Source organism: Vulpes lagopus, chromosome 20 (genome assembly GCF_018345385.1).
Source record: "Vulpes lagopus strain Blue_001 chromosome 20, ASM1834538v1, whole genome shotgun sequence".
Taxonomy (NCBI): Eukaryota; Metazoa; Chordata; class Mammalia; order Carnivora; family Canidae; genus Vulpes; species Vulpes lagopus.
The window spans coordinates 5,429,977-5,566,255 of record NC_054843.1 but is presented as its reverse complement, the minus strand read 5'-3'; the positions used below and the strand labels follow the sequence as shown (position 1 = coordinate 5,566,255).

At 44.2% G+C, this 136,279-nt stretch overlaps 1 protein-coding gene and 1 long non-coding RNA gene across 6 annotated transcripts; both read left to right on the top strand.

The window, feature by feature from the left end:
• The first annotated feature begins 71,074 nt into the window (after window positions 1-71,074).
• Window positions 71,075-115,713, top strand: IGSF5 (immunoglobulin superfamily member 5). 5 transcript variants are annotated; one of them, XM_041735090.1, is made up of 9 exons: window positions 71,075-71,396; window positions 75,036-75,114; window positions 81,917-82,234; window positions 87,089-87,388; window positions 97,739-97,879; window positions 100,599-100,623; window positions 104,422-104,522; window positions 105,748-105,821; window positions 114,687-115,713. In XM_041735090.1, the coding sequence occupies exons 2-9, from the start codon at window positions 75,057-75,059 to the stop codon at window positions 114,780-114,782; spliced, it is 1,113 nt and encodes a 370-aa protein (XP_041591024.1). In that variant the 5' UTR covers window positions 71,075-71,396; window positions 75,036-75,056; the 3' UTR covers window positions 114,783-115,713. The 5 variants fall into 5 exon arrangements, with proteins under 5 accessions (XP_041591024.1, XP_041591023.1, XP_041591022.1 ...); XM_041735089.1 differs by lacking the exon at window positions 71,075-71,396 and adding an exon at window positions 71,419-71,694; XM_041735088.1 differs by lacking the exon at window positions 71,075-71,396 and adding an exon at window positions 71,420-71,801.
• Window positions 115,714-120,621: 4,908 nt separating this feature from the next.
• LOC121479463 lies at window positions 120,622-136,041 on the top strand. The gene is made up of 3 exons (XR_005984731.1): window positions 120,622-121,499; window positions 122,368-122,438; window positions 135,698-136,041. It is a non-coding gene; the product is annotated as an uncharacterized LOC121479463 (long non-coding RNA).
• The last annotated feature ends 238 nt before the right edge of the window (window positions 136,042-136,279 follow it).

Below are 136,279 nucleotides of genomic sequence, written 5' to 3'. Positions count from 1 at the left end.
GTCCCATCAAGGATCCGACCAAGGTGACGATTTTGGCTTTCAGCAGTCCTACAGCTCACCTGGACCTTTGTGGTGACAGCTGAGTGTTATAAGGGTTATTGGAGAATTTTAGAATATTTTCAAGGGGAGGTGCAACATGTCCCACAGCCTACTTGCCTCTAGTCTTATTGGTATCAAGACATTGAACTTGTGTCCCCTTCCCATCTGCCAGTCCTAAGAAGACCGTTAGCTAGACACAGGCCTTGGGGAGGGAGAGCTGGGAGCTGGGGGAGGTAAGTGGTTGTGGGGCATCTACAGGGAGTGCTTGTCATCATCCGGGTCTCCATCATCAGGAGTGGGATCTACCTGTGGCCCTGTGTGATGGTCTGGGTGACTGTGCCACCAGGGCCATATCTCCTGGATCTTATGTCATGTTGTGGGTGGTATGAAGGGGGCTTAACTACACCTTTTGATGGCATTAAGTATGCAGGCTCTTTTGGCAGTTAGATGACAAGTGCAGGCCCCGGCAAGGATCACAAGAGGTGTCATGTGGGGGCAATCTGGGATCTACCTTGGTATACCGGGTGGTGGCTGATGGATTAAAACATTTTGTTGGGTGGATGTGAGCTGGGTTTGTGTGAGATTTACTGGCTCTGTAAATGAGGTGGGTTTTGACTGGGGACCACTCTGTAGGGCAGCCCCACAAACATCTTTACGTGCCTCTCCATGGACTTGTTCATGACATGCCCAGCAGTCTGAGACCATGTTTTTTGTAATTTGGAACAAAAGATTTTCCTCCCTCTTTCCCACATTTTGCTTACACCATATTACTATCAGAGAAGACATATATGCACCAGGACTAGAAGGGACATGGTTATTTATTTATTTATTTTAAATAGATTATTTATTTATCTTTAAATTTTAACCTAGCGAGGACGAAAGAGGTGTGAAAGGCCAAGAGAACAGATCCAGAGCCACCCCAGGAAATGTTTAGACTAAACGGGACCCTTTACACAGCAGGGGCAAACCAGGTGTCTTCCAGGGAGTGGGGCAGCTCGAAGGAGCAAGTGTATGGGAGACACAGATGCAAGACAGGGAGGTGATGGGGACCACGATCACCACATTCTCCACCTGTCTTTTGAACAGGTATTTCAAAGCTTCAGCTGGTTCACAGGTGTAGGTGTGGTTGGCCAGCAGGTCCTATAGAAATTCAGGGGGACAAACTTAATCCTAGTGAGACCGACCCAGTGGGGTAGTCCTTCCAGCCCTGGGGTGGTGGGAATGGCCAGGATTCCCCAGTAGGGTCCTTTCCTTTCCATTTGGGTTGGAGTTGGTCTCTTGTGATCCCTCTTTCCACGTTGTAAGCACCGCTTGTTCCTTGGGCCCGACCTTTGGGAGGACGGAGGGATCCGGGTGGGATCTGGCAGGATTTTATTGCCACATCCCTGGAAGGCCTGTGAAGTCTCGCTTCTGTTACCCTGGCAGTGAAAGTGGCCTCACTGTCACTCTTGGGACGTGGGCAGCCCCAAATCTTGGGATGATTTCTTTTAAAAGATATATGTACACCTCTGGAGCCTTTTGTATCCTCGAACAGAAAGCCTCTACTCAGCCGGTAAAAATGTCTCTAGACACAAGAAGACATTTATAACGAGCCTTTGGAGGCATCTGAGTAAAATCGGTGCCCGAGCCCCCAGAGCTTATCTGTTGGGGGATGCGGGTTCCAGCTCCGACTGTGTTCCTGTCGCCACCTCGTCTGCTCACGAGGGTAGGAAGCTCTGTGACGGTGTGAATTGGGAGGCAAAGTGATGCTTTTCCCATGACACTCAGCCTTAGCTTTGCACCAGAACCCACTGGAGCCAGGCCGGTGGCTTCACTCTTGGGTGTCCAGGGACGAATGACTGATGGTGAACCCCATCTGCCAGGTGCTGTGATGAGTGCACGACATGCATTACATCCTTGAATGCTCGAAGCATCTCTACGGGGAAGGGTGCCAGCGATGGCCCCACTTTACAGATGAGGAAACCCCAGTGGCAAGAGGGCCAGAGCTGCTTGCTCGAGGTTGCAGGCACAGCTGAGAGGTTGCACATTTAGGGTGCGACCCCCTCCCAGGCCGTCCGCCGGGCCTCTCTCTGTGAGCGGGGTGCAGGAGCTCATTGCGTCATTGCGTGGGTGGCTCAGGCTGCAACTCCACACGCCCACCCACCAGGGTCTGAGCCCCGGCTCCGGGCCTTGCTCTGGGACTAGGCTCTGTGGCACCAGCCCCTCTGCGTTTGCACCTGATTCCAGCTCTTCCCAGCACCCGCACGGGCCCCCACTCTGCTGGGTCACCCCAGAAGCACACAAGCCTGCTGTCATTTCCACCTGAAAAAACCCATCAACAACCTTTGCTTGACACCCCCTTTTCTCTGCAGCTACTGCTCCGTTTCCGTTCCCTTTGCAGTTCAACCCTCCCCCCCCAAGGGAGATCTATGTGTTGTCGTCTTAAATCTCTCCCCCCTGTTCTTTCTGAATGCCCCCCATCAGGTGTTGCTGCCCCCTCCATCAGCCGGTTCTGACCAAGCTCTCTGAGGCCCCGCGTTGCTGGTCCCGGGCTGGGTTCTTGCCCGACGGAGGGCTGGTCTCTGGCTTCAGGCCAAGCTCCATCCCCAGCTTCCAGGATGCTCGGCGCTCTTGGTTCCCCTCCCACCTCCTGGCCGCTCCTTTGCCTTCTCCTTTGCTTGGGGCTCTACCCTCAGATTGTCTCCAGAAGCCGACCTCTTCCCACCACCTCACCGCTGCCACCTGCCCAAGCCCCTCACCTTGCACCTGCCTTCCTGTTCCTGTGGCGGCTCTTGGGTGCTGTCTCCATTCCTACCACGGTGTCCCTTGGGTCTCCCCACAAAACAGCACTCTTCAAAAATATGGATCAAAGTATCTCACTTGTCTGCTCAGAGCTCCCCATCTCTGAGTAAAAGCCACATCTTTAATATCGTTATCTGCTTCTGTTTGCTAACCTTGTCCCTCCGTGCTCTCCCCTTCCTGCCACCCTCGCCTTCTTGCGCAGCACCACCCTTCTAGCTGCACTGGCTTCCTTGACTTCCTGGAACAACCTAGAAACGCTTCACCAACCGCAGGCCTTTGCACTGGTTGTTCCCTCTGCCAGGACTACTCTTTCCTCAGAGAGTCTCATGGCACCCTCCTTTGGGTCCTTGAAGCTTTTGGTCAGACATCACCTTATTGGTGAGGCTTACCTTGCCCCTCCCCACATCCCCTTACCTTACCCATTGCACTTACCAATTTCTTTTTTTTTTTTTAATTTTTATTTATTTATGATAGTCACAGAGAGATAGAGAGAGAGAGGCAGAGGCACAGGCAGAGGGAGAAGCAGGCTCCATGCACCGGGAGCCCGACGTGGGATTCGATCCCGGGTCTCCAGGATCGCGCCCTGGGCCAAAGGCAGGCGCCAAACCGCTGCGCCACCCAGGGATCCCGACTTACCAATTTCTAACAAAATATATAACATCTATTTATTATAATATATTTCATTTATTGTTTTATTTTGACCCACTTAAATGAGAGCTTTGTGCAGGCATGGATTTTTGTTTCCTTCATTGACACAGTAAATCTTTTCTCTTATTTCTTTTTTTTAATCAAGTGGGCTTCATACCCAGCATGGAGCCGAACACAGGGCTTGAACTCATGACCCTGCGATCAAGAACTGAGCTGAGACCAAGAATCGCACACTTAACTGACTGAGCCATCCAGGCGCCCTAGTTGCACTTCAAATCTTTAGCACAGGTCCTGGCACATAGTAGATCCTCAACAAATATTTGTTGAATGGAACTGAAATGGCCTTTATGGGAGGTGGTTTTAGAGGTGAACAGGAGAGCCTAGTCTGGAAAGCGGAGGATTCTTTATTTTTTTTTTATAAATTTGTTTTTTATTGGTGTTCAATTTGCCAACATATAGAATAACACCCAGTGCTCATCCCGTCAAGTGCCCCCCTCAGTGCCCGTCACCCAGTCACCCCCACCCCCCACTCACCTCCCCTTCCACCACCCCCAGTTCGTTTCAAAAGGGGAGGATTCTAAAACACAGCTAACACCACGGCTCCCAGCAAATCAGTAAATGAGGAGTGTGCTTTTACTGCAAACTGTGACCTGAAAACCTAGAAGTGCTTTACAGCAGTGCTTCTTGACCTCACGCTCCCTCCTCTCTTGATAGTGGAAGACCTCAGACACTGGGAAGCCGGGGGGACCCTATATATAATACCCTCCATGTGCCCGCTCTCCAGCTTCTACATGCCAACCAGTCTCACTTGACACCCCTTGACACCTCCCTTCCATCTCTTTTGATGCTTATAGAAATCTGCCTGTTTTCCTCAACTTCATCCAACTTTTATTTATTTCTATTTTTTTTAAGATTTATTTATTTAGTTATGATAGACACACACAGAGAAGCAGAGACACAGACAGAGGGAGAAGCAGGCTCCATGCTGAGAGCCTGACGGGACTGGATCCCGGGACTCCAGGATTGCGCCCTGGGCCAAAGGCAGGCGCCAAACCGCTGAGCCACCCAGGGATCCCTATTTCTATTTTTTAAAGATTTTATTTATTAATTTGAGAGACACAGAGAGAGGACAGAGGGGAAGAGGGAGAGGGAGAGAGAATCTCAAGCAGATTCCTCGCTGAGTGTGGAACCTGATGTGGGACTTGATTTCACGACCCTGAGATCCTGACCTGAGCTGAAAGCAAGAATTGGACACTAAACCGACTGAGCCACGCAGGCACCCCAACAGTGTCCAGCTTTTAGTCCCAGGAGAATGAAAACAGTAAGCCAAATTGCAGGAAACACAGAATCACTAACGTGACTTTTCAGGCCTACTGTTTTCTGAATATAAATAACTGCATACATGGCATCTTCAAGACATAAAGGCCATGCTCTGGATTGGGGGTTATTTTTCAAAACCAGAGCTACAAAGCAATGTCTGCTCTCTTGAGCTGGGTGGATGAATTCCGTCTGTGGGGCCCCCTGCCTCGTGTCCGGGGACCTGGCCAGCCCACGTCTGAGGAATGGGGACAGGCCATGGGCTACTCAGGAAGGGTGTCACTGGACTCCTGCACCTCATGGGTCTGTTTTGACTCCACTGAAGGGACTTAGTTGCTGAAAGCCAGCCCTGGCTCAGGAGGCAGTTTCCCTGGTCAACAAACCTGTTGCACAGATTTCAAGGACCGTGTTTAGTAACGGAAGATTGGAGTTTAATTGAGTACATGCTGGGTGAACTAAGAAGCTACATACGTGCTGTGCTGGGGAACACAACATTTTTTTTTTTTTAAAGATTTTATTTATTTATTCATGAAAGACACAGAGAGAAAGGGAGAGAGAGGCAGAGACAGAAGCAGGCTCCATGCAGGGAGCCCGACGTGGGACTCCATCCCTGGTCTCCAGGATCACACCCTGGGCTGCAGGTGGCTCTAAACCGCTGCGCCACAGGGGCTGCCCGGAACACATCATTCTAATATGACAGCAGCAGCAATTGTAGACCATCTTAATTTTACAAACTGCAATACCTGCCCTTTATTAAGTTGCTGAAAATTGTTTCCCCTGCTCTCCTGTCTCAGAGAATCTGAGATGAATCACGTCAGTCATTTGGGTGGGAATCCTGATGCCACGGACTCTTTGCAAAGACGGCACTTTTGTCCTCGCCCTCATGAACCTCTGGTCCCTCCTTCCTGTGGAGCATTGAACTCTTTCTTAGACACCTTTACCCACTTTCAACATCGTCCACACATCCCGTCTCATACAGGACGCAGACTCGGGCTGTTCTCACTTCCTGGCGTGCTCAGGGGTGACCATCTCCTCTGACAAGGTCACCTGTGTCTCAGGTTCTTACCCTGGAAGCCCTGTGATTCTCTAGGTTTTCTTTCCTGTTGTCAGGGCGCACATGGCCTGTGGGTCGAGGTCCTCGCTTCTCCAGACAGTGACACCTGGAATAAAAGGTGAGAAAACCGTTTCAAATGCAAGAAGAATCTCTGTGCTTGTGGACATAAAGAGGGTTTGGAACTCGGTCCCATTCCCCTCTGTATGCATGAAAACCAAGATTTGCAGTTGGTGCTTCAGCTCAGCACTTGGAGGGACCTCCTGATGCTCAGCCTGACACCACACCTCCCGTGCCATACTGCTTCTCTCCCTCTCTCTCTCTTTTTTATAGTCAAAGTACTTATTTCCTACTTTTCTTAAGACACACCGTTGGAGCCTCATAGCCCTCTGTGTAAAAAGAGAGGAAAGAAAAATCCAAACCAGCAACCCCTGTCAGGCCTTCTCTCCCTGAGCGTTAGTCAGCAGACCCAGTAACATCTCTGGAGGACCGCCAAGGTGCACGCAATGCAGCACAGCTACAACCAGACTCCCAAGCCTGGTCTCCAAGATTGGAACTTCCTGGTCTCAGGAAAGGCGCCACTACCCATATGTCCATTCAGTTCAGGCCAGGGGTCACCCTGGCGACTTTCCTCTTGCTCACTTCACCCTGCATGTCTGATGGTTGCCACTTCCTGTGGACCTGGGCTCTTCTCTCCATGTCCACCACTGGAACCTCATTCCCGGCCACCCTCTTCGTTCAAGTGGACTCATGCTGCGTCCTCCCCATTGGTCTCCTGGAGCCAATCATGCTGCCTTCCAACCCATCCTCCACTTCACATCTAAAGTAATTTTTTCAAAAAGCAGATCATAATTAGGGAACTCAGAGACCCAGGGGAGCTGAGTGATTGCTTCTGGGTACCTGCTTTCTTGTCCGTGAGCTGCAGGCCATTGCAGAGGTCAGACTGGTGACCCCCAACCCCAGGATGTCAGGAAGGAAGGTCAAGCCGAGGTTTTTGGCTGTGGGTTTTGCAAACAGCTTTAACTAGTTAGCGTAAATACACAGGTCAAGAAGGTGATTGGGGCATCAGTTCTCTCGGCAAGTTAAAGAAGCAGCATTTGTTCAGCACCTTCTTTGTGGACAGATGTTGTGACCCATTTCCACAGAAGCTGTTCTGTCCTAGTGAACCCTCACAACAACGTTTTGGGGTCCCCATTGTTGTCAAGATTAATACCTTGGATGTTAGACAGACATGGCGGAAACCCGATCCCTTGGCTTTCAGTGTGTCACCCTTCTCCAGGGCATGATTGGTGAGTCCTCCCATGGGGCATCCTAGGTTTTCCACGGGAACCCAGGGCTGGCCCCACCCAAAAGGTCTGCCATCTTGTCCCTCTGCCTGGGGACCACTTCTTTTCTGAGTGTTGACGCACATCTCCATCTGCTCCTTCCCGGTCCTATTTGACCTTCTGGAACTTGGCCCTTTGTCATCTGTGGCATTCCCAAGAATCTCCTGTGTCACTGAGTCCTCTGACCTGTTCTGTTCTAGTCCCTTAGGCTTCCCCCTAAGTGTCTGGTTCTAGACCATGAACCCTCCAGACCAGTCCAGCCTCTAGTTCCACCTCTCTCACTACCTGAAGTCCTGGTGAAACAAGTCATCTCTCAACATTCCGGACATGCTGTCTCTCCAATGTGTGTGTGTGTGTGTGTGCGCACGTACGTGCCATGATCTGAGGCTCTAAGTAGAGGCACCACGTTCTGTGGCAGTCGGTTTCCATGTGCCATCTGCCTTCCCCAAGAGTCTGGAAAGGTCAATAAAAGAACAACCTGATGTTTGCTTAGTTGGGATGTACAACAGCAGGTGTGCCCCTGGTGTCCTCAGCATTGGGGCAGCAGCATGGAGCTTGAGAGGTCACTTGTCAACACTGTACAATCGGTCACATGCCTGTTACATACTATGTGCCATGTGCGTGCTGGTGTCTTGGAAACACAGACTGTGGGACGATCCACAGTCACATTGTTTAGAGGTTGTCCTGGACTCGACTTTCAGCAAAATGTTTAAAAAGAGTGAAATAACAGTGAAAGAGATGGAGCAGCCTAGTGACTTATGGATGTGTTTCTTATAAGCCAGAACTGCATGCAGTGCCATCCAGACTCCTCTGCCCTGATACACAAGCTGAAAGGGACAGCCTGGCCTTGTGAGGCTCGTGGGCTGGCCACACTGAGATCCTATGGCTCTGTGATAGGGTAAATAATTAACAAGCCCATTTTACTATAACAGATGCTGTGCCTTCTAGTTTTAAAAATAGATGAGAAGATGCTTATCTTTTCTCCATGTCTTCCATTTGGAAATATTTGTTTTCTCATGATTTTTTAAAAAATAGCACATTATTTATTTATTTATTGAGAGAGAGAGAGAGAGAGAGAGAGAGAGGTGTCATAAGCAGTGGGGAGGGGCAGAGGGAGAAACTGATTCCCCACTGAGCAGGGAGCCCCATGAGACACTCGATCCCAGGACCCTGACATCATGACCCAAGCTGAAGGCAGATGCTTAACTGACTTAATCACCCAGACATCCTCATGATTTTTTTTAAAGAACTATTTTTTTGGTAGTTTTCATATCAGGACTTATGTTTTTAGCTATTTCCCAGAGACTGTAAACTTCTCCAGGCTTACTCTTTGCTCTGTCTAGGTCCCTGGCATGGTGCGTGGTAGAGAGGATATACTAATAATTACTTAATGGGTTTTTTAAAAAAGATTTATTTATTTATGATAGACATAGAGAGAGAGAGAGAGAGAGAGAGAGGCAGAGACACAGGAGGAGGGAGAAGCAGGCTCCATGCAGGGAGCCTGACGGGGGACTCGATCCCGGGACTCCAGGATCACACCCCGGGCTTAAGACGGCAAACCGCTGAGCCACCCAGGGATCCCCACTTAATGGGTTTTAAGGCAATTTCCCGAGGGATATCCTCAGGCAGAGTGGTGAACTGGAGTAGAGGAATTAAGTGAATTGTCAGGTCCCTTCCAACACCAATTTTTGAAGCTTTTTTTTTTTTTTATAGATTGTCATTGTCATTTATTTTTATTTCTGTTGGTTCTACAAGACTCAAAAATCTGTATGTGAACACTAGGGAACTTTATCACAGGCTGAGATGCATTTGAAATAAACTCTCAGTTATGTCTCTGGGATATGAAATGTGATTGTATTCTCTGTTTTGAATATAGCTGGAAAGATTTGTAGCTTGTGGCCTCTGGGAACTCAAAAGCATGAGCTCCTCTCAATTTTCCTGCTTTTCAAGTAGTACTACCAGGAAAGGACCCCTTGCTCTCAGATTGGCCCTGAAACTGAGCACCCCCAGTGTGGGGCCAAGAGCCATGAAGGGCTTGTGAGCACTTGAGAGGAGGAAGCAGGAATATGTCCTAGCATCTGCCAATTGCAATACTGACAAACAAAAAATCAGATTTTAATTTAAAAAAATTCCTTCTGTGTCAAACTTATCAACTTAAGGTATAAGTAGACAAGTCACTTTCATAGCCAAATGTGGTTTTTGGGATCCCATTGTTTTGCATTGTCATTTATTCTACTATCTCCATTCTGTGGTTTAAGAGATGAGTGCCTGACACATGCAGAATGTGGATGGTCAGTGTGGCATCTCCACGGCCTAGCCCAGAGCTCCTGTCACGCACCTGCTCCTGGGTGGTCAATGCCAAGTCCATTGTCTCAAGGGATCTGTCCTTTAGGCCCCAAAGAGATAAAGCAAAGAAGCAGCGAGGCCCTTCATTAAATTCTGCTATGGAAAATATCGGGTCAGGAGAGAATTTACTTATTTTACATCTGGTCATATGAATCGTCAAGGAAAATGCACCATGACTGGGAGTTATTGATGTTAACCAAGGAGACTCGGTGGTCAAATTTTGCTTTTCCTAAAAGCCAAGAAATAAAAGTGAATTTATATGTTACTGAATGATATTTGAAAATGTCTCTCTGTATTTTAGGGGGATTAGACTCATGTCATTTTTCGGGAGTGGACATATGTATTTATTTATGATTTATTAATATTTACCTTTAATAAAAATTAAGATATTAAAATGACATATTGTACTTGGCTGGTTGGAGATTGATGTGATAAACTCTTTTTCGCATTGGTGTTTTCTATATTTTGTGCTTGGGAAAATAGTTTTAAAATTTGACTTGGATTTTAGAAAAATACTTTGGACAATGTTGACATACTTCTCTTCGTAAGAGTTGTGGATTTCTTGTTTTCCTGTATTTTGGAAGTAAAGAAACAGGGGTCTGACTCTTGGAGAGTTTTTAGGGGACCAGTGTCTGGGTGGGTGGTGAGGGGTGAGCTATCCTGGGGGATCCATATGCCCAAGACATGAGGAGGTGGGAATCCGTCTAAATTTTCTTCCTCTCCAGTACATTTATATTTTTTGAAAGCTGTCGTTCAAGTTTAAGAAATCAGGCCTTGCGAATCAAGAGCTTTAGAATCTTCATGGTAACTATCTCTGAGATATAGGTATAGATTGGATCCTTGATCTTTCAAAGTGTCATTTAATGGAAATAAAATACAATAGATGAGTTTTTCTTTGACTTCAGCATACATTTGCTACAATTCTTGTGGTACTGCACACCTGAAATCACTATCTACCCCTGCTTCTTGCAGCCTGTCTCAGGTACAAAGCAGAAGTTGGAGGGGCCAGGGACAGGGGTGCAAGGCTGTCCGGGAGCCTGGGGTGCCTGGTGGTGGGCAGAGAAGGGAATGTCTTCAAAGGATGGATGACTTGCTCTTCCCAATCTTTCAGCCAGGCTGCCTTCCTCCTACCAGTGACAATGTGAGGTGTCTCTGGTCCCCTCAAAGGTCTGCCCTGCCTCACTTGTTTCTGCTTCCCCTTACAGACCCCACTCACTACTTCCTATCCCATCTGCAACTGTAGTTGCTCCCTCCCTTCTAGAACATTCCCACAGCACACAAACATTCTCTCACTTCCCACTCAAAGACAACCTTCTAGACCTCCCTCTTTTTCTAGTACTGTCCCCTTTGTCTATTTTTCCTTAATTGGAAAATCTCTCCAATGTGGAGCCTTCCCACCACCACTCCTCTCCAGCTCCCATCTCCCCTCTACTCTATGCAGCACTGAAAGAGTTCTGGTGGAAGCACCACTCTCTCCTGGCTAGCCTACACCTGCACTGCTGGGCCCAGCCTTCTTCTTCAGGCTCCCTCCTCTGGCTTCCAAGACCACACAGCCTGCAGTGTTTCCTCTCAGCTCACAACCTGGTCCCTCTTTCCTGTCTCCTTCCCTGGGTCAACCTCCTCTTCTCAACCTAGTCAACCAGCATTTGGAGCACTCCAGGGCCAAGACCTCAGACCTTTTCCCATCCTCTCCATTGACACTTGGTCTAAGTCAAATCACCCATTTCCTGGTGTACTGGTCTGCTAGGGCTGCCATAACAAAAATATCAGACTGGGGCGCTTAACAATAGAAATTCATTTCTCACAGTGCTGGAGGCTGGAAGTCCAAGATCAAGGTGCCAGCAGATTTGGTTCCTGGTGAGGCATGATTTCTCGTTATGCTTTTGTATGGGAGAGAGAGAAAGAGAGAGAGAGAGAGAGAGAGAGCTCACTTCTCTGGTGTCTCTTCTTATAAGAACACTGATCCTCTCATGAGGGCTCCTCTTTCATGACCTCATATAAACTTAATTACGCCCCCTCAAAAGGCCTACCTCCTGATACTATCAAAGTGGAGATTAGGGCTTCAGCATAATAATTTGGAGCAGAGCGGGAAGGTGGTAGGGTGATGGGTAAGGAAGGACATAAACATTCAGTCCACACCAAAGTCATACAGTTAGAAACTAATCCTGGAGTCCTAACTCCAACCTCACTGCCTAAAGCCTAGAGTTCGATCAGAGTTAAAGGTATGCATTTTCAAGGAGTTTTCCAATACTTTACTGAGTGACGATTACTACACATTCATGTATCAAATTTTTGTTGAATATTTATTGTGTGCCAGAGTTCCTGCCCTCATGGAACTTATTTTCTATTAAAGAAAACGGTTGGTAGACAGGCTTTCACAGTACAGTGTGGTAAGGCTGTGATCAGTTCCATGCTAGATTCAGTGGGTGCACACAGAGAGGGCACTGAGTGTCTCTAGAGGGACCAATAAAGCTTTCCAGAAGGTGAAATCTAACCTGAAGCCTATTAAGATGTAGCCACTTGGGAGGAGCAGAAGGGCCCAGGGAGAAAAACCCAGGAAATGCTGAATGTGAGCAGGAACATTGTGAGCTGGGCACTTATCTGGCACCAGAAGCAGAGTCCAAAGGGGTAGGACCAAGAATAAGACTGTCTCAGTTCTTAGAGGTTTTCAAATATTTTGCCTCATACTTTCTCTTTCAATATTACTCAATCTATAGTTGAGTTTCCTCTTTGAAATTTATAATATGTCTGCTGCTTCATCAGCAGAAAAAAAATAAACCGAGAAAAGTAAATACAATTAATAACTCATGGTAATGGATGTTCATGAAGCCCTATGTGGACAAAGGGAGGAATAAGTCTCTTGCTCTCTTTCTCTTTCACGGAGAAGGAACATTGATAAATACTGACCTAGTTTAGGCCATGGAATAAATGTTAACAAACACCAAAAGAATGATCATTATATGGACTACATTTTCTGACCATAGTGCAATATAAAAAGAAATGAATGTAAAAAAAACCCTACCGCCTCAAAAAAACCACTCTTCCTTCCTATTATGTATTTGGAAATTGAAAAACATGCCCCTAAAGAATTTGTGTGTTGAAGAGGCCAAAATGGATATCACATTGAATAATGAGACTGAATACAAATTTATTTAACCTATTAAAACTTATGGATGTGACTAGGGCTAACAGTTTGCAGCTATGTACAAGGGGACCTGGGCAGGAGCTTGGGACACTAAAGCTTTATCATCAAGTGTGCCCCACAGTGCTGAATGGCATCTGCCCAGATGAAGGACAACTTTTCCTCTTCCAAACCAAAGCACCAGTAGCCAGGCTCTGCATCCAGAAAGGTGAGTCCACCCAAAGAAAGCAACTTTTGAAAGTTCTCACAAAGGGGCTAGTAGAGGCCTGGATGAGGTTGAAACAGGACTAAGAAGGAAAATTGTAACCCCAGAAGCATATATTTAAAAAGAGGGACTGAAAATGATCTAAACATTTGGTACAAAAATAACAATAGAATAATTGCAGAAAAGTAGTAATGATAAAATAATTATTAGAGCAGAAAGCAACAAAATTAAAATGATACAGATAAGTACAAAACACTCAGACATTTTGACATTTTGAAAGTGCTTTTATAAAGAGGTATATCTTTTTGGTATAATGATTAAGAAAAAGAGAACAAAGCAGCAGACATATTAGAAACCTTAAAAAGGGGCAGCCCTGGTGGCCCAGTGGTTTAGCGCCACCTTCGGCCTGGGGTGTGATCCTGGAGACCCAGGAACGAGTCCCACATCAGGGTCCCTGCAGGTAGCCTGCTTCTCCCTCTGCCTGTGTCTCTGCCTCTCTCTCTCTGTGTCTGTCATGAATAAACAAATAAAATCTTTAAAAAAAATAAATGAAACCTTAAAGAGGAAATCCAACTATAAATTAAGCAGAAAATGTAATATTGAAAGAGAAAGGGTGAGCCAAAATGTTTGAAAACATTTAATAAATGAGCCAATTTTCTAGGAAAATAATTACAAAAATTGACCTGGGGAGAAATGGAATTATGTCCATATGTAAACATCTGACTCAATTATAAAAATTATAAAAATCATAGGGCCACCTCATCAAGCACTTATGGGAAATAGTTTATCTTCCAAGAGTCAACAACTTTTATGGTATAAATTATTCCAGAAAATAGAAAAAGGGGGACCCCATTTTCCAATGAGCATTAAGAAGCTAGTACAACCATGATACTATAGCTTGACAGGCCCAGTAAAAGAAAGGAACATTATAGACCAATTTCACCTATAAAAATAGGTGTAAAAATAATAAAAAAAAAACCCATTACTGAAACGAATTTGAAGTATGTTAAAAATATAGAGTATTTAATGTTATAAAGTATGTTGGTAAAAAAAAAAAGTATGTTGGCGTAATTTGCGTTGATGGGATGTAACTTTGACTCTTGGAACAGGAAGATCTAAAATAATAGCAACTTTAACAAGATAGAATTTTATGTCTCACATGGAACTCTAGGCAGATGGTCCAAAGCTGGTATGGTGGCTCATGATTAATAGTCACACAAGCTCACTTGTTGCCTTGCCCCCTTCAACACATGGCTTCCATCTTGTCATCCAGATGGCTGCTCCAGCTGCTCCCTTCAAGATATATTCCAGCTAGCAGGAAGGGAAGAACGGTCAAGCAAAGAGCATACCCCCATCCTCCCTCCCCATCCCTTGAAGGGCAAGACATGAAAATCACACACACTTCTTCAAATCACAGCTCATTAGCCAGAATGTAGTCACATGGCCACATCTCGCTGCAAGGGATTTTGAGAAAGTCATGAGTGGCAATGTGTCTCCTGTGATTTTATTGCTATCGAAGAAAAAGAACAGATAGTAGGTAAAAACTAGCTTCCTCTGCCTCAAAGGAAAAAAAGAAAGATTCTCTCATTAAATGCAGATAAAGTATTCAATAAAATTAAATAGCTTTGTATCAGTCACCATTCTCTAGAGGAACAGCATTCTCTCCAGGGTATATTTCTACTCAAATCTGTATATTGATAGAATACACACATGCACACACATACACAGGCTTATTTCAAGCAATTGGTTTACATGATTGTGCAGGCTGGCAAGTCTGAAATCTGCAGGGCAGGTTGCCAGGATGGAAACTCAGGCAGGAGCTGAGTTTGCAGTCATGAGGGAGAATTTCTTCTTCACCGGACACCTCGGTGTTTGCTCTTAAGGTCCTCAACTGATTGGGTGAGGCCAACCCACAATCATTGAGAGTAACCTACTTAAAGTCAACTGATTGTACGTGTTAGCTACATCTGAAAAATACCTCCACAGTAATATCTCAGTGCCTTTAAAAAATATTTTATTTACTTATTTTAGAGAGACAGAATGAGCTGGGGCAGGGGCAGGGGCAGAGGGAGAGGGAGAGGCAGACTGACTGCTGAGCAGGGAGCCCAATGTGGGGCTCAATCCTGGTTCCCCAGGATTGCAACCTGAGCTGAAGGCAGACACTTAACCAACTGAAATGCTTAGGTGCCCCCAGTTAGTGTTTGATTGGATAACTGGGAACTCTGGCCTAGTTAGGCTGACATATCAACCCTTATAACCCTCATGTGAAACAGACAAAAAAAAAAAAAGCAAATCAGGATTTGAACAGTATTTCCTCAACCTGATCAAGGTAATTGTGTGCATATTGGTATCTTTTACTCAGTATTTGTGCACACTTTTAGGCTATCTAGCATCTGCATCCCCTTCCTACATTTAGGGAATCTCCTTTCTGTGAGCCTAAGTGAGAATCTAGTACCATATCCTACTCTAGAAGCTCCAAAGGCCAGATTCTGCCGATATTTCCCACCCTCACCCCAGCCCTGCCACTCTGCCGTAAGCCCAGCTGATTGGATGCACTACCAGTGACCCTGATTGCAAATGGGTTTCACAAAGAAGCAGGGTCTGGTGTGGGACTCTCTATGGTGGCAGGTGCAGAAGCATCTGGCCAGTACCCTCACTAGGCTGTTCTTGGAACATTCCCTGCGCCCTGGGTTTCCACATAATTTCCCTTGGTTTGCATCCATTCTCCATGTCTGGTTGTTGAGACTTCTCATTGATTATATTAGGAACCTGATGTCTCTTTGTTGTTGTTTCTTCTGTGATAAGTTTAGCTTGAGTCAATTTCTGTTATTTGTAATCATAAACCCCAATTGATCCCTATAGAAAGCTTACAGCAAAAATCAAACTTAATGATGAAATGTTAGCAGTACTACCTTTAGGGCATGTTTCTGAACCAGAGGAAATATTGCTTTTCCAGGGACATTTGGCAATGCCTGGGGGTAGTTTTCATTGTCACAGCCTGCAGGGGCAGGTGCTATGTGATGGCATCTAGCTTTTAGAGAGTGGAGGCCAAGGATTCTGCTAACCCTCCTATATACTGTCAGTAGTTTTGAGATTGAGAAACCCTGCTTTAAAGTAAGAAATAAAAAAAAAAAATAAAGTAAGAAATAGGACAAGGAGGCTTGCTTTTACTGTTTTTTTTTTTTTTTTTTTCCGGCATTATACTGCAGGATCTGGAGAGCACAATAAAACAAGTGAAAAAGAGATAAGGACTGAAATGGCAAAAATAAAATGATTATTATTTGCAGATAATATGATTGAATATCTGAAGATAATATTCAGAAACACTAGTAAAATCATAAACAGCTGATCGAGGTTGCTGGATACAGAGTCAATACACATAAGTCAGTAACATACCAACAACAACCACTTAAAAAGTAATAATAACTCTCTGTGTTATTTTTGCAACTCCTTGTGAGTCTCTAACAATTCCAAAATAAAAAGGTTTTAAAAGATAATGATTTAAGGAAGTCCTTTAGCAACAAAATCCATGCTAATTGAGTCTAATTTAATCAAAATATGTAAGAACTTTGTGAAGATTATTATACATCTTAATGGTAGAACAAAATAAAAACTAAAGAATGGAAAGACATCACATATTCATGTTTAGAAAAACCCAATGTTGTAAGATGTCACTTGTCCTCAAATTTATTCATTACATTGAATGTAATAACCACAAATGTGGTGATCTAAAACAATGTAAATTTATTATGTTATGGGTTCTGTAGGTCAGAAGTCCAACATGGGCTAAGATCATGGTACCGGGAGGGCGGGCTGCATTCCTCTCTGGAGGCTTTAGGAGAGAACCTATTTTCTTGCCTTTTCATCTTGTAGAAAATGCCTATGTTCCTAAGCTGTGGCCCCTTTCCTCCATCTTCAAATCATCAGGGGCAAGTGGAGTCCTTCTCCTGCTGTTGTCTTTCTGGGTCTTACAAGCCAGGAAATGTTTTCTACTTTTAAGGACCCTTGTGGTGATAGTGGACCTACTGGCTTAGTCCAGGATGATTTCCCAATCTCAAAGTCAGCTGATTAGCAACCTCAATTCCATCTGCAACCTTAATTCTCCTTTGCTATGTAACCTACCATAGTCAGGGGTACCAGGAAGTAAGATGTAGACATCTTTGGGAGACCATTATTCTGCTTCCCATACAGTATATCTTAGACATTTTCCATAATAAAAAGAAACAAAAAACATCTGAGAATAAATACCCCTTGTTGTATCTTTAGACTGTGTTTATAAGTCAGCAGCACGACCAGTTAGGTTGGGGACAAAAACAGAGCTTTCAGTTAAACATGGTCCCTATATGTGAGGATCCTTTTTTGCCTAGTTTATTATACGGAAGAGGAAAATATAGATATTGTCATTTCATTATTGTGCAGATTGCATCGAAAGCATTACACAGAAAGAGGAAACATTAACGGTGATGCCACAGGCACAATTTGATTTGCCTAATCTATTGTCTTATTTTCAAAGCAAAGCTGTAACATGGTGAGTTATATAAAAAGAAGCTAATTGGTAAATAAGCTAATTGGTAAAATAATAAATCAATTAAAAATCAATTAATCAAGAAATCAAGAAATCAATTACCATTACAAAACACTTTCATACACAATCTCATTTAATTTCACAACAGCTTTTGGGTTGGGCCGAACAAGTATATTTTTTCCCTTTTGCATTTGAAGAAGTTAATTGAGGCTCAGCAGGATCATGACTTGCTTTACTATATGAAGTCAGTGACATTTCAGTTTATTTTGTTGATTCATCATAACATATCCCATCCTCATTAATTAGCTCTTCTAAGTGTATCAGTAAGAGCTGTGTGCTTGAGTCCATAGAAATCGGTAGCTCTGAAATTGGAATGTTGAGTATCTTTTCTACTTTTAAATTGACGTATACAGGCAGACTTCAAAAAATCAATTATTTTTTCAAAGTGATACATGTACACAGAGTAAAAAGGTTACCGGTGCTTTTTAAAGCTCTCCCCTCTGCAGACTTGATCCCTGCTGCTATGTCTTTGAGCATTTATGTCTACATTTCTAGATAATATGCTTATACCGCATGTCCTATGTTGCTTAGACGTTTTCTGTCATCTTGTCATTACTGTGGATGACGATTTAGTCACCTCACACCTCCTACCACTGTTCACCTCCCTCATCCTCTCATTATATCACAATTTCTGATAAATATTTATTCACTACTACTACTTATTATTATTATTATTATTCTGTTTTTGGTTTTTAGTTTTATTTAAATTCAAGTTAGTTAACACATAGTGTGTTATTAATTTCAGGGTAGAATTCAGTGATTGATCAGTTGAATATAACACCCAGTGCTCATCCCATCACGTGCCCTCATTAATGCCCATCACCCAGGGACCCTTTCCCTCTAGGTAAGAGTCTTTTTGGTTTGTCTATGACCATGTAAGTATCATTAACTGCTAGGAAAAGTAGTGGGCCGTGGTTACATCTTTTTTTCTTATGTGAAAGTTCCTCATACCCACTGGAATGAATATTCATCCTTATTTTTTATTTGCTTAGTTTAAATATGTAGCCACCAAAAATTCTTCCTTTCTCATTCAACTGCCTGTCAATTCTATTTTCCGAATGGCCAAAGGTAGTGGATAATTTTCCTGTAACTTGTCCTGGAGCCTTCTCTTCTGGAACTCTTTTGACCTGGTTGGGCCTGGCTGATTGCTGCCCAGGCTTGCTACACAGCTGGCATCCTGGTCTTGTTTCCTGGAGTCAATGTTTTCCTTCTCTTTGGTTTACCCTCTTCTGTTGATGGAGCACACCCTTCTGTAGTTTTCACAGGAAGGATGCATGGGAGGTCTATTTTTGCTGTCTTGCTATGTGGTATCATTGCCTTGATATTTTGCTCAGTTTCCTCACATGGCTGTTGATAGTTTGATTGGATTTGGAAATGGAGCTGAAAATGATTTCCTTTCTAGTCTGTCTCTGGAAGCAGGCCCTGAAAACTGCTAAGAGTGGTTGCCCTTCCACAGGAACACTGTGGATTTGGCATATAGAGGGCTGCCTTTTTCACTATATAACATTCTGTACTATTTGATTTTATAAAACCATTTGTAGATACTGCTTTATGAAACTTAAAGAAAAAGACTTTAGAAAACAGAGAACATGGCAAATGTGGAGAATTTAAGCTACCTCCAAATTCACCACGTATTACATTATATTTAATATCATTCAAGCCATGTGAGTGATGTGTTCAGTGAAATTTTAGCATTAAAGGGGGTTACTCTAGATTATGCTATTGTATAATCTCAAAAATAGTGACCATAATTCCATGATATAATGGAATCTCATAATCTTGCTATCACAGAGCTTTTTAAAAAAAATTTAGGGAAAAGTACATTTAAACCAAATCTTGGCCATCAAAGTTTGCAGTAAATGTTTTTTTTTTTTAGATTTATTTATTTATTTTTAGAGGGTGTGTGTAAGCAGGGGGAGGGGAAGAAAGAGAGAGAGAGAATCCTCAGACTCCCCACTGAACATGGAGCCTGATGCCGATTTCCATCCCAGGACCCTGAGATCATGACCTAAGCAGAAATCAAGATTTGGATGCTTAACTGACTGAGCCACCCAGGTGCCCCAATAAATTGGTTTTTAAAGTCTTCCTACATCCTGAAGTTCTCACCATTCCCACTCTCAACACCACCCAAAACCATCTCCACATTAATCAGTGCACTTTTACAGGGCTTTTCTTGGATTTTCACAGTTCAACTAAAAATAGCAACTATGTAGAAAACTAGGCCTCTCAATGCACAATGCAAAACCAGAAAGATGACGCTGGTTTGAGGCTTCACTGTAACACCCACAGTATACTAGAGGAACCTCAAAGAAAAATGAGAATATGAGGGGGAAATGGTTGGATCTACATGTTTTGTGATAGATTTTTGCTTATAAAAAGCTCTTAGCCTTGACCTTTGGCATGAGAACACTTTTAATTATGCAAATATTAGTTGTTAATCTTTCCTGCTCTCCCCAGCAATTATGGAAAATTGACCAATGAGGAACCTCTACACACACACAAAATAATTTAAAGGATGTTGAGAAAGGTAAATCTTCATGATGACCTTCTTCCAGAGAGGAATCCTCAGCTTAGGCTGAACACTATAATTACCCAGGGAACTTCAGAAATATTGATGCTTGGGTCTCTCCTGAGAGATCCTGAATTAATTGGTCTGGCCACATCCTGGGCATTGGGAGTTTTAAAAGCTCCCCAGGTGATTGTCAGATGCAGTTAGGCCTGAGAACACCACAGCTCCAGGGCTGATGCCGACCTCCAAACACAGAAAGTGTAAGAGGCCCTTGTTTATCTCTGATGGAAAATTGATTTACTTCTTCAGACATTTAATTTTTTAATTTTAATTTTTAAAAAGATTTTATTTATTTATTTGAGACAGAGCATGAGTGGGAGGAGGGGCAGAAGGAGAGGGGCAAGCAGATTCCTCACTGAAAAGGGAGCCTGATGTGAGGCTCAATCCCAGGACCCTGAGATCATGACCTGAGTCAAAGTCAGACACCCGACTGAGCCACCCAGGTGGCCCTAGATATTTATTTTATTTTATTATTTTTGTCTTTATATATTTTATTACCTATTCAATAAAGATTTTTAATTATATTTTTAAATTAAATAATATGTATTGGATTTTATCTTATTGGATTACAAAAGACATACATTCTAATTGTTCCCCAGGCTAAATTATTGTTACAATTTTGGTGCCTGTTTTTTGTCTTTTATTTACTTTTTCACATTAGGAAAAAGTGAAATAGGCACAAAACATGAAATGCATATAGAGTTAAATAAATATTTGTAAGGTGAAGTCAGGAAATCATACTGGGTCAACTGGCATGCCGGAAGCTTCTGTTGTGCCCTTGCCTTAAGAGATAACTCTTGGGGTGCCTGGGTGGCTGAGTCAGTCAAAGTTCTGACTCTTGATTTTGGCTCAGGTCATGATCCCAGAGTTGTGAGACTGAACCCTGCATTTGGCTTCACTCTGGGCATGGAGCCTAAGATTCTCTCTCTCCCTCTGCCCCTCCCCTCACCACCAGCTGTACTGCCCATGTGCATTTTCTTAAACAATATAGTTGAGTTTATGAATTTATTCATTTTTTAGCTTTATAGCAGTAGTTTGATTATTTACATTGCCGTAGTATACTCTACTGAGTGGATATACCACACTGACCCTCTACTGTTGATGGAAGTTTGGGATGTTTGCATCTACTGGCTACTAAGAACAAGGTACTCTGAACACCCTGGTTATGTCTCCTGGTGCCCATATATATTAATTTCTCTGAGTACACATGCTTAGTGTGGAGTTGCTGACTCATCTTGTATACATATTTTCAATTTTAATAGAAAACAAAAAATTGATTTCCAGATTGGTTGCACTAATCTAGCCCTACAAGCAGGTTGTGAGAGATCTCATTGCTCTAGATCCTCCATAGAACTGTTTGCCAGTATGGTAAGTATGTAATGGTATTTCCTTGAAGTTTTAATTTGCATTTCCTCAACTTATAATGAGACGAAGAATGTGTAGCCAGTGCTTCTGTTGAATCATGTTATATTCCCCTGGCTCATCGGCTACTTTCTTTGGGTGTTATCTGCTCTTCCTTTATTTACTGCTTGAGACTGATTCCTAGCTCATTAGTTTTCAGCCTTTCCTCCTCTCTAGGAGAAGTAGTTATGGCAAGACGTTTCTTCCTAAAAATAGCTTTCACTAGTGTTACCGACCATATGAAGATTTTCTAGATATGTTCATTAGGTCATGCTTGTTATTCATGATAATCATTTCTACCAGGTTTTTCTCTGTTTTTGTCTGCTTATTCTGTTGATTACTGACAGAGAAATGATAAAATCCTCCCACCATGATTGTGGATTTTGCTACAGTATATTTTAAGGCCAAGTTATTGGATAGGTAAAGATTAGAAATTCTTTATGGTCTATGGAGCTTCACGTAATTTTAACTCAGGTAATGCTTTTTTGCTGTAGTGTCTTTAGTTGATTTTATAGCTACACTAGCTTTATCCTGATTGTGTTTCTGAGCGCTGTACTTCCCCAGCCGTTGATGCTCAGCTCCTGTGTATCCTTATATGTTAGGTGGATCTTTTGTGGATATTATAGAACTTGATTCTCTTTCTCCTAATCAGTTTTTTACATTTTAACTGAAACATTTAGTTTGTTCACATTTAATACAGTTCCTGATATATTTGGATTTTTATGTTATTTTGAGCTTTTTATTTGTACTATCGTGTTTCCTTTTGTCTTCTATCTCAGTTTCTTTTGGGCTTGATTTTTTTTCCTGTAGTGGTTTAAAAATTATGAATTCTGATCCTGTTGTTTTAGTCTTTATCCTAGAAACTGCACACAGAGACTTACTCGATCAAAATCTGGAGTTAATCAGTATCGCTACTTTTCTCTTGGATAAGACAGAGCCTAAACATGTTAATTCTATTTTTTCCTTTCCTGACAAATGTTAATGTTGTCATGTTTCTTAATTCTTTAATTTTAACCCTATTAGTTAGTATTATTTCATAGCCAGTGTCTACTGTTACCCATCTGAGACCACTTTCCTTCTGCCTTTAAAATGTCACTAGAGAGAGGTTATGATGTTAACACGTGTTTTCTCTTAGTACATTGAAGGCTTCATTCCAGCCACCTTTTGGCTTCCACTGTTGTTGCTGAGAAGGCAGCTTTCAGTGTCATTTCTTTGCTTTCTGATTGTTTTCCTTGGCTGGTCTTCTGCACTTTCGCTACAGATATGGATTTATTTTTATCCATCCTCTTTGGGAATTGCTGGGCTTCTTGAGTTTGTGGAACTGTGTATTTCATCAATTTTCAATCACTGGTAGCTAAGTTTTCATCCCTTCTCTCCTTAAACCGACGTTCTACTATCTCATGCTACCTCGCTTTTACTGTATTTTCCTCTTTTTATCTCTGTGTAAAAAATTCTGAATAATTTCTCCTAATATAGCTTCTAGATCACTAATTATCTGTTCTGGTAGTTTAATAGGCTATCATCCATTTAGTTTCAATTTGGTTACTGTGTTTTCATTTTTTTTCATAATTTGATGTGGTTCTTCTTATGCAGTGTGTTAGTTCTACTGGGCCCCTATTTATAGTTTTCTGTTTGCTGGTGATATTTCTAAGGTTGCCTTTTGTTATTTAAATTTAAAAACATGACACTTGGGATCCCTGGGTGGCGCAGCGGTTTGGCGCCTGCCTTTAGCCCAGGGCGCGATCCTGGAGACCCGGGATCGAATCCCACGTCGGGCTCCCGGAGCATGGAGCCTGCTTCTCCCTCTGCCTGTGTCTCTGCCTCTCTCTGCCTCTCTCTGCCTCTCTCTCTCTGTGACTATCATTAAAAAAATTAAAAAAAAATAAAAACATGACACTTTATAATCCGTATCTGATAATCCCAGGGTCTGCAGTCTATGGGGCTCTGTTGCAGCCATCTGTTATGTTTGTTGTGTTACATTGTTGTGTTCTTAAGTGGCTGACTTGCTTTGATTGTGTGCTGCTCATTGCTCTTAAAATTACTTGTGGGATTCTCTGAGGCCTGGGATGAAAATACCTTTCTCCCAGCAAGAGTTTAGGACATGGGTGCCCCACCGGTTCGGAGCACTTCTACTTCCTTGGACTGTCTCAAGTGGTAAGTTTGAGCTTCATATCTGCCACCCACCAGCTTGCTTTGGGACATATTTTGTCCCTTTTCTTTCCTCTTCTTTTGTTTTCTTTCTCTGATCCACCAAGTCCCAAAGGCAACATTCTTCCCAGTCCTTTGTGGATGAGAGAAAAGGAGCAACTTCCCCTAACTCTAAGGATGTAATTAATAATACAATGAACTAAGTTTGTCATCCCGAGGCCACCCTCAACAAGACATAAGCCCTATACTTAGTCTTGTCTAGAGAAATATGTGTGTGTGTGTTGTTAGTATATTTCCATATTATTCCATGGATAAAAATATTTATCTAGAGAAATAAAAAAATAAGCAAAGCAAGATACATATGGAGGAACTTTCCACCTGGCTGCCTGCCTCCACCGCAGCTCATGCAGTGCAGGCAGCAGCTGGTGCGTGGGGGAGGATGATGGCATGTTCCACGTGAGAGTGTCCCCTCCTACTGCTTGTCTCACAGGGTCATGTTGCTTCTTGCAGTGAGAAGAAAACACCTAGGGGTTGGGGTTCTTATCTTACATTGTACCATTCGCCAGAACCTAGCTGTGACCTGATAAACCACACCTGCACGGTAAATATTTTCTGGCTAAAGTAATATTGGTAGCATTGTCTCATAATCATTAAAAAAAAAACAGAAACAGCACAGAATTATTATTTCTTCCAATATTCTAGAGGATAATATGCTTTCCAGTACAGCAGCTGTATTTGGCTGCCAGCACCTATCTCTGTTTCTCTGGTTACAAACTTTCACCCCTGCTGGAGGACAGAGAGGTCATGTGATCTAGTAATGACCAGTCAGAGAGCCTTCTCCCCTTCTTCCCTCAAATTGTTCATAGATGGGAATATTATGCATGCTAAGTTCACCAGAGTTCTTCTTTGAGAGTGTTTGTACCAGAACTCTGGAAGGCTCTCTGATGCTTCCGTCAGGGAGCTGAATGGACGAGTGCCAGGCTGCTTTCCCCCGTATTCTTTGCCATTTGGAGAAAGCCTTCCAGTGTAGGCAAGGACTCCAAGCAGAAACAAGAGGCAGGAGAGATGGAAGAGGGTTCCATGGTGGTGCTGACACCCCTTCCCTGTCTCTGGGGTCCCTGGAACCATCCTAGTTCCTTAGCATTCCTTTAATTCTTTGAGCTATTGGGGTATTCTTTGAATTATCATAAATTATCCTGAATTGGGTTTCTACTACTCACAACTGACACTTTCTATTCTCAATTGCATTTAAAGAGGGGGGTAGACATGGTCAGAGGAAAGACAATGCACACCAGCTTTGAAATAAAGTAGGGCAGTAAACACACTTTTACCCATTTTCTTTGAGTACGGTTCTTTTGCCCATTTGTCTCTTCCATAGTTTTTATGTTTTGGACATTATCCTCAGATTCAAATACCAAATGTACTTCTTATTATCTGAGATGAGCTGTGTGACTAATGGAAGAGAAGAATACCAGCACAGTGAATCTTTAAACTGAACTTCAAGGGAACAAGAAATAATGTCATTCTGTAATGAGAAATCCCAAATTTAGTGTCATGCTGACATCAAAGGAGAGTCAACTTCACGGTGTCAAGCCTTTTTGGGTAACAGGGTGACACCGGGGTTATGCAACTGTCACCCCTCATTTTCTCCCATTCAATCTCACCATAACGTGGCCTTCTGGAGAGGATCTTGGGGTTGCACAGAGAGGAAGTGAGTATGGAAAACCAAGATTTTCATTTTCTTTTTCTTCCTTCAGTTGTTTTCTACCCCCCAGACTTGTGCCTCCCCTTAGCCCCTCTGACTGCAAATTAAATGTCTTCTTAACCTAAACAGAAATCACATGAGTGAGATTCAGTAATCGACATGTTCATTAAAGACATGCACAAGTAAGTTCATGGCCTCCCTATTCACTCTAGCCTCAAATGGGAAACAGTCCAAGAGGTATAATGGATGATTCCCGATGCGCATGTATAGTGATTACTGCATGGCAAAGAAAACAACTGAACTAGTTCTACATGTGGATGAATCTCACAAACATGATAAGTAAAACTAGTCAGTGGTTATGGTTTCACTCATATGGAGAATGTAAGAAATAGTGAAAGGGATCATAGGGGAAAGGAGAGAAAATGAATGGGAAAAATCAGAGAGGGAGACAAAACACGAGAGACTCCTAACTCCGGGAAATGGACAAAGTGTTGCAGAATGGGAGGTCGGTGGGGGGTTGGGGTAACTGGGTGACAGGCACTGAGGGGGGCATTTGATGGAATGAGCACTGGGGGTCATACTATATGTTGGCAAATAGAACTTCAATAAAAACCAAACCAAACCAAAACCAAACCAAACCAAACCAAACCAAAACAAAAAACTAGTCAGCGGTGTTAAAGTGTGGGCAGAGGTGGCCTTTGGGAGGAAGAGGGTGAGAAGTAACTGGGAGGGTCCTGAGAGCAACCCCTGGGATATATATATATATATATATATATTTTACACAGCTTTGATCACTTTGTAGGAATTCGTCAATTTGTATATTTACAGCTTGTGAGCTTTTCTACATGTGACTTACACAGACAAGAAAGCTTAAAATAAAACTCATACTCTTCAGGAAAAAAAAAAGAACAAACCCACCAGCTTTGGAAAAACTCCCCATGAACCGTTTAGACATTTGCCAAGGTGTGATGAGGAAACAGCTGTTTGGAGTTGGTGCCCTGGCATTTTACAGCAGGACAGCCCTGCTCACACCCAGGGTCTGGACATGTAGATAGGGGTCTGAGTTTAGGATTCCTGCCCCATGCTCCTGCTTTGCTTTTCCCAGGGCTGCTCCTCCTCCACCTCCTCCTTCTTCTTTTTTTTGTAAAATTTTATTTATTTATTTATTTATTTATTTATTTATTTATTTATTTATTTAATTTATTTGAGAGAGAGAGAGAGAGGAGAGCAAGCGCAGGCTCACACAAGCAGGGGGTAGTGGTAAAAGGAGAAGCAGATTCTCCGCTGAGCAGGGATCCCGATGCGGGACTCGATTCCAGGACCCTGGGATCATGACCTGAGCTGAAGGTAGATGCTTAACTCCCTGAGCCACCCAGGAGCCCCTCTTGGGTCACCTTCTGAAATAGAGCTGAGAAGTTAGTGGTTTCTACCCCGACCACCTTATAAGTAAGAGGTGCTTGTTACCCTGCTCTCCTTGTTCTGCTCTGGTGACTTGGCGTAGAGGATGGTCCTTTCCCCTGGCTCATTGCAACGCCCCAATTCCCGCCCCATCTCTGGGATGTGTAATAAATCTTGTACCTTTACTCCTTTGTGTGGAGTGTTGAAACTGTACCTTCAGTCAAAATGGGCCTGTGGTTTTTATTTCCTCTGAATAGTACATATTTTCAAAATGATTCAGACAAGCTAAGGAATTCAGAGCCAGCTGCACATCCCTAACACTTAAGGAGCAGGCTGACTACTCTGTCAGAACAGGGATACAGGAATGGGCTTGCAATTGTTCTGGAACCAAATGCCCTTTTGTAGTTATAACACAAAGTAGTGGTATTTGTTTGGACCTGAGCCACCAAGAAATATTTCAGACTCTTTATTGAGTCTTCCCCTCATTAAAGTGCAAAGTCAACAGATCCTGCAGGGGTGAGGATGGAAGGGACATTTTGTTTTGTTTTGTTTTTTGTTTTTGCCTTCTTTGCTCCGCAGGAGCTCCTTTGCCAAGCTTTGATGGAGACAAGACAACAGGAGGTGAATTTCTTGGCCCAATTTCCAGCATCCATCTCCCACTGAGTGTCCTTCTGGCCCTTTGACCTACACTGCTTTTCCTCAAGCAGCTGCTTCTCCTCTTCCTCGGGTCCCATCTCAGGGCATCACCTTCTTCATAGTCATGGAATTGACCAGTGATGCATTTTTCAGCTCCTTCATCCTTTTCCCTCTTCCAGCTAGTCACTAAACTCTGGGGCTACCCCCTCATCCCATCTCTGGAATAATGGTTCTCAACCTAAGAACACACTGCAATCTCTTGCAGAGCCCTGTGTCCTCACGCTGCCAAGTCCACAGGCCCACTCACCATCCATCACTTCCTGCACATGCCTGGCACCTGTTCAGATTCTCTTCTGTCAATGTCCAATTGGATCTCCGTACCTCTGGGAAACTGTCCTGGATCCTCCTATTATTTAATGAACGTCTTCCTTTTCCCCACAGTATATTGTTTATACCCAGAAAACACTCACAGAATCTGCCCTGTGTTGCACATAACTGTAGAGTTCTATTCCAATGAGACTGAGAGATCCTACAAGACAGAGTCCCCCCATTGTATGTAATGTGTGATATGGTCTCCTGTGCACCTAAAATGGTATGAGCAGTATTCCCTCTGAGGGAGGATAAAAATAGCCACTCAAATCGTTCTCTGTGCACTGCAGTTCAGAAGCCAGCAGAGAGAGACCTTTTCTGAAGCAGATGTTCTGGAAATGCAAACACATGAAATGATACACTCTGAATCTGAATTCCAGAAACAATGGGACTTGAACTGGTGTTGGAACACTCATTCCACAGCCCTTTACCCCTTTCTTGCTTCTCCTCTCTGGAGTTCTGGAGTTTACACAATAAAAATATTTAATATCCAGGCTTCTTTGCAGCTAGGGTGGCTTTTTTTTTTTTTTAAGATTTTATTTATTTATTCATGAAAGACAGAGAGAGAGAGGCAGAGACACAGGCAGAGGGAGAAGCAGGCTCCCTGCGGGGAGGCCGATGCAGGATTTGATCCCGGACCCTGGGATCACAACCTGAGCCAAAGGTAGATGCTCAACCACGAGAGCCACGGTACCCCTAGGGTAGCTCTCTATAGAACTCTGGCTTAGGAGATCTAGGCCGAAGCCCCTGGGAGAGGTTTCTCCTATGCTTCTCCTCTTCCATCTGCCTGAGATGCAGCCATAATAACTGGAGCTGCACCAGCCATCTTTTGACCCCTACAGTTACATGGTTACGATGATGTTGTTGGGGTTGGTCTCAGCCTATTCACAGGAATGCTATTGGGTAGGAGAGTTCCCACAGAACTTGGAGGAAGCTTTATTACTCACAGGTCTTGGATGGCACATGGAGTGCCCCATGCCTGGGATAAAATGATGCCTCAGCAATCACAAGGTTGATGTCAGGTGCTTACATTACAGACATCCTTGAGTGGTTGCATTGGCCTTGGACTGTTTACCACTAACGTTCATATTACATGAGAAAAACAAACCTCTTTACTTGCTTAAGCTATTCTTTGTCAAGTTTTCTGTTTTGGCAAAACAAAATAAATAAAAAAAGAGAGAAAGGGGACTGATATCTCTAATGTAAGGGCAGAAAAAATTGCCCTTCTTCCCTTCTAGGTTATTTGGCTGGCCTCATAATTAAATTAACATAACAAATTAACAGGAGAAAATTTTAATTTCATATGTACAGGAGCCCCATAAAAATATGAGATCCAAAGGAGTGACCAAAGCAGAAAGCTTTAATACCTTTTAGGTGAAAAAACAATTAATTTGTGAAGAATTGACAAAGAGGTTTGGGCTTGGAGTAGTGAATTGGGGAAGAAGTAACAAGTTTTGTTTATACAGCTTTCCTGACCCTAAATTTCCTGTCTCTGAGGGTGATTAGAATGCCTTCCACCCTCCTGCTAACAGAGAGCGATCATACCTTTCACAGGGAAATCTGTATCCTCCTCTCAGGGAGACAAAGGAGAGCAAGAGTGTCCTTCTCACTCTGGCTATTTCTCAAGTTCCTCTAATTCAAAATTATCAATATGCCAAAGCGGGGTATTTTGGGGGCAGCATACTCTGGTCCCCTTCACTAATCAGCATAAAATCCTCTCTCATACCTCTGGCTAATTAAGGGAGGGAGCTCTTAAACTAGCTGGCTTTAGGTGAATGTAATGTTAACCTTAAAAATAAAACTGTCAGTTCTTTGACCAGCAAAAATGGGTTTATCTGGATAGCAAAGAATTGCAACTCAGGACAAACAAGCAACCCTAGGAAAGTGTGGAGAGCAAAGGCCAGGAGGCTCTGGTGGAGAGGAAAGAGGGTGGGCAGGGGCCCTTGTAAACAGAACGCCCATTGGTGTAAAGTGGGAGCTGGAAGTAGTGGCTTCTCATTGGCTGGGCTGGTGACATCCTGATTATGCTCATCTAAAGTTAAAGCTTCATTAATTGGGCCTCATTAGCTAGGGATTTGTTATACCTCTAAGTGTCCCGTTCTTGTTTCCTGCTATACTCTGAAGGAACTGTTTGCCAAGCAAATTAACAGTGTAATCAAAATCCCAGAGAGGGTGTTTAAGTGATTAAGAAGTCAAGGGTAAATTACAATGGGGTATAATTGAGTATTAAGTAAGTACCAGGGGGTCTTTTCCTAGAAACATTTTTAAGGCAGATAATCTCATTTATTTTATACACTTAGAAATAATAAAATATGAATTTCTTTTTGCATTATTCTATAATCCAGATTGATGTGACTTCTCTCTGGATTATGGGAATTAGAGCTTCGAGTGTCCTTCCAGGAATCTTTATAGAAACACTTTTATTTATTTTATTTTTTATTTTTTAAAATTTTTATTTATTTATGATAGTCACGGAGAGAGAGAGAGAGGCAGAGACACAGGCAGAGGGAGAAGCAGGCTCCATGCACCGGGAGCCCGACGTGGGATTCAATCCTGGGTCTCCAGGATCGCGCCCTGGGCCAAAGGCAGGCGCCAAACCGCTGCACCACCCAGGGATCCCCCAGAAACACTTTTATATTCCAAAAGCATTCTATTAGTTTTCAGCTTTATATATATATATAATAAAAATAATAAATATATTGTAATATATATATAATAAACAGTAAATAGAAATAATATATATTATAATTCATATAAAATAAAAATATATTTTTATTTTACTCATTTATTTGAGAGAGAGAGAGCACAAATGGGGGGAGAGGCAGAAGACAAGGGAGAGGGAGAGAGAATCTTGAGCAGAATCAGCGCTGAGTGCAGAGCCCAATGCAGGGTTTATGGCTTGATCTCAGGACCCTGAGATCACGATCTGAGCCAAAATCAAGAGTTGGAGCTTAGCCGACTTAGCCATCCAGGTGCCTCTAGTTTTTAGCCTTAAATGAGATATGTAATCTTTCCATGTGATTCTGACTTAAGTGGGAATAGTTTGCTAATCAATTCACTTCTGTTGTTCAGTTTTCTCAAATTTAAAAATAGCATTTATCTGCCCACACAAAGGCTGGGATAGGACGTTATAGCTGTTTTTATTTAGAGTAGCTCAAACCAGAATACTCAAATGTCCATAAATAGGAAAATGGATAAATACATTTTGGTATATTCATGCAATGCAACAATACTTAGAAATAAAAAGTGAACAAACTCCTGATACACTTGATATGGACAAATCTCAAAAACATGATCCTTAGCAAAATAAACCAGACATGAGAGTGTTAATAATACTATATGATTTCCTTGATGTGAAATCTGGAAAAGATGAATCTCACCTACCTGGCTGTAGAAAAGAGACCACATCTGGCACAGCAGCGGTCTTCAGGCTACTATGTGGTTGCCCTGAGTGGCCAGGGGTTCAGGATATGGACATCTCTGCCCTCAGACCCCCAAAGATTCATGTAAGTCCCCCATGCGCCATGAAGTCACCTTATCCCAAAGTCTCTGTTCTCAAGTCATTATAGCATCAACTCAAGTCCAAAACCCCATCTGTCTCATCAGATCATCTGAATCATTGAAGTCAGGTATGGGTGAGGCTCTGGGTAGGTCCATCTAGGGGTAGAATGCCCCTCCATCTGTGAAGTTAAAGACTGAGTTGTCTGCTCCCAAAGTACTATAGTGGGCCAAGCATGACAGTTATAGACACTCCTATTCAAAAGGGGAGAAAATGAAAGGAAAAGAGAAACCACTGGTCCCAAGCAATTTAGGATCTAATGGGACAAAGTCCATTAGGTTACAAACTTAAGAGGCAGCCTCGGTGGCTCAAACCCATAGCTCTGCCTTTGGGGAGGGCCATCTTGTCTACCCCTAAGTTGGGATATCCCCTCATATAAGATAACATAGTGACAGGTTCTGGGGATTAAGACATAGACATCTTTCGGGGGGCGGGCACTGGTCAGCCTATTGCAGGTGGTTATACAAGCATATAAATCTTTCAAAGTGCATTAAAATGTGCACTCAAAATGGGCACATATCATTGCATGTAAATTGTACCTTGATAAAGCCAATTTTTTTAAAAAAGAAAGTTGATTCTTCCTTGTTATATTGTCATTAAGGACGTTTGCAGAATTAAGTGGCTTAAATGTCACAAAGATAATTGTCAAGGAACATGTGGAACCAGTACTATAATCATTGTTATAATGTACTGTAATTGGAAATGAGATTATCCTTCCTATTTCATTTTTTTAAATTTTTATTTATTTATGATAGTCACAGAGAGAGAGAGAGAGAGAGAGAGGCAGAGACATAGGCAGAGGGAGAAGCAGGCTCCATGCACCGGAAGCCCGACGTGGGATTCGATCCCGGGTCTCCAGGATCATGCCCTGGGCCAAAGGCAGGCGCCAAACCGCTACGCCACCCAGGGATCCCTATCCTTCCTATTTCAAACTGAACTTCATGTAGCTTATTAGAGCTGGTGAGCACCCATTTTTTGCATTCAAATGCAAAATGTAGTAAAGCAAGGAGAATACTCAGCTTGTTGGCACTTAAACAGGTCTGGGGGGGCTCTACTTTGAGACTCTGAATTTGGTAGCATAACTAATGGGATCTTCAGCTTTGCTCAGGGTGGTGGTGTCTCTTCTATTATTCATGCACATATGATTCATGTGGCTCTCTATAGGGGAGTGAAGCACTTGCTTACAGAGCTGTGTTCTTGAGGCTAAGTAATCAGAGAGCAGGACATGGAGGTCAGGATGGGAGTACTTAGCTCCAGTGAGCCACATGTCATTTTCTGTCAGGACTTCACAAACCAGCCCAGTGCTTCTCTGTGGGTTGCCTGCATCAGAATCACCTTGGCTTGCACCACAACTCCCCAGGACCTGTGGAAATGCACATTCCTTGTCCCTACTAGGATCGGCTGCATTGCATTCTCCATAGGGTGGACGCCGGGGTCCCACACTTCCTATGCTCTCCTGGTGATTCTGTGTTCACCAAAGTCTGAGAACCACTACACAAAAGAGATTGCGAAAAAATAGCAGAGAGGTGGAGGAACTGAGACGTTGTAGGTGCTGGAAATCAAGGAAGGGCTTTGGGAGGGAGATGGCTTCTTCCCTGCCATGGGATACTGGGAGACAGAACATAATGTTGGTGACCACCAGGTGGTCTCTGATGACTTCAGTAGGTGCTGCTTCAGTGGGGTGGGCAGAGGAGGGGTAGTTGTCATGGCAGAGTCAAGGGAGTAGCTCTATGACAGGTAGGCGGGAGAAACATTTTATCCTGCAATGTCGTCTCTTGATGTCTACTTGATGTCACTTTGCATAGAGAGATATACAGTGAAGTTCCCATGAAGCTTTATTTTTCATGGAAAAAAAAACAAGTTTTAAGTGTTCACGAATAGCAGAAACCTGAACAAACCAGACGTATCCATATGATGGAACTTGCTGTAGCATTTGCAAAGAACGAGGCGGAAAGCCCTTGGGAGCAAGAAAATAGGTTGTAATAAAGTTTCATCTTTTCACAGGCGCCCAAAAGATTTATGTGAATGCAAGGAAAATCGGAAGGAAATCAGACCACATGGTAGCAGTGATCCTTAAGAAAGTCACTGGATTTGGGGAGGTCAATTCTTCTGTTAAGACATGGCCTCTGGAACACCCTCACTGGGGCTCAAATCCAGGCTTTGCTTTGTACTGGCTGTGTGACTTTGGGTGAGTTACCTGCCTTCTCTGGGCCTCAAGTTCCTCATCTCAATATGATATAAATAGCAGTACCTATATGTTTTAAAACCACTGAGTGAAGTAGATGAACTTAGTAGGCGTAATAAGTCGCATAAAGGGGGCTGGCACATAGTAAAGATTCCACGCACATTAGCTATTATTGTGTTGGGGGTGGTGAGCAAAGGCAACTTTGGTGTTCTCTGAAATGTCTGAATTTTCAATTCAATTTTCAATTTCAATTCAAATTTTCAATTTGAAATTTTCAAAATTTCAATGTCTGAAATTTTCAATTTCAAATGTCACAATTTTCAATTGTGAGATTTCGTCTGATGTGTTATTAGTATAATTAGTAATTTTATTAATTATAATTAATAATAACAGTCATAATGAAAAAGTGGCAGAAGAAGTCAGAGAGGTAGAAATGAAGATGAGTTTCGAGAAGTTTTGGGATGAATGGAAGAGCAAGGCAGTTTGGAGAAGGTAAGTAAAAGCGCTTCACATTTCTTCCTGAGTATGTGTTGTTTGTTTCAGTTCTGGGCTCACTATACGAATTATAGGCTGATGGAGCAAATCTAACCCTTAAAATGATTTTATTTTAAATTTGCAGATGTTGGAAGAGCAATTTATTGAGGCATAACTAGAAGGCAAATGAAGTCAACGTGTTAGTTACCTTCCTAAATATTCTGCTAATGGGGAATGAGAGCACCCTACCAAAAAAGAAGAAGGAATCATTTTGGAGTGACTTCATAGTTTGCAGGTTTGGGCATTAGCACCCTAGACAGCAAGACAGGAGAAAAATTTTGTGGGCGCTGAATTCATTACTGGCCAGCCATGGCTCTATGACATCGACAGACATATCTATGAGAAACAAAGATGTGTTATGTGAGCTTCTGTTGTACTCGAGCCTCCAGCTCACATGCTCTTGGAGTGTCAACAAAGGATGCCATGTGGGAGGTGGGCTTCAGAGCTGACGCTGAAATGTGTGTCACTTTAAGACGTAGATTGCCCAAATGGCCCAATGTCACTCTTATTGCACATGCAGCATTATGGTGCATTTGCTTCAGTGTTCTAATATGGGAAAGGTCCCTTCCCACCTGGCCCATGGCACCTTCAGATGGAGGTCAAGAGTCTTAGAAAAGCAATGTAAATTTTGAGGCCCCCCCACCCCCATATGCATCCACGAAGAAATGTCAGTGAAAGTAAGCAGCATTAGCAAAGCATCACTCAATCCAATGAGACTCTTCAGTCCACGAATGTTGCTGGGAATGTGCCTTAGGATGGATGCTCAGGGTGCAGGCCACACATCATGAGCCCGGTTATTCCACCAGGCTGGCTGACTTCCTTCATTGTCTCTTTCGTGTCCACACCCTGGGAGAAGGAATGTTCTTTACCAATGAGAAATCTAAAACTAGGAGGTTAAAATGCTTGCCTGAAATCTCTCAGTGAACAGCAGAGCTCAGACTTATATGTAGGACTGGCTTGAAAGCCTCATCTCTTAACCAGTGAAGCTGCCCTTGAGAATTTTATGGTTCAAACCATCAGTGACCAGAGAAAATGAAGACGCTTAAGGGTGATGCTGGCCAAGAACCAGGTAAGGCATCATATGTCTCAGCGGATACCAGCCCTGGTGAATGACACTTGAGCCCCAGGATCTCCACTTATCCATGATGCTCTCGAAGACCCATGGAAACCAGATCCCACCCTGGGATGAGGGAGGAGGGAATGAAGCCCTAGTTGACTGAGTTTACTCAGACACAGCTGAGTTGACCCTAAATTACCAAGATTGAATATTCTTCTAGGAGGGAATAGGGAAGACCTTGAGATAGAAGTTAAATTCAGACATAACAAACATAAAAATAAGGAATGTTTCATCCGTTGTCCACTTGAGCTTTATGGACTGAGACACTGGCAGTTTGAGAATTCTCGCTCTATGCTAGGCAGTGTGCTAAGTAATTTACACCGAATGTACCATCTAATAATTACAACCGAGTGGGTTGTAGACCATTGTCGCATCATTGCTTTAGATGAGAAGCTCTGAAAAGTGAAGCAACCTCCTCGAAGTTATAGAACCAGCAAACGGGGGAATCAGGTGTGTTGGGGTTTCTCAGATGCACTTCCCTTCTGAATTTTGAATACCCGAAAAACAAATAGTTGAGTCAGATAGACATCGAACTATTAGTTCATGGTTGATATGGTTGAGAGAATGAGTCTTGGAGATGAACCTGAAGTTCAAATTCTGGCTTATAGACCTTGCAAGGCCAGGATTCCCAGGAGACAGACTTTGAGATGGAGACTTGTGTGCAGGTGGTGACAGGAGGGTTTGGAAGGCATCTGAGGAATACCTTGAATTAACACAAGGGAGCCAGGCCTTTATATCCCAGCGTCCATGAGGCGCTGGATGCTGGCTGCCTCTAGAGAGGGGACAAATCTTGGGCAAGGTAGCTCCCTTCGGCCAGGAACAAACTTGAAGAGCAAGTCAGCTCTGAGTCATGAGCAGGAAACATTTTCGTGTCCAAAGGCATGAGTGCTTTGAACTGAGGACAGGCGGTGGTCAGCACACCACAGTATCTGCGATAGTCCTGCTGCACCCCTTGGATCAAGTGGCACTAAAATAATGAGCTCTCTCTAGCTGGGAGAAGCTCCTCCAGGATTCTGGTTGGTCCCTCTCCGGAGAAACCTACATCAGGAAGTTTGTTGAGATAAAATTCTGTCCCCATGCCGAGGCCATCTTGGGACATGATAATATTGGTTACCTCTTTCCCTCTACTATAGTCTTGATCCTCCTTCCTTACCCTCCGCTAGCACCTTTAGGTCTAGGCCAATGCGCTCTAGGATGGTGGTGACTTAGACTCTCCACCCTGGAGGGTTTTAGCCCCTAGACACCACACTCTCCCTAATCCATGGCTGCCGCACCACTCCATTTACTATAAAAATTGGACAAAGGAGTACCAATAGGCACCCCAGAGAGTTGTATGAGTGACAAAGTGTTCTTCCTATTTTCTGAGTGTAATGGAAGCCTCTTTTTTATGATCAATGTCAATTAGTCCTGCCGGAATGGTGATGCCTTTCTTTGTCTACTGGTCATATGGCACAAAAAGCCTGAATTATCAGGGAGACTGTCGTAGCTTGAGACTCTCCCTGTGTCCCTTAGGGGAAAGAGTCCCCTCTGGGAAGGAGGACCTCTTCCTGCAGAGTCCAGAATTGCAGTGATGGGAAGCACAATACCCTAAGGGAGTCATTGGAAGTGATGGTAAGTAGGGCCCGTGCCACTTCTGCCTTTGATTCCCATGCTTCTAGGTAATACCCACTGGAGGACACAGTATCGTGCTTTGGTTGTTGATTTAAAGGGAATATGGAATCCTGAAGGGCATGCCCGCCCCCGCCCCCGTACCCCCTTGCAGTCTATTATTTCCAAGCTGACAATTGACCTGTGCCTTTAAAGGGTTGTTCCATTGTGCTATGGGGTCAGAAACTTCAGGATGGATTAATATGTGATAGGACCAGTGAATTCATGGTCATTCTCACTGTCAAGCTTGCTTTACTGTAAAGTGGGTTCCTGGGTCCAATGGAATATTTTGTAGGATTTGTATGGATGGATCAAATATCCTTTAAACCCTCAGCTAGTGATGATGCCTAAAGCCCTATGGACCGGAAAGGCCAACCCATATTGGTATATGAGTCAATGCCCATCAAGGTGAGTCATTCCTTTCCAGGATGGCTAGTTGGTTTGTGACTGATGGTACCATACTGAGAGTTCAGGATTGGTCTCTGTTGCTTACAGGTTTGACATTCAGCAGTAGCTGTAGCTGTAGCTAGATTAGCCTGTGAGTTGGAGCCCATGCTGGTACCTCATCTACAGGTTCCACTTCCATAATAAAAATCATTTTTTAAAAAGTTTTATTTATTTATTCATGAGAGACACACAGAGAGAGGCAGAGACACAGGCAGAGGGAGAAGAAGCAGGCTCTCTGGGGGGAGCTGGATGTGGGAGTTGATCCCGGGACCCCAGGGTCATGCCCTGGGCGGAAGGCAGACGCTCAACCGCTGAGCCACCTAGGTGTCCCCAAGAATTATTTTTTAATTGCTTTTCTGACCTTTTAAGTTTGTGGGTCCTGACAGAACCCACATTGTGGTGGGCAGTTGTGCCCATGGCCATGTCTTCAGTCTCTATTAGGATGTGACAGCAGGACAAAAGCTTTTCCTCACATAGCATATACTCTTCTGCAGTTGGCATGATCTTGCCCTAGGATGCTAAGGGTCTACACTGCAATTCTCCCACTGGGGCTCATCCTAAATGGTACATGGTGTGCTTTCTCACCGCAGATACACAGGCTTTACCAGGCATATGGGCACATTTTCACCACAGCTTGGACCTGCTCCTGCGCCCTTTTCTTCTCTAGCTTTGCTGAAGGCTGGCACCTTCCCTGTCACATAGTAAATGTGTTGGGCAATTTATCTGAAGTTTGGAATATGCTACATCCAGAACCCAGACAGGTCCACCAGGCCTGTGCTCCCTTCTCAGAGGTGGGAAGTATGAGATACAATAACTAATCTTTTTCTTTAGAGGGGAAGTCCCAGCAAGCCCCAGACCACTGGACCCTTAAAAATCCACTGATGCCCTAAGGTCCCTCAATTTCATAGAATTTCCTCCCACCTTCTGGAACATGTGTGTCTCACAAAGAACTCCAACATACTTGCCACTTTTGTTCACTCAGTCTATTTAACGTGTCATCTATATAGTGGACCAATGTGATGCTCTGAGGAATGTACAGATGGTCCAGGTCTTTTGGGATTATATTATGGCACAAGGCAGGAGAATTAATAGAGCCCCAGTGCTGAGCTAAAAATAAATACTATCCCATGTGAATATAAACTGCTTCTAATCCTCCTTCCTGATAAAGATGGAAAATAACGCATCCATCAAATCAGTGGCTGTGTACCACATCGATGCTAACTAGCTCTAGAAAAGAGACCACATCTGGCACAACAGCTGTCTTCAGGCTTCTAGGCTTCTGGGCGGCAGGGGGGGGGGGGGGGGGGGACTTGCGGTAGTTTACTTTTGCCTCCCCAAATCTCTATGATTTGGAAGGGGCCCAAACGGTGAATGAAATAGGCAAGATAGCAGAGTCCATCCTGGGAAATCCTGTTTTTGCTATCTTGGCCTGAAGGCAATTTCATGTTTCCACTGGCCTTCCCCACTGTAACAGCTCTCCCTCAAGGCCAAGGAATCCACACGTGATGCACCAATGCTTAGGGCTGCTATAACAAAGCACAGTGAGTCTGGTAATTTAAACGATGGCAAGGTGCTGTCTCACAGTTCTGGAGGTGAGAAGTCCACGATCAGGGGTACAGGTGGGGTTGGTTGATCTCATCTTATCACCCTTGCAAGGTGGCACAGTGCATCTGGAATTAAACTATCCCAGGATGTTGAACTGTTCTAGGGGCTGTTGGCTCCACCTACCACCATGTGCAGGCCATACCACCAGTGGACCGTGGATGGTCCAACTTCCTACTCCCCTTTTAGTCTGCTCCCTGTGTCCAGTACCGTCCGAACTGTCATCAGCCAAATGCAGAGATGGAGGGCTGTGTGCAGAGCTTCACTAGGTGCTGTCTGGACCTGCACTTGGCAGGGAATGGGGAAGCGGGACCAGGTCCAGGGGGAAACTGAGAGCAATGTGGTCATAACAGAAGCCTCAGCCAACCTATGGCACCAAGAAGGTGGGGTGGCCCTTCAGAGGTGTCCTGAATCGAGATGTAGGGCTGGACCTTTGTTCCCTCCGTACCTGTGGGTCATTAGGTAAGGGCTGCCCCTGGAAGGGGAGTGAAGCTTTAGATGAGACAGCTGCCTCGGGCTGAGGGCCATTCCTGGGGACATAACCAACCGCAGCAACACTCCTGGCAGCTGGGGGAGATCTGGGTAGCCCTCTCCAGTGTCCACTACAAGCCGCCTTGGGAAAGAGGTGTGCAAGGCGACATGTACCCAGCTGGTCTCAGTAAGGAGCCTGCTCTGCTTTATGTCCTGCCATTTGGAAAGTCCAGAAATTACTCCCCAAGAGAGTTTAGAGGCCCCAGACCTGGCCTGAGCTGGATCTAGGTGAGCTCACTGCAGGGAAGACAGGAGTGTGTGGTGTCAGTAGGTGCCTGGGATCAGGCCAGCCTGAAAGTGTGTTCTGATGGAGCAGAGCCAAGCAGGTTGTGTTTCTCCCTCACTCTCTCTTTCCAGATCTCTCACCTTCTTTCAGGGAAGAATGTGTGAGAGGTGGACATGCCTATGGAACGTTTCCAAGAGGCTGGGTTGTCTACTCTTCAGGTAGGCAGGCCTCTGGGGAGACAGACAGTGGTTTCCTCAATTCAGCACAGTGGTGTATTTGTTCATGTTCTGGCCGTCCAGGATCTGTTCGGACTTCTTAACAACACAGAATCCCTTTTGGAAAAATACTTCTCCTCCACGTGTGTGGCCTTGATGAGTTTGTCAGTTGAGGTGTCCTGCCAACTCCAGCGAGGGGGCAGGTACTCGGCCCAAACTTGGCCAAGCGGACTCCTCCTGGGACTTCCCTCTTGACGGGAATCATTCACGGATGGAAAACAGTGGCGGAGCACATTCACTCCACGGCTGAGACCTGCATTAAACACCAGGTTCTGGCCCTGCTTCCAAGCCCAGGTCTCAGATCTGTCCATTCTTAGAGCTGGCTGCTGCTCCCCCACATTTTGCTTGTGACCGAGAGTTAGACGCTGTTTGCAGCCAAAGAACCCGAGTTGGCAGGTAGGATGCAGCCCAACGGCCTGGCTCTGGGATGTGCTCTTGGCTCTGGTCTCCAGGCATGTAGGATAAGAAATCCATCCTGGTTCCTCTGCAGGTTTGCCACGTGGACCTCTGCTGTGCTGAGCTTTCATTTACTGATTCCAGAGTGTTTGGGGGGAAAACTTATTTCTGAGAGGTGGGAAGATGGGGTTAGGCAAATATTCTTAAAAAGAGACAGATTCAGACAGATTGAGCTTCATTATAACTAAGCAATCCTTTCTCATGAAGAACTTTCTGTTTTCATGATAAATCTAGATATTCATTTTAGCTGTAAATACTGTGTTTTAGGAATCAATACCGGATAGCACTGGTGTGAACCACGGGCACTGAAGGTGATTCTTCTATCTACTTTCAATATCTTGGCCCCCACTGGGAAGTTATTGTGTCTATTCCTGTGATGCTGGTGTGATTTATTATGATCATGAATTTCTTTCCTACTAAAATAATACATATATTTGGTTATCCTGTGAAATTTTCTTTATGTTAAACTTTGAAAGGCAAATAAGGCAAATAGGGCTCAGTGTTTGGAAACGCTCCTTTTCTTCTGTTTTGTTGATCAATGTTTGTGTGTGTGTGTGTGTGTGTGTGCCTTATTTATTAATAGAACCGAAAAATAAATTATTTAGTGTTTTTCTTGATGCATTGGCCTGGAAAAATACTTTTATTTTTGGCCAGTTTGTGGCTTGGTGCTGTCTCCTGAGCACTAGATCTTAAAAATCTGCCTTGGTTGTGCTTTTTCTCCCACTGGAGGGAAAAATAAAACCCTTTATCTTCATATTGAGAATAGAATAAGCAGAAATAGAGCTGTTGAAAATGTGAACTCTTTGTTCTAGTTGCCCTTTTTTTCTTCCTAAGAAGAGTATTTGATTTTCTCTTTTAACACACACAGTTGATAATCTCTGCTGCTGCAAAGACCTCTTTCTAAATGTAAATAAATATGTGCTTCTGTTTTAAATTGGGCTACGTCATTCCAACTTCTAGAAAGTTTCAGGCCAAGCTACAGAGGTTAGATTTACTTTCTTAATAATAACACCTGACATGCATTCATTCATTCTTTGTTGAGAATTTATTCTATTCTGGTAGTGTTCTAGGTAATAAAGATACGTTGTAAACAAATAAGAAAAGAGATCCCTGCTTTTGTAGAGTGCAAAGAATGTTCTGGCTAATTTTAGCCTGAATTATGAAAGTAGAAACACAATCTCATTTTATTCAAGAAAAAAAAATATGGCTGGAGAATAATCATTCATAGATTTTTATAATTAGTATAATTTAGTCTTCTTTTTAAATGTTCCAATTTAAGGGTGAGCATTCATAGAATTACTGAGTCACCCAACCTCTCTGAACAAAATGAGTTGTCTGTGTGTGTGCGCTCGCGCCAGAGCCTGCGTGGGGAGGGGTGGGGAGGGAACCAAACCCAGACCTAATTAAGGTAAAATTTTATGTCCAATTCCTGCTTTTTCGGCTCGTCACCCTGCAGTGCCATCTGGTGGCTGAAATGAAGGAAAAACGTTTCAGCCTACACAGTCGTGTAAACATTTGGTCTCTGTGCACCATTGCTTGACAGGCATTATTTCATAACTTCCACGCAGTAACTCTGAGAAGGGTAAGTTCAATTTTTTTTTTTTTGAGAGAGAACGTGAGCAGGAGGACCTTAAACAGGCTCCACACCCCCACCATCAGCCCTCAGCCCAGTGTGGAGCTGTATCTCCCAACCCTGAGATCATGACCTGAGTCGAAATTAAGAGTCAGAGGCTTAACCAGCTGAGTCACCCGGGGGCCCTGATAAGTTCAATTATTATCTTCACCTTATTGATGAAAACAGGGGGCTTTCAGGTTTTCCATATAAAATAGAGAACAACCAGTTAATTTCAGATAATCAGCGAATAATTATTTTTGTATAAATATGCCCCACATACTCAGATAAGCAATGCATATATATATATATATATATTTTAGTATGAGTGTATCCCATGCAATATTTGAGACATATCTGTACTAAAATGATTTGTTGCTTATCTGGAACTCAAATGTAACTGGATGGTTGGCTGTTGTGGTTGCCTGTCTGGCAACCCGAGCCTGTAGAGGTTAAGTAACTCACTCGGGGCGATGTAAGTAGCAAGGGCAGAGCTGGTTTTCGAGACCGGCTCTTGCCCAGAACGAAGCTCAGGCCTTCCCTGCCTAAGTACAATCTCCTCCTGACCAGGAAGCACACATGGGGGTGGAGGGAGGCAGAAACCCCACGATGTAATCATGCTGGGACTTCCGCCTCCATAGGCAGGCAGGTGGGGACAGTGTAGCACATGAAGGTTTGGCCCATAGTCATTAACAGCAGAGTTTAATTTAGTAAACCTCATGAAATTTTAGTGCAAAAGTGCAGTAGGGCCACAGGAAGAACTAGATCCAGGCACCAGAAGGTGCTGGAAGGCTGGGGAAGATTTTCACATGGCCAACCAGAATGCTAGCTTGGAGCTTCGGGCTTGGGGCAGCAGGAGTGAAGGCTAGAAGGGCACACAGGGAGCTCAATGGCATGATCATGGGGGTTGGGGGGACCTGAGATTTCTTTCGTCCTTCTTCTTTTTTTTTTTTTTTTAAGATTTTATTTATATATTTGACAGAGAGAAAGAGAGAGAGAGAGAGAGAGAGAGAAAGGGAGGAGCACAAGCAGGGGGAACGGCAGAGGGAGAAGCAGACTCCCCAATGAGTAGGGAGCCCTACTCTGGGCTTGATCCCAAGATCCTGGGATCATGACCTAAGCCCAATGCAGATGCTTAATGGACTAAGCCACCCAGATGCCCAAATCTGGGAATTCTTAAGAGACATTTTCATGCTCCTTTCCCAACGGAGGAGGGGCCCACACCAAGGCTCCCAGTGAGGGATGGCTCCTCTTTCCAACATCCATGGGCAGATAGCCCTGCCTGGAGGCAGTGTTGGGAGCCGCGTGCCAGGAAGGGGTTAATGGATCGAGCAATGGCTCTCTGTTGACTCTTCCAACCGCGGCCCACCTGTCTCACCCTTGTTGAAGGCTTGTGGCTCAAGGACACATACTATTGCTATCTATTCAAGGGCACATACTATTGCTATCTATTGTGAAAAGACATGTCTGGAGAACTAAGCTTAAAACATCCTGCTTGTTAAACACCCTGCTTTATAAAAGAGTGAATAATACAAATAAAGTTGGCATTGTGGCTGAATCCGGCCGTATGTCCCTCCTGCTCCCACTCTGTTTATGTCTCTTTTCTTTTCCTCATTCCCTTACCCTCATCCCTGGACGGTTGTCGCCCCCAGCGCACTCGACAAGTGGCGCCCGAACAGGGACCTGAGCATAAAGCACATGAGAAGGTTCCGGAATTGAATTATTCAGGTAAGGGAACCAGGCGGGGTCCTGGAACGGCGGGAGTAAAATCATGGGACAAGAGCAATCAGCAAATCAGGTTTTATTCATAGCTGGATTACAAACCCTTCTCCGAGAAGGAGGGTTCAAGGTACCTAATAAGGCCTTGAGAAGCTTTTTCGAAACTGTCAGGGATTTATGCCCGTGGTTTCTGACTGAAGGGTCCTTAGATTTAGAACATTGGAGAAGAATTGGACAGGAACTGAAAAATCAAATTTCCCTTAGAGGCGAGACAGCAGTCCCAGCCGGGACTATGAGATTGTTTGAGCAGTTGCGACAAGTCATTGACCCTTTGCATAAGATTGAGATTATTTCCTTGAAATCTGAAACCGAGAACAAAAATGATCAATTTGAAAGTGAGTTTGAGGGTGATTCTGAGGAAATTCAGCCTCCCTCAGCAGCTATGATGCAAATGGCCTTATCATCCTCTTTTTTTCCTGGCTCCCCCCCACCTCCAGTTGGGGATCACTCCTGTGAAGTTATTCCTGAGCCTCCTGGGGTCATCCCCCCTGCCCCGCCGCCTATATCTGATCCAACAAGAACTTATGGGTCTCATAAGGCAGACCTTAGGGGACCCCCTTTGTTGAGATCGGGAGGAGATGAATTCGGGGATGACGATGTATATTTGGACAGTGATAATGAAAGTCCTCCGAAAGGATACATGCAGATGACAAAATTTTCTGATAAAGGACAGAAAAAGGGGCCAGTCCCCGGGTATAGGGATCAAGCTACTAGTCCCTTGCTTTATATCTTACAAGCTCCAACCGCAGAGATAAGATCTGGGAAGGAGCACCTGCTGTCCCCCGGCAGACTTTCCCCATAATGACTAACCAACAATCAGCCGGGGGGTTTGATATTAAAGGTGTGACCCCCTTACAAAGGGCACTGTATGAGGCCGGAAGGCGCGGAGAGGACACCACTGGATTTACTGCTTTCCCTGTCTCTTTAGATAATGCCGGTTGGCGCATGTATTCAGCCCTAAACTTCAAAGTGTTCAAAGAATTAAAAACTGCATGTGCCCAGTAAGGGTCCACTGCCCCTTTCACTTTGTCCATGCTGGACAATTTGAGTCGAGAGGCCCTGTGCCCTGGGGATTGGCATGTTGTAGCCAAAGCATGCCTTACTGGGGGGGATTATTTGATTTGGAAATCTGATTATCATGACAGATGTAATGATCTTGCTAATTACAATAGGAGAACTGGAATTCCTGTCTCCTATGAAATGCTTGCAGGGACAGGCGCTTACCATGATGTAGGTCAGCAATTAGATTACCCTGAAGTGGCTTATACTCAAATCAATGAGGCTGCTATTAGATCTTGAAGGAAGCTGCCTACTTCTGGGGCCAGAACAGAGGAATTGTCCAAAATACGACAAGGGCCCGATGAGAAGTACTCAGACTTTGTAGCCCGTCTTCTGCAGGCAGTGGGGCGGATAGTTACTGATGTGGAAGCGGCACTATTATAGTAAAACAATTAGCTTATGAAAATGCTAACAGTGCATGCCAGGCTGCAATTCGGCCATGGAGAAAAACTGGAACTCTTGAAGGTTATGTCTGTCTTTGTGCAGAGATAGGCCCTTCGTACGTGCAAGGCTTGACACTGGCTGCTGCTTTAAGGGGAATTTCCCCACAACAGATGCAACAGCCGATGCTAAAACAGGGAACTAGAGGTGGCGGACGTGGGCAAAAGAATTCCACGGGAGCACAGACCTGTTTTAATTGTGGAAAGCCAGGTCATTTTAAGAGTCGATGCCCCCCCGGGATCCCTGGGTGGCGCAGCGGTTTGGCGCCTGCCTTTGGCCCAAGGCGCGATCCTGGAGACCCGGGATCGAATCCCACATCGGGCTCCCGGTGCATGGAGCCTGCTTCTCCCTCTGCCTGTGTCTCTGCCTCTCTCTCTCTCTCTCTGTGACTATCATAAATAAATAAAAATTAAAAGAGTCAATGCCCCCAATTGAAGGCCGGTTTTGGGAATTCTGTGAGCCTGCAGCAAGTTAACAAACCTTTATCTCTCTGTCCCAGATGTCAGCGGGGGTTTCATTGGGCTAATGAATGCTGTTCCAAGACAGATGGGTTCGGAAACCCCCTTTCGGGAAACCGAGGTCGGGGCTTGTCGCAGCCCCGACAAACAATAGCGACGCTGACCCCACTACAGGATCCCTTGAACCAATTAGAGCCAACACAGCTGATCTCCCAGGGATTGACAAATTATACCGAGATACCCCCTCCAGTGCAGGGCTAGATTTAGCTCCTGTTTCCTATATATATTTGGAAGGCGGGCAGCCCCCTAAACCCATACCTACCGGAGTATGGGGACCTCTTCCTAAAGGAACTTGGGGATTAATTTTAAGTAGATCCAGTTGGACTTTAAAAGGGCTTACTGTAGGGATCCCTGGGTAGCGCAGAGGTTTAGCGCCTGCCTTTGGCCCAGGGTGCGATCCTGGAGACCCAGGATCGAATCCCACATCGGGCTCCCGGTGCATGGAGCCTGCTTTTCCCTCTGCCTGTGTCTCTGCCCCTCTCTCTCTCTCTCTGTGACTATAATACATAAATAAAAAAAAAAATTTTAAAAAAAAGGGCTTACTGTATATCCTGGGGTGATCGATGAAGACTACACAGGAGAGCTAAAAATTCTTGCTAGTCTCTCCCAAGGGACTCTCACATTGGAACCCAAGGTTCCTATTGCCCAGCTAATATTAATACCTAGGTTTAAAACTGAAAATAAAGTAATAAAACCTCAAAGAGGCAGCCAGGGCTTTGGATCTACTGATGTACATTGGATGCAGTTAATATCTGCAGATAAGCCTTATCTCCGCCTTAAGGTGAATGGAAAAATTTTTAAAGGATTGGTAGACACTGGAGCAGATATGTCCGTCATATCTCAAAATCAATGGCTTAATGCCTGGCCCACGCAAGAGACCTCCACTCCAGTTAAGGGAGCGGGTATTATAAATACCCCTAGGATTAGCTCCAATCAGCTTTACTGGGAGACTGAGGATGGACACTCTGGAAGATTTTGTCCCTTCGTTCTTCCTATTGATCTTAATCTATGGGGAAGAGATGTACTTACAGAAATGGGCTTAGTCCTTGAAACAAAAAACTTCCTGTTTCTAAACAACAGGAAGCTGTTTCCTTTATGATGGCTCAAATGGGTTATGTTCCAGGAAAAGGACTCGCGAAAGACTTACAAGGGATTGTACAACCCGTTGAACTTGAGGGAAATCCTGATAAATTAGGTTTGGGTTTTCTCCAGGGCCACTGACAACCCCCCACGCTATGCCTCTTGAATGGTTAACCAATGCCCCTGTGTGGGTGGACCAGTGGCCCTTACCTGATCATAAACAAGAGGCTGCTAGAAAGCTGGTTCAGGGACAGGTGCAGTTGGGACATCTTGTTCCTTCCAACAGTCCTTGGAATACTCCTATCTTTGTCATTAAAAAGAAATCAGGAAAATGGAGATTATTGCAAGATCTCCGAGCGATTAATGCCGTTATGAAGCCCCTGGGAGCTCTTCAACCCGGTGCCTGCTCCTTCAGCCATTCCTTTGAATTATCAATTACTTATCTTAGATTTAAAAGACTGTTTTTTCACCATCCCTCTATCTCCTGATGATTGTGAAAAATTCGCCTTTTCAATTCCTACTACTAATCTACAAGCCCCTTATGCCAGGTATCATTGGAAGGTTTTACCTCAGAGCATGGCCAATAGTCCTACCCTATGTCAGGAATTTGTAGGCAGAGCTTTGACCCCCTTTAGACTTGCTTTCCCATCTGTATATTGTATTCATTATATGGATGACATTTTACTAGCCGCTGATGAGGAAGGGACTCTCTTAAGAGCATTCGAGGGATTGCAGTCTTGCCTTCAAAAATTTAATTTGATAGTGGCCCCTGCAAAGGTTCAGAGAGCTGGACCTTATGAATATCTTGGATATATTATTGAACAAAAAACTATTAAGCCTCAAAAAATTCAAATACGCACTGCCCCTCTTAAAACATTAAATGATTATCAAAAGTTGTTAGGAGATATCAACTGGATACGTTCAACGTTAACTTTAACTGCGGAACAGTTACGGCCCCTCTTTGATATACTAAAAGGAGACTCTAATCCGGCCTCTCCTAGAATGTTGACGGAGGGCGCCAAACAAACATTAGAATTGGTCAATAATAAACTCTCGGAAGCTCAGGTTACAAGAGTTTCTTTGGTGGATTCACTATACTCAATTTATTGAACCCTGCCATCATGCCCTTGGCTGTCCTTTGGCAACCTCATGGCCCTTTAGAATGGATACATCTCCCCTTACATTCTCTGCATGTTATTCATTCTCTTCCTAGCATGCTGGCTCAACTCATCACTCGGGGAAGGACGCGTTCCCTACAACTCCTAGGCAAGGGGCCTGACTTTGTAATCTGTGCTATGTTAACTAAAGACAAGTTTGAAAATTTACAACAGTTTGACCTTGATTGGCAAATTGCCCTCGCCTCATACCCGGGCCAAGTTAAATTCCATTTGCCGGCAGATAAACTTCTGCAATTTCTAAATAAGGTTTCAACAATCCCACAAGGTTCCCTTTCTCACTCCCCAGTTGAGGAAGCTGCAAACATTTTTGTGGACGCCAACAAGTCTGGCAATATCGCAATTTATTATGTCTCTAAAAATGAGGAACATATAGAGAAATATCATTACTCAGCTAAATCAGTGCAAAGAGCAGAATTCAAAGCTGTTGCTATTGCTTTACAAAAATATCCCGAGGCATTAAATCTTTTCACAGACAGTCTATATGTTGCTCAAGCTGTGCCCTTACTTCCCTCTGCCTTTTTATGTTGTAATGATGAAGAGTTATATACCCTCTTCTCATCTATTCAACACAGTCTTCTTAAAAGACATAATCTGATTTACATTTCTCATATTCGAGCTCATTCAGGTCTGCCTGGCCCATTATCCTATGGAAATGCAATTGCTGATGAAATCACGCATATTAATTTTCTTTCTTCTCTTGATGTTGCTAAGGAAAGCCATAGCAAGTTTCACCAAAATTCAGCAGCTCTTCGAAGACAATTTAAGATTTCACGCGAATCAGCCAGACAAATAGTAAAAGAATGTCGGACTTGCCCTGAAACCCTCAACCTCCCTTCATTTACTGTTAATCCCCGAGGCCTCTTACCTAATCATCTATGGCAAATGGACGTTACATTATATCTTCCATTTGGTAAATTGAAATATATCCATGTTTCTGTTGATACCTTTTCAGGATATATTTTTGCCTTTGCCCACAGCGGAGAAGCCTTTACTGATGTACAAAATCATCTATTTGCTGCATTCTCCCAACTAGGCCTCCCCAAGGCTATTAAAACAGACAATGGATCTGCTTATACCTCGTCTTCTTTTCAGCAATTTTGCCTAACTTTCGGCATTTCACATTCCACTGGTATTCCATATAATTCACAGGGTCAGGCCATTGTTGCAAGAAGTCATTCCACCCTGAAAACTTATTTACATAAATTAAAAGAGGGGGAGATACTTAAGGGAAAGACCAAGTATTCACCACATATGCATTTGGCATTAACTTTATATGTTTTAAATTTTTTGAATGTTGATGCAGTAGGTAAGACTGCAGCTGAGAGGTTTTGGGCTCCAGATCCAGAGTCCTTCCTCTATGCACGATGGAAGGACGTGACGGGACAGTGGCCTGGCCCAGATCCAGTCCTCCGGCGGCGAGGACGAGGGTTTGCTTGTATTTTCCCACAGAATGAGGAGATTCCGCGGTGGCTGCCGTTGCGGTGCATCCGATTTACCAAAGAAAATGGTCCGCCTCTCCCTGCAACCACAAGTTCCTCAACAGGACCAGACGGTGAAACCCCGGAGGAGAAGGGGGAGGAGAGCCCCATTGCCTACTTGGGGACAAATAAAAAAGGTGGTTGGCAAGGCCAAACAAATTGTACGTAAAGCCCAGGCCCCCCTTACTCCTACTAACCTGTTTTTGGCTCTTTTAGCAGGCATCTCCGCCTCTGCTGAGACAGCCGAGGCGTCCTCTTATTGGGCTTTTATGGTGGACCCTCCTTTTGTACAGCCCCTTACTTGGGATAATCCCACGCCTCATGTACCTACTAATCTACCAGATGCGCTGGGCGGGCTGGAGGCATAGTCCATTGAGGCTGTCACAAGACCCATCAGCTGGACTGGGTTGGCAGATCAGGTTCCAATTTGTTTCCAGGCCGCTGAAAACGGTCAGTCCCCCTCCTATGGGTGCCTTTTTACTAAGCAGGTGACTCGCACCGGCAAGCGTCGGTATTGGGATGACGAAAGACATAATGAAGATTGAAGGGAGGAGGAAATGGTTGATTATTGGGCGCTTAATGAACCATTCTTCGCACGGGGGGGCTACTTCTAACCTTTGAGATTCTCCTCCTGGAATGAGCCCTTGGGACTATCCTGACTGCCCTACAGTGCCCAATTGGAAATCATCTCTCCCGGTTTGGAGAGAATGCAGAGTGCGAGACCCTGAGACTTTGCACCCAGTGATGACACCCTCTTTGCGTATAACGGACTGGTCAAAATCAAAATCTGCAGCCTGGCAAGAAATGCGAGTCAGAGTGAGACCTCCAGGACTCCGTGCTGTCGATGAACATTATGGACACGTGCCTCCCGGCACGCTCTCAACACCACGCATGATACATTCGGACCTTTGGAAGCTGGCTTCGGCTCTCCGTCCCCTTAAAACAAACTCTGCTACTGGACCTATCTACCCCCCTCATGTTGATCTGTATATTCAGGCTTGCGTACCGCGTCCCTTCCTGTTGGTGGTGGGGAGAGGCAAAATTGATAAGCTTCAAGCCTCTCAGGACAAATACCAGGCTAGTTGCCAAAATTGTGTATTGACTAATTGTTTGCCTGTTCATCTGCCCCCTGGAGATGCTCGCCCTTTTACAGTTATGTTAGTACAGCAACCCCCGTATGTCATGCTCCCTCTTAATGTTACTGGTCCGTGGTATACTAGTTACGGGTATTCCTTTGCTAAACAACTCACTGATATGGTGGTAAGAACAAAAAGATTTTTGGGTCTATTGGTGGCAGGAATGGTTGCTTTTGTGTCTTTGGTAGCCTCTGCCACTGTTTCTTCTGTGGCACTCAGCCAAACCATCCACACCGCTCAACATAATTCCTTGGCCTATAATGTATCTGTGGCTCTTGCCACACAAGGGACTATTGATCAAAAAATTGTTGCTCGTCTGCAGGGGTTAGAAGAAGCTGTGGAGTACCTGGGAGGGCAACATGCTCGGCTCCGAGCTCAGTTATCATTGCAATGTCATGCGGGCTTTCAGCATATCTGCGTCACCGCACTACCTTATAACGAGACAGAACATACATGGGAGCAAGTGCAGCAACATTTAAAGGGGATTTGGAACAATACAGATTTAAGCTTAGATTTGCTAAGCCTGGAACAGCAAGTGGCTGCACTTAACAATGCTCATCTCTCTATTGAGAACCCTGCTGAATTGGCAGATAGATTTTTGAAAGGTATCCGAGGTATTAACCCCTTGCAATGGTTTGAATTTAATTCCCCTGGCATTTGGATTATAATTGCTGTCGCTACAATCTTAGTAATTGCTTTAACTATTGGAATATGCTTATATGCGTCCTTTAAAAGTTTCCAGCACAAAGCCCTTAAAAATCTCTATTTTCAAAATCTCAAATTAAAAACAATAGGGGGGGATGTTGGGAGCCGCGTGCCAGGAAGGGGTTAATGGATCGAGCAATGGCTCTCTGTTGACTCTTCCAACCATGGCCCAACCATGGCCCACCTGTCTCACCCTTGTTGTTGAAGGCTTGTGGCTCAAGGGCTCATACTATCGCTATCTATTGTGAAAGGACATGTCTGGAGAACTAAGCTTGAAATATCCTGCTTGTTAAACAACCCTGCTTTATAAAAGAGTGAATAATACAAATAAAGTTGGCATTGTGGCTGAATCCGGCCATATGTCCGTCCTGCTCCCACTCTGTTTATGTCTCTTTTCTTTTCCTCATTCCCTTACCCTCATCCCTGGACGGCGCCCCCAGAGCATGCGACAAGGCAGCAGGTGGTTGTCAGTGCTGGGCCTAAGCCTTAGCCACCAACTTCTAGAATGTGTGTTTTGAGAAATCTCCTGGTTCACAAAGCCCTTTTATGAAACCTACTCTCCAACCCTCGGGGTGCTGACATCTGTTTTCGTACTTGGTAGCTGTCCCTCTGTCCACCCCAGCAGGTGGCAGTGGGGACAGCAGACCAGGGCCATGATCAGAGCCCATCCTCTGGGAACTTAGAACCAAGACATGAGTTAGTCTCTGGTGGCAAGGAGATAAAAATCTGGGAGCTGGAAGGGTCCAGACAGAAGAGATGGGGCAGGGAGGAAGAGGAAGGAGGACAGGGAGGAGAAGGAGGAGGAGGAGGGGAGGAGGGAGAAGGAAAGAGAACCAAAAAGAGAAGCAGGGCTCCTATGGCCTCAGCTGCACCTGGGAGCCCAGGCCTGGCTTCCTGGTGACCTCCCAGCTCCCAATTCTGGAATCTTATGTCCAAATAAACCTTATATTTCAGTTGTGAAGCTCTCAAAACCTCCCTGTGCTCCCAGCAGCCCCTCGGCTTTCCCGTGCACACGGCGTGCCACTATCAGGACTGGCATCCTGCATGACGCCCATCACATGGTCCAAGAACCACAGACCCCATCCACTGGGTCGCCCCTTCTCCACTTCACTGCATTTCACCAATTTACCCAGAAACAGGTTTCTTTGGAGACTCTCTCCCCAGGATGTCTCTCCTGTATCTTGGCCTCATGCTAAGTCAGCCCTCCTGGCTGAGCTGTAGGGCTCCTGCTCTTACCTCAGGCTCTCCCTCTCTTCCCCCTGCACGAACCCTTCCTTCCATCCATGAGGGGTCTGTTACATCCCTGCCTTGGGCACATGCCTGATGCTTCAGTCTTCCAGGTATCCTCTCTGAAGGGCTTAGGGGGTTGGGTGTCCCCAGGACGGTGCACCTCTGTGCCTGCCCTGCGGGGTCTGTCGCCACCTAGTGGCCAGGTGTGGCCTATGGAGAAATGATGCCCAGAACGAGGTGGCATTCTCCTGGGCCAGGTGAAGCAGCCCAAGATGGAGTCATTTATGTGAGGCCAACTCATAAAATTGGGGCATAAAACCTATCGGAATTGCAGTTTCAAACTCCCCCTGAAATCTAAGTCTTAACAGGCCAGTCAGGGACTTTCTGCTAAGCATCAGTGAGATCACCTGTCCCATGGGCTCTCTCCATCCACTGAAGGAAGAGGGGGGAATCCACCTGGGACCCTTGCCCATCTCCTTAAGGGAAATTGACCTTGCCCGAAACAATCCTTTCTTTTCTTTTACAAATAACTTCCTTGTCCCCTCTGTCTTTCCTATAAAAACCATTTTGTACAACCCAGAGCCTCCCTCTACTTGCTAGATGGGATGCTACCCAATTTGTGAATCACCTAATAAAGCCAATTAGATCTTCACATTTACTCAGTGGAATTTTGTTTTTTTAACACCGTGAACTTCCACCACTTGCCACGGTTTAGACCATGTACTTGCTGTCGGATTTATTTTTATTGCACACCTTTCTCTTCCACCTGACCGTATGCCCCATGAGGCCAGAAATCAGGTTTTACGCACCTGCAGCAGGAAAGCTGATCCTTGACACACGGTAAGTGCTCCACAGCAGTGGGTATCCCGACTCCCTGTATGCTAAATGACAAAATTCTGGAGGTGAATTCACCTTCTCCAGGCTTCACCTGGGTCAGTTCGGGCACAGAATGAATCCCAGGCCCTCTCTGCCAGTGCATTTGGCTTGGCCGAGGTCCAGGCTGGTCTAGTCTCTTTCAGATCATGGTCAGGATGACAACTGATGAGCATTAATTTATTAGGGGGGAGACCAAAGAAACAGACGGGAAGTATAATTTATAATTCATGTATTTCCTGTGAATATAAATAGCTGCCCAGTTTGCTTCACACTGCCCTACAGAGTATTGCCTAATGCCATTTGTCCCTAACATATTTTCCTACAAATATTGTATGTAGAATAAATAAAACAATCCATGTGTTTTGGTATTAATGTGTATTTCTGCCCTAGCACGTGTTGGCCAGTGATAAGGGAAGAGCCCCTGAAGGCCTGATACACATGGGATGCCATTTAAATTCCTTTCTAAGCCAGCACTGACTGTATGTAAACTTTATTTAGATCAAAAGCTTGATTTATGGTGCCAAGCCTAGGTCATACGTAGCCTAAAGGAAAATCATCTGTCTTTAAGATATCGATCAACGCTCCTCCTGCTGCCTGCATTCCTTGACATTAAAGCTCATGGTTCCCGCCTGTATGTTAATCTATAATCTTTGGAGCTTTCCCAAGATGTGAAAACCATTCATTCTCTGGAGCGCTTTCTTCACTGTGAAGCCCTTGTTTCCCTGGGCAACTGTCTTAACTTGGGCTCAAAGGAAACTCCTTCTTTTAGAGATTCTGAAAGGCTTGTTCATTTAACATCGACACCAGTGAGAGGTAGTGAAGCTGACCCAAGCATCTCTTCCATCAGGCACAGGTGACACCCAACATTGAGCATCACACTAACAATCACAAAGCAATCTCTCGCAATTCGACTTGTGCAAATGGTATCGTGATGATTTAGCTTTCAACTTAATGTATTTTTGTCTTAGGCTTTTGAATTTTCTTCTTATTTTTTTAAAAAAGATTTTATTTATTTATTTGAGAGCAAGAATAAGCAGGAGGAGGGACAGAGGGAGAAGGAGAAGCAGCCTTCCCACTGAGCAGGGAGCCTGACATGGGGCCCCATCCCAGGACTTTGGGATCATGACCTTAGCTGAAGGCAGACACTTATCATGACTGAGCCACCCAGGTGCCCCTGTCTTAGGCTTTTTTAAATAAACTTTTTATTTTGGAATGGTTTAGATTTACAGTAAAATTGTGAATATAGTATAGTGGGTTTCTGTATTCTCCTATAATTAATATCTTACATCTGTATGGTGTGTGAAAAACATGAAACAAATCCCAGTTGAGGGATTATACAAATTATCTACTCAGTCCTCAAAACTGTCATCAAAACCGAAGAGAATCTAAGGAGACAAGGTGACTAAATGTCACACATGTGGTTTCCTGGACAGAATTCAGGAAAGGAAAAAGGACATTAGGGGAAAACAGGACATCTGAATAAATGATGGACTTTGGTTCATATGAAGGCATCAATATGAGCCATTAATTGTGACAGGTGTATCATACTTGTGTAAGATTAATAATAAAGGAATCTAGAAACCCTGTGTACATCACTGTATTTTTTCCTTAAATCTAAAACTTCTCTAAAATAAGAAAAATTTACTTAACAAAGAATACCCACGTGAAATCTAGAAAATACAGAGGAAACCCCCCCCCCCCCGAGCTCACAGATAAGAGATTGGTGGTTGGCATAGTTGGGATGTAGGTAAAGATGGTCAAAAGGTACCAACTTCCAGTTATAAAATAAGTGAGTCCCAGGGATGTAAGGCACAGCATGGTGACAAGAGTTAACCGTACTGTTCTATATATTTGGAAGTTGCTAAGAGAGTAGATCTTCAAAATTCTCACCACAAGAAACAAAGTTCTGTAACTATGCGATGTGAGGGATGTTAACTAGACTTATTCTGACCATCATTTAGCAATATATACAAATATGTCGTACACTCGAAACTAACAGAATATTTTACGTCAATTATATCTCAATTAAAAAAATCCAGATGCTACAAAATAAAACAAAACAAGGAACAATGACCCCAACAGGATCACAGTATAAAGGCGCTGAGGAGTTGAACTGTAGGTGGCAATAACTTAATCTGTAGGAATGGGCACATGATATCACATCCTTCATTGTAAGGACGGTTTTCCAAATGGGAGGTTAGGTTAGTGAGGCATCTTATAAATTTATCATGAATAACCTAATGGAAAGACAGTGCAGTAGCATGGGAAGACCATGGGGAGTCCTTGGGGTCAGAAAGAGAGGCAAAGCTGGCTTCTGGATGGCGTGGCTCTTGGCAACATAATGAAATGTGGAGAGCCTCAGTTTTAGTCTCTGTAAAATGGGTATAATAATGCTCACCTCTCAAGACTGTTAAGCTGGTGCGTGAGACTGCTTTCCACGGGGAAAGCAGACCCTCCACCTTCCACCAATGCTGAGCCTGCAAATGGGTATGAATCACAGAGACGGCTTATTTCAAGGTGTAAATTGCTTGTAGAATGTATTTGATTCGGGAAGTTAGTTTTAATTCAAGTGCATAAACTAAAGCGGGAACACCGATTTGAAATTTTATTGCCTGTTGTAGGTAATTGGGATTTGTGTGCCGAAAATTGATTAGATTAAATCATCTGAAAATTAAATCCCAGGATCTTATTTGCATTGTTCATTTGATTCAGAATAGTTTCAAATAATCAAAAATTCGATATTACCGTAAATTCTAAATTAAAGATGTCTAAATCCATGAGGTTTTAATTTACAGTTAAAATAACCAAGTGCTTAAAAAATGTAGTGTCCTTCCCCATATGGACCACATTCCTCTCTTGACAGTGTCAGATCCTGGATCTAATGAGGCAGCATTAAATATAAATAATGTGCTTCTCCCCCACTGCCAAACCAGATGACATACTCACCAGTGGGGAGCAGGGACATTTACTTTCAGAGCATTGCGGAAAGTGTCCTAAGGACAAACAGGGAATCAGAGTGAGGTAGTAAAACAAACAGACAAGCAGCCGGGCAGCCAGCCACAGTGGTTTAAAAAGAGCTTCCATATGCTGGGTCATAAAGTTTGCACTACTGGGTATTTACCCCAAAGATACAGATGTCAAAATGAAGGGGCACCTGCACCCCAGTGTTCATAGCAGCAAGGTCCACAATAGCCAAATTGTGCAAAGAGCCCAGATGTCCTTTGACAGATGAATGGATAAAGAAGATGCAATATATGTATATAAAATACACACACACAATGGAATATTACTCAGCCATCAGAAAGAATGAAAACCTACCATTTTCATCGATGTGAATGGAACTGGAGGGTGTCGTGCTGAGTGAAATAAGTCAATCATTCTCTGGTCAATTATCATATAGTCTCACTCATATGGGGAATATAAGAAATAGTGCAGACGACCATAAGGGAAGGGAGGGGAAATGGAATTGGAAAAAAAATCAGAGAGGGAGACAAACCATGAGAGACTCTTAGTCTGGGAAGCAAACAGAGGATTGCTGGAGGGGAGGTGGGAGGGGGGATAGGGTAACTTGGTGATGGTCCTTAAGGAAGGCACATGATGGGATGAGCACCGGGTGTTATATGCATCTGATGAATCACTGAACTCTACTTCTGAAACTAATAATACCCTACATGTTAATTAGTTAAAATTTTAATTTAAAAAGAGCTTCTGATGTTTAGGTTTAGGGTGAGATGATACTTTAGATATTCAGATGTGTGCTGAGGGTGTCTCTAGGGGGCTGAGTGGATCTGCTATGAAGAACAACCTGGAAGGAGCCAGGTAGAGCCATATAAAGCTTCAGAATAATTTCAGAATACAAGGTTTTCAGTCTTGCCTTCTCAGATTGCAAAAGTAGTGAGTTCATTGTAGCAATCTTGGAATATTCAAATAAGGCTCCCCCACCCTAAATTTGAATAATTTGCTAGAGCTATTTGTAGAATTTGGAAAAACGGTTTACTTGCCAGATTACTGGTTTATTACAAGGGCTGTTAATGGATATGAATGAGTCGCCAGGTGAAGACATACACAGGGAGAGAGCCAGAAGGGTCTCGAGCATAGGAGCTTCTGCCACTGTGATTTGGGGTGCACCACTCTCTTGCACAAGGATGTGTTCTAGAAGCTCTCCAACCATCAACCTTTAGGGGTTTTATAGAGGCTTCATTTTGTAGGCACAATTGATTATGTCATTGGCCTTTGGAGATTAATTCAACTTCCATCTTTTTTCCTTCTTCCAGATAGAGACAAAACATGGGGCTGAGAATTCCAACCTGCCAGTTCCAGGGTTGGTTACCCTGGCAACCAGCCTCCATCCTTAGGGACTTTCCAAAAGACACTTCAATAACATAAACTCAGGTGTGATTGAAAAGGGCTTTTTAATGAATGAGAAAAGGCATCTTTATGGAAATTCCAAGGGTTTTAGAAGCTCTGTGCTAGGAACAGCACAAAATTATATTTCTATCAATCAATCAATCAATCAATCATCATCATCTATTCATTTACTTATATCAATGTGAATTCCTCCAGAGAAACAGAACCAGTAGCATATTATTTACATATATTTCTAGCAAAGCAAGTCTGAAATCCATAGGATAAGCCATCAGGAAGGACAGGCTGGAAATCTTGGCATGAACTCAAGCTACCATCTGAAGGTGGAATTTCTCCTGAGAAGCCTCAGTTCTGCTCTAAAAACCTTTAGATTGTTTGGATCAAGCCCACCCAGATTATCGAAAATATTCTCTTTTACTTTGAATCAATTGATTATAGACACATCACATCTATAAAGTGCCTTCTCAGCAACACCTAGATCAGTGTTTAATTGAATAACCAGAGACTGTAACTTGTCCAATCCAGCTTAACACATGGAACTTACTCATTTATCTATTTTCTATTATCTATCTATCTATTATCTATTTTCTATCTATCTATCTATCTATCTATCTATCTATCTATCTATCTATTATCTATCTATCTATCTATCTATCTATCTATCTATCATCTATCATCTATCATCTTTATCATTATGTATCCATCCAACTGTCATCTATCTACTGTGAGCACTTTCTTACTGTACATTCTTTTGTATAAACTATGATCACATTCCTGGTTGTTTTTTTTTTTTTTTAGAAAGGGGAGTTACCAAATGAAAGATGACAACTTATTTTAAAATTCTGAATTATATAGGTCAGAGGTCAGCAGACTTTCTCTATAAAGGGCCAGATAGTAAATACTTTTGGCTTTGTGGCCCATACATCTCTGTCACAACGACTCAACTCTGCTGTTGCAAAGCAAAAGCAGCCACAGACAATGTATAAAAGGATGAGCATGGCTGTGTCCCAATAAAACTTTATTTACAAAGATAGGTGTTGGGCTGGACTTTGCCCCAGGATAGACTAATTGCAAAGGGATGTTTTTAGAAACAGTGGAAAAGGAAACTAGCAAGAGAAGCTGCTGAGGGCAGAAGTGGGTGTGTGTGTGGGGGGACAGGACAGGGCACCTCAGTGCTCAGAGCAAGAGCGGAAGCACCATGGCTACTGTGTGAAAATCGTGACCATGGTTGAGTTCCATGTGAAGCCAGCAGTGCTGCTCTCCAAACGTGGGGTCTCCTTCCTTCCAAGTGCATGGACTTCGCTGCCCACTTTGATGTTAGGTGTTGATTTGGACAGTGAAGTATAAGCAGGAAGGACATGTTGCTTAGGAAGGACACTTGAAGGGCTAGCATGGGATTTGTCACATTTCTGTCCCAATGCAGCAGTTTTCTGAGGGAGCCTCCCTCACCTGGTCAGCTGAGCAAGCGAGATGCCCCGGTCAACCCACATCGTGTGAGTGAGATGTAGACCTGGACTGTGTGAGGCCACCAAGATTTGAGGTTGTGCGTTACTGCGACAGAGCCTAGTGTATGCTGAATGATAGACCTACCATCAACCACAGCCCTTACCTGAAAGAGTACCCCGTTACCACCTGTCTTTTGGACCCTACCTTTTGTCTTCATAACGCATACCACAATCCAGCATACACTTATCTGTTCATTTATTGATTGTCTCCCCCTCAAGCATACGAGCTTCCCCAAAGCGGAGACTTCTGTGGTGCTCATTGCTGTCAAAGTGTAGTATGTATTTATTATGCAAATTAATCAACATCACTGAAAGCCTTGGCCATATAAAGAATCACTTACTAAATACAGGGTATTGCATCAGGACTGATATGCAGGATCTTAGTGAAGCTGAATATTGTTATGCTTCTTTTTCTGTATAGGTGAATTACTCTCATTTTACTTTTTCTTTAAAAAAAATGATTTTATTTATTTATTCATGAGAGACACATAGACAGAGGCAGAGACACAGGCAGAGGGAGAAGCAGGCTCTCTGCAGGGATCCTGATGTGGGACTCAATCCCGGGATCCCGGGGTCATGACCTGAGCCCAAGGCAGACGCTCAGCAGAAAAGGCAACAGTGAGCATCTGCTAGCAAGATGGAAGTTACAGTCTTATGTGATTACAGAAGGGACATCCCATTGCTTTTGCTCTGGTCCATTGGTTAGAAGCCACTCAGAAGTCTCACTCATGCTCAAAAGGAGAAATTTACACAAAAGCACGAATACCAAGATGCAAGGGCTGTTGAGACTATCTGGGAGTTCAGACAGATGAAGTCACCTGCCCAGGGCCATGTGGCAGGTGCGCTGGTAAAGGCCTTGCTTCCCAGAACTTACCTCACGGAGATGCTATCAGAACTATAGGCGAGGGGCACCTGGGTGGCTCAGTTAAGTGTCTGACTCTTGATTTTGGCTCAGGTCGTGACCTCAGGGTCATGAGATCAAGCCCTGGGTTGGGCTCTGTGCTGACCATAGAGTCCTCTTGAGATTCTCTCTTTGCTCCCCTACTACCCACTCCTGTAGATTCTCTCTGTCAAAAAAAACAAACAAAACAAAACAAAACAAAACAACAACAACAACAACAACAAAAACACAAAAAAACAAACCTCTAGGTGATTATGGATGAAAAAGTAATTTGTATTCCCTGAAGCATCATACAAATACTTTGTTCTCACTAGGGTCAGAATCTGGGCTCATTTTTTTTTTTTTTTAAGATTTCATTTATTTATTCATGAGAGACACAGAGAGAGAGGCAGAGACACAGGCAGAGGGAGAAGCAGGCTCCGTGCAGGGAGCCCAATGTGGGATTCGATCCCAGGTCTCCAGGATCAGGCCCTGAACTGAAGGCGGTGCTAAAACCGCTGAGCCACCCGGGCTGCCCGACTAATACATTTCTAATTTTTCCTTTTTAAAATGTGAAATAGAAAATTTAGATTTACTTTCAGAAAGAAATCAACTTCTAATGGCCTGAGATGATGAAACAAATTTCTTGAACCTAAAAATACTTTGTGTCTTCTGGTAACATAGTAAGTTTATATCTCTACATTGGTAACAGAAGCCAGTGGAACTATTTCTGTTCACCTCCTCTTTGTCTTTTTATTTGGGCGAACAATGTGTCCAGCTAAAAGAGTACATTCCTCATCCTCTGCAGGAGGCGTGGACATCTGAGTGAAGTCTGGCCACTGTGTGATATGGGGCTCCCAGGGGGAGGCCTGGCAGCCAGGTGGCCCAGCCTGCCTGTACGTCCTCCTCAGCTTTCTTCTTTCCTGCTCCAGCCACCAGCTGGGCTGTGAGAGGATGCTGGAATGACAGCTTCATGCTGAGGGCAGAGAGAAGAAAGCAGGACTCTGGGAACTGGTTCAGCACTGCTTACCTCTGGGCTTCTTTTTTTTTTTTTTTAAGATTTTATTTATTTACTCATGAGAGATACAGAGAGAGAGAGGCAGAGACACAGGTAGAGGGAGAAGCAGGCTTCCTGCGGAGAGCCCGACGTGGGACTGGATCCCAGGACCCCGGGGTCATGGCCTGAGCCAAAGGCAGATGCTCAACCACTGAGCCACCCTGGTGCCGCCTCTTCTTCTTTCTTCTTCTTCTTCTTCTTCTTCTTCTTCTTCTTCTTCTTCTTCTTCTTCTTCTTCTTCTTCTTCTTCTTCTTCTTCTTCTCTCTCCTTCCTCCTCCTCCTCCTCCTTCTTCCTTCTTCTTCTTCTTCTTCTTCTTCTTCTTCTCTCCTCTCTCCTCTTCTCCTCCTCCTCCTCTTCCTCCTCCTCCTCCTTCTCCTCCTCCTCCTTCTTCTTCTCTTCTTCTCTTCTTCTTCTTCTTCTTCTTCTTCTTCTTCTTCTTCTTCTTCTTCTTCTTCTTCTTCTTCTTCTTCCTCTTCAGATTTTATTTATTTATTTAAGAGAGTGAGAGAGAAAGAATGAGTCAGGGAGGAGGGACAGAGGGAGAGGGAGAAGCAGACTCTCCATTGAGCAGGGAGCCTGCCCAGACTTCTGACCTACAGAAATAAATGGGTGCTCCTGAAGCCACCAAGTTTGTGGTGGTTTGTCACTCAATCACAGAAAACTCACCCAGTGATATTGTGCTAATTTCTTGGTCCAGGCTTTAAAAGACTAGCAGCCTTCAGTTTTTTGTATAATGGAACAATGGCTCTTGGGCTCCAACTGTAAGAAAGCCCAACAGCTCCTAGGAGAGGCCCTTGTGGGGAACAGAGACTCTTTGTGCAGCCACAGCCCTGCGCCCCGAAAATAGCCAGGACCACTCTCCAGCCTGTGACTGAGCCGCCTTGGCAGAGGAGTGGCGATGTGGGGAGCAGGGAGGGGGTCCTCTAGCCGCGGTCGATCTGTCCCAGCTGTGTGAGGAGGACAGGCTACTTCCGCTGGAGCCCTGTCCAGATTGCAAGATAAATGATTGTCCTTGTTTTTAGCCACGAGTTTTGGGGCGCTGTAAATACAGGGTGAATTTTCTGCTCTTTGCCCTGGACCAAAATTGCTGATTATTTCACCCATGATGTGAATGATATTAAAAAGAACATAAAGCCATTAAAGACGTTTCTACCTGAGGGGGAGAAAACAGCCCTTGCGGCTGTTAAGGGCACATTGTCCCAGCCGACTTCCCTCTGGGATTTCGTGAGTCATGGAGTGCAAGGGACAGAGAGCATCTTGCAAATTCCTAGTCACAAGAGTGGTTTATTAACTTTGCATTCCAGTTAACCACATTCACAAATATGACAGGATCCCATGCTGCTGAGGGTGTGGTGAAACCAGTCATCTTCGACACTGCCTATGGGATCATAAGTTGGCATCGTTCTGGAAACTCTTTTAACTTTATCAATCATTGTAAAGTGACTAATGTTTTCACATGATTGGAATGAAAAGAGTCTAATGTAGATACAGTACCAAATGCAAAATACACCCTAGCCCAACCCTCTCTATGCAAACATACATTCATTTCAGTATTATTTGAAATTGAAGAGATGGAAGCAACATGATGTTTAACCACATGGGTATTCTTATTGTCATTATGATACACACATAATGATGTTATATTACGTATCATAATAGAGCATATTACCATGAAGCCATTGAGACAGTGTGCACGAACGGTTTTTAATGATAGGGAACAATGCTTATGATATAGTGTTAAATTAAGAAGGATATAAAATCACATTCTACTATATAATACATGAAAGTTGGTTCTTCAAGTCAAAGATTTCTAGTAGCTAAAATATAGATGCAGCTTCATGTTTAATAATAAAGAATTCTTTATTGTATTTTGTTGTTGTTTCTCTGGAATTCAAATTTGTTTGTTTTATTTGTTTTAATTTTTTTTATTGGAGTTCAATTTGCCAACATATAGCATAACACCCAGTGCTCATCCCATCAAGTGCCCCCCTCAGTGCCCCGTCACCCAGTCCCCCCTTACCCCTTGCCCACCTCCCTTTCCATCACCCCTTGTTCATTTCCCAGAGTTAGGAGTCTCTCATGTTCTGCCTCCCTTTTTGATATTTCCCACTCATTTTTTTCTCCTTTCCCCTTTATTCCCTTTCACTATTTTTTGTATTCCCCCAATGAATGAGACCATATAATAATTGCCCTTCTCCGATTGACTTATTTCACTCAGCATAATACCCTCCAGTTCCATCCATGTTGAAGCAAATGGTGGTTATTTGTTGTTTCTAATGGCTGAGGAATATTCCATTGTATACATAGACCACAGCTTCTTTATCCATCGTCTTTCGATGGACACCGAGGCTCCTTCCAGAGTCTGGCTATTGTGGACATTGCTGCTAGAAACATCGGGATGCAGGTGTCCTGGCGTTTCACTGCATCTGAATCTTTGGGGTAAATCCCCAGCAGTGCAATTGCTGGGTCGTAGGGCAGGTCTATTTTTAACTCTTTGAGGAATCTCCATACAGTTTTCCAGAGTGGCTGCACCAGTTCACATTCCCACCAACAGTGCAAGAGGGTTCCCCTTTAAAGAATTTTTTAAATAACTGACGGTCCATCCATAAAACAATACTTTTTAGCCACTTAAAATTGTTTTGTAAGGATACATAAATTTATGGAAAGATACTGAGGCCATTTGGTTATTTTTTTTTTTTAACTTTTTATTTTATTATTTATGATAGTCACAGAGAGAGAGAGGCAGAGACAGGCAGAGGGAGAAGCAGGCTCCATGCACCGGGAGCCCGATGTGGGATTCGATCCCGGGTCTCCAGGATCACGCCCTGGGCCAAAGGCAGGCGCTAAACCGCTGCGCCACCCAGGGATCCCTGGTTAAGTGGTTGTATTAGCTCCCTAGGCTACTGATGGAAGTGCCTTAAAATAAGACACATTTATTCTCTCTGTGTTCTAGAGGCTGGAAGTCTGACATCAGGGTGTTGGCAGGGCCTGGCTCCTTCTGAAGGCTTTGGGGGAGACCCCTTCTTTGCATCTTGTAGCTTCTGGGTGTTTCTTGTAGGGACATCAGGCCAATCTCCACCTTTGTTATCACTTGGTACGCTCCTGTGTATGTCTTCATGCAAATGTTCTTCTGTGTATGTCTCTGTGTCCACCTTTCTTTCTTCTTATAAGGACGCCAGTCATACTGGATTAGGGCTCTCTATGATCCAGTAGGATCTCACCTAATCTAACTAGCCACATCTGCCAAGACCCTATTTCCAAATAAGGTCATGCTCTGAGGTTCTAGGGAGACAGGAATTTTGGGGAGACACTATTTAATTCAGTTTAGTGGGTGAGGTTAAAAAAGTCAGACTTTGTATATAAAATCATACATAATCCTTCACTAAAAGGTTAAAAATTATACTTGACATACACACATACACTCGTAGACATACAGATCCACATATGTACACTTTAAAGATTGGAAGGGTTTATAAGAAATATTCCAGAGTGGGGGATCCCTGAGTGACTCAGTGGTTTAGCTCCTGCCTTCGGCCCAGGGCATGATCCTGGAGTCCCAGGATCGAGTCCCATGTCAGGCTTCTGGCATGGAGCCTGCTTCTCCCTCTGCCTGTGTCTCTGCTTTTCTCTCTCTCTCTCTCTCTCTCTCTCTCTCTCTGTGTGTCTCTCATGAATAAATAAATATAATCTTTTAAAAAAAGAAGAAATATTCCAGAGTGGGTCTCTCTGGATCACAAGGTTTGGGGCTCTGCTTTAATGATGTTATTATTTTTCCTGAGTTTTCTACATTTTCTACATTGACAGCACATTTATAGTGAAAACAATACTGAATTAAATTTTTTTTTGCCAAATTGTCCAAAATTAAAATAGCTGATGGTGTGGATTGCATTGCACATTAGTTGCTAAAGGCACTATATACCTCTCCTGGAGGGATTTTGCCAATCCAGGATATTTCAGACTTCTTGCAATGTGTGTGTCTTTTGTTGCAGCAATTGCATTAAAAAATAGACTTACTTTTATTTTTAAGCTTTCATTTATTTATTTTTAAATTTAAATCCAATATTATTAGCATATACTGTTATTATTAGTTTTGGAGGTAGAATTTAGTGATTCATCAGTTGTAATATAATACCTAGTACTCATTACTTCAAGTTCCCCCCTCCCTTAATGCCCATCTAGATTTTTTATTTTTTAGAGCAGTTTTGGGATCACAGCAACATTGAGCAGAAGGTACAGAGAGTTCCCTCCACACATGGATGGTCCCCCTCCACGGCTGCATCCCCAGGCCAGAGTGGTACATTTGTTGCAAATGATGGATCTACAATTGATAGTCATAGTCACACGAAGTCCACAGTTGACCTTAGAGTTATTAAATCTTGGTATTGGACATGATATGGGTTTTGCCAAATGTGTAATGACACCTACCCACCTTATAGTACCATGCAGAGTATTTCCACTATCCTAAAAATCCTTTCTTCTCTGCCTATTTATTCCCCTACTTCCCCAGCAATCACAGATCTTTTTACGGTCTCTATAATAGCAATCGCAGTCTGCAGAACGGATCCTAAGGAAATCATTAGGCGTAGCCTCCCCGATCCAACTGACACGGTGTTCACCACCTCGTGTGGCGTGAAGCCTGATAGAGTCAGCTTAGGTAAGTGATGCTACCTTCAGTTGATGGAATTACGCACAGTCACTAAAAATAATTTACAGTATTTACTGACTGGGGGCAGAGGTTTGTAATATATTAAGTAAATAAAATCTGACTACTGAACAATAGGTCCCATATGAACATTTTCAAGCAGATCCATGCCATGCTGTTAACAGGGCTTGTCTGCACGGTGTGCTTAGAAGCAATCTGTTTCAAACTTTTCTCCTTTTGGATCACCTGCATTTCCTACCTCTTTTTCATAGTAAATACATATTAATTTTTAGATAAGGAAAATAATAGGAGCCATTCATTAAAAATGGATAATGCTTATCCATGGGTGATGTTGAGATTACAGACGGTTTTTATTTTATTCTTTATTTTAGGTCGAGCCTAATATGAAATTGCTCTTTCTGTAGGAAAAAGAATGGTTACGTGTAGGCACTTTTATATTATTCTATTACTTTTAATATTAAAAAAAATTCTAGGGGGATCGTGTCACCTGTTCACTTAGGTTCCTCAAAGGGCTCCTGTTGAGGGGATTTAAGACTGTGGCTCTCATACAAATAAATCTAAAAAGGAACACATGTCTGAGATTTTATTTAACTCACTAATTAATGAGGAAACCAACTAGCAAGACATTACAACAGGTTCAATGGAGAATTCAAAGAACACACATGTACACGCTATCACGGATGCTGAAAAATTTCCAAACAGATGCAAAACTGGCCAATATCTGAAGAGCAAACATCAAGCGTATCTTCACCAAAATTCACTTGCATATCTATATATCCATAAACAGGAGTAATTAGCATTACTATCAGTTTCTTAGAGCTTTGTATTAGTCGGGTTCTCTAGAAATAGACCCAGTAGGTGTGTTGTGTGGTACGTGCTGGATGGCTGGTTTGTGCAAGCACACCCTGAACGTCCCTGTTAATCACTATCTTGAGACTATATGGATCTCATCCTCCCACTATATTCCCATCAAGCAAGAAATGTAGAAAAATGTGTTGTTCCGTGTTTGAGGTCAGGTGCTCAGGAGACAACCAACCTGGAACATAATGAGGGGTGTCCAGATGGCAGGTCTTCATGTCCTTGGAACGCTGGCCATGCAAGGAGGAAAGGTGACAGGTAGTTGCTAGGCTAGTTGCTACATTATAAAAGCAGCAGGTGGTTTTCCCAATGAGCTACTTCTGGACTCCCCTAATGTAAGCTCCCCCAATGAATCCCTATGTTGATTGTTGTCTCTGGGTCAATTCTTGAGTCTCGTGGGACGACCGCCCACCCTGGGCTTAGAGTCTGCTGGTGCGCAGCTGCACGATATGCAGGTATATATATATGTATGGTGTATTATGAGAAGCTCACTCATGCAATTTGGGAGGGTGAGGAAGTGCAGACCTGGGAGACTTGGTGCTGTGGTTCTCATCAGAGTCTGAAGCCCTCAGTCCAAAGGCCTGAGGACCAGGAGCGCCAATATCCAAGAGCATTGGGTATTGGAGAAGGTGGATTATTAATTGCTATTATTAATTAGCAGAGAGAGAAATTTCACTCTTTTTCACCCTTTTGTTCTATTTAGGCCCTCAGTGGATTACATGAGTCTGCCTGCATTCATTTGGGAGCCATATCTGCTTTACTCAGTCTCCAAATTCAAATGTTAACATCTTACCAGGATACCTTCACACACACACCCAGCAATCGTGTCTAACCTGGCTGTATGGGCACCTTGTGGCCCAGTCAAGTTGACATATAAAATGAACCATCATACGCTTAGAGTTTTCAATAATGATCGAAGATGGCTCAGGTCCTCTTGCATCAGGTAACTCCATGTGGTGAGCAAGGTGGAGTCACTCATGTCAAGCTGCTGACTCATATCAAGCAGTGACTTAAGGAGCCAAAGGCATTGCAGCTAAGACCAGATACTGGCTGGTGACACCAGCACCCACCGATGACACCCCCAGACCCGACAGCCAGCAGAAGCGTAGGAGGCCTGCAGGGGCCCCAGACGGGTGACATCCCTCAACAAGGGAGGATTTTTGCAGCAAACCGTCAGACTTGCCAGACACTGACCCCTCCACGTCTGACCACCTCAAAAACGCAGCTGCTGCGGAAGGCCCTGCCCGAATGAGGCCCAGGAGCAACAGAGATCCTTCCCCGCTGGGACGTACGAGGCAGTGGGAGCCGGGAGCGGATCCGGACGGGCCAGAGGCCTTATCCCCACTGCGCACCCACACACTCACTTCGCCTGGGATGGTTCACTTACAACGTCCTGTTCCACCTCATTTGTTGTGTGGCCTGTCTCCTGCCTTGTTTTGTGGGACGTGCAAGAAGCCAAGTTCAACATGCCGTGAAATGTCCCTGAATTTGGAATCCTGGACCTGCTTCATCATCGTGTGAACCTTGCTTGAGGACTGAATAAAGCCGGCCCTGGGGCAGACACACCTTACGTGTGCACCTTCATAGTGTGCTTACGACACCCCCACGAACTTCTTTGCTCATTTCAAAGTTTTTCACTGCTTTTTCGGACATTTCTTTTTATATGTGAAGATAAAAACCCAATTCTTGACCGTACCCTTTGGTCTGGACCCTGGTTCTCCTCTGGACCAAAGGAAGACCCTCCCCACCTCCAACCCTCATCCCTTTGCATTCAGGCCCCACTAGGCCCTCCGACTTCCTGGGGCTTGAGGACCTCCCGCCGCCCACCTGCTGTGCGGACGTCCCCCTTGCCTTGCTTCAAGAGGGGATCCTCCTCAACCTCACCCTCCTACCCAGCGATCTCCTGAGGCTCTCCTGACGTGCCCACCCCCACCTGAGCTCAAACTTTGTTTCCTCAAGGAAACCCCCTCCCAACCCCTGCACCTTCATCAAAGCTTCTTTTAGACACTTTGCCACAACTTGAATTTTAGTGTGAATATGTTCTATGTAAATCTGAACTTTGTGATTTTCAAATAGCATAGGCTAAAAATCTTAGTAAATCCGTCTTTCTGCTTAAACTTGGAAATAATGCAAACCTTCTAAAGTACCCTTTCCCTCTGCCCCCTGCCCCCCCCTCCCAAAAAAAGTCCCTCAGGACCGCAGAGCTTCAGAGCTGCGTTTCCAATGATCTGTAAACAGGGATTCCACCCTGGGTGGCTGGAGGACAGAAGTGTCCGCACCCGGGGTCAGCAGCGTAGACCTTGCACTTGCTGTGACACTTCTGTGGTGGTTACTGTTGTTCCACACGCAGGTCGTTGTGGCACTTGCAGGGGACCAGAAGATGCCGGGATTATGGTAAGCTGAAGATAAGTGAGATACAGCAGACACCAGACGTGCCCTCCCCTCTCCTGCATGGGGACACTCTTATCAGAATCTACGGAACAAACCTCCCTGACACAACCCTTTAGCCTCTCCCAAGCATTCACCTTTCCACGGCTCGCCACGCCTAAAAGCCTACATTTCGTTTCCTTTGTCCTGTCACTTCTCTTCAAATGTATTGTCCCATGAAGACTCCTTTGGGTTACTCTGCGCTGAGTTTCCCCCACCTGTATGCATGCAGCCTGTATTAATAAACTCTCCTTATTCTCTTGTTTTTCTCTTGTGTGTCTTTTGTCAATTTAATTTTCAGAGCCCAAGCCACAACACCAACGAGCATATAGGAAAATTTCTTTCCCCCTTCTCCTACACACTCACGGTTACCATAACTTAAAGTGTCTAGAAGCTCCGACAATATTCTCCAGTGGTAGTGCTGAGGCTAAGACTCTTCTCTAAAGGCCAGTCCTCACGACTCCTGGTGCTGACACTCTAAACAGTAGGAAAAAAGTTTTTTTAAAAGATTTTATTTATTTATTCATGAGAGACATAGAGAGAGAGAGGCAGAGGCACAGGGAGAGGGAGAAACAGGCTCCCTGCGGCGAGCCCGATGCGGGACTTGGTCCTAGAACCTTAGGATCACACCCTGAACCCAAGGCAGACGCTCAACCACTGAGTCACCTGAACTGAGAAAAAATTTTAAGAAGTATATCAGGGAACAAAATCGGCCACACTGGCCTTGGGTGTTCATTTTTGTGGCTCATTGTTCTGGAATTAAGAGTTTTGAATTATGCTTGGCTTTTAGGGGTATAGCTCATAAATAAAATGCTACAATCTTGTGTGCATTTGGGAGATTATTTGACTCACGTGTTGATTTCTGGAATCTATCTGTTGTGCGCACCATTTTTTCTGACTGGCTCCTAGCACAGGGCCTTGTAGGGGAGGAGGAAAAAAAAGTCTTTCCCTTCACCCTCTTAGGTGCTATGCCTGGAACCTGTGAATTAAACTAACAGAACACAGGTTAACAGGGTAAAGGTTTATTCTGCATGCATATGGGAACCAACGGAGGAAGCATCTGGCTCACCAGGTGATTAGAGTTAATGGCTTGTATACCTAATTTAGAAGGGGAAAGTGAAGAGGGAAAGAAAGTCTTCTTATAGGAAAAACAAATAGATGGTTTTTTTTGGAAGGACAAATAGACTTTCAGGAGAACAGACAGGAGATGGGAAAGTTTGTGATAATGTTTATCTACACAGGTATAAGTGGTCTTTAGATTTCTTTTTTTAATTTTTTTTTTAAATTTTTATTTATTTATGATAGTCACAGAGAGATAGAGAGAGGCAGAGACACAGGCAGAGGGAGAAGCAGGCTCCATGCACCGGGAGCCCGACGTGGGATTCGATCCCGGGTCTCCAGGATCGCGCCCTGGGCCAAAGGCAGGCGCCAAACCGCTGCGCCACCCAGGGATCCCTGGTCTTTAGATTTTATTCGGGGTCACAGACTCCCCCTGGAGAAGGGATCTGGAGTAGGCTTTGTGTTCTCCCTTCTGTGGGTAGATCCACCCCGAAGAGTTTACAGCAGCCTTATTTCCCAGTAGCGGCTGTTTTTAGCCAGAAAAGGGAAACTCTGAGAAGACTTAAGGAAAAAAAAAATCTGTTAAATGTCAAATATAATTTTCAGCGTAAAAGAATCTTTCTGCCAAACTGGCATCTTTTGGGGTGGTATATTCTGATCCCATTCAACTGGAGAGAAACGTTTCCCCCTATTTATTTGTTTCGGGGTCTTACGCTAAGTACAGGATCCACACCCTCGGTTGGTGTCTGTTCTGTTCTTGACCCCGAGTCCCCTGACAAGCTGAGAACGCAGTGCGGGGAGAGAATCCAGATGCTCGGAGAGAACCCCACGAGAGCACACAGTCCCATTCTGGGCGGTGGTCTTTTCCAGAAACTGCCACAGCGCTCCGAGAGGCCAAGGTCCTCTGTTCATGGGAGCGGCCGGGTGTGGGCGTGGGAGGCCGAGGAAACCTCTCCGAGGTCATCCTACAAGTGCTCCCCCCGGGGAAGTGAGGCCGCATTCCAGAGGGCTTCATCATCAGGGCTTCTTGCCTTTCAGGGAAGCACCTGCGCTTGGGGACGTGCAGGTGCCTGGCCCAGAGAAGGAACCGGCTGGGCCGGGCCCAGGCCTGTGCTGACGCCAGAGGGCAGCGAGGCTGTCCAGGCCCATGTCTGCAGCTGGGAAGGTCGTCCCCCCCCCCCCCCCCCAGACGACCACGGGCCAAGCCAGCGGGGCCCAGGCGGGGCTTGGCTCTGCGGGACCAGGTGAGAGGCCCAGAGGAGGAGCCAGGTGGAGGCTGGGGGAAGCGGTGGTGGCCCTGTGGCCCGGTGGCCCTGCCATTCTCAGCCCCACCGCCCTGCCCCGGCTGCTGTTTGGGGCTGGCTAATGATTAGCAGGAAAAAACCATCACTCCGGGCGCGCACACCTTCCGGGAGCCAGGGGCCGGTGCAGGCAGAGGCCACCCCTGTGTTGATGGCCCGGCCTGTGACGTGCCACAGCCATTTCGCGAGGAACTTCCTGTTGACTGGTGACGTGGGTCGGGATTCTCGGGCGGCCACACAGGTTTGTGTCTGCGTCTGCGTGGGGCGAGACGGAGGACGGTGGGCCAGATGCCCCTGGGATCAGAGGACCTTCTCTGAAGCCCCGGGGCGGGGGCTGTTGTGCTGCAGGTGAGCCTGCTCGGGCCGCGGCCGGGCGTCTGTCCAGCGGGCTTGTCCCCAGGCACCTGTCTCGGGCGAGGGGCGGGCCGCCTGGCCGCAGGCCTCGAGCTGCTCTCCCAGGAGAAGCGGCTCGGGATCAGACACATACTCTTTGTTTCCCAACTCCCACAAAGTTAAACATTAAAAAAGGAGGCTGCTCTGGGAGTTGAGGAACTCAAGATGGTTTTTAGAGGGCCCCTTTCATGGGGCGCTGCGCTCCGGGGGAAGCCCAGACCCCGCTGGAGTTTGGGAGGTCAGGGTTGCAGGGCTGGAAAATCACCGTGACCCCGTTGCTCATTCCGTGCACCTGCAAACACCGTGTGTCCTCCCCGGTGGGAAGGAGAGCTGCTCCGAAGCCTCCGGAAGCCCTCCGAGGGCCCTGAGTCGGGCAGGCAGGGCAGCCCTTCCGGAGCTCGGGGTGCAGGGGCGGGTGTGTCCGAGGGGAGCTGTGCTCGTGCCCATTTATATCTGCGCACAGACGTTTGCAGGCAGCCCCTGGCATGGGTTTGGCTGCAGCTAATTCTCACCCACCCTGACACGCACTCGTCCTTCTTTTTGGGATTTGGCATCGTGGCGCGGCCTGTAACAACGGGACGTTTGCAGGCGCCTTCGGATCTTAGGATATCCCACTATTTCCAGGAACCCAGAAATGTGCGTGTGAGTAATTAAGGGAGATGATCACATCAGCCATCTCCTTCCTGAGATCCCTCCTCCTGTTTTACCCTTGTAAGGAATTGGTTGGTGGTTAAATCCCATCTATTTAATACGATTTAATAAGCTGTAAGGTTTTAAGACTTTGCAGTTTTTCTACTAGAAGCAGGCACTTCCAGTCTCCAAGAACAAAATGAGTGAGAAGTCAGTTCCATCTCAGGGATGACCTCAGACCACTCTCCAGGGGTACTAACTTGCGAATTACCTGCCACAGGTCCTCATTTGATTAAAACAAAGGGTCTGATTTCAGTGAGAACCTGGAATTGGCTTTCTGACAGCTCTTTCCTGCGTGCACCCTTCACACCCGGCCCAGCACACATGTGCGTTCGCAGCAATCCTGGCAGGGGGCTCCTGTAGCTCTCGGGGTGCTCCTACCCCGTCCGCCCTGTGGGTTCCGCTGGGCTCTTTGGAAACCGGGTCCCTTCTTCTACGGAGAATAAACCCGATGGCGGCACAACGGAGCCCGTCGTAAATGCAGCACTCTGGCCCCTGTCCCAGGCCTGACTCAGCTCCGTTATCAGGATTCCCCAGGGGACCTCAAGCTCCCCCGGCAGTTTCAATAGCGCTGGCTGCGCAATTGCCATTTATTGCTCTGGGGAGAAGGTGCAAGCTTCAGCTTCTCCTCCAGCTGCGGCTGGCCGGGGAGCAGCACGCTGGGTGCCCGGTGCAGGGCCTGGTCCCTCGAGCTGCTGAGTCGTGCTCGTGGAACCTTGAAATCAGTAAATGATTCATTCGGCGCTTCGTGGCTCGGGGTCTGGAACGGGGCTGGGAAGGAAGGCTGGGATTTCAGTTTGGTTCGTGTGCGGCTGCTGAGGCCCGTTTGTGGGGGTCTCTGTGCCTGTTTTAGATTCCTGCAGGGCTGACCCCCCCACCCCCCTGCTGAAGACCCCCGCCCCGGGCAGGGGGCTGCAGCACACATATTGTGAACCTTACCTTATGCACATGAGTGGCTACATTTTGCACACATGCTGCGTTTTGCTTTCCCGGCACATCAGAGAAACAAAGGGGTGGGAAGCCCGTGTTCCTCCTCACGAGCTCTGAACACCCAGTATCTCACCTGAATGGGAAATGGGCTACAGGCCCGAGCATTTTCCCGATGCTTCACACCGTCACTCAGTTTTATTCGGCCACCGGGATGCTGTGTGCTCCGCAGACCAGACCGAGGTGTGGCGGTTATGATCGGTGCCCTGCTTCACGTCTTGTGTTTCCGCGTGTGTGTTGCCGTGGGGTCCGCCTCTTTCGGCCTGAACGAGAAGAAAGGAGAATGAAGCCCCGCGCAGGTGCCAGCTCGTTACAAAATCCCAGGGTGGGGGGGGGGGCGGTCTCTGGTGGAACCGCCGCCCCACATCCTGGAGGGTCCGGGTGGCTCCCTCCCCACCGGCTGATGGGGCTGGGACATCTGTGCGGATGCCAAAGCCACAGAAAACCATCCCCTGGTTAGGACGCCGTGTTCCACACGGCGGTGGTGAAGCACATGTGAAAGAAAAAGAGCCTTTTTCTGAGGCTAAAGGGCTGTCATTTTCGTGGCCAGTTCCCGACATGGCCAGTGGGTGACTTTCTGCCATGGCATCGCATAGGTCGGGCGCGGGGAGAAGGGGAAAATAAAAAGACAACATGAGGGGCTGGAAGTGAGCAAGAGGCTTATCCAAGAATAAGGGATTGGCAGGAAGGGCCAAGATGTGTACAGGACAGGACCCCTGCCAGGGGGCCAGCAAGGCTTTCCTGCATCTACCCTGACCTCCCCTAGCTCTGACCTGTGCTGCTCTCCCTCGCCCTGCCCTAGCTGCAGAGCCCTCTCAATCGCATTAGCGCGGTCCCACCCCAGGGCCTTTGCACCTGCTGCTCCTCTGCAGATACCTATGCGGCTGCCCCCCCCCCCCCACACTGTTCACAGAGCACCTTCTCGGGAGCCTCTCTCTGACTTCCCTAGAGGTAGTCATAGCCAGCCCACTCCACACGCACAACCACTTGCACACGCGCTCCTGTTCTATGTTCCTCCGTACATTTGGCAACTTCTAATAAGCTTATGTTCTAGTTCTTCATTTTATTGCCCGTTTTCCCTTTTGTCATGTGAACCTGTTGTGCGTAGGATTTATTTTTTTCCTCTGATGAAAACATCACGTTTGAAAGGGTGAGCAGTAGGCCCCTGCCCCTACGGCGCAGGGAGGGCTTCCGTGGAAACGTTGTGCCATCTGCAGTCCATGATTTACGTCTGGGCTTCGGAGTAAGATCATTTAATACGGCGATTCTCAATCTTGAGCGCGTGCCAGAAGTGGCTCATTATTTTATTGCTTAGACAGATTTCTGGGGTCGTCCCTGGATTTTCTGATCCAGCAGGTGTGTTTGGGGGAGGGAGCCTGGTGCTGCTGACCCACGCTGAGCGGCTCTGACTAATCCATCCACAGGCACCCACGGGCTGGTAGGGGCCCCGCGTCCTCTGAACGGCGAATGTTCATCATGATAGGCTGTTACCTGCCTGTTTTATTTTCCCAGGACTGAAGGAAACGTGTGGAGATGGACAGTAGCTGGAAAGGCATCTCTGCCGTGCTGGTCGTCCTGGCTGGGCTGACAGGTAGGGCTCCCTGCGAGCTTGGTGGAATGAGCCTGGGCATCTGCTTGAAGTGGGCGGAAGGGAGCCCAGCGAGGTGGCCTGGACATGTGGCTGCCAGAAGCTTCTTCCTCGGACCCTGCTCATAGCGGAGTCTCCTCTGCGGTGCCCATTTCCTGCTCTGCTGAGTGGTGGGGGTGGCCCTGCCTGTGTCCTTCATGTGCCTGCAGCCCACCCCTCCTCCTGTTCCTTGGTTTGTCCCTGTTGTGGGCATTTGCCCCCCCCGCCCCGTCTTTCCCTATTACTCATGGCTCTTGTTGAAATGTCCCATCCTCTGCCCAGTTTTTTCTTCTTCCATTTATATCTGGCCTTCAAGGACGGCCTGATCCTGGCATCACTGCCTCCCTGAAGCCCTCCTGACCTGGCAGTTTTCAGGGTCATAATCCCAGCTCCCATTTATTGACAGGGACGGGTCCCCTGCCTGTGAGGCCTGCCATCCCTCCCATCAGCTTCTCCTTGTCCCTCATCTCCCCGCAGGGTGCCAGTCGGAATGGACTCCAGGGTGTCCAAGGCCAGGGTCTCCGGATCAGACTCTGCTTTGCAGGAGATGGAGCGAGCAGAGTTGGCTTCCTCAGATTACGTCTTGTCTAGATTTCTTTGCTTTAGGTGTATTTATCTTGTTTTCTCAACTAGGCTTTATTTTTTTTAAATTTTTAATTTTTTTTAAAGATTTTATTTATTCACGAGAGACAGAGAGAGAGAGAGAGAGAGAGAGAGAGAGAGAGGCACAAACACAGGCAGAGGGAGAAGCAGGCTCCACGCAGGGAGCCCGACGTGGGACTCGATCCCGGGTCTCCAGGATCACCCCCTGGGCCGAAGGTGGTGCTAAACCGCTGTGCCACCCGGGCTGCCCCCAACTAGGCTTTAAACCCTAGAGGGTACCCGTCCTGTATTCCTCATGCAGCAATTTTAAGGCACTGCACTGAAGCATAACAAACATATAGAGAAGTGCACAAGTCATAGAGGTAGAGCTTGATGAATTTTCACAGACGGAACACCTTCGTGTATCAACAGTGAGACCAAACACCTTCCGCAAATGCCCCCTTTTGGTCACCCTGATATCCTCTCCCCCAATATTTAATATTTATTGAGAAACTAAAAAGGCAAAAAAAAAAAAATTGGATGGGGACTATCAGAGTGTGTTATAGGCTGTAAGGACTGTCCTGTAAGTTTTGGTTGGGGAACACGTGGCCACAGTGAGCCCAGGGGCCCAGGCTGTGGTGTGAACATGTATTTTGGGGGCAAAGATGTTCGGAAAGGCCGGCTTACGGCACGTGCAGTGAGAGGTGTTTAGTAGGTTGCTGCATAAACGTTTGTGTGCAGAGTGGACAGCGAAACACCGTCCCTGCTCGTGGAGCGTTTTTTTTTTTTTTTTTTTTTTGCCCACCCTAAGCCCCAATCCAGGGCAGTTTTATTGGTGCCATTTGTAAAAGGCCTTTCCCATCATCCCCAAGCCTTTGCCTTCCCTTTCTGAGAAGGAAGTTGCTGATCCTGGCCCCATGGGTGACAACACACTTGGTCTGATACTGCTGCGATGCATGTGTGATACTCCAGGTGCAGGTCCTTGTGCAAGTCTGCATCCAACCATGGGCAGCAGGAAAATGTGGAGAGCGAGGTCTGTGTATGGAAGCTGGGCAGAGCCCTGGCTGGCTGTAGAGATGTGTGGGCAAGGTGAGCAGGCCCCATGTACACCCAAGCCCCAGTGCCCAGCGTAGCTGAGGTCCAGGATTGGGGGCAGTGGGGTTAGCAGGCCACGCTCGGCACACATTTTAGGGGCAAAGCTCCAACACGGCTATTTCAGCCACAGTGGCAAAAAGTCTCCTAGCAGCTCACTGGGAAAGGGATGTGCTGTGGGACCTACCGTTTTCCTGAGATGTTTTTCCTGAAGTTCTGTTTTGAATGAAAGGATGGCTCTGGTTGAGGCCTGGGGATGGCTGTTCCAGGAGGGGAGAGGGTTATGGGCTGCTTCCAATGCCCCCCGGGGGCTGGGGTCCATCACAAAAGTCTGGGCCCCTGGATGTTTCATCTTGGAAAGTCTTGGGGCAGGGACTCCTTCATTTGTAGTCTTGGCTTTGAATTAGCTGTGAGCAACCTTCATGCACATCCAAAGGGTCCCTGCCAGCTCTCTCCTCTCCACCTTGTCCCCACATAATGGATTATTTAGAATCCGACCCCCTTATTTATTTACTCAGTGAATATTTCATGTAGGACCTATTATGTGCTATTTAGGTGCAGGCACTGGGATGTGGTGATGGGCAAAGCCAGGCATAGTCCCTGCTAACAAAGAGCTTAGAGCCTAGCTGGGGAATCAAGTGTTAGTTGAAAAATCAGTATAAAATCACTATTGTGACGATTGCTTCGATGCTTTGAAAGCCTGTTATAGGATAATAGGATAATTCAACCTAAAGAGGAAGTCTGGGGAGGCTTCCTCGGGGAGGAGACAATAAGACTGGGAGCTGAGGAGGGAGACTGGCGTGCCAGGCTGATCACTGCCTGTGCAAAGGCCCTGGGGTCAGAAAGAGTTGATGAGTTGGGTAAATTTAGGAATAGCCTGGTAACTGGAGGGTGGAGTTTGGGGCAAAAGGATGTTGATGTGATACTAAGTAGGGTTCTAAGATGTGATAATGTTAAGGGCTATCTGGTCTTTATCCCAAAGGGATGTGTTTAAAATATTTAAACAAAGACTGAGCGTGGGGGTGGGAGGTATCTGCTCACACTGGTTTGCTGAGAAGGTCCCGCTGGCTGGCGGCCGTGTGGATCGCAGTTCCGGGTGGTGGTTGGCGCAGGGGTGATGCTGGGGCCTCCTGCCCTCATCAGTGGGACCTGCAGGGGCCTCAGGACCCCTCCCTCCCTTCTCAGTTTGCTTCTGACGGTCCCAACCCCTGACGTGTTCTGATTCCCGTTTTCTTCCTCAGAGCAGCCACACCAAACTGTTTCTCTGCTGCCAAACCCATTGCACTTCCCTTTCTCCCTTCTGCTTTTCATGGTCTGCCTATTTCTTTCCTGTGCTAAGTGAGAGATGCGGGAAGGTGAGAGTTGCGCAGGTGCAGCGAGAGTGGCCGGAGGAGAGTGTCTAACCCCCTGCCAAGGGGGACAGCCAGCTGCTACTCCAGGGAGCTGAGAAAGAACCTCGGTAGAGGGGTGACAGGGTCCGCCTTTGGGATCAATTTATGGACGGCTCGCAGGAGGCCCAGCAGCAGTCAGAGGAGCGACTATCTGAATGATCCCCATTTTGCAGACGAGAGGGTGCAGCGAGTCGAAGAGATGCTTTTCAGTCCCAGCTGCAGCCAGTGGTTCGTGGAGATGCCTGGCGGGCTGGGATCCTAGGCAGGGGAGGAAGCGAGAGGGTGGCGCGGGACCCTGAGTTGGGTGGTCACCACAGCCGGCCGCCGGGGGACACTGGATGGGGGATGCTGATCTTTCCCGTGGCTCTGTCCCGATTGGCCTGTTTGCTCTGCAGAGTGAAAGGGGCAGCAGAGGGAAAGGGAGGATTTGTGTTTGATGAAAGGTCTTATTTACCGTTTTCTCCTATTTGCTCTGTGCAGGGCAGGGTTGCACACACCGCAGCCGGTAGGATTAAGGGAGAGGAAGGAGGCCCCGGGACCTCACACTATCAGGATACAGCTTCTGAGTCACGAGGCAGGGCTGAAGGCCAGTTGCCTCATGGTGGGAGCCGAGACCGCAGGTGACGCTGTCAGGGGAGCAGAGGGCTCGGGACGGGGTGCCTCCCGTTTGATGCAGGGGTCAGCTTCAAATGCAAAGAGCTCCCACTTGGCCTCCCGCTGCCTCATCTCCCACCTGTAAGGTAGGGTGTGTGCTCTGCACGTCTTCTTGGTCACACGTGCAGTCTGCTGGCTCGGGGCAAACAGGGCCTGCAGCGAGAGGCTCTCCCCACCTTGCACCAGGGTTTTGGGTGGGTTTGCGTGTCCTGCAGGAGCTGTCCAGATGGGGCTCCTGGCGGAGAAGCCTGGGTCTCGGCCATCCCGGCACTGGCCACATCCCCACCGCTGGGCTCCGTCCACGGGACCCCCACTGAGCTGCACCCCAAGTGGAGGTAGAGCACTCTCAGCACCCTGCCGTGGGGAGAGCCGTCTCTCCTCGGGGTGGAGATTTGGCTATTTCTCTTCTTTTGTCCTTCCTCGTAAGACGCAATTCAGGGCTCGTGGAAAGAGCCAAGTTGGCACAGCGGCTGTGACTTCCCTGGGGAATCATTTCTGACTTCCCTCCTCAGGCCTCTTTTTTTTTTTTTTTTTTTTTTCTTTTTCTAAAATCCCAAATCAGAGGGATCCTTGGATCAGAAAGACTGGTCCAGGGATAAGGGAGGATTCCCAGTCGGAGCCTCACTGTCCCTCTTTTCCTGCCATGCCCAGACACAGGAGTAGTCTTAGCTGTTTCTGACTTTTCCCCAGTCCTGCCTCCTTGACCCAGGCCCTGGCTGCCTCTCCCCTGCTCCTGCTGCCTCCGGGGCACTGTCCATGCAGCAGTTCCTCATTTCCCATCAGCCTGCCTCTGTGGCAGACAGTGTGTTCTGGGTACTCAGGTGGCGTGTTAGTGCGTGACCACGGTGTGGTCTCTCCTCAGAAAACTTTAGGGCTGTAATGAGATTCCTTTGGGACCTGTCTTACAAGTTGACCTTATAAGGTTGGAAGGAGAGGGGGCTGCGGTGATTTGGGGGCATCAGTGCATATGGCAGGCTACCTCCTTGTGACCCGCTGGAGTCATAAGGCGCCAGAAGGTAAGAGGAGCCTGTTGTAGTCTTATCGACACGGGAGGGAGCGCTGAGGAGGAACCACGGGACGTGGTCCACCAGGAGGTCTTTTTGCTGTCAACTGAGTGAAGTCAGAGGGGAAAGTAGGAAAAAGTGGGAAGGTCTGAATTTAGGTCCCAGCTCACCACTGTGATCCCAGGTCCTGGGGCTCTTCTGCTTTTCATTTCTTCATCGTTAGACAAGAGGCAGTAAAAAATGAGCGTAAGAGATTTCGAAGACTCCTTTGCTGTGCAAGTTCTACTTTGGATCATTATTACAAACGTGGGAAGGTCTTGGAAACTTCGGCCGCCAACTGGCTCCTCTAAGAGGACTAGAATATCAGTCCTAGATGGCCAACAGATTTCTTGGGCTCTTCGGGTGTAGACCATGCTCCACCTCAGGTGATCATGACTGAGTTCGCGGGAGCTGGAGAGGCCCTTGAGGTATATCATGTGGAAGACCAGTCCGAAGGTGTCACTCCAGTTAAAACCAGTGTCAGGGTGCATCTGGTGAGTGGAGCGTTGAAATGTTGTGAGAAGTGTGAAGGAAACAGTTTTACTTAAGTCTGTGGCATTCTTGGCTTGTTTTATAAATCAACGCATCCCATCTTGCAGGTCAACACAATCCCTTCCTTTTTTTTTTTTTTAATGATCTATCCATTTACTGTTTTTATTTTTATTTATATATTTTTATAGAAGTTCAATTTGCCAGCATATAGTATAACACCCAGTGCTCATCCCATTCTTCTCAAGTGCACATAGAATTTTCTCCAGAATAGACCACATACTGGGTCACAAGTCAGGTCTCAACCGATACCAGAAGACTGGGATTGTCCCCTGCGTATCTTCAGACCACAATGCTTTGAAACTAGAACTCCATCACAAGGAGAAATGTGGAAGGAACTCAAAAACACAGTCCCTTCTTGCACATCACATAGTGGGGAATGTTTACTGCGTGCTTGAGGGTCATGTGAAGGGCTCTCTGTGGATGATCATATCTGGTTTTTGAAACAAATCACGGTGGTACTAGAGTCCCTGTTTTGCAGCTGAGAGGAGTGGGGCGTGGAGAAGTTGAGACAATGTGTCCAATGAGCCAGGAGCCTCACCTGAGAGTTAGGCTTGTGAGCCACCTGCCTGTGTGCTGGAGCTTTAAACCCGGCACTAGATGTGGTGAGACTTGCACCAAGCTGCCTTCCAGAAGCATCACTTGATGGTTCTCATGAAGAGAGTCTGCTCTCCTACCTCCTTCTACCTGTTTTCCCTCTCTTTATATCTCTCCCACTCATGTCCCTTCTTGTCCTTAAGAGGAGAGGCATGGCCTCAATGACAGTACAGTTCTCATGATACTTGGCGGCTGACTTTCCTATCACTCCATGACCGCGTACTCAGAATACAACTGTTGTCTCTCTCCAGCTGGATTCCTTGTCTCTCAACCTTGTTTATCCACCAGCCCCAGACATGGTCCTAAGTATCCCATGTGGGGGCTCTAAGGGTGCAGGGGCATGCGGTGGGCTGTGATCACTGTATGCTGGTGTCTGTCCCCATTCTCTTTGTGAAGAGAAGCTACTTTTCACCTTTTCCCTCTGAGCCTTGGGATTTCCGGTGGGAATCAGGTGGGAATCAAAGTTCCTTCTCATTTTACTGGGAAGATAACTCTCATGTCATAGCGAGGGTGAAAAATTGCCTTAAATAACACAGCTGGGTTAGGGGAGTGCTCTCAGGGCCAGGCTGGGATCAAGTATTCAAGGTAACGTGCTTCTGGAGATAGAAGAACAGCATTTTTCTTTCTTTTGGCCCCCAATTTTGCCGGGAGTGCTGAGAACTGTGGAAGGAGGGATTGGACATGAGGGATGGGTGGCTTCCTGTCCACTGGGGAGGCAAGGTGAGGGACTAAGAAGACATAGAGTCTGATCCCTGGCTATCCAGAGGTCACAGCTGGTGAACACAGAAGAGTTAAACTGTGTGGTTGACTCACGTAGGTCCGTTCACTTACTGCCTTGAAAAACCGGTTGCCTTCCAGCTTCTGGATCCAGCTATCAAATCATAGAAGGTCCCAGGAATGCAACGGTGCTGGAGGGCTCGGAGGCTCGCTTCAACTGCACCGTCTCACAGGGCTGGAGGCTCATCATGTGGTCCCTGAATGGCACGGTGGTGCTGAGCATCACTCCCACGGAGCCCATCATCACCAACGACCGCTTCACCTCTGCCAGCTATGAAGAGGGCGGCAACTCCATCTCGGAGATGATAATCCATGACGTTCAGCTCGGCGACGCGGGGATTATTAAGTGCAGCCTCCAGAACAGTGACCGGGATGCCTCTGCTTTCCTTTCTGTCCAAGGTGGGTACACAGGTGCCTCTGAGGGGAGCAAGTGGAGTCCTCCGGGCAAGACCAGAGCAAAGGAAGGACCCTTCAGAGTTCATGTCATGTGTGACGATGGGTCTGCCCTCAACTGGAGCTATTAGAATTATTCAAAACCAACGAATATCTGTTGTTTTGCTATTTGTGATTTCTCACCTCCCTTCCTCACTGATTCTTTTCCTACTTCTTTCTGCTTATCCTATCTCTCTTCCCCTTTCCCTTTTCTCTTTTTAAAATTTCTTTAAAAAAGATTTTATTTATTTATTTATTTATTTATTTATTTATTTATTTATTCATGAGAGACATACAGAGAGAGAGGCAGAGACACAGGCAGAGGGGGAAGCAGGCTCCATGCAGGGAGCCTGACGTGGGACTCGACCCCGGGTCTCCAGGATCAGGACCTGGACTGAAGGCAGCGCTAAACCGCTGAGCCACCTGGGCTGCCCTCTCACTAAAATTCTTCAAGACAGGTCTTACAACTTTCCCATCTGGTCCATGTCAGTACTGGTAGCTTTTGTGGCATATACTCCACATTCTCCCCTGGCCAGTTGCGGTCACTGCTCTTTGATTTAGGGAGAGTTGCCAATCTTTGCCTTTCCTCTGTTTTTTTTTATACACTTGACCCTGTTTCTTTGCCTTACGTCATGTATGCACTTTGACTCATGCTTTACCCTTTACCTCTTTCCAGCTGAACTCCCTCAATCTTTTTTTTTCTTTTCTGCCCTTAGCTGTTCTTAGAGTCAAAGATATGTGTTCACTAAATATACCACCTATTTTAGAGAAAAGAGTAAATGAAATTTGTCATAATGGGTAACTTATATTTCATTCTTAGACGTAATTGTGAAGTGCTCCCAAAATGCTATATAGTGAAAAAAAAAATAAAAGGATGCTTTACAAGCATCAGAATTACAAGAATTCAGAATATCTTTATCAAAGTTTAATCACTTTGCATTCCTTATGTAATTATATGGTATTTATAGATGCATTGGAGCTGATTTCTATGGCAGCATTCCTTACAGCAGACTGCGTCATATTTTTGAAATTTTTCTTTTATCTATTTATTTGCTTGTCTAGGAGAAATTTCCAAGCTTTTGATTTGTGTTAATGTTGCATCAAATCTAGCTTGATAACATTTGGTAGACATGCATGTCTACTTACTTCTACTTTTCTTCTTCTTCTTCTTCTTCTTCTTCTTCTTCTTCTTCTTCTTCTTCTTTTTCTTAGCCAAATTGTTGTCATTTTACTCTTACGTGTCTTTAATTTTATGAGGTTTAATGATATTTTCTAAATAGTGATTTTATGAGACTTCCTGGATTATTGGCTTAGTTTGCATGACTAGATTCTTATTTTAATAATTTGTGGTATATGGGAAAGAACACAGGAAAAATAGAGTCAAAGACATCAGTTCTGGTTTTTCTTTCATCGGTTACCAACCTGGTGACCCCCAAATTGTCTCAACGTTTTCATCTCTAAAATGGGGATAAGGGTCCCCTGCCCACCTCACAGGTTTTCTGTGAGGATCAGATGAAACAATAACTGAGGATGGTTTGAAGACTCCAAAGTCCTGTCTGTTTCAATTCATCACACATGCAATTGGGAGCCAGAGCGGTCTAGTGGTTCATGATGCAGGCTTGGGAGCCTGAATGCTAGGTTCAGATTCCAGCTTTATCACTTACTGTGTATGTGACCTTGGCCATGTTATTGAATGACCTCATGCCCTAGTTTCCTCTCAGAGGGTTACTGTGGGATCACATGAGTAGGTTGATGTAAAGCCTTTAAAACAGCACCTGGGTCCTAGCAGTCTCCATACAGCCAATTGCTATTATTTATTGCATTCCTAATAGGAGCACACCTTTGTGTCAGGCATCTGAAAGGGGGACTCAATGATGAATAGAATAAGACAGAGTCCTGTCCTCAAGAGCCTTACATGAAGAGTAGATAATGCATGAATGATGTTCATGCCTTTGAGAGACGGGCAAATACCCTGAGATGGAGACAAGCTCAGGTTTGACTTGGGAAGGGAGAAGGGACAATGAAAAAAGCCTTCATGGACAACTCCATGGTGAGATGCCCTTATGTGCTCTCAAGGTCTGGGAATGATAGGCAAAATGGAGAAGCAAGAAAGGAAGAGGGACCCCTGGATCAAAGAAACAGATTCAAAGGCATGACTTACTGATATGTCTATAACATTTCAAATTCATAAACCCATGAGGTTTTATAGCAGCTTTTCTCAAAGCTATACATTTATAAAATTGTCTGAATATGCCTCAACATGCTTTTTAATATGTTGATAATTACTATAACTTTTGGTTTTAATATGGATGGAAGAATAAGCATCTAGAGGTGTTAAATTCTTTCCCAAGGTCATGCAGAACAAACCCATAGGGCAGGGACTAAATTTGGTCATATTACCAGGTTGCTATGGTCTGAATGGCACTTTGTTCCTAGAGGAACAAATGTTCTCTAAGCAGCAGGATCTCTTTCAAGGGAAAAGAATTTTGAAAAAAAGAGGAAACATTCATTTTATTTTTAAAGTGAATTATCCAAAGATTTATTTTTTCCTCCTGGTGTATCAGCAAGAAAAATAAAGACAGCTTACATAAGTCCCATAGTGAGTCATCCAAAATCTATGTGAATGTTCTAGTCATCACCCTTGTATAGAGTGTTTGTCATGCTACTCAACAAGATTTGTGAAAGCCAATGTGAAAAGTTGAAGCATAAATATATATAGAAAAAGGAAATGCTTCAGACTGCCTCACTAGTCCATCCATCATCCAATCTACCAATGAATCACATACCAAACTCTAGACCTCTTGTGTTTGTGGGCCACTAGACTTGAGTTCAAGATCATCCATTATTAATTGAGGCAATTCCATTACTTCCAGTTTCTATCATCTGAAAGCCCTGCACCAAAATGAAACAACGGATGGAGAAAAAGGAATAAGGACAAAACCCTTTAGCTTTGAGGGACAAATCCATTCCCCTCTCATTGTTGAGTTTACAATAATCCTTGCTTTAGCAAAGGTACTTTATTTATTCCAAGAGACTATTGAGGAAAGGAATAATTGAGAATGTAATATTTCAGAGAAAGAAGAGCTTTCAGAGCTGATCCAGTTCCATCTAGTTTGGGAACTTTTGGGCATCCCCTAGATCCTTTCAGAGTCTGTGAGGTCACAACTCTTCCCATAATAATACTAAGATGTGAGTTGCCTTTCCTACTCTCATTTCAGTAGTGCACAGAGAGTCTTCTACTGTATATTAGGAAGGTCTGTGTAGCTTAGTGGACCTGCATTTCTTAAATGACCAATGTGTGATGATACAAAGTCTTGCAAGAGTGAAAGATCAATCAAAGATAGAGTGATGGATTTTAATGTAAAAGAGAATGAAAATTCCTTTATATACTTTCAGTTTCCACAGTGCAACTAACCTGTAAGAAACCACTACTTGCCCAGTTTGGGATATCAAAGAGTTTCCTTGATTATCTGAAAAGCCTTCTCATTCTTCCACCTGCATATCCATGCGGGGTCAGATTTTTTTGTATATTCCAAATAAAGCAATATATTGTAACGACTGAATGCAGAAGCTGATATGAGAATCCAGCCGGATATTAAAGAGATTTGTATAATTATAAAGCAATGATGTTTTTCTTGATAATTTATTTTGGTTTAAAAATACAGGTATTTTCTCATAAACATATGTTAAGTTGTAGTGGGTTATCATTGTTATTATAAAATAAATATTTAAAAATAAACAAATACTTAATTTTAATTTCAAGTTTGGTAAATATTGGTAGATAGAATCCACATAAACAAAAGGTCTTTGGAGTCCTCATGATTTTTAAGATTGTAAAAGGTCTTGAAATCTAAACATTTGAAAACCCCAATTTAGTAAAATTGTTTCATTTGACCAATGAAAAAGAGAGCCTGAAAATGTCAATGACTTGCTCCAGGTGATGGCAATTTTTGTAGGAAATCCAAGATTGAGAACAGAGTTTTTGATTCTTAGTCCAGTGTTCTTCCCATTATATTATGCAGCAGGGAGGATATTTTAACTTGGATGTTCCAACGTTTATATGTTTCACTAAGGCTATGTCTTTATTGGAGCCAGTCCTCAGGTTATTTTATTAATATTAGCAGACACAAGCACTATTTTCATATGGGTTTTTTTTTTTTTTACAATGTTCATACTGGCATATGCAGGTGGGTCCTTAATAAAAACTTTAAAATAATTTATCTGAGTATTCTATTCTGATACATGATTTAGGGCAAATATTTTTATCATTAGATTTTATTTTGATTTAATTTATAATTGGAAAAGTATTTTAAGGAAATATCATAGGAAGTTATGTTTAAAAATATGTGACCCACAAAATAAATAAAATGAATTGGACTGACCAAACACCAGGAAAGACTTGCTTTCCATAAGACCTTGAGATGTCTTCTTACAATGGAAAGAATGTAAAGGTTTTTCCCTTTTTGCTTTAGCTCCCAGAACAGCCCAGGACAACTTTGCAACTCCACTTCAGTGGTTGTGTAGCCTATTATGGCAGGCGCATTTACCTTCTCCTTCCCATATAATTTATACCTTCCTGGACCCTGATTTTTATTTATTCATTTTTTTCTGGAATTATAATTTTCTGGTGAGCAACCTCACCTTCTTTCAGGAAGCTGGCAGATAAAATAAATAAAGACACAGATAAAACCTGAGTTAAGACTCGATATAGACATAGCCAGTTAGCACTCATGAAATGTGATTTGAAGGAAAAATTAAAGAAAATTAGGAACCAAGAGACGCATGGTCAGTCCTTCAGAACATTTCTCTTTTCTTCTTTAATTATGGGGGAGTTGCTCATTCCCAGAGGCAACCTTGTAGTCACTGAAGATGAACCCTGTAATGTGACTTGCCGTGCATTGGGCTGGATCCCACTCCCAGATATTTTCTGGGAGATCGGGGTTCTGGTGAGCCAGTCAAGCCATTATTCTGGTCCGGAGCCCAACAACCTGCAAAATGCAGTGAGTGTCCTGACTCTTACGCCTCAGGGCAATGGGACTTTGACTTGTGTGGCTAACATGAAGGGGTTGCTTGCCCACAAGTCTGTAACTGTCAATCTTACTGTGGTTCAGCCTTCTATGGGTAAGTGAAGACATTTTGCTTTATATATAAAAAAAATTATTGTTGCATGCTTATATTTTATATGTGGTGCTCTTAATCAAGAATGCCTAGGAAAATTGTATGGTGACCGTGACTTTGGATGGGGATGGTAATGGAGACAAATCAGCATCTATTTAATGACCCTGTGATTCCACTTTCTTTTAAATTTCATCTTCAAGTATCTTTCTTATCTACTTACTTATGGAAACCATTAAGAACCTTGACAATTATTTATCTCAAAACACCATCAAGATCAGTGATAAATACCTGAAGTCAATGTTTCTCTGTAGCTTTTATCTGTTGTTCCAGTTTGATCCCATACCCTGGGCCAGTATGAGACAAGTTCTTCTAATATTTGAGGAGGGTGTACAGGTGCTCTTGGATTTCTTCCAACCTTAGTAGAATTATAGTTTCATTTTTTTAATCTGGCAAATCCACAATGTATTTGAAAGTACCTAACTAAGTGACATAAATAATATGAAGTCGGAGAGGGAGATAAACCATAAGAGACTCTTAACTCTGAGAAACAGTCTGAAAGTTGCTGGAAGGTGGGGGAGGGGTAACTGGGTGATGGGCATTAAGGAGGGCACTTGATATGATGAGCACTGGGTGTTATATGCAACTGATGAATCACTGAACTCTACCTCTGAAACTAATAATACACTGTATGTCAATTAATTGATTTTAAATAAAAAAAATGAAGTTTTGATCCCCAAGAGAACTTACTGTAGGGTCCTTGGCATATTCAAACTTCAAACTACACAACCTGCAGGGCTGCAGAGCCTACTTAAGCTCTGAGTCAGCTCAGGCCAATGAGAAAACATGGGGCCCAGAGCTAGAGATTGACTAACTCCTTAATTTTACAAACTAGGACGGAAAAGGAGGCCCAGAGAGGTGCTGTGCTCTATTCCAGGACATGCATCAGGTTGGGGTGGAACTGGGCCCAGAAGTCAAGAAATGGTTCTCTCTTGACACAAAAATTTTCCCTTTATTCAAACAGCTTTATTTAAAGTTCAGAACAGGGGCATCTGGGTGGCCCAGTTGGTTAAGCACCTGCCTTCGGCTCAGGTCATGATCCCAGGGCCCTGGTATTAAGCTCGAGGTTGGGCTCCCTGCTCAGTGAGGTGTCTGCTTCTCCCTCTTCCTCTGCCTCTCGCTCTGCTTGTGCTCTGTCTATGTCAAATAAATAAAAAGTCTTAAAAGTAATAAATTTCAGAACAAAACTGCAGCCAGAGCAAGGCTGATGAGGAGGAAGGAAGAGGTGGCAAAGGAGGAAGAGGAGAAAGCTGAAGGAGGAGAAGGGGGGGGAGGGAGATGGAGTAGAGGAAGAAACAGTGCTTCACAGAATTTGCCAAGTAAAGGGTCTATTTTAAGTGCTTCTCTGATATTAACCAAATTAACGTACACAACAGGTCCCTGGGTGGATCCTCATCCAACTGGATGTCTGAGATCAAGATGTTGGTAGAGTTGGTTCTTTCAGAGGACTATAGGGGAACAATCTTTAGGCCTCTCTCTTAGCTTCTGGTATTTGCTGGCAGTCTGGTGTTTCTTGGCTTGTAGAAGCATCAGCCTGAGCTCTGTTTTCATCTTCATATGGTGCTCTCTCTGCGTGCTTGCCTGTATCCAAATTTCCCTATTTATTTATTTTAAAGATTTTATTTATTTGACAGAGAGAGTGAGAGAGCATGAGCAGGGGGAAGGATAGAAGGAGAGGGAGCAGGGAGCCCCATGTGGAACTCAATCCCAGAACCCTCAGATCGTGACTTGAGCCGAAGGCAGATGCTTAACTGACTGAGCCACCCAGGCATCCCCAAATTTCCCTTTTTTTAAAACTAAGGACTCAGGTCGTATTGGATTAGAGGGTCCATCCCATCCAGTATAAACTCATTTTAATAAAATTATGTCTGTAATACTTTATTTCCAAATAAAGTCACATTCTGGGAGTACTGAAGGTTAGTACTTTAATGTATGAATTTTAGGGGGGGACAAAAGTCAACCCATGATAATGTCTCCACGAGCCTGTAAAAAGCCATTCAGAGTCTACCTTGTGGTCGGTACGATGATTCTGTGCTTTGCACTGTAGTGATTGGTCCTCAGTGCAGTCAGCACAAGCTTGCTCCCCTGTTGTTAGGATTTTGCCTCCTGTCTCTGACTCAGATGCCCCCAGAGACCAGGGGGACAACAGAAATGAAAGCATGAGTGAATACATGTGTCAGGTAGGTGGGGGAGTGGAGGGGCCCATTGGGAACCAGACATAATGCTCCATCCACAGGGAGCAGCCATACCAGCACCAGGTGGTTGTTGCCAACAGGAAAGGGGATTCAGGACTGCCAGATCTTTGATGTGGATCTGGTGAATATCAATACTTTTGAGGGCGAAGGACACAGAAATCTGTATTTCTTTGGTTTTAAGTCAAGATCAATTTATTTTAGCTAATTAAATTTGGAGGAATTCAGCTTATTCTCTATTAAGACTATATAAGAAGAAAAAGCTAGCATTCAAACCCAGCTCACTTTTCTTTCCTCCAGTTTATTATTATTATTATTATCATTATTATTTAAAGATTTTATTTGAGAGAGAGAGAGAGAAAGAGAGAGAGAGAGAGAGAGAGAAAACAATCAGGGAGGAGCGGTGGAGGAGGAAGGAGAAGCAGACTCCCCACTGAGCAGGGAGCCCGATGTGGAGTTTGATCCCAGGACCCCAGGATCATGACCTGACCTGAAGTCAGACACTTAACCAGCTGAGCCACAAAGGCACCCCTCCAGTCTATTATTTTTTAAGAACAAAAACCTTTAGAAAAGTTGCAAGACAAGTGCAATGAATATCCATGTACCTTTGCCTAGATACAACAAATATTAATATTTTGTCATGTTTGCCTCTTTCTCTCTCATTTTTTTTTCTGAACCATTTGAGAGTTTATGACATTTTATCCCTAAATACCTCCGATATGTATCATAAGAATGAAGGCGGCATTCTATTTAACCACACCCAACGTAGTTGGCAATCAGGAAACGTACTGCTGACACAAGACTGTTGTATAATATACACTGCATGTTCACGTTTCACCAAGTATCCTTTATAGCGATTTTCTTCTCCAAACCAGTAGTCAGTCAAAGGCCATGCCTTGCCTTTGGCTGTCAGGCGTTGCAGTCTCTTTCCCTTACTCTTGAATGGTTCCCTTACCTTTCCTGTCTTTGCTGATCATAAACATTTTTGAAGGGTCCAGGCCATTTTTGCAAGATGCTCTTCAGTTTGGATTTGTCTGAGGTTTTCCAACATCCTTTGATTTGAGGCTGTCTATTCTAGGCAAGTCAAGGGTAGTGTCACATGGGCTCATGATGTCAATTTTCTCTATCAGTGGTAATAAGTTTGATCATCTGGTTAATGATTTCTCCATTGTAAAGGTCCCTTTCTCCATTATAATTAATATGCAATCAATGAATACTGTATGAATATCTTATTTCCCAGCGGGCTTTCACCTAATAGCTTTTGCGTTCATCAATAAGCCATTGCCTGAATCTGTTGTTTCTATGGCGGTTGTAAAAGAATGATTTTTCTGGCTCCATCATAATTTTATCTTTGTTAGTTGGTAGTCTTCTGTAAAGAAGAGCCTTCTTTCACTTTTTCTTTTTCTTTTTCTTTTTTAAAACAGTTCTAATATGAACTCATTTTTATTCAATACTATAATCTGCTCCAGTCATTATTCATTTTGATGCTCCAGATTGCTCCAGGTTTGGCTAGTGGGAATCCCTTCCAGCTGGCTCTGGTGTCCTTTTGACATGGCCCTATTAATTTTTGAGCACTTGGCCCAATAAAATGTTCTGAACTCCCTTTGCATTTTCCTTATTCTATCCTGGAATCAGCCATTTCTCCAAGGAGCCAATCCAGCTGGCTTTGAAGCTATTTAAGTATGATAAAGGGGGATCCCTGGGTGGCTCAGCAGTTTAGCACCTGCCTTCGGCCCAGGGCATGATCCTGGAGTCTTGGGATCAATTCCCACATCGGGCTCCCTGCATGGAGCCTGCTTCTCCCTCTGCCTGTGTCTCTGCGTGTCTCTCATGAATGAATAAATAAAATCTTAAAATAAATAAATAAATATGATAAAGTATGGCCCAAGCTTTGAAATGGAAGATTTTTTTAAGAAGTCCTATTAGCACCAAATAGAATGAAATCGACTATTTAAAGCACACGTCTTAACAAGGTAACAGTGCAACAAAGAGCTCTGGTCTGATTGATGATGCCCCATAGAAATGGATTTTATAGATTCACTTGCCAGCAAAGTTTTTCTTTTGTAGGGGAAGGGCAAGGGGCACATAATTTCCCTTGATCGGGTTTAATTCCGTGGAGTGCTTCCCTCGTCAGCTAGGACTAGGGAAGTTAGAGGCCTTAATTATGGCAGCTGGAGTCCCTGCAGCCTCAAAGGGAAGCACAGTGGGTGCCTTGCAATGAGTCTTACTTTATTGGACTCATTTGGAAAAGGGTAATTTGTTCCTAAATTATTCATCAAGATTCAGAGCAGCTGGTGGCTGGCTGCATGTTGTGTATTTTATGCAAGTTTTAGTAGCTGAAGGCCTCATTACAGCCCCGGCTGCTGGTGTCTGGGAGGCTTCTAGGAGCACAGCCAGGGGTGTGGAACAACCAGACTGCACCCTCCTGTGCGCTGTGCAGGCTTCTCCAGGAATCGATAAGCATCATCATGTCCCGCCAACCCATTTCCTCCTAAAAGTGCAAGGAGTCTCTCTGTTCATTGTGCTCATTTCTGGAGCAGTCCCTGTGAGTCATTGCAGGAATGACAATGGCAGTTTAGGAAGGCTAATTAGTTCAAGCCAAACAATCATTGGTTCTTGAAAGAAAAGCAGGCTGAAAAGGGAACTGCTCATATATTTTTTTTTATTTTTTAAAAAGATGAATGTTCTCGATTCCAGAAGCAACGCAGCCTTCAAGCATTGCAGACAGGTGTTCAACTGGCAGGTGGAAGCACCTCTCATGCACGCCTTGAGATAAGCACTGTCCACCCCCTGGGCATCCAGCTGCGTTGCTTTCTCTGTTTTCTCGTTCAAGTGTACAGACTGCGAAGCATTAGAGCAAAGCGACATTTTTAGGACAGAGGAGCACCTGCTAGAGTGTAGTGACTCCAGGTTATAACCTTAGTTTTGTGAGGAGTGGCAACTTTGAGCACAGACCGAGGTGGGGCAGTGACAGTCCTGGGTCACAGTGCTGGCTCTGGCTGTGAGTCTCTGGGCAAGTCACCGACCTCTTGGGCTCGGTTTTCTTGCTTATAAAACGAGAGAGAGAAGAATAGGACAGGATCTCTCTCTCCCGGGTGCCCGTTAGTCTCCAGGAGCTTTGACGCACAGGATGATGCTCAGGCCTCACGTCAGAGGTTCTGATTGAATTGGCCTGGGAAGCTCCCAGATTCCTGGGCAGTCAGACCGGGGCCTACAGAAGAGGGAAATCCCGAAGAAGACCTTGCCGCCTGACCCAGCCTCATCAGGGGCCACTATCCACACAGATTGCTTCTTCCTTGCTGTGTGGCTTTGGGCAAGTTACTTAGCCTCTCTGTGTCTCAGTTTTCTCATCTGTAAAACTAAGATAATGATAATACCTACCTCACAGGCTTGTGGTTGGTGTGAGCAGGAAGCGGGTTACCATGTCTGAAGCACTCAGGACAGTCCCTGCTGCAAAGCCCGCAGGGCGGGAGAGGGGGTAGTGGCTGTCACTTGTTTCACTGATTCAGAGGTCTCCTGTGTCCCATCCAGTCAGCACACTTGCACACTTTGCACATGACGCTGGTGACATTTTGTTTCGAGAAATTCTATGTGGCCTTTTAAAACTCTGAGCATTTCTGTGAGAGCATCTGGGAAGTACTAGCTTCCTTTTCTGCACAGATGGGAGTAGGACAATCTGGAAGTTGTGATGAAAAGTTGTGCAGTAAACTCGGTAATGTGGTCCTGTGTGAGGGAGCGCAGGGAGGAAGGCCAGTGGGGTTGAGCTCGGAAATCCTCTTCCTGGGTTGCCTCATGCATAGACGAATCCCTTCCAGCAACCCTGCTGTTTGCCTTGAACCATTATGGCCACAGCCTTCGCTAGGGCCCAAGTCAGGGACCAATGCCCAGCAGGACTCCCCATTTCCAGTAAGACCTGGGCTATATCTTCCCAGAAGATATACACACAACATGAATTTGAAAGACGAGAGTCCCAGCCCCAGGTTTTTTTTTTTTCCTGTTCTGAGTGCCCTCGTCCAGTTCACTGAGCCTCTTTGTCCCGTGTCTTATCCACACAATGAAGTGGTTGGATTGTGGACAAGGTCATTTCAAGATTCTGGGCTTTCTGTCCACTGTCATGCTTTTTATCAATATATGACCATTATTTATTTTTCTTTCAGTCCACTATAAATGTGCTTATTTAAAGATTAGGGATGCCTGCATGGTGTGGTGGCTGAGTTGTCTGCCTTTGGCTCAGGTTGTGATCCCGGGGTCTTGGGATTGAGTCCCACATCGGGCTCCCTGCAGGGAGCCTGCTTCTCCCTCTGCCTGTGTCTCTGCTGCTCTCTCTGTGTCTGTCATGAATAAATAAATAAAAACCAAAAAAAAAAAAAAAAGAAAAATAAACATTAGCATCACATTGAAGTGTTTATGATAAATACGCATGTGTGTTTTCATATATATGTCATATGTGATAAATTAAAAATTATTATTAAAATAAGGAAGGTTTTTTTTTAAAAAAAGATTTTATTTACTTATTCATGAGAGACGTAGAAAGAGGCAGAGACATAGGCGGAGGGAGAAGCAGGTGCCCTGCAGGGAGCCCGATATGGGACTCGATCCCAGGACCCTGGAATCACAACCAGAGCCAAAGGCAGATGCTCAAACACTGAGCCATGCAGGTGCCCCAAGGAAGGTTCTTCTGTGCAGCTCCAGTAGCAAATTACACCTCCTCATGGTGCAGAGGAGGAGGAGCTCTACTATTTTGGGGAGCTCTACTGAAGTAGAGAGAGAACGTTAAGTCTTCCCCCGGTGTGGAACTCTGGGGGAGATTTGACCCCCCCAATGGACTGTGATCACAGCATATAGGAAGCAAAAGAAAGAGCCTTGTGGCTTCTGACAGCAGTTGCTGTTTTGATGAGAGTTTGGGGCTTTTAGGTGAGTGCAGGCATCAATTTGCTAAACTTGGTGGTTAAATTAAGAGACAAGAGAGTGAGTGAGGTCACAATGTCACCTGCTCTCTTCCTTGGTTTGGTCACTGAATCCGGTGAGGTAGCTGGTCCCTTCCTTTAAAGAGCTCCTCCCTGAGGATAAGCAGTTGTTTCTGTGCTTCATCAGAGGAAAGGTTGTCACGTCAAGGTTTGATTGACAGAAGCTTGGCACACTGAACATTTTCTTCAGCAGGGGAAGAAAATGCCCTGATAGAGAATGTTTAAGTCAACAATGTGTGTCGACTTTTTCCAGTACAAACTCCAAGCCCATCTCTCGAATCCTGAGTCAGACCTTAATGTTTAACCCCAGCTGTCTCCCCTATTAAGAAAGCTGCTAATATTTGCAAACTTCAAATTGTAAAAATTTCATCGGACTGACTTAGGATGACGTCAGCAATCTTGAACGCGTGTGTTGTACCCTACGGTGTTCTCAGCACTTTCACATACATCCTGAGTCTCTGAACAGCCTAGGGGAGGGAACGGGGCAGGAACCCTTGCAGATGAGTGAGCCAGTGGCCAGAGGGAGCACAAGGAAAACAGCGCCCTTGAGCTTTCACTGGATCCATTGACATGAAGCCCAAAGCTTCTTGTCAGTCGCAAAGCTTCCGCATGGTGATCTGAGTTTAAACTCCAGATTGTGATTATCATAAATGTGGTTTTGAACTTAATTTTTTTTTATCACATCCATAAGAGGAAGGTTATGGGAACATTCTGTAATGTGGCAGTTTGCTTAGGAAGTGTTTCCATTCTGGGCGTTCTCAATGTGTGGATCACCAACCACCTGTGTCAGGATCACCTGGGTGCCATTCCACACCCCACCCGCTGACTTGGCACCACTGGGGATGGGCTTGGGATCTGCATGTGTAACAGGCATTCCAGGTGATGCTGGGATTTTGCTCTCTGTGTAGCAGCGGATAACTTGTATCACTCTCTGGATTTGAAGACATTGGCTTGTTTTAAAGCTTGGCTTCTGGGGGTGCTTGAGTGGTTCAGTTAGTTAAACATCCAACTCTTGGTTTTGGCTCAGGTCATGATCTCAGGGTTGTGAGATCCAACCCTACCCCAGACTCTGTGCTCAACATGGAGTTTCCCCATTCCTCTCCCTCTGCTTCTTCCCCCATGCGTGTGTGCTCTCTTTCTCTTTCTCTCTCTTTCAAATTGATAAATAAATAAATAAATAAATAAATAAATAAATAAATAAATAAATAAATAAAAAGAAAATCTTAAAACTCCAATTCTGGGCCTAAGGAGGGGTGTTATGGGGAGAGTAGAATCCTGTACCCACCACCTCCACCTTTCCTGGAGAATTCTTTTCCTATTTCTGTCTGTCACAAATTATCTCAGAAAAATGGTGGGTGATGTGAAGCTCCATCCATCCATCCATCCATCCATCCTCCCTCCCTCCCTCCCTCCCTTCTTCCCTCTCTCCCTCCCTCCATTCATCTGATGTACCCAATATGTGCCAGGTGCTTGGCATATAAGAAAAATAAGACACAGTCCTTGACCTTGAGGGGATTCAGTTTAGTTTAGATAGTAGCAGATGTGTAAGAAGAACTGGAAGTGACAGCCATCAATTTCACAAACATTTAAGGTGGCAATGAACAGGAGATGTTTTAAAAAAAGGAAATTAAAAAAAAAACATTGCAGGGAATGCAGAGAAGCTTTGCATGAAGAGCAGAAGACAAGTATCTTTTTATATTATGTAATTCTTCAAAGCACAGAGGTCTCTGAATTTTGGCACATGCTTTGAGATCAGTCCACATATTATTTTTCAGTGTGATCCTTACTTCCCCACGGGTCAGAATCCAGGTGGTTGATGATTATAGAAACCGGAGCATTAGTGATCATCTCTAACCATTCCTGCAAGGTACTCTGAACATTTAACTTTGACCCAGGATTATCAAATCATGATTTCAAGGTCAATTTTCATGGATGACTTTAAGGAATAACACCCAAGAACTGTTTTCCCACTATAACCTATGATTCCAAAAAGCTGGAAAGACTGTTGTTTTATAAACTCTATCTTCCTTCATGGAAAGTCTACTGTTTCAGTATTTTCTGATGACTCTCATTTAATAAAATAGCATTTGTTCACAATGAGAGTCCAACCAAGCTCTCAGGATTGAGTGAAAGATTTTATTGAGTAGCAATTCACATTTGAACAGATCAACTTAAATGTGGTTTGACCTCAGCCTTGTTCAGGAGGGGAAGTGCAATGGTGGGTAAGAGCTCCCTTCAAGACCTCCTGGTAGTTCCCACAAACCCTTGGCTGGGCAGTGCTGTCCAACAGGGCAATGCTGTGATGAGGGCAATGCTCTATACCTGTGGGAATCAAGCACTTGAAACGTGATCAGTGCAACTGCGGAGTTGAGCATTTAATGGTATATAATTTTGGTTAATTTGATTTGAATTTAGATGACCGTGTAAAGTGTGCTGGACAGCTCTTCCTAAGACAGGATTGCCCTACATCAGTATAGCTTTCTCTTCTCCCTTTCACTCCCTGCTGGCACTTGCCTATCTGTTCTCTTTCCCAACTCCATGACTACTGGATACAACAAGAGGGCAAAGCGGATCCTAAGGCTGGTGGCTCTTGAAAACCATGGAAAGCAGCAATTATCAGATGAGAAATGAGTTCTGTGGGTGCGGTGTGAGTAGGCGTGACACTTCTTCAGTGTGTCCTCAGTTTTTCTGGACTCTGGACCCTTGATGGGTGGGAACACGGGAGGGAGAACCAAATGCTAGTCTTTGCAGTCTTGACCAGCAGTAGCTGCTCAGTAAGTATTCTTTGGCTCAATAAAGCATGTTAGAGTGTGGTAATTTCTACTGCAACCAGGGAGCTGTTGCCCCTTGCTGTCTACTCCCCCTCTAGGAATGATAGAGGTGCTAACCAATGAACACTGGGGCTGTGTTGCTCAGTGGTATTTATTGGCAGCAGTAAGTGTTGTGATGGAAGATCCTATAGAGTACTGGCCATCTGTACATATTGAAGAGAAGTTGGCCTATGACACCCAGCTGTAATGGGTGGAATTGTTATAATATTATCAGAAAATAAAATTTAACTGAATTTTGATTACGTGCCCTACACAGTAACAAGCACCACTAACTACAATTTTTTTTTTCTTCTCTCAACCTTACAGGTAGCATTGATAAACCAGGTACATCATTGCCTACCTGGGCCATAGTTCTGCTTGCAGTATCATTGTCATTGCTTTTGATCCTGATAATTATTCTGATTGTAATATTCTGTTGTTGTTGTGTCTCCGGGAAAGAGAAAAAAGGTAATTTTTTTGTTCATATAGATTCATATATATTTTTGAACTTTCGGCACAAGCACTTGAATTTCATTAGTTCCTCAGCTCTTCCGTAAGGTGCATTGGCCTTCAGAGTGTACTTTACTTGAAACTGGACATGTGAGCTTCAGAGAATGAAAGGACTTCCTAAAGAAGGGATACATTCCTTTTGGGGGCATACTGAGATCCTCACACTTTTGGGAAGGTGAAGAGACAGCACCTTTCTCAGCGAAGACACTGACTATTTGAGTTTTGTGCATATTTGTGAGGTTGTAAGGGCATTGTAATCTGCCATTCAGATGCTATGCTTTTTTTTCCTAGAATATTGACTACCTGAGCACATTAAAACATTATTTCCTATTTTGTGTAATTCCAAATTGCCTTTTGTAGGCAAAATGTTGTAGAGGTAGGAAAAAAAAGGTCTTCTGTCAGTAAAAATAGAATAGATAAATTAATAAAGATGATAACACATTTCTTCTGAATGATGTCTTTAGAGATACTCAAAAGCAGTGGCCTTGTTTGGGAGCCAGGCTCGACATTGGGGTGGGCTTGTTGTAGAATTGAGCCGTTTGTGACTCTAAAAACCAAGGATCTTTGTCATGTAGTTGGCTCAGGACTTTCCAAGTGCTGAATGTGTGTCCAGCCTTACTTTTCTTTGTCTCATAAAACCTCACTTATGCCTATTTGAATATTTTCTACAGTTAAATAATTTTTCTTAAAATCAGACTTCTGATATTAGGCTACATGTCAGTTTAATTGCATTTAAAATTTTATTAATACTAATTGCCCTTTGATGCACTTTTTGTGGATGTGCCAGGCACCGTGTTTATTATCCTACAGGGAATATCTCTCTTAGTGAGATATTCTGTGTAAAGTGCATAGTTAAGCCGTATCTAGGCTAATTGTCTAGCCTTAGCCCCTGCATGGATTTGGTTTGGGATTGGGAATTAATTCCGTGATACAACTTTATTCCCTAGGCAACAGCACATGAAAAGTAGTAAGCTTCTGTTGGCCCAGATTTGGTGGGAATTTGCTTTTACCTGGGAGTTACCCTATATGCCACAGATGGGTTACTCAAGCAAAATACACTAGATTTTAAATGAAAACTATTGGATAATTTAAATTTTAATTTAGAAGTGACTAGGATTGTTCAGTGCCTTCAGATTAACTGTTTTCAATATTATCTGTTGTGGTGTCATTGGAGGACATTCTGGTTATTTGGATTTCTGCTTCTCTAGCCTGGTAAGAAGGCTTGATGGTTGGTGGTCCATGTAAGATGTACACCAGGGTGACTCTGATTCTTAGCATCCTCATTTACAAGATGAGAATAAGTACCATCTTATAGATTGGTTGTGAGGATAAAATACATTGATATGTGAAACTTCCACCCTCAATTTTATCCTCTGTTTAACTTTGAGATGAAAAGCTCATAAAAGAGTAAGCTGTTTTTATTGCCCTGGTTTGTAACAGGCCCAGGTAGGTGCTATGAGCCGGGCCTGTGACACCTCTCTCACAAATGCCACCCCATTAGGTGGAATTCACAATGGACACTGCACTTCACCTTGACATAAATATAAAGGATGCAGAGTGGTCCTGGATTTCCCCATGACAATTATTTCCATGCTTAAAAATAATACACATCAAGTTTCTTCAGAAGTATTTTCTGGCACTTTGCTTTACTGGTGCCTGGGAAATTCTCAGTGCTCTGACGGCTCAGTGTGGCCTGAGGGCCTTGGGATTGCTTGTGCTAATAGAACAGAGAAACCAAGCTCCCATCTCCTGGAGTCCATCTTTTATGGGAACACTAGTGACATACCAGACTTTCAATTCAAGTAAGATTGCTTCTGAGGTTCAATTTGGGATGTGAATTGGCAGATGTTACTACAACTGAAAGTAAGTGAGAACATTATCTAAAGATAAGGAAGGTGAAAACCTTTTAGATCTCAGTAAAGCTGGATGAATAGAAGGCCTAGACAGGACAGCAGAGTTGCAAAGAACACTGGCTTTTGAGACAGATGATTGGAGACTGGTTTGTGGCTCTGTTACTATTTCAGGTTCTAAGTTCCCTTTAGTCTAAGAATCCACTGATTAAAAACATTAGTACTTTAATGACAGCTTCTGGGGGTGAATGCAACTCTGTGCATTGATACCATTGCTACATGTTGATTGAAAAGGTATCTTAGAATTAAGGAAATGCAGTGCGTAAGTGATGTAATTCCTTATTTGTTAAAGTATAGTAATAAAATATAATAGTGTCTAGTTTGTTAAAAGTATGATGACACTAACACCTACCTCTTGGGTGGTTGTAATGATTAAATGAAATAATATTTTGCACTGTGCTGGCACACAGTGAATACTGAGTGAATGGCAGTAGGGACTGGGAATGCAGAATGCCTCCTCCTGGTGAATGGAGTCTTTGTATCTCGCTAGTCAAATTCAATACTCATTAAATACTTATTAGGTACCTGCTGTACTTCAGATATAGTAATGATATGATAGTTAATAGTGAATTCTACTTTCCTTATGCTTGAAAGTCATTTGGTAATTCAGTATGGGGGAATTTAATAATACTGAATGGTCACAAATACTCAGCAATGTATTTAAAATCAGGGGGTCTATAAAATTGATTAGATTTTATTTTCAGAATAATGATCCTGATTTTGCTAATGTGATTTTGTTCCCCTTTCCCCCCCTTTTTTTTTTCCAGAATCTAGTTATCAAAGTCAAATAAGGTAAGTTTGAAATCACATTTTCTGAAATTTTCTGAAATTTTTCTGAAAACAAAACCAAAAAACCGAAAAACAACCAAGCAACACCAACCCTACCACCATTAACACACACAACTGTGGGGTTTCAGAATTGTGCTAATCAAAATTAAGTACTGAAAATGGACAACTCTGAAAAACACGTATGCCAAATGCAAACTCATATGGTTAAAATTAATTGTAAAATAAAATAGGGGATGGAGCTCCTGCCTACATTTGACTTGCCCTGGCTCACTTAGGAAAATAGATTTTCTGCTTGGTGTCTGGCATTTGCAACTCTTTCCACAAGAGGACAGTATGCACCGTGACTGTTGTCCCTCCTGTTTTGAGTCCATCTAGGGGACTTGAGGAGCATTTTAAGAATAATAAAGAACCAGGCGGAGGTCCTGCTGGAATTTCTGGGGCAGTGGAGAGCAGTGAGGAAACCAGCTGGATGGCTGCCGGCACATGAAAGCTGACCAGGCAGACAAATTAGGTAGCGTTTACTGCTTGTACCACTAATGGGGGAGGGGACAGAAAAATCCTTGCCATTCCCACAGCTGTCCAGAAGTAGCTGCAAGCAATTTTAAGGTAGCTACTATGTCAAGGACCTACAATAATACAATAACCAGCTGAAATGTCTGCAATATTTACACAAGTATAAATGCACTAAAGGGAGGGATTTTTAGATAGCAGTGATTTTGCTGGAGGTGTTATAACAAAACCATATCTAATTTTCAGTATTTTATTAAACAATTATAGTTTTTGAAATGCTGTGATTTTAAAATACCCTTTGGCTACACGTGGTGAATGAAGATGTGTGTCATCATTGTGTAACAGACACTAGCTATTTTCCCTTTGACCCCAATCGCTCAATGGTGATAATGTGGTGTTGGGAGAGGTGGCTGTGGTCTCTCTGAGGACACCACGAAGCAGCAGTCTGAAACTACAACTCCTTTGGGGCCTGACTTAGGGCAAGAGGAGAGGAAGGCAAATGGACTGCAGTAATTGTTCTGGCATTTCTCTTGATTGCTGTCATCAGAAGGAGGGCAGCTTGGATTCTTCTGTTCACTATTATTGACTTCACAACACCTTTTATTTCTATTTTCTAGGATCTTAGATGATTTCAAAACATAGTACAGTGGTCAACAGCTATTTGGGGTCAAGTAGAGAATAAGAGGAATAATGACAAGAGCAGCAATAATATGACAGTAGCGATGACAATAGCTAGTATCCGCTGGGCGCCAAACATACATTAGGCCTGGGAAGGAAAGACAGGGTGACTCACTGGGACCCCTGTACCCTACCTGCTTTCCCTGCACTGTGCTGGCTGTGCAAACTCCAGCTGCTCCCAGGTTTCTTTCTGCAGTAAAATGACATACATATGTCTTCCTATAGAATCAATGCATGTTTATCATAGAAAAAAATTAAAAATATACTTTTAGGAAATGATTTTGAGGGACCTCTGGGTGGTACAGTCAATTGTGTCCAACTCTTGATTTCTGCTCAAGTTGTGATCTTAGGGTCTTGAGTGAGCCTCAGATTGAGCTCTGTGCTCAGTGAGGAGTTTGCTCGATACTCTTTCTCCCTCTATCCCATCTCCCCTAAAAATAAGTGAATAAATCTTTAAGAAAAATAGAAATGATTTTGAAATCTCCCCTAATTCTATTGTTTAGAAGCAGGTATTATTATAGAAGTATGTGTCTGCTCACACACATATGCATTCACATAGATACACACACATGCATTTTGTGTCACATAGATATGCACACATGGATTTTGTGAAATTTGGATCATAGTAAATGTTATTTCACAGCTTGCTTTCTCATTTGGCACTATTCTGAAGATTATTTCTGTTAACAAATTTCTATAATAAATAAATTTCTGTTAATGAAACAAAATATTTGTTTCATTAGCTTAATAAAAATACCTTATTGAAGTATAATGTAAATCCAGAGAAGTACACAAATCATAGGTATATAGCTTGGTTACTTTTCACAAAGCATATGGACCTTGAGTGGGGACATGCAGAACTAGAACATTCCTAGCACCCCAATCTCCCCATGCCTCTCAAATCCTGTCCTCCCCTTCCTTAGGGTCATGTCTTTCTAAAGTTTTTTTTTTTTTTATTATTGTTGTTAAAATTTTTTTTTAGAGGGAGAGTCAGAGAAAGGGACCAGGGAGGGGCAGAGAAAGAGGGAGAGAGAGAGACTCTTAAGCAGGCTCCATGCCCAACACAGAGCCAAACTCAGGATCTCACAACCCTGAGCCCAAATCAGGAGTCGGATGCTTAAGTGACTGATCACCCAGGCATCCCAAAGGTTATGTCTTCTGACCTCTGTCTCTCCCCACATCCCCAGAGATTAGATTTTAGATTCATACAAACTTTATATAAATGGAATCATATCATATATACTCATTCATTTTGGTTTTCTTAAGTGTCACACTGTGAGATTGGTCCATATTGTTCAATGAAGATGTAGATGGTTTATCGTATAATACCACACTCTGGGTATATATGCAGCTTATTTTTCCCTTACATGGGCATTTTGGATAGTTTTGGGGGTCATTATGAATTCTCTGGCACTAAGCATTTGATATGGATCTTTGGTGACAAGTTCATAAGTACTCCTTCCTGTTTGTAGTAGGTTGGGTGTATATCTACCAGTGAGATCTGGGTAGTAGAGTCAGAGTAGGTAGGGCAGACAGCACTGCCATACAGTTTTCTGAAGTGGGTGTGTTAGTTTATACTTTCACCATCAGTGCATGAGAGCTCTCACCTGTAATAATTTTTACAGGTGGCATGAAATTTCATTTTTTTTATTTATTTATGATAGTCACATACAGAGAGAGAGAGAGAGAGAGAGAGAGAGAGAGAGGCAGAGACACAGGCAGAGGGAGAAGCAGGCTCCATGCACCGGGAGCCCGATGTGGGATTCGATCCCGGGTCTCCAGGATCGCGCCCTGGGCCAAAGGCAGGCGCCAAACCGCTGCGCCACCCAGGGATCCCTGAAATTTCATTTTGAAGATGTATTGTCATTTATTTCACTAGTCCTCAGTGGTGAGGCACTAGATCATTTGCAGTATTTGCTGTTATCAATAGCTCATGAATGAACATTCTTTCAAGTAAATCTTTGCACATACCTTTGGTTATTTCCCTATAATAAGTAAATATAATAAATATATATATTATATATATATTTGTATATTATATATAATATAATAAATATAATAAGTTCTTAGTGGTCACGCATGAATATTATTAAATCTTTGGATATCCATTGTCAAGTTTTCTTCCCCTGGGGTGTTGCACACATTTTTATTGTATTTCAGAGATTGGTACGCATCTATAAAGGGCCAGATAGTAAATATTTTGCTTTTGCAAGCCACGCACTCTATATCACAATGACTCAGTTTTGTTGATAGCTATAAATAATATGGAGGCAGACAGGCTGTGTTCCAATAAAACTTTATTTATAAAAAGAGGTGGTGTATTTGCCATGTAGGTCTTAGTTTGCCAATCCTGTTTAATTTGGTCACTGGCTTCTGAGGATTGATTATCGACTGGGGAATGGAGTCCATGGGGCTATCATGATGAAGTTCCATCTCTCCCCACCTCAATGGGAGCATGAGAGACAGATCAATCACACAGTCGTGCTGGTGGCTCTGAGTGTCTTTCCTGATGCTGTGGTAAGTTCAGCAGGCACGAATGCTCTGGGTGGAGCAGTGTGAACCGAACGTCCACTGCTGATTAACATTTGGCTTTTTAAAATGGTCTAATTCCAGGAACTCTGCAAGTGTGAAGACAAACAAAGAAAATTCTGAGATAAACTTAAAAAGTGGGAGTGAAAACAGTGCCTATAGCCCAGATGAACCGAGGACAGCAAGTGAGTGGGCATGTGGGGCAGTCAGAAGACCTGGGCTGGCTGCACCATGCAGGGGACTCAGCCCTTGTGGGTCATTATTTTTTGAGTAACTTTCAGAAGAAGGAAAAATTTCAGGACTAGAAGTATTCTAGGAGCAGAGAAACAGTAAAAAACCCACCCATTTGTCCAAAGTTTAAAGTAAAGTGGGATGAAAATTTAAAGGCTTTTAAAATAAATTTTCTGGTTTCTTTTTTTTCATGCTTTCTCTTTTGTAAAAGCCTTCTATCTTTAGGAAAGCATGTGAGGAGACATTTTAATACATTGAGGGTCACTTGCCCCAAATGTCAAACAAAACTGAAACTCAAGGAGAAATCTGTTCCTACTGAGCTCTAGAGGGTGTGGGAGAATCAAAAAAGGAAACCCAACTTTGAAAAGCCTTTGTAGCACCCGAACATCTTCCCTTTCGAGGACACAGTCCTCGTGGGGGCATCTTGGATGCCTTGGCCACCAGCAAGCGGCAGGGGTAGGATTTGATCTAAGATCCTTCTGGAAGGCAGATGAGAGAGGAAGGGAGTACACATGGGTAGGAGAGGGAGACCCGGCCCTTACAAGTTGCCTGGCAAAACAAATTCCATGGAAAGGTGTTTGGTTAGTTAGTTCTTGCTGAGAGGCTCTCCCTCAAATTGTTCTCACTAAGATTGGGGCTGCCCTCCATGGTCATCTCTCCCCCTTCACCATGGGCACCTCCCATGTCCGTTCCAAATGGCTCACTTCAGATTCCACAAAGCATGACCGTGTCCTTTCACATTCTGACCACAGCTTACAAAATATCCTATGGGCAAATGTTTATTTATTAGTGTTTCGAGCAATTAATCAAGTAGCTTGACCAGAATCATGGCCCAAACCAAACCTCTCTCTGTCTTTTTTATCCTCTTGTGTTCTGTGTTTATTTTCCTTTTTTTTTAAATTAAAGCTACGGATCCACCTTATCTCTGGATGAGGCTAATGAGTCAAGGAAGGACTTGACTGTGTGTTTGGCATATTTTTATTTCATCAGAAAGATAAGATTTGAAAAGTATTATGACCTCAAGGGAAAGCTAAAAACAAGTCTGTCTGTGGTTAAGGATTACTTTATGCTAGGGCTACTACCTAAGAGCCAATGTGTTTTTTTTTTTTATAAATCAGAATTGCTTGGATGTTATTTGGGTTTTGTCACTCACACTCTAAAATCATTCTTCTCTTGCAGAGCTTGCTTCTCTCCCGCCAGAGTCCTCCGAATCCAGTGCTCTGGAACAACACAGAAACAGGCAACCACATCAGGTGATTGAGACCATTTTCCCTATTTGGAGACTTTTTTTTTTTAGCCATTTAAAAATCCTTGCCTGTTGGCTGGTGATTATAAAATAGCAGTTGCTTTATGTTCAGGTTGGAAGAATGAGGCCTTTGCTCACTGGTCAACCTGCTAGCATGGAGGACATGTAGTGCCTCTTGCACAGAAGTGTAGGTGAGAGCTTGTAGATCTTGGGGTATCTCTTACACGCCCACATAGAGATGCTGAGGGCAGTTAGATGTGAAGTCTGGAATTCCAGCTAAGGAACACTAGTTGTAGATATTTTTGGTTGTTAGGCAAACTCTGGTGGGTTCCATCCTTCCAAAGAACATGAAGAACACAATCACCCAGGACCTATGAGGACACGGTATGTTACTTTTGTGACACAAAGCAGTGTTGGTTGCCACAGATGAGTGAATTGCAGTGCATACACAGAAAATATGATTCTTTATATCCACCATTGTATTAGGCAAAATATGTATTTTCTGACCTCCACAATGGTACCTTCTAACGAGAAGCACTTTGATATGACTCTGTGATGCTGTCCCGATGCTTATGGATATCCTCCTCTTTAGCTCTTGGAAAAGGCTCACTTGCAGATTGGGTTCCTGACAGGACGTGAGATCATGGTCTTGGCTGTGTTCTGCCTATGAGTCCCTATTAGTCTGAGGTGCTGCTGTGGGGAGTGTCTTCACAGACCCATCATTCTTTCTTGGGGGTAGATATTGACTTGGGTTGCTGGGCAGCTCCAGGCCATAATATTACTCCCCACAGTTGGGACTGAGCTTAATCCATATATCTTGTCGGTGATATGTGCCTCCCAGGCCTTTGTTGGGGAGGCGAGCTTTGATTGATGCTCAGCCATGTATCGGAGGATCTAACTGATGCCATTAGTGGAAAACAAGTGGTAGCCAGATAGTAAGACATATGAGGGGTCTATGGCACAAGAGAACATTGACATAAGTGACAAATTGTTGGGTTCCTGGTACAAATTCAGGCTATGTCCTTAGGCTGGGTGTCAGGAAAATGGAGAGGTAAATTTCTTTCCATCACGGCTGCTCTCTTTGGCACATAAATCTTCTGATGCATTCAATCTGGCCCAGGGAGAGATAGCTAGGGAGTTGTAACAGGTTCTCTTTCAAGGGGCCATCTCTTGAGTTAGGGGTGACTGGCCAAAGGGAGTAATCACCAGGCTGTGAAGGATGTTTCCTGTCAAACCTCCACAACTGGACCTGAGTGGGAGCTGTGGGCTGATGGAAGAGTTCTTTTCACCCAGAACGAAGCATGGTCACCCAAGAACACATTTCCTCCAGCCCTTATTTCTGCGACTTTTCTATAGTTACCTTTTACTGTCACCTGTCTTTCCACCAGACAAGCCAAAATGCTTATGTCTGGAATCGGAGGCATGAGGTAGGCAGGGAGGGAGTCAGAAAAGATTATGTCAAATGATCCCCCCACTGAAGTAGAAATGAAGACAAAGGGGAACTCAAGATGCATTTGGATACAGGAATGGAGAATGATGTTTTGGAGCTCGGAGTAGACGCTTCTTAGGCTTGAAGTGTTTTGAAAATATGCAGGGAGAGAAACTTAAGAAGTTTCTGCTACTTAAATATGTAACCAACTAAATAATCTATTGGTGGAAAAAGAACAGTGGCCTGAAGGTGCTGGGCCCTGGGGGATGGTCACCTGTGTTTCTTGAAGTGTCTGTCAGGCTTCTAGGGGAGGGTGCATCTCAGCCCAGAGCATTAGGGTCCCTATGAAACCAAACAGAATGTAAGGAAGAGGAGCTGCTTTTGCCTGGGCTAGAAACTGGCAGAGGGCTATTTAAACAGCTGTATTCTTCTACTTAGAATGTGAGAGCTTTAGTGCAAGCACAGTTTTGAAGAGTTCCATCTCCGATCGTTAACCAAAGAGTGCCTCTCAGGTATGGGCCTAGGCCAAGTCTGCAGGTTGCCAGACAATCTGGACTCAAGATGTGGTCTACGCTTTCCATGAGCATGTAGTGAAGGGAGGGAGCAAGACAGATGGCAGAGGGAGTGGTCTGGCCTCGGAGGATACAGGCCTGCATGTGGGCAACTGGCCACTTGAGAGCTGCCAAGTGGCCAAGCCACTTCTTATAGAAGCAGGTCAAGGTGACCTGTGGCACAGAAGTCCCTTTTAGAACTTCTCAATGCCAGCCCTGCAGCCCCGCCTGGTCCATGGGGCCATGTTCTTGATGTACAGGTGGAGGAGGACCTTCCTCAGAGCTTGTTAGGACTTGGGGCAGGAATACTTGAACCTGTGCTTTCTTTTGTCCTAGCCTTTCTCCATTCTGTAGTGAGCTTTGACCGTTAACGGCCCAGGAGAGGCAGCTGGGAGCTTCTCAGACCCTCTTCATCTGTCTTTCATCTGGGCCTCCTCCCCACAGGCCTCAGTATGACTCTGGCCCATGACAGAGCCACCCATGCTGTTACGGGGTGTTTCCATTCCCAGGGGCTCCTCTGGGACTTCTGCCCAAAAAGCTGGCTTGTTGGGAGTTTAGGACTGTTAACTCCAGACTACACAATTGTGCAGAAAATCTGCACTAGCCTCAGGTCCTGAAAAATCCTTAGCTCCAGCTGAGAGATTTCCAGCTGGGAGTCAGCCTGCAGCAAAGGCTTTTCCCATTCCCCATCACCACGGAGCTGGTGGGGGCAGATGCACATCTTATCCATGGAGGCATGGCATACACATCAGCAGCCAAGGCTCCCATTTTGTATTAATAGATCTCACAGTGGGGTGATCTTGGCTTTGCCGACAGCACAGCTACTGTTGAGTACATACTCTTGTTCTCTCTTCATGCTGGCTTTCTCGTCTGCTCAACCCGCTGGTCTTATTTTCGCTCAGCATTTTCAGATCTTAACTAATGGGTGGCCATGGACCACATGCAGTCCAGCACAGCATTCCCAGGTGCTCATTAAAAGTTATTTGTTGAAGTGCAGAATGTCTTCCATGTCTCGCATTCTGGTGTCACAAGCAAGGAGATACAAGGAATGTATGTACAGTAGAGATGGTCCCCATATGGATAATCACAATCTAGTCATGACAAGCAATATTATTACACTGGTATAAATTAGTATGCTTTGTACAAATATTGTGTTTTGAGTCATCAAAGAAAAGTGAATAATTCCATGTCAGATTGCCACTTTAATACTTTGCAGTCTTGGGCACTTTGGTTTTTAAGGGTATCCTGTTCAAACACCATCCAAAGAAGGGGAAGCCTGAAAGGCCAAGGGCTGCATATAGGAATTGTCAATGTGGCCTTTAGGATGACCAGATTTTTTGGTCCTACCTGTGGACCACCTGGCTCAGTGGACTTGGGGAGCAGCATGAGTGCATCTGAGTTTTAAGACAACACGAGGTGGTTGTCTAGGTGGCTGGGTCTAAGACCAATTAGCTACCTTATAGCAAGATGGAAATGGGTGGCTGCTGGAAGGGACAGTAAGACATTGCCACCAACCAACTTACCCATCTGCAAGTAGTATCTGCAAACCACCCATGGTTATGGCTTGCTAGTGTCCCAGAGCATTCATAATACTCATGTTAAGTACACTGGGTAGGGGTTGTACTGGACTCTTTTCAGGGGTGGAGGGTGCTGTGCCCTTAACGGAATCATGTGGATCCCCTGCAAGTAGAGGAGGGTCCAGCCCTGAGCCTTGAGTGTGCATCTGGCTTAGGGACCAGTGAAGTGCTCTGAGGAGCAGGCATTGTGTCAGGGTCATTCACATCTTCACCTTCAAGATCACAACTTTCAGCCCCACCCAGAGTCCCATGTCTGATCTCCAGGTTGTGGTGAGCCTCCATGCATTGCATCCTCAACATGAAGCACCAGCCATGATTTTAATTACATTCTATACCCAACAGTTACTAAGACAGGAAGCTGGAATTTTAATACTTAAGATGTACTACAAACCCCATTTGTTGCTGTGCCAGCTTCCATAACTCTTGCTCCATCAATATCCTTCTGATTGAGGTCCAGAACGCCAGAGACCCACTGGCCTTGGGGAAGATCAGCCTGAGATGTCTTGAGAAGCCTCTTTTTCAAATCTCTTGTTATGTCCAGATACTTTCAGTACTGACAGCCCTGAGAAAGCTTTGGAGGGGGGAGGGCTCTGCTCAGGGACAGGCTGACATGAGTCTGGTGTGTTGATAGCTCTGGGCTGTAAACACAGGAAAAAGTACTTGCTGTCTGCCTGGAGCTCTCCCCCTTGCTCATCCCCACCTCTAAGCCCACTCCCCTATTAGGATCTTCCCTGAACATGGGACTTTTCACTAGAGGCTGAGAGATGGGGGCAGTCTTTGTTCCTACCATCAACTGGCAGAAAGGAAGGATGTGCCCAGTATCCTGGATCCTAAGAAATGCTTGCTGAGCATGGAGGTTCATCCAGCACCTATAAGTTCCTGCATCTTGGTACCTTGCTGCTCCCTTGGTAAATCTCAGTGGAGCAGTATACCAGAAGCTCTTTGGGTGTTTGTTAAAATGCCAAGTCCTGAGTCTCTTCCAGCCTTTCTTGATTAGAATTTCCAGGAGATAGGGTCAAAGAATGGGTGTTTTAACCATGTTCTTCAGGTGATCTGCTTCGAGGATGATATTTTAATGACTCAACATAAAAATGTAATGGATGTGTATAGCGCTGTTCCTAAGGGCAAGTCATCACGGAGTCCTGGGGTTTTCCTTACAAATGTGCACTGGGAATGACTTCAACTTGCCAAAAAGCATGGAGAGGAATTTGGGGTGCTGTGTGATGCTGTGATGAGTGTCAGACGGAAGGGTCTCGATGCTGAGGTTCTTGACAATCGAAGGTTGAGGTTCTTCACAATCGTGGGGGAACACTTTTTAAACCTCCTGTAGTTTAGGTGGGTCCTAAAGCATACTGCATTCACTCTACGTGAAAGAAAAACAAGATTTAAGGTTGTAGAGCCCCCAGAGCATGTATTAAATTGTAGGAAGGATCAGAAAGGAAAACAAGAAAGTGATGTTCAAAACTGGCGTATACCAAAATGTGAGGCTTCTCTCCACTGATGATCCCTATCCAGGCTGGACTTAGAGTTGGGATACATCATTCCGACTTTACTTTCTAGAAAGGAGTTTCTGTTGGTGAAGTACAGTAAACCCAGGCATAACTGCCCACAAAACATGTGAAGACAAAACTAATCAATAAAATTAGAAATTTTGACTAACAATTATAGCTAATGGGAAGGGTAAACACCATTTATTTATTATTTATATTTTTTATATTAAATTTATTTTTTATTGGTGTTCAATTTGCCAACATACAGAATTACATCCAGTGCTCATCCCGTCAAGTGCCCCCCTCAGTGCCCGTCACCCATTCACCCCCACCCCCCATCCTCCTCCCCTTCCACCACCCCTAGTTCGTTTCCTAACTCCTAGAGTTAGGAGTCTTTATGTTCTGTCTCCCTTTCTGACATTTCCCACACATTTCCTCCCCCTTCCCTTATATTCCCTTTCACTATTATTTATATTCCCCAAATGAATGAGAATATATAATGTTTGTCCTTCTCCGATTGACTTACTTCACTCAGCATAATACCCTCCAGTTCCATCCACGTTGAAGCAAATGGTGGGTATTTGTCATTTCTAATGGCTGAGGAATATTCCATTGTATACATAGACCACATCTTCTTTATCCATCATCTTTCGATGGACACTGAGGCTCCTTCCACAGTTTGGCTATTGTGGACATTGCTGCTAGAAACATCGGGGTGCAGGTGTCCCGGCATTTCATCGCATCTGTATCTTTGGGATAAATCCCCAACAGTGCAATTGCTGGGTCGTAGGGCAGGTCTATTTTTAACTCTTTGAGGAACCTCCACACAGTTTTCCAGAGTGGCTGCACCAGTTCACATTCCCACCAACAGTGCAGGAGGGTTCCCCTTTCTCCACATCCTCTCCAACATTTGTGGTTTCCTGCCTTGTTAATTTTCCCCATTCTCACTGGTGTGAGGTGGGATCTCATTGTGGTTTTGATTTGTATTTCCCTGATGGCAAGTGATGCAGAGCATTTTCTCATGTGCATGTTGGCCATGTCCATGTCTTCCTCTGTGAGATTTTTGCTCATGTCTTTTGCCCATTTCATGATTGGATTGTTTGTTTCTTTGGTGTTGAGTTTAATAACTTCTTTATAGATCTTAGAAACTAGCCCTTTATCTGATACATCATTTGCAAATGTCTTGTCCCATTGTGTAGGTTGTCTTTTAGTTTTGTTGACTGTATCCTTTGTTGTGCAAAAGCTTCTTATCTTGATGAAGTCCCAATAGTTCATTTTTGCTTTTGTTTCTTTTGCCTTCATGGATGTATCTTGCAAGAAGTTACTAGCCAATAGGATCCAACAGTACATTAAGAAAATTATTCACCATGACCAAGTAGGATTTATTCCCAGGACACAAGGCTGGTTCAACACTCATAAAACAGTCAATGTGATTCATCATATCAGCAAGAGAAAAACCAAGAACGATATGATCCTCTCATTAGATGCAGAGAAAGCATTTGACAAAATACAGCATCCATTCCTGATCAAAACTCTTCAGAGTGTAGGAATAGAGGGAACTTTCCTCGACATCTTAAAAGCCATCTACAAAAAGCCCACAGCAAATATCATTCTCAATGGGGAAGCACTGGGAGCCTTTCCCCTAAGATCAGGAACAAGACAGGGATGTCCACTCTCACTGCTGCTATTCAACATAGTATTGGAAGTCCTCGCCTCAGCAATCAGACAACAAAAAGACATTAAAGGCATTCAAATTGGCAAAGAAGAAGTCAAACTCTCCCTCTTTGCCGATGACATGATACTCTACATAGAAAACCCAAAAGCCTCCACCCCCAGATTGCTAGAACTCATACAGCAATTTGGTAGCGTGGCAGGATACAAAATCAATGCCCAGAAATCAATGGCATTTCTATACACTAACAATGAGACTGAAGAAAGAGAAATGAAGGAGTCAATCCCATTTACAATTGCACCCAAAAGCATAAGATACCTAGGAATAAACCTAACCAAAGAGGTAAAGGATCTATACCCTAAAAACTACAGAACACTTCTGAAAGAAATTGAGGAAGACACAAAGAGATGGAAAAATATTCCATGCTCATGGATTGGCAGAATTAATATTGTGAAAATGTCAATGTTACCCAGGGCAATTTACACATTTAATGCAATCCCTATCAAAATACCGTGGACTTTCTTCAGAGAGTTAGAACAAATTATTTTAAGATTTGTGTGGAATCAGAAAAGACCCCGAATAGCCAGGGGAATTTTAAAAAAGAAAACCATAGCTGGGGGCATCACAATGCCAGATTTCAGGTTGTACTACAAAGCTGTGATCATCAAGACAGTGTGGTACTGGCACAAAAACAGACACATAGATCAATGGAACAGAATAGAGAACCCAGAGGTGGACCCTGAACTGTATGGTCAACTAATATTCGATAAAGGAGGAAAGACTATCCATTGGAAGAAAGACAGTCTCTTCAATAGATGGTGCTGGGAAAATTGGACAGCCACATGCAGAAGAATGAAACTAGACCACTCTCTTTCACCATACACAAAGATAAACTCAGAATGGATGAAAGATCTAAATGTGAGACAAGAATCCATCAAAATCCTAGAGGAGAACACAGGCAACACCCTTTTTGAACTCAGCCACAGTAACTTCTTGCACCCTTTGTTTTTATATAAACTCATGGGCTTTGCAAATGTTTTGCATCTTAATGAATAGTTAACACAAAGAGCCCTCCTTCTCCTCTCCTCTTTCCAGGCCTCAACTCACTGCCAGTCCATTTTTCTGTTTATTTTGGGAAACTCTGTTTCTTTCTCTCCTGAGTCTGTCAGTTTTGAAGGGTGAGCGCATGAACGACTTGAAATGTGGATCAAGTCTTCCCCGCTAATCACCACCCTCCTGAGATAAACAGAAATACACTCTTGGTAAATTTAGAAAACGGCAATGTTTTTGTGCAGCCCAGCCGGGCAAACAAAGGCAAACAACAACTGCAAAAATGTCAAGCGTATTCACAGTGGAAGCCCAGTTCTTAAAGCATGTTGCTGAGGTGGCTCCACCAGCTTCCTGTTCGCCCTGTGGGACTGGGAGTCACTAAGTTAAGACCATGTACCAGAGTGATTCTATCCTCAAGACTTACTGACATTCCATTGCAACTTAAATAATGCATGGTGCCCAGTTACATTATTTAGGGTGTGCAATGCAGCTGCAGTGCCCTGGAATCTGAGCCGACACTCTCAGGACTGGCAGGAAAACATATTGCATGTTTTGCAGTATGGCAGTACTCTTCAGCAGGCATTGGCCCCTCTGGAGGAGTATGTGATTTGCTTGGGATCACATTTCCCAATGAGAATGGCAAAGACTACATTTCTGAGAGGAGGCAGCAGCACGGCTGCCTGAGGGGACAGTGGAGTGACCTGTACAGGGGGTTGTTCAAATTTGTCCCTTGCCTTTAGAAGGAAAGTATGTTTTTAAAGAAGGTTAGAAATATTTTATATTTTCATACAGAAGTTAGAATTTCCATAGGAAGAGTTAAAAAAAAGAAAACAAATTGGAACAATGCGTCTTTGCTATTAATTTGCCTTCATACAAACAAATATTGGATTCTTTGACCTGCATTGCTCATTAGGCCCTGAACTCAGAAACTTCTAGAGTGTGTGGTCATTGAAAATAATGAAATAAAGGAAGGACGTGTGTTGACATTTTGGTTCCTCTCTGGGCCCTCACATTTCATCTTATCTGATGAGTGGAGCTCTCTGCTCAAGTGTGCCTTTTACATTCATCTCCATTGATTAAATCCATCTTCTCTTTGTCACCAGGGACGTGACCATCAGTGGCCAGGACCGGTAGGTCGCCCACAGGTTTCCTTCATCATGACCAGTCCTAGGACTGTCAGGAACGTGACTTTGGTCTAGTGAAGATGTCCCTTCAGTTCCATTTTGCACGAGGCTGAAGACCTGCATCACACAAATACAGGCCTTCCTCTCTGCCCCAAGCGTGGGCTCCTGCTCTGCCAGTGGTACGAGGAAACAGTGAAGCCGGAATAATCTGAATGGACACTTCGTAGTGAGAGAAGGAGTCTATTTCCTCACCTTCCAAAGTAGAATTTGGCTTTCAAAAATGTTTCAAGATTTTAGTGAATTCCACCAAGTAACTAAGTAAAAGCTGCAAATTCATCATCTTAATTTACTTATCACTCAACACTCCTTGCTAATCCAATAAATGGCAGATAAGCCTATATCCTACCATGACTTTTTAAATATTTTTTTATTTTAAATCATATAAAGATGATATTTATGTATGTTTAATATATGGGGCATTATTGTATATTATCCATGAAAAAAGAGCATACACATTAGGATCAAACAGAAATCTAGGATCGCCTGGAAAATCAGAATTTATGGGTTAGGAGTAAGATTAAAATCAAAGCCGATATGCATATTGTGAAATATTTCATCATTGGATATTTATATGAAGACATTCACTTTTATCTGCTCCTTATCAGTCTTGTTCTCGTGTTGTCCAATGGGTTAGATGTGGATTATACTTTGTGGGGGATGTACCTTACATGTCACAAATGCTGTGAAAAAACTGGAAATGGATAACATGTTCTTTAAGAAATAAAAGAGAAAACACTAAGCGGTATGTATTGCCTTTCTTAATTCCTTACTATTCAGGTAATAGTTTAAGGAATCATGATATTTAGGAATCAAGCATTTCTAACAAGTGAAACCTTAGAAATGTCTGTAAATAAAATCATATCTTCATGTTCGTCTTTGATTACATTTGCCTCATAAAGTTAATATGAATGTAGTTATGAAGAATAAAATTACTGCATTTTCTACATATTTATTCTGTGTGTAGATATTGTCAGTGCATCTCCTGCCCATCTCTTCATGTTTACCCCAGAGGCAGGACTATTATTTATTTGGCTGAGTGCTATGCCAGTTGGTACAGATTTCTATGATGCTTAGTAATTAGAGACAGTAATTAACAACACACCCAACTATGGTCCTGCTAACGTGGAATGTGACTTTTAAAATGTGTTGGGATTTTAGTGTTGCTTTATTTATTTATTTATTTATTTATTTATTTATTTATTTATTTATTTTGTTTTTAGTGCTGCTTTAGAGTTAGTAAGTATTGATGACAAGAGCTAGTATATGCTGGGTGCTGAACAAACATTAGGTCTGGGGAGGAAAGGCGGGGTGGCTCATCAGGACCCACATACCCTACCTGCTTTCCCTGCCCTGTGCTGGCTCTACAAAAACTCCAGCTGCTCCCAGGCTCCTTCTACAGTAAAATAATATACATATTTCCTTCTTTACAGTCAAAGTTGTTTATTATAAAAAATTAAAAACACAGTTTTAAAAAATGGTTTTGAAATCACCCCTAATTCTATTGTTCAGAATTAGGTGTTGTTAGGTAAGTATGTGTCTGTTCGCACACACGTGTTTGCATAGATGCATACACATGTGCATTTCGTGAGATTTGGATCATCATAAACCTCATTTCATAGCTTGCTCTTCTCATTTGACATGATCCTGAAGATTTATAATTGCCTATGACATTTTAGCTTTATTTGCTTAATAAAAATATTTGATTGAAGTAGAAGTCCAGAAAAGCACACAAAGTGTAGGTAATATAGCCTGGGTACTTTTCACAAAGTATATGAGCCTTGAGTGGGGACATGCAGAACTAGCCCCCTAGAGCACCCCGGCCTCCCCAGGCCCCTCAAATCACTATCTGCCCCTTCCTCACAGGTCACCTTTTACCTCAAGATGTATTAAGATTTTAGTGATTCCTTAAATGATGTGAATTCATCAGGGTGATGTTTCTTATCACTTAACACTCCTGCTTGCTAATCCACTCAATGGATTAGTACAAAACTATGTACCACCATGATTTAGAAAATATTTTTATGATCTTAAACATGCTGCCTCTACCCTGAGCCCCCTCTTGGAATTGGTTATTACTAATTCCAGGGCTAATTGCTGGCACAAATGGGGCTGTGGCAGGTGTCTCTTCTGACCCACGGTGCTCATACAGTATCTGTTCTGAGTGGCTATTGTTCATGCTGTACTGGTTGTCAAATATTTTGAGTATCACCACTGCTTGGAGGATCCTGAAAAAAATGTCATCTCTTCTAGGATTATGTCCCTAAAGTGAGGGAGTTGGCTGCCTATTTTCTCTGAAGTAGAGCTAAAATACAAAATTTCTAAAACCCATGCTTATTGCTGAGTCACTTTCTTAAGGTAATTTATATGGAAAAAATTGCTAATTCACTTGCCTAAAAATGAGTCTCTTGCTTAATATAGCTTCTTCTTCACTCTTCTGTCTCCCACCACTATCCTGAATGGGTACAAGTCAAGAGGAAAGACAAGGGTCCTGAGACCCTTTGGGCAGAGCTGTTCAATGAGTGAACACCATACTTTTCACTTCATGGTTTGCTCTCCTTAAACCACCACAGAGCCTAGATCCCAAGACAAGGCAAATATCATGTCATCCATGACTTTTGTAACCTTTACAGAAGCTAGCATTCTGTAGGCATTTTGTAAATATTCAGATCAAACAGGTCAATATTGAGAAAGACAGTATATCGAAGTGTAACGAATATTCGTCATCTGCCTTCTATAAGAATCATATTTCTGTGGTTATTTTAGGAGTCAGCGGGAGTCGCATGTAGAATATGCTTGAACTTTAAGTTTTGAACTCTGCAGACCGGTGCCAAATGAGTTTCATGGAATTGTCTCCGACTTGGTTTGTGCGTGTTGAATCACTCTCAAAATATTTATCAGACTCTGGGAAGTTTTTCTGTGTTTTTCTACTTTCCTACAGTAGCTTGTTCTGGAAGTTAAGGCTTCTCAAAGGAATCCCCAGCCAGTGTTTACTGCACAAGAGGTGGCAAGTTATTTGAACAGAGCTATCTGTGGCTGCGCTGTCCAAAACCTTAGCATGTGTGGTTATTTACATTTAAGTTATTTGAAAGTAAATAAAAGACAAGATCCACTTTCTTGCCACAGGTGAAGTACTCAGTCGCCATGCATGGCCAGTGGCTACTGGGTTGGACAGTGCAGGTAGAAGGTTTCACTGCTGCAGAAAATTCTATCGGACTGTGCTGACCTGGAGCTAGCTACTTAGAAATGACCTTGATGGGCCAAGGGTGGCCTCTTTTACACAAACACTCAATCGGTGTTTTCTGTTAGTGTTATGTCTGTATACTTGCCAGCTTCTATTTAGGAACCCTGTAAACCCCAAGGCAGCTCTCAGCTGAAAATGGTATTTTGCTGATGTGGTAAATTCATCTCTTACTTCTGCACTGCTGAGAGCTGAAGCAAGCTCAGGGGGATGAGGTGAGAGGGGTCAGTCACAGCAAAATGTCACAGCCAAGGGTGTTCCTCAGAAAGGCAGATGGGGTGACTGCTAAGGGGTGGCTATGAGGTGCAGGTTTACTTTAACTAGTATCTCTCACAGGTGTGTGTCATAAATCCTAGCAGTGCAAAAACACTGTCCATCCTTCCAGGCATCTTTGACCTTGGTCCCTCTGTCAGATTCCAAGCCTGCCCCTGAACTCAGGGACCTTCCACAGTTTACTTAGAGTAGGGCCTAAGTGGTAACATCAACACATGGAAAGTAATTGGAGGGATTGAATAGATGCACTTCCTTCACTCTGTGTGGCCCTGACCTTGGACACCGTTAGAGTTGCTGAAGTTGCCTTGCCAGACCCTGAGAGTCTGATGACCAAAAGCGTGAATGGGTGCTGCCAAGCATATAGGAGATGCTGTGTCAGCAACCGAATCATGCCATGTAAGTGCTCGGGATGTTGTGAAGGGAGATGTTGCTCCATCCCGTGTGAAGGGGGAGGACGGCTCTCCCTGTGAGAACTTGCAGCAGAGATGAAAGGGATAGGGGGGACAGGATGGTAGGAAGGGTCGGGGGTCAGTAGAATGGGATAGACAGGGTGTCAAGCAGGACTGGAGACAGAACATGAGAGACTCCTAGCTCTGGGAAACGAACAAGGGGTGGTAGAAAGGGAGGTGGGCAGGGGGTGGGGGTGACTGGGTGACGGGCACTGAGGGGGGCACTTGATGGGATGAGCACTGGGTGTTATGCTATATGTCGGCAAATTGAACTCCAGTAAAAAAAAAAAAAAGTAAAAAAAAATAAAAAAAAAAGGACTGGGGCAGGACCTGAGGAGCTGTTATTATCCATGGGGCTGACAGGACAGGGAGAGGTGGCTAGAGTGGTCCAGAGAAGGCCTCTGCCAGTTGCTGGGCCTTAGGTACAGGGTTGCTGCCAAGTAGGAAACCTGGCAGTGGAGAGTGAGGTGACCAAGACTCCTTCTCCTCACTCTCCTGCTCGTGCCTCCCATTGACCGAGCACAACCAGAGCCAGAGGTCCATGGGGTCAGCTGATGTCATCCATACAGGATGGAGAAGGGCAGGAAATGAATGTGGATGGAAGGCAGGTGGGAGATACCCTGCCTGGAGCATCTGGCAACATTTATGAAACAGAGATCAAGGAATGGAGAACGTGTTTGTAGAGTCTTGGGCAAAGACGCACGGCTGAGCAGCATTCCACTTTTTCCTTTCCGTAACCCTGAATCCACTTACCAAGAGAGGACACCACTGGGGGGAAAGAGAGGAATTTGGCTGCACTGAACCTGAGAGGGTCACGGCTTTGATGACGCATCAGTAGAACAAAGGGATTGATGGGCTCCTGAAGTCTCTTCCTGGTGCTTACCTTCAGAGAGGTGCTCACACACGCATGCACACACACGCACATACACACCTGCCCCGTCCTCCCCTGACATGGCCCAGCTGTTGGGACCAAAGCTCCTCTCACGTGAGTGTGTGCAGACATCCCCCGTCCCTGCTGCCCGGGGAGAGAGCTGTGCTCATCTGCAGATGGTAAGTATTTAACTCTCACCCAGTTCAGCCTGTAAATCCCGCCACGGGCCATGGCCTCGGGTGAGGCACACCCTCCAACATTTATGAAGCGGGCGCTCCAGTGTCTCCCCGGACCTGGGCGAAATGCAGAGTGGGAAGCGGCAGGCTGGGTCCTGGGCTGCAAGCCACCTCACATTTGCCTTCCCTCCTTCGTTGGTGGAGGCACGGTATTTCTAGCAACACAATGGGATTTGGAACCCACGGACTGGTGGGAGGATTTGTGAGAATTACTGCCCAGCCAATGGCTTCAGACTGAGAGATTCATGACCGGCGTCTAATCCTACTGGGCTGACAGAGCAGAAAATGAGCGATTCCAGTAAAGCCTGGGGGGAGAAATACAGCACAGAATGTATTGATTATATTTCTGTTCAGGAACCTTAAGAAAGTATGGTGTTTTATAGGGTAACTTAATTTGAGAACAATTGGTAATATTATGCTTCAATTTCATGGCTAATAAAGTCTGAGGTAGTTCAAATAATAGCAAATTATTGTCTAAGTCAAAAACTGATTCTAAACATTATAGTTGGTCTAGTTTTTTTTTCCTTGTAAAATGCAAATAGAGTGGGAATAGGTGAAATGTGGTTAGCCTGAAGGCTTGTGTCCTGGCAGTAGCAGGTGTTGGAAGAATGTGCCCATCCCTTCTGCATCTTCACAGTTGTGTGGTGTGTGTGTGTGATGTACATGCATGTGTGTGTGCTATGGTTGTGTTTGCATCTCTCTCTGTGTGGTATGTGTATGTGGTGTGCATGTGTGGGTATGCAGTGGGGATGTGTGTATGCATGTATGTGGTGTGCATGCAGGTGTATGCTTTGTGTGTGTGTGTTTGCAGCTCTGTGTGTGTGGTATGTGTGTGTGTGTTGTGCATATGCATGTGTGTGTGCATATATGTGCTGTGTCTGTGTGTTTCCACAGGTGCCTGTGTCATGGGGGTTAGGAGAGCTGGGAGAAAGGCAGGGGTCCCAGTTTTTCTTCGCAGGTCCAAGTTTGCATCCCTGTGGTCCCAACTCTTCCTGCTGATGGCAATGACTACAGGCCCATCTGGAAGCAGAGGTAGGAGCTTGCCATGGACTCCTTGTGGGCTTCACCTCATAGTCCCTGGTTAGTGACTCTCCTGATCCTCTCACCTTCCCCTTCTGGGCCTTTACTTCCCCAGCATCTCCTATCATTGGGTGAAGTTGAGTCCCTATAATGAATCCCTTACTCTGTGTTATTCGGAGTGTTGTGCTTCCCTGATGCAACTCTAACAAACCTACTCCCTGTTGGGTTGATGCCTGGACTGTGTTAACACATCACCTTAGATGTCTTCATTGTGCTACCTGGTGACATAATTGTTTGTATAACGATTTGCTGAATGCCTCCTTTCCCATTAGATTCTGTGAGGGTGGGCAGCTCCATGTCTGCCTTGCTCCCTTGCAGCCCGGGCACTACTTCCACCAGGGCAGGCACATTCCATGGGAGTCCATAAATACCTGCCGAATGAATGATTTATTCCAAAAGCAGTGAGGGCACATGAACCTTGATTTTGTTTTTAGGCAATTGTTCACATGTTTTTGAAATCCCTAGGCTGTCAAGGTCCATGAACTGATGCACGTTAGCAGCCACTTTCCACTCATTGTCTCACCTGATGCCACAAACGAAGGAGGCACAAGCATCCACCTACTGCTAGAGACACACACTGTTAAGGTAATCACCATGAGTTTTCTTGGTCAGGGGTCATTGTTGAGTTGGATTTTCTCTTTTGGAGGCCTGGAGGCTCCTAGCAGCACGATCCAGGTGAAACAGCTAGAGAGAAGCAACTGGGCTTGCTGCGCAGGTGACCTTGGGAATGTCACCTGACTCGTGTGAGCTAAATCCCATTGGTAAAAAGTGTGAGCATGGTTGGGTGCTTGAAGTTCTTAATGATTGACAGGTGCCAGTGGCTTCCAGTTGAGGGCAGGTTTCTTTAAAATGATAGTGATAGATCTGTTTATATGAGCTTATGTTTCGCTGTAAATGTGTCACAAGAAGTAAAAGCATAGAATGTGTTTGTTGTGCATCTAAGGAACCAAATTTTCCACAAATGCGATGACCTTGGAAAGACTGTGGTTGGCTTTGCGAGGAGCTTCATCCAGGGCGGTTTGCCATTTTGGCAAACTGCATCACCAGCAGCACCACCACCTGCAGTATCTGAGCTGCTGTCATGAGACCCAGCGATCGCTCTAGAGTTATAGCTGCCGCATTCTGGTGATTCGCAGTGTGGAGGCAGGGATTTGACTGTTTCTTGTGTCCTACATGGAGTTCCACTGAGCATTGCATTTTGCTGTCTTATAAACAGCTTCCTGTTAAACCTCTTTTATACCATATACAGGGCGTTATGTTGGAGTTTTATTTAATCTTGAAATTTAGGTATACAGGTAAGTTACCTATGAATTTAATTTCAGAATGGTAAAACAGGCGTTGCAGAATAATTGTTATCAAACTGGTGTTGCATTCGAAAGGGCAAGAGCTTTTCCACTATCTGTTAATGTCCTTCTAGCCTCACGGTGTCTCTGCATCTCCCCCATTCCCATAGCATCACATTTGACTTCCGGAGGAGGTTTGGCAAAAGCCAAGAAGAGGAAGCCTCCAAGTTAGCATGTTCAGGTATGGATTTCTTCTCTTTCCAGCTGTGTTCCTTTTACCTGGATGTTTACACATTTCTTGAAAATGTTTTGAGCGTTGGAGAATTATCAGTGACATCAGAGCTTCGCGGGAGACCTTTATAGCACTGCGCTTGACATTGTCTATTTGCAGCTTCTGGTGCTGAATTCAGTATTTACATGCAGCAAACTGGCTGCTTAACATTGGAGAGCGGTTCTACTTTTGCCTGGGGTGTAGACAGCTGGAAAGAATGTCACCCGGACTTCAGTGAGAACATGCTAGAGAAAGTACCAAATTGTAGCTTTTCCTGGAGCCATCAGAAGTCAGAGAGCTAAGATCACAGGGCAACTGGGTAGCCTGAAACCCAAAGAGACGGAGCCCTTCCCCCCCAGCAAAGGCAGGACATAGCAGTTGGCAGAGCATAGGAGGAAGCCCCCTCTACTAGAGAAGTGTTTCAAAGAAATCAGCTAAAATTTTAAGTAACTACACCTGGCCCCAGGATGGACTCCAGCGTGTCAGCACAGAGACCCTGGGAGCAGCAGATGCAAGAGGATTCACATGCACTCACAGACTCTGTTCCTTGTACCTCCATCAGGAACTCTCCAGAAAGACCAGGGTGGGAGGCTGGAGAGACCTTGAGTGGCCACTTTCTCCTTGCGTCCTCACATGGCTGTGCCTCTGTGCATATGCATTCTTGGTGTCTCTTTCTCTTCTTATAAGGACACCAGTCAGACTGGATTAGAGTACACTCCTTATGACCTCATTTTACCCTCATCATTTCTGTAAAGGTCGGGTCACCAAATACAGTCACATTCTGAAGTGCTGGGGTAGGGCTTCAACACATATAGCTCTTGGGGGGAAATAATTCAGTCCATAATGATACCAAGAACTAAACCCAAACCCAGTTCCATCTTAACTAGATTTACTCAAGCCTCCCCACTTAAAAAAAATCACCTCTCATCCTATTATAAGTGTTTCCCCATTGCTGCAGTCACTATGGTTGCCATGGTTAAAGGTTACATAATAATTCTTAGAGTGGATTTGTCATGCTTATGTCTTTTCCTGCTGTTGCACATTTTAGGTTAGTTCCCCCATTTTTTCTTCTTTTTTTTGCAAGGAAGATTTTTTTTATGCATGTATTTTCGATAGTTGAGAACAGGACATTAGGATAGATTCTAAAAAGAGAAATTAGTGCATGGAAGGGGATGACCTTTTTCATGTGCCGAATTGTATTTCCTGCAAATTCATGTATTGAAGCCCTAATTCCCATTACAATGGCATTTGGAGGTGGGGATTTGGGGAGATAATTAGGGTTAAACAGAGCCATGAGGGTGGGCCCCTAACCCTACAGTGTTCTTGTAGGAGAAGGAGGCACCAGCTCCCTCTCCCCACTCCCATCCCCAGCGTGTGCCCACAGAAAGGCCATGTGAGCACACAGCCAGAGCAGACCACTACAACCCCTTTTACACATTACACAGGCATTAATTATCCATAAATGCTCTTGCCCGTAATGAAGTCACCTACATTTTCTTCTGGCCATTTACACAAACTTCTCTGTATGACCCCCTCTGAAGGACTTTTCTGTCATCTATAAACAGGATATTCAAATGCACTCCTTCATGTAGATAATTTATGCAGATATATGTCGGATTTTAGCACTGATATCCCACAAATAAAATTCATGAATTTTGTATCTTTAAGCTCATCAATAACAAAGCAGTAACCAAATTCAGACATTTCCCTCTTTTTTTCTCTTAGATCAGCCCTTTCATGTACATATGACCACATGACTAAAACCAAACCGAAACCCAAGAAAGCCCAAAACCCTTCAAACTAAAAGACCCCTGGAGTTATAAGAATTCGTGACTAAACCCTATAAATATTTTAGCAGACATTTTCCCAAAGTATATTTTTCTGTGTCTTTAATACACAAGGAGTATTCTCTGAATACTTAATTGCTTTCACTAGATTTGCATTAGTTTAAAACACAGAGAGGAAAACCTCAATGCAACACTTTTCTGTCATGTGTGTTGGCAAATATGAGGAGTGAAAATTATGTAAAAATTAAAAATGAATAGCCAAGGAGAGATTGGCTATCATTAGATGATCCGACTTTGAAGACGAACCCTTGGTTCCCCCTGCGATAGCTGCTCTGGGACCACGGGAGTATCACTTGGATGGAGGATCAGATTTTGCTTCAGAGCCTTTGTTGCTGTCTTCAGTCGAAGCTGCAGTCAGTCAATGAACATTTATTGATTTTCCAAGGTTTCTTAGGATGCAAAGAATAAGGTACTGTCTGCATGGACTTTTTGAATCATTGGTTTTGTCAAAGTGCTGTTCTAAGGCTGACTACTGCTCATGGTGGCACCCTAGGGACTTGCCCCTGGATTCTCACATGAGTTACATCATCTGAAAGAGAAATACATCTTCTCTGCTTCTCAGGTTTGTCGATATTTCCTCAAAGACTGGCTATATTGCAGTCAATGTACAGATCAGGACTTTTAGAGGGAATAGGGAAATTTTCAGATGATCCAAAATTGTCACTTAATGTTAAATTGGCTCATGAATCCAGTTGCCTCCTTGCCCAATTTCCTGACATATGCACACAGCAAAATTGATGGGGGGGTGGGTGGGTTTTAGTTCACCTCTAAAGAAGGTGATTTCAGGAAGCAAGAGTTAGGGAGTAGGGAAGTGAGGTAGGGAGGGGGAAGGTAGAGGGTATGGATGTTATCCATAATACACACAAGCCAATAGGACTTGCAATTGTGACATGAGGGCTCAGGCCCAGGCTGCTCCTGCAAGGAGCATGGGTACCCCCAGAAAGATTCACCTGAAGGACAGCAGGTTTATTCATGTGCTCCATTCCCACTGACTGGGGACATTAACGTCTTCCTCCCTTCCTCCCAGCTGCCAAGAAAATTCTGGGGTACAAACAGGGGAGGCTCAGGTGGCTGCCTGAGATGGGGTGCTGCACAGTGCAGGATGAGTTTGAGTGCACTGGGAACTCTTCACTGCATCTATGACACTGCATCAGGGAGACAAGACTTGCAGTACCAGGAGCATCAAGTGACTTTGTCTCCCCCTTCCTTTTCCTATCTGACTCCATAGCCAAACAAGCCAAGATCAGAAGAGAGTAGAGGGAGGACTCAAGCTTCTGATCTCAAGACTCCCATAGTCTAAGTCTTGCCTTTTTTTTTTTTTTTTTTGGTAAACTGTTGAGAAAGTGTGCAGTCCTTGCAGCTGCACTTAGATCATGATAATTATAAGGAAACAAATTAATGAAGAAGCCTGGGGGCATTGACGAGCATTCTTCCATTGTCATGGCTATGCAAGCGGTTCTCTTAAAGACCTATAGGACTAACTAGACTTAAAAAGTAATGAGGGTAACATGTTTTAACTCATATGTCTTTTCATAGAAGACAAGGGCAGGTGCAACCGCAACCTGAAAAATGCAAAATTTAGATCCATTCTCTGGAAAATGCACAATTCTGAGTTTCAAAGTCCAATGGCCAATTGTGGTGGAGGGCATCTGCATGGCTACTGTTGGTCATGGCTTAGGATAGCACCAACATACCCTTGACTTTTTACTTCATCATCAAGATAAAAATAGTAACATCTGTCTGAATGTGGTACTACATAATATAAAGCTATGATATGTGGCTTCTTAAAAGCTTACATATAGAAGACGCTACTGAGGGGAGAGGTTAAGTAATGTAGAGTCAACCAGGAAAACAGTTAAATGAATGTTTAAAAGAGTGAGCGATTAGTGTCATTACCAAGTGGTAGGGTTGTGAGTGTGGTTACGAATTCATGTTTAGGGGAGGGTGGCTGGGAGATTTTGCTGTTGTTTTCCTGTAATGGTGAATTCCTTGGGAGAAACGGGTTTCAAGTACTGCTTACCTTTAGGAAGAGATGATGATAAGAGAGAGCATCTATGGCTAGAGTGGGACTCCAGAGATGACTTGGACATGGAACCATGGCCAACGCTACACTGAATATGTTTTCTAGAGAAGAACACACATTTTAGGCAGCTTGAAAGATTTGTTGTTGGAAGGCAGGATTTTAGCCATGTTGGAGGAACGGATAAAGAGACATAGTGTGTGATGTGCATAAGCAGAAGGGAAGGATGGAAGACAACAGCAAAGTGGTGGGTTTGTACTGATTTACTGTGCAAGAGAGGAAGGGCACCATGGGAAAGGAGTCACTGGAAGAGGAAGTAACATTCCCAGGGGTCAGAGGACAGTCCAAGCAGCAGACAGTGGACCAGTGAAGAGCAGGTGTCAGTGAGGAGCAGGGTGGAATCCAGAGTGGGGAAGGTGGGAAACGTTAGGAAGGACCTACCCTTGGCTGGTTCTTCCATAATTAGTGTGTGATGGTTCCTGAGGATCTTCTGAGGGAGGCTTTCTGAATGGCCAGATCCTCTTTGGAGAACTTTGACCATGAATCATCTTCCATTATGTAATCAAAGTGCTGGGTTTCCTTCGCCTTTCATTCTCCTGGTGGTTAAAAGCAGGTTGCTGGTGACTTGGATTGAGTCTGATGGAAACAGGTCACCTGGTAGGAGCCCCTCAGTCCTGGCCAAGTGTTCAGCCAGAGATTTCTGTAAGTGACACTACATGTCTCTGCCTCACATCTCATTGCAGCAATTAAGGGGGAGGGGTGCACAGGGCCTGGCAATCCTAGCAAGGCCTTCCCTTCCCCAGCCTCCCTGCTTGAGATGAAATGAGAGCTGGTTTACCAAATTTCTCCTAAAAGACCAACAGAAACAATCTTATCACTCAGTATGTGTATCTCTCTTTAGGTCATTCTCCACCAGAGCCCCAAGACTTTTAGTGGCCTTTTCCCATCCTGATTTGTGCCTCACAAGATTCTTTATATCTTTTAAGAGGACTCAGTCTCTCACCCCTTCCCTAACGCTCAAAACATTCTACTGTGTCCTCTGAAATGTGATCTGGTACCAGCAAAATTTCCTGGATCTTCAAGCTCTCAGAGAGTTTTCTTCTTTCTCAGAATGAGATCTGCTCTCCCCCGGGGACACTGTAGTCCTCTTGAGTGTTGGCTATTTCTTCTCTCATTCTCCGTGGAGCACAGGACTGGGAGGAGGGTGGACATCCTTTCTGTTTCTCATGGCCTCTTCCCTACCATTTTCTTCCTACTTTCCTCAAAAATTCTGGCCTCGTCAGATACCTTCCATTACCATACGTATTAGGCTGGGTTTTCCAGAGAAAGAGAACCAACCTCCTCTAATAGAAAATATTATAATGTCATATTAGAAAAAAATATGTGATATATTGTCTACATATTTGCAGTAAGGAACTGGCTCACATGATTATGGAGGAGTCTAAAATCTGTAATGGGCCAGTGAAGACCCAGGAGAGCTAAGGGTGTAGTTCTAGTTTGAGTTCAAAGACTTGAGAACTAGGAGAGCAAATTTGTGTAAAATCCTGTCCGAATCGGAGACTGAAGTCAGGAGAAGACAAACGTCTCAGCTCAAAGACCACGAGGCAGAGAGAAAAGATTCTTTCTTATTCTGTCTTTCGTTCTATGTGAACCCTCAACGATTGGATGCAGCCTCCTCTAATGGGAGGCCGCATTCTGTTTTACTCAACCTACTGATCCAAATGTTAATCTCATCCAGAAACCCCCTTACAGACATACCTAGAAGAAAGTTCAACCAAATATTGGGGTGCCCTGTAACATGTACAACCAGTCATCACACCATACTGTCCTGTCACAGTCCTCCGCTCGTCTTCTGGTCACTTTTTTTTTATGGAAACTTGGACACTCCATCGTTATTATTATCTGGGGAACTGTAGAGAAAATATTTTTATGTTTCTGCACAGTTAGAGCATTCTGAGCAAATTTTATTAAACTTGAGGCCTGGCTAAAAGAACAAGCCTTGGAAGTTGAAGTGTGATTAGACAAGGAGAACTTTCCGGAGAGATTTGCCTCCCTGGAAGTGTATGTTTACAGTTCAAGGTGGGGATGAGACCCAGGGCCATCCATGGGTTCTGAAGCCGGAGACACTAATCTCTTCCTCTTGGAATCATTTATTTACATTCCACAGGGTAAGAACTCAGGATCCTTTCCAAGGAGAATTTATTTACACTAGGGAGTGACAAAGATTCTTTGCTTGACCAAACTTTAGTCAGGCTCCTGAACCTTCTCCTAGACCAGTCTGTATACTTCCTTGTAAAATCTAGTTTTAGCAAGAACCCTGCCAAGTCAGTTTAACCACAGCACCCACCCTGGATGTCTCCTCAGGTTCCTCATCTTCACCTCCCACCCCAGGTAGGGTCTGATCACCCGGCCTGCTTTCAGCAAGAATCCTGTCAGGTCAGTTTTGCCAGAATCTGCTTTAGCCCTGAAAACTTTTTATCTACTCTGCTTAGACATGTTTTATCCACTGCCTCACAACCTGCTCCTTGGCTATAATTTCCACTTGTCTATGCTGTATCAGAGTTAAGCCTGGTGTATAGTAAAGTATTTTTCCCCCCATCTTAATAGTTCTGAATAAAATCTGTTTTTACTACTATACCTACTGTCCAACTCTGGTTTTTCTTAGGCAGGAAATAAATTTTATTTTCCTTTTTCAGAGCAGGAGGAGGACTGGGACACAAGCCATTTTATGTAGCCACTCAGATTTATATTTTTATTTGTGGACCACAGTGTGTGTGTGGGGACATCTGACGTAGCTCTAATTGCATCTCATTGTATTACCGCAGGGGCAACTGGGGGATGTGAGGAAGGAGGGTGGTTATTAGAAGTAATAATTAGTCTGTCTTTGTTCTGGAAACTCACATCAACTTCAACTGAATGTGAGCAGCCATGGATTCTGAACACAGAACATTGTCTTCCACACTGCTCCAGTTCTTGGTGATTGAACACTCCTGTCAAACCACCACACTCAGGCTTCTTGGGTCCTTCATTTCCTCACTGTGCATACACATTTCTTCTCTACTCTACTCCCTACCCATTGCTTTGATCATTTCTTAGGCCTCCAAAATTTAAACTCTGAACATATTCTGCTCAGACTCCCCACTTCTTTCTTTCTCTTTCTCTCTTTTCTTTTCTTTTCTTTTCTTTTCTTTTCTTTTCTTTTCTTTTCTTTTCTTTTCTTTTCTTTCTTTTCTTTTCTTTTCTTTTCTTTCTTTTCTTTTCTTTTTTTCTTTCTTTTCTTTTCTTTTTTCTTTCTTTTTTTTTTTTGAAGGAGGGGCGGAAGGGGAGGGGCAGAGAGAATCTCAAGCAGACTGCCTGCTGAACAGGAGTCTAACATGGGGCTTGATCTTATGACCCTAAAATCATTACCTGAGCTGAAACCAAGAATTGGATGCTTAACCGACTGAGCCACCCAGGCTCCCCTCTTATCTTCACTTATTGTAGTCCTTCTGCTCCCATGATCCTTAGTCTTCATTGGGACCACCAATGTATTAGCAGTCCTTCTTCACTCCTCATGACTCCTTTTTTCCGCCCAGTTTAGAGTTCATGGACCTTAAATATAACCATTCCCTTACACACACCCTCAGCTCCTTGACCTTCCTGACATTGCTCGGCAAAACTCCAGCCTTCAGTACAGTAGATTTTCTGAGTATTTCACACCTGCTTCCATTGGCAGCATGTGGTGCTAATTGTTCCTGTTTTGAATTCATCACACAACCTCACATAGCTCTTCAGCACTGCCCAGCTACCCTGTTACTTTCTCTTGTCATTTTTTCCCCTCACCTATACAGAGATAATTATTTCATACTTTCTCTTCTCTCCTTAAAATTGCTCATACCCTTATGTATTAGTCAGTTTTTGTTCTGTAGCAAACAAGTACAAAATCCCAGTGGCTAGGAATTTGTGACCATACTTACAGGTCTGTGGATCAGCCAGGCTGCTTGTTCCATGTGTACCTCCATGCGTCCTACCATTATCCTGGTAGTAATTGGTAACCAGGGGCCACATTCTTCTCATGGCTATAGCAGAAGCAAAGGGGCCAAGACCAGGTGGACTAGGTCATTTTGTTTCTCCGTTCACCTTACATTCATTCACATTCCATTGGCCAAATTAAGTCACAAAGCCAAGCCCCCCCCACCCCCCACTATGATGGGAAAGTCTACTCCTCAGACGGAGATATTGGGGGAAGGGAATGATTATTGTTGAACAATAATTGCCCCCAGGTGATGATATTGTTTTATTTCACTGAGTAATGAAAGGAGAACCACCTTATGTTTTCCCTGCCAAATTGTCAGCCCAATATCAGCCTTGGTCTGACTCATGCACCCTACTTCTCTTGTGGTAAAAAGCCTACTTTTGCTGTGCCCACTGCTCCAGTGTGCCTTGGATCCTGTCTTCTTTGGCCATGCCAGTTGGCTTCCCTGCATGGTTGGCTTTTCCTTCTCTCCTGAATCATTCTCATTAGCTAGCACACTCTATTGCCTGCACTGAAGCATCATCCTTGTTTGTTTGACCCTCTAGTCACTAACCCCATCTGCTATTCTCTATAGCAAAACTCTTCACAAGAGTTGCTCCAAATCACGGTTCCCACTATCCCATTTCCCAATTCCAATCAAGATTTTGTCCTCCACATTGAGATCATGCCAGTCAAGGCCACCATTGACTACCATCTTGTCCAACCCAGTGGACACTTGTCACTCTCCATCATGCTTGACCCATTGGTGGCATTTGACATGGTTGATTGCTTCCTCCTTTAAATCTCCATGGTTTCCCTGAAGCTCCATTCTCCCCTTCTACCGTATTAACTTCTTCTATGTTTTTTTTTTTTTGTTGTTGTTGTTTGTTCTTTGGGATTCTCCACTTCCTGTGATGTCTAAATCTTGGTTCATTCTGAACTGAGTTTTAGATTCTCAAGGTACAGTCTCTTTCTAGATGGCTTCACATTTCACATTTCATTAGTCTCATGGCTGATAGTTCCACATTTTATATTTATCCTTGACCTCCCCCTGAATGCCAGACTTGTTATCCAATTTACTATGTGGCATCTCACTGGGATGTTGACCACATCAAATCTGCATATCAATACTAGATTTCTCTCTGACCTCAATGCTCCACATGTCAGAAATGATACAACCTATTGTCTGGGCACATGGCTTTGGTTCTCTTCTTCACATCTTTCATCCAATGTCTTATTGGAAATATCCTTTAGACACATCTGGAATTCACTTGTCACCACTTCTATGTTAGGCAGAATAGTGACCCCCCCCCAAAGATGTCAATTATGTAATCTCCAGAACCTATGAATGTCACTTTACATGGGAACAGGGGCTAAGCAGATGGGACTTGATCACAGAGTGTGAGGGGGAGATTATCCTAGATTATCTGGGTCACACAAGTCCCTAAAATGGAAGAGGAAAGCAGAAAGATGGGTCAGAGAGATATGATGTGGGTATGAGTCAAATGCTGCTGTTGGCTTTGAATATGAAGAAAAGGAGGCCATGAGCCAAGGAATGTGGCACCTTCTGGAAGCTGGGACAGCCTTCACTTCACAGCCTACAAGGACACAGAATCCTTTGCTCTATAGCCATAAGGAACTGAGTTCTGACATCTCAAATGAACAGGAAACAGTTTCTTCCCTGGAGCCTCCAGAGAGGAATGCCACCCTGCCAACACTTTGATTTTAGCATCGTGAAACTCTTCTGGACTACTGACCTACAGAGTTGTAAGCTAATAAATTAATGTTTCAAGGCACTAAGTTTGAGGTAACTTGTCACAGCAGCAGTGGGAAACTAAAATACAGCCTCTGTTACTATCACCTTGTGGAAGGCGCTATCATCACTCATTGGCAATAGTTTCCTATTTATTTCTACTCCACAAGATAACCAAAGTGATATTTTATTTTTAAAGATTTACTTATTTATTTTAGATGGGGGGAGGGGAGACAGCAAGAGTGTGCAAGTAAGAGGAGGGGCAGAGAGAGAGGAAGAGAGAATCCTCAAGCAGACTCCTCACTGACATGGGGTTTGATTCCAGAACCTTGAGATCATGACCTGAGCTGAAATCATGAGTCGGATGCTCAACAAACTGAGCCACCCAGTCACCCTCTAAAGTGATATTTTAATATATAAATCAGATCATGTCATTCTTCTGTTCCTCTAAAAGTCTCTCAACACATTTTGAAAAAAGTCAATTTTTAAAAAAAATCTGGGTCCTCACATCTCTTCATGCCTAATGCCTGTGTAACTTTATGATCTTGAATTCTTCCAGGCTCGCTCCTTCCTTCTCATTTTGCTCCAACCACACTTTCTAAATTGCTCCACTGCAATTTCTAAAATACACCAAACTCATCCCTGTATCAGAGCTTTATCCTCGCAGTGCTCTTTTTCTTGAATCCTTGCTTTTCTCCCAGATATTCACCAGGTTATCTCCCTGATTTCATCAGGTCATGCTAACATGGTATCCCTAGGGGCAGGACCTCTCTGTCAGCCGTATTTATAATTGGCCCCTGTCCTACTACTACCTTTATTCCTTTGCCGCTGTATTATTCTTGGTAGTATTATTACTAGAACTTGAAATGAGTATTATAGACTCATTCCTTTGCTAGTTTGCTGTTTGTCTCTGCCACTGGACAATAAACTTCTTGAGGGCCCCTAAAAGTATATCTTGTATATTACTGTTTTGTGCATTGCTGGTTAGAATAGATTCTGGTATATACTAAGGTTCAATATATTTTTGTTGAATGAATAAGTGAGGGACAGTATCTGAGTCTTTGATTTGATAAATCCATTTCTTCTATACCTTAAGCACTAGGAGAAGGAGTGGAGAGAGATATTCTCAATTTTGTGTGTAATTAATTCTTTACCAGACAGAGTAACATGTCATCAGGCTCCCTGGGTGAAGGGTCTTTGTAGGGCCATGGAAGGCAATGGCGCTGGATTGGGCTGGCATGTTGCACATCTCCCAACACAGCAGAATCAGAGCCCAAGGGGCAGATCAAACAGGGGAGCATTTGATGGAGCTAGTCAGCTGCTGCCTCAGGGTGCTGGGGCTCAGAGGGGCAAGAGGTCACAGCATTTTGCTTGCTCCTTTGGTTTTCTGCTGAACTTACAGAGTTTTTGAGGATAATGATGGCTGGAAGAGGGTTCTCTCCTCCTCCTGTGTACAAAATGAGCTGGTACCATGCTGTCACAGCCTACAGGAAAGGTCACTGAGCATGACCTTCCAATTAAGTAACATATCTAGCATCTCTCATTTCTGATGACATCGCTGAAGTGCTGAGACATCAGGGCATGAAATGTTTAAAAAAAATCCCAACTTATTCATGGAACAACTCCTTCACATGGGGAGGAAATTCTGGCAGGCGTGTCCTTGGGTCTACATGACCAGCAGAACTCCTATATGTCACCATCCACTTCCTTCCATTTATGCTTTGGGACCCAGTGGCACAGCAGGGCTCAAGCTTCTGTAGCCTTCTTTGTGTACATCCTGAGTTTTCCTATAGTTTTGGCCATTTTTAAATTACAGTTGCAAAATAGAAATTTACCTTTATTTATCTATTAAAAATAGTTATTTTGTCCTGGTCAAGTTACTCTGCTATTTACTCTTTTACTCTTTTTCCTGGATGAAGTAGCAATTTGGCATGAGTGTTGATTTTCATATTTCTATCAGTAGCAATCTACAACTTCGGAGTCACATGGGGCTGCACAGGAGACATGCCTTATAATGGATAATGATATGTGATATGTGATGACATTTAGTAGAGCTTACGAAGTGCCAGGCTCTGTAGTAAGAGCTGCACTTTATATGTATAGTCCCTCATGTTCTATTCTTCTCACTTCAATCCAGCTTCTATCCCTAGGACAGCAAGGAATCAGTTCATGTCAAGGTCATCAATGACCGCCATCTTGTTAAGACCCAAGAGAGCCACACCAGTTCTCTCACTGGTGCCTCTTGGCAGCATTTGAACCCACTGACCACTTTCTTCTTCTGAAACATTTTTCTCTTTGGCTTGCATGTTGTTTCATTCTCTTGATTTTCCTTCTCCTTTAATTGCTTTCTTTATTGTTTGTTATTACAGGTTTCATGTTGGAGAAGCCTAGTCCATGGTCTTTTTTCTTCTGCTGCTTACATTTTCTCTTTAGGTGGTTTATCATGGTTCTACACCTTTATGCACCATCTATATCCTGATGATTTATACATTTATCTTCACCCCTGACTTCTTCCCTGAGCTCTAGTTTCATATACACAACTGTCCCCTTGGCATCTCTGTTTAGATGTCTATTATGCCTCTCAAACCCAAAAGCCCCAAATAGAACTTTTAGTGATCCCCACCATAAAATGAAAAAAAATCTAGAAGCAATTCTTGATGCATCTCTTTGCATTATTTTAACATCTGAATACATTTGCAGGTCCTGCCATCTCTATCTCCATAATATACTTCCCCAACTCGTCCACTTGGCCCATGCTTATGGCTGTCACCATGGCCCAAGCCACTATTACCTCTTGTCTAGATAACTACCCTAGCCTCTTACTGGTTTCCTTAGATAAATAAGGAGGAAGATCATTTTTGGCAATAGCAGCAGAGCCCAGTAACAGAACAACTAGATGCTGAATAAAATGAAGAGTGAGTCTGTGAAATTTGCTATGCAGGCAAGAATAAGACCTTACATCATTATCCACAGATTACAAGATCAGGACTGCAAAGTTAACCTGTTCTCCCCAGCTAGGAAGGTATTGTGTGTTTCCTAAGGGCATAATATGGACGTGAGAACCTAACACGTACTTGTATATGTGGTTAGCACGTACACTTGATTTAACAACTTAGCAAATACCCTCAACCATTTGTCACAGTGTGATTGTGATTCTCAAGTAATTCCTTTAATTTAACATCACCATTAAAATAATCCCAGTGGGTATTGGCTGAAGTAGAAACACTTGAAACTGGTGAACAACATTGTCACAGGACTGGAACCAGAAAAGACAATGGGACTAATAATAGAAAGAGTGAGTGTATCAGCTCTTCCATTAGGTTGCTTCGATGTTCCTTTTGGGTGATCTCTACCTCAACCTTCTTGGGAGAGAGAAAGACAGAAGATCCTTATGAGGTGGCCCAAGAAAGAGGTTTCTTACATAAATGCACTCAGATATCAGCATAATCTTTTAGAGCATGTACTGAGTTTAATAGCTTCCTCCCTGAACTTATGTCCATCTAGAACCTGTGTATGGGACTTGATTTGGAAGTAGGGTCTTTGCAGATATAACCAAGTTAAGATGAAGTCATTAGGATGGGCCGTAAGTCTGCAATAACTAATGTCTTTACAAAGGTAGGAATTGAACACAGAGATGCAGATGCACAGGGAAAACGGTCAGTGAAGACAAGCAGAGACAAGAGTAATGGAGCTAAAAGCCAAGCTACTCCAAGGACTGCCAGCAACAACCAGAACTGGAAGAGACAAGTAAGGACTTTCTGCTAGTGTCTGCAGAGGAATCATGGCCCTGTTGATGCTTTGACCTCAGACGTCTGGTCTCCAGAACTGTGAGAGAATACATCTCTGTTTTTATAAACCATCTACTTTGTGGGTACTTGTTAATGGTAGCCCCAGGAAATGAATACAGAGCATCTGAATTGGTCACTTTCAGATGCTCAAAATAAGTAAAAATTCCCCATAAAACAGCTTATTTTTGGGATCCCTGGGTGGCGCAGCGGTTTGGCGCCTGCCTTTGGCCCAGGGCGTGATCCTGGAGACCCGGGATCGAATCCCACATCAGGCTCCCGGTGCATGGAGCCTGCTTCTCCCTCCGCCTGTGTCTCTGCCTCTCTCTCTCTCTCTCTGTGACTGTCATAAAAAAAAAATAAATAAAAAAAAATAAAAAAAAAAACAGCTTATTTTTATTTTGAAAATGGT

Coding starts and splice junctions, on each gene's coding strand:
- IGSF5 (XM_041735090.1), top strand. CDS start 75,057: ATGGACAGTAGCTGGAAAGGCATCTCTGCCGTGCTGGTCGTCCTGGCT. Junction 75,115..81,916: donor CGTCCTGGCTGGGCTGACAG/GTAGGGCTCCCT, acceptor GTTGCCTTCCAG/CTTCTGGATCCAGCTATCAA. Junction 105,822..114,686: donor GAAACAGGCAACCACATCAG/GTGATTGAGACC, acceptor CTTTGTCACCAG/GGACGTGACCATCAGTGGCC.